This window comes from Pinus tabuliformis, chromosome 8 (assembly GCF_031772625.1).
Source record: "Pinus tabuliformis cultivar Carrire ecotype Pingquan chromosome 8, CPIR1, whole genome shotgun sequence".
NCBI lineage: Eukaryota > Viridiplantae > Streptophyta > Pinopsida > Pinales > Pinaceae > Pinus > Pinus tabuliformis.
The window spans coordinates 1,174,718,227-1,174,862,405 of NC_142294.1; positions in this window are offsets into that span (position 1 = coordinate 1,174,718,227).

A 144,179-nucleotide genomic window follows, 5' to 3' on the forward strand; every position below is an offset into this window, starting at 1 on the left:
CAAAATCCTTGATACCCAACTTCATGGGAAGGGTATGGAAAACATTAGTAAACTCCAGCACATCTTGGACCCTTCTCCTATGTAGTGTGGTCCACTTTATGTATTTATCCTCATAGCTCTCGACAGGGTAGTGCTTGATCTAAAAATGGGGCACTTAGGCTTCTTGTCTAACTTACAAGAACCTCTCCTGCTTCCAAAGCTTTAAATATGTTATGAAACTAGCTCACAAAAAGATAGAAAAGATAGATCAGAAAAGATAGATCAACGCCTTAGAATTCAGCCTCTTCGAGGGGGCAACCTCCTTTAAACTACACAAATCAATGATTCTTGGATTATACAAATGATAAGACCTCCTTTCTATATATAGGATTCTAAGGGGTCATAATATAATCAGAGCCGACATAACAATAATAATGTAAGGGCATAATAATAACAATAGTAGGCTTCTATGGGGCACAATAATAACAATATGGGGACTAGATGGGTACAAAAATATAATAAGGGGGTTGTACTAATAACAATAAGGGGTTACACTAGTACTATAGGGGCCTAACATGCCCCTCTCCTTCAAAAAGTGTTGTCCTCAACACTTGAGTAGTTCTTGATGCTTCTGTATAAAATTCTTGTCCTTCCATGTGAAATATTCAACAGGTAATTTCTTCCAATTGATGAGATGCTTTGAAATTGATTGATTTGTAGCTACCAACTTCTTGGCTCTATAAATGATTTAGGTTCCAATATGTTTTTTCCTTCCTTGTCAAGTTTTGGCAATATTGTTGGAACTGGGATATTCAGGAACTTTTGAATGAGTTCCCACCCTGCTTCACCATTCTTCCATTCATACCTTCCTTTGTTTATCAAATTTGGTTGGATAATTGTGCCAACCTCTACCATTTCTGCAACCATATGTTCAATTTCACTGCTTTGGGCATATGGATATCTATAAGGCTTGACGTTTGGAGGAACACATCCTGGAATAAAATGAATAGCATGATCATGATACAGAAAGAGGAGGAACTGTAGTTTCCTGTGTGTAAACATGGAAGAAAAGGATTCATCTAATAACAATAAGGGGTTACACTAGTAGTATAGGGGCCTAACATGCCCCTCTCCTTCAAAAAGTGTTGTCCTCAACACTTGAGTAGTTCTTGATGCTTTTGTATAAAATTCTTGTCCTTCCATGTGAAATCTTCAACAGGTAATTTCTTCCACTTGATGAGATGCTTTGAAAGTGATCGATTCGTAGCAACTTCTTGGCTCTATAAATGCTTCAGGTTCCAATATGCTTTTTCCTTCCTTGTTAAGTTCTGGCAATATTGTTGGAACTGTGATGTTCGGAAACTTTTGAATGAGTTCCCACCCTGCTTCGCCATTCTTCCATTCATAACTTCCTTTGTTTATCAAATTTGGTTGGATAATTGTGCCAACCTCTACCATTTCTACAACCATATGTTTAATTTCACTCCTTTGGGCATATGGATATCTATAAGGCTTGATGTTTGGAGAAACACATCCGGGAATAAAATGAATAGCATGACCATGATCATGAATATGTGGGAGACCTTTGGGAGTCTCAAATACCCTTGAATGATTGTCTAAGAATATTTGGAGATATAGAGAAATACATGATTTCGATGTGCAAATAGTTAGTGAACATAATTGTACAATTACACCTCATTATTCTTTCTTTAGAAGCTTTGTCATTCCATCAGAGTTGATTATCTTTCCTGGTTTCCCTGTGATACCCCTTAATTCAAGTTTCTTTCCTTCCGAAGAAAATTTCATAAAACGTTCTTGAAAATTAAAAGCTATTGTACCCAAGGATTGTAGCCATTAGACTCCTAGTACAATATCAGCACCACCCATTGCAATAGAAAACATTGGGCTATTCAATACATATTCTCCCATGGATAGCTTGATATTTGGCACTTTCCAGAGCAATTTATGGTAACTCCACTTACAATCGTCACTTGACACTCTGGTGCTGGATCTAGGAAGCAATTCAAGTCCTTGGTTATATTACATTTAATAAAATTATGGGTATTACCTGAATCAATCAACACTATTACCTCTTTCTTCTTGATATGTCCTTCTATCTTTACAGTTTGAGGAGTTGTAATTCTGACGAATGCATTACAATATATGGTCAGATTCATTTCTTCTTTCTTTGGGGTTGGTTCCTGGTGAGTATCCTTTTCTTTTGATGTTTCTTGATACTTTTCTTCCTGATATTTCACTGTTTGAACCTTCTTCTTCTTGATATGTCTTTCTATCTTGAGAGTTTGGGGAGTGGTAATTTCTTCCAATGCTTTACAAGATATGGTTGGATTCATTTCTTGATGCTCAATGTGATCTTTCACTTCTTGAACATTTTTCTTCTTGATATGTTCTTCTATCTTGATAGTTTGAGGAGTGGTAATTTTTGCCAATGCATTACAAGATATGGTTGGATTCATTTCTTCTTTCTCGATGTGATATTTCACTTCTTGAACATTTTTCTTCTTGATATGTCCTTCTATCATGGTAGTTTGAGGAGTGGTAATTCTTGCCAATGCTTTACAAGATATGGTCGGATTCATTTCTTCTTTCTTTGGGGTTGAGTCCTGGTGTATATCCTCTTATTTTGAAGTTTCTTGATCCTTTTCTTCCTCCTCCTCATACTCTATGTAAAATAATTTCTTCTCATCACACTTATGACCTTTAGTGCATTTTCTACCACAATTGTAACAAAGCCCTCTTTCTCTTTTTATTTCCATTTTTATACATAAGAAACTACAGTCTGTCCTCTTTTTGTAACATCTTACGAAATTTCATCTTTACACACAAGAAACTAAAGTCTGTCCTCTTTCTGTAACTTCTTACGAAATTTCAATCTGATGCTTAAAACAAAAGTTATGACTATTTTCCCCAGGTCACCTGTTTGGAATGTAATTCAGGAGTTTGCAAAAATGTGAACTTCCTCAGATCATATCTCCACAAATATAGCTCGAAAAGCTCTGAAATTCAGACCTGCGGTTCAGAACGATTTCGGCCCAAATGAGTTTTTTTTTTTAGTGTCTAAAACGTCGCAGAAAAAAATTTATAGCGCGAATGCCACAATGACTTTTTTGGAGCAGTGAAACCCTATAATCCAAGGCTCTAATACCAAATGTTATGAAACCAGCTCACAAAAAGATAGATAACATAGATAACACCTTAGAATTCAGCCTCTTCGAGGAGGCAACCTCCTTTACATTACACAAATGAATGATTCTTGGATTATACAAATGACAAGACCTCCTTTCTATATATAGGAGTTTAAGGGGTCATAATATAATCAGAGTTGACATAACAATAATAATGTAAGGGCACAATAATAACAATATGGGTACTACATGGGTACAATAATATAATAAGGGGGTTATACTAATAACAATAAGGGGTTACACTAGTAGTATAGGGGACTAAATTTTTTTTCCCAAGTCTTATTGATTAACCAATGCGGAAATAAAAATTCTTGAAAATATAGGTGTATGTTGGTATTTGTTTTAAACTAATTATATGTTGTAATTTAATGTGCTCAAACTGATATATAAATACATATAATAGTAAATAAAGTAGTAGAGACAATGTAGCAATAAAACACACACAAAACAACAATATTAATTTGGAGTTCACCCAAAACTCTTGGGCTACGTCTCCGTGAGCTCTAGTCAACTCAACTAGGCTCTCTGGGATTATGGAAAAGTCCTTTTTACAAGCTCTTGGCTCAACTCCACTGTTTTACATAGAAACAATGAGTTTAGACACCATTTTATCCCTGGCTCTTGAAGCTCTCGGCTTTTTGGCTCTCGGCTCTAGCTCTAGCTCTTGGCTCTAGCTCTTGGCTCTGGCTCTAGCTCTAGCTCTTGGCTCTAGCTTCTTTGGCTCTCTATCAGTTCATAGCCCTCTAGCTTTCCACTTGAACTCCAAGTGACTCCCTTGGCTGTGTGCACTTCAGATTTTGCTTTTTGGGCTGCTTTTTTTTCTTCTTCCTTTTTACGTTGCTCTCTTACACCTTCGCTTCCTACTTTGGCTTCTCTTTCTGCTTATGCTTGATTTCAGCAACAACTCTAACCACCCCTCTGTCTTTGAAATTCATGGCTTTTAAGCCAACTGGAGCTGTCCATTTGTTTCCTATTCTCGGGCTCTCTGGTTCCTGACCTCTGTCTACTCGAATCCCCCTTTTGAGCATTATAAATCATGGCATAATGTCTCCAGGGAAGGTGGCCACCTGTTCCGTAACAGAATGGACCATCGGTGCCCTTGAAATCCCAAAGATGGTCATTCTAAGCTTACACAGGAAAATACACAGAAAGCCTATAAAAATCTCCCCAAACGCATCTATCAGACTTAAAAAATTATGAACTTTGACTTATTTTCCATTGGGTCCACCTTTTAAATCACTATCGCATGTCACAAATGTCCTATTCCATGGTTTCCTTTGTATTTTAAAAAGACATTAAACATTGCAAAATCTCATGAAAAGGCTTTATGGTGGACTTGAAATGTTTTATATTGGCATTTACAAACATTACAGGTCCGGTTTCATCGCATCGCATATATCACAGGGACCCAAGGTAAGTCATATGGCGTGGCCTATGCCGACATGATCCGCCGACGTTGATATCAGCGATCGTGATATCGCTTGGCCCAAGGTCCCACCTTTGCCTCGTGGCATTGCCAATTGCAATTTGCTGATTTCGGCGATCATGATATCGCTTGGCCCAGGGTCCTGCCTTTCCCTCATGGCATCGCTGATTGTGATCTGCCAATTTCAGGGATCACAATATCGCTTGGTGCAGGGTCCCGCCAGAAGCCCCATGCCACCACCAATGTCGATCTACCGATTTTGGCGATCGCACCATCGCATCGGCCCAGTCCTATCGCATGTCTGCCTCTTATATCCTCCGATGTGTTTTCTCTTCATAAAGCCTTTTAGGCCCTTTTTAAGAAGATTTACCTCTTTTTCAAAGGAACAAAGGGCATCTTCTTTGAGCAATAACTTCTGCATCCTATGTCCATTTTTTCCCATTAAAGCTATAGAATATTCAGAACGACAGAATCTCTGCAATGGGGATATTTCCAGGAACTTCCTTGGACTTTCATTTTCCTCAGTGAGGAACACTTAGACTTAGAAGTCTATCCAAAATCCATTTTGGATCACACCTTCCCACTAAAAGAACTTTTGGTCTCCAAAATACTGATATACTGACCTGAATAGTACATGAGAGTAACAGTACCCTCTTCTTTCAGCCTCCATACACTTGCATTGAATAGTGCCTTTAACCAATGTTTCTAACCACTTCCCTTCTGGATGGGTTGGTATTGCTAGGAGGAACTGTCTTCCTCCTTGCCTTCCTGCAGAACTCCTGCTGAAATGGTTATAAAATGTAGTTTGAGCTTCTCTGCCTTGATCATTGATCGAAGGTGGCTCAAACAAATGTGAAGTACACTTGCTCCACAAAACTTTCATTTGTACCCATTTGACAAGCTATCAACAACAAATGTTAACAACAACAGGTATACAGACAACAACTGGATGGACTAAGCTCCTGCTTCAACAAAGAAACATATTTCACATCTTGTGAACACCTCCATGTCTTACATCTACATACAATTGATGGACTAGACAATAAGCCCACAAAACATGCCTCTAAAACAAATGACCCTTCAAGTCAAGCATGTATAAAAAGACCATTAGGACTCTTTTTCAAAAGATGAAACACTTCATTATTATCTACATCTTGGAGACCAAGTTAACTTCTTTCAAGTCAACATTACATGCATGTTTAAAGAAATCATCCCTTCAATTTAATTACACATACATTTCCAAAGCAAGGAAACATCAACATCCCTGTGTTCATGCACATCATGCTTATGCATGCATTTCATCCTTCAACTTTCACAAACACATTGTACTTTTGGGGCTGAAATGAAATATAATGTTGTAGCAAAAAAGTGAGTCTCCCACTCAATCTTTTCCATTCACCATCTTGGTAGAAACTTGCAAATTGCATCTCATCAACAAGAAATTCAAATAGATGCATCAATATACATGCAATCCTTAATTGGAAAATAACTCTAACCATTTCCTACCAATCTAGTTCAAAGGTCTTTCCTTTGTCTGCACATTAGCATGAACATGTGAATCATTCTAAAGCACATCATCCATGGAAACTTCATTTCCATTTCTACCATCTTCTCTTTCGACTTTCTTCAGCTTTTTTGGAAGCACTGTTGGATTTAGAGTCCAACACATTTCAGTAAGATGCTCTTTCTTATGGTAGTAAGTGCAACACAAGTGCATCCTCTTGGCAGCATGATTTGCCTTGTCCAATGGACCTTTGGCTTTTTGCTTCTTTTCCTTCAAAAGTTTCTTGTATGTGGCCAACATCTAGAAACATGATGGTTATCCAAAACACAAAAGGAACATGCAATTCTTTTCCCATGCTTATGTGGAAATTTACCATGCTTTGCAAAATTAAAAGGAATACGATTAGAACCAGATTTATACCTTTCTCTTTCACCTTTATTGCCTTCATGAGGAGGTGAAGCAAATGAAGAAGTGGCTCCCTTTGGAACACCATCAATCTGTTCAAGGCTGTTAGAGTTTCCACAACTCTCTCGTTCAAGTGTGTGCTTCTGAACACCTGCATCCTGCAAGTGATATTTGAAGCTATTACATTCCTCCTTAACACAACCTTCACAATCTGCAATGCAACCCCTTCTTGGAGTTGTTTCAATGGTCTTCATGGAAGCTTTGGAACTCTCTCCATAAGACTGTCCATAGCCAAGACCCAAATACTTAGGCCTCTCCTCAACCATTATTGGTTCAACAATACCTTGTGTATGCTTTCCCAAGCCCTTTCCCTCATAGCCCATCTTGGACATTAGCTTGGACCCTATGCCTCTAGTATGTGTTTTCAAAAGAACCAATATAAGTATTCTTAGAAGAATTTGAAGACAAACTAGAATGGTTTACCTCTTCCTCAAGTTGATAATTGACCAAGGCTTCTTTGGAAACAAAGAGCTGGGACTCCAACCCATGCATCCTCTTCAGGCCCATATTTTCAATATGAAGTTGCCTCTCCATTTCCTGCAATTTGTCAGAAAGCATCTGTTTCTCTTCCTCCACGGAATTCAACTACTCTCTAAGTATTTTTCTCTTCCATCCATCCACATACAATTCTCTCACCTTGCCCATCATAATGAACAAGTCTTGCTTTATGTCTTCATCAAAGAGTCTTGTGATGCAAGAGGAATTTGAGGATACACTTGTAGAAGTTGTCATTATGCCAATGAACAAAGGACTTCAAACAAGATTAATAAAGAGCTTATTTCAAAAACCATTTGCAAGAACCCTCTTGTGCTTTAAGGACTGCCTTGAGGTCCTTTGGGATAGAAGAATTCCTTCAGCCCTTCTTCCTATTTGTCCTTCCTGGACTGAGCTATCAGCAGCTTTCTCTTCACCTCTGCAAACTCAAACAATAGTCAATTTGCAACAAGCATACAATCAACCTCTCACTGTTTAAACACCTTTCAGACAAGCAATCTTTTCTCTGTCAATCAAGCATTCTGATATAACCTTCATTGAAGGTGGGGTTAACCAAACTTAAGCTCTGATACCACCTGATCTGAAAATGGGGCACTTAGGCTTCTTGTATAACTTACAAGAACCTCTCCTACTTCCAAAGCTTTAAATATTTCCAAGTCTTATTGATTAACCAATGCAGAATTAAAAATGCTTGAAAATATAGGTTTATGCTGGTATTTTTTTTTAACTGATTATATGCTATAATTTAATGTGCTCAAATTGATATATAAATACATATAATAGTAAATAAAGAAGAAGAGACAATGCAGCATTAAAACACACAGAGAACAACAATATTAATTTGGAGTTCACACAAAACTCTTGGGCTACGTCTCCGTGAGCTCTAGTCAACTCAACTAGGCTTTGTGGGATTATGGTAAAGTCCTTTTTACAAGCTCTTGGCTCAACTCCATTGTTTTACTCAGAAACAATGAGTTTAGACAACATTTTACCCCTGACTCTTGAAGCTCTCGGCTTTCTGGCTCTCGGCTCTCGGCTCTGGCTCTTGGCTCTGGCTCTAGCTCTGGCTCTTGGTTATGGCTTCTTCAGTTCTCTATCAGTCTACAACCCTCTGGCTTTCCACTTGAACTCCAAGTGAATCCCTTGGTTGCGTGTGCTTTAGCTTTTTCTTTCTACGCTACTTGTTTTGTTGCTGCCTTTTTGCGCTGCTCTATTATGCCTTCACTTCCTGCTTTGGCTTCGCTTTCTTCTTATGCTCAGTTTCAGCAACAACTCTAACCACCCCTCTGTCTCTGACATCCATGGTTTCTAAGCCAACTGGTGCTTTCTATTCGTTTCCTCTTCTTGGGCTCTCTGGCTCCCAGCCTCTGTCCGCTCGAATCCCCCTTCTGAGCATTAGCAATCATGGCATAACGTCTCGAGGGAAGGTGGTCACCTGTTCCATAATGGAATGGACCATCAGTGCACTTGAAATCCCAAATATGGTCATTCTCGCCTTATGTAGTAAAATACACAGAAAGCTTGTAAAAATCTGCCCAAACGCATCTATTGGACTTCAAAAATTATGAACTTCGCCTTATTTTCCATCGGGTCCACCTTTTAAATCGCTATCGCATGTTGTAAATGCCATGTTCCGTGGTTTCCCTATGTATTCTAAAAATACATTAAACATTACAAAATCCTGTGAAAAGGCTTTATGGCAGAATTGAAATGTTTTATATTGCCATTTACAAACCCTTTTGGGTTCGGTTTCATCACATCGCATATATCGTGGGGACCCGGGTTAAGTCATATGGTGTGGCCTATGCCGACATGATCCATTGACACTGATATCGACGATCATGATATCGCTTGGCCTGGGGTCCTGCCTCTGCCTCATGGCATCGCCGATTATGGTTCCTAGATTTCGGCAATCACGATATCACTTGGCACGGGGTCCCGCCTCTGCCTCGTGGCATCGCCGATTGCGATCTATCGATTTCGGCGATCACAATATCGCTCGGCGCAGGGTCTCACCTCAAGTCCCATGCCACCGCCAATGCCGATCCACCGATTTCTATGATCACACCATCACATCAGCCCGGTCCTATCGCATGTCTGCCTCTGATGGCCTCTGATGCGTTTTTTCTTCATAAAGCCTTTTAGGCACTTTTTAAGAAGATTTGCCTCTTTTTCTAAGGAATAAAGGGCATCTACTTTGAGCGATAACTTCTGCATCCTAAGTCCATTTTTTCCCATTCAAGTTGTAGTAGATTCAGAACGAGACGATCTCTGCAATGGGGCTATTTCTAGGAACTTCCTTGGACTTTCATTTTCCTCAGTGACGAACACTTAGACTTAGGAGTCTATCCAAAATCCATTTTGGATCAGTGCTTCTCTTAGATGGCATCCTAGAATGAATTCCAAGTGGGTGTAACTGAAAATAGTGAGGGTGTACTTACATCCTTCTTCTCATAGTAAGTTTCCCACTAGTCCTTAACATGGAGAGCGAATTTGAGAAGTTAAAAAGTAATATTTTCCCAGTTGGAAAAATCATGAACAAAAAATTATCCTTCTAGCATATTTAACCATTTATCTACAACATCCACATCTATTCGACCTTCAAACATGGGGATGTTAAATTTAACTTGTACCATAAATGGGTGGCACTTCTAGAGTGGTTGTTGGAAGTAGACGTGTCACCTTTAGGTTGCCGCTGAAGGATCTGGGAAAATTTGTCCGTCATCGCGTTCCTCTGTCTCTTGAGGGATTATTCGAGCAAGATTTTGAAAGGAAATCCTACCCCCTCATCTTTCTTCTCTTCTGCCATGGAAGGTCATCAAGATTTGTGAGGCTAGTCTTGAAAAGGTTTGACCAGTTTGAGCCCTAACTCCTTATATCCCGACCTCGTTGGGGAGATGCAAAGAAAAATGGAGAGAGAGCAGACCGTTCTAATGCCACTAATCTAAAATTAAACAGGAAAGAAAAAAATTACAAATATAACCATAAATAGAGAGATGCAGCAGAAATAACACTTCATTTCATTAATATCAAATACTGAAATATGCTTACAAGTAAAATGGAAATAAACTAGCTTGGGTGATGGTATCTTATCTCTGAGAAGAGATGTGGCAGCTACATGCCTATGAATTGTGTTACAATGAGACTCAAGGGCCCATTTATTATGGAGAAAAACAAAAACCCTAAAATACCAAAACCCTGACCCTAGGAGATGGAAGGCCAACAGTTTTTGGGACCCGTTGGGGTTAGTTAGGTAGCAAACTTCCTAGGTTCGTAACTTGGTCATATTATCTTTGTTTGGCACATACGATACCTTGTTGGAAATATATCTCTGAGTAGTACATTATTTGTGGTAGGCCCTTGCCTATGGCAACAAGCATACTACAAACATGAAAAAAATTCCATTTAGGGGGTGAAAATTGTTCCTAAAGTTGAGGACCTTAAAAACTACTAAAAATAGTAAATGTTGCAATAAACCAGGAAATGGATGAAATCGACTGGAGGTCTTGGTGGAATAGGTGTGTGGCCACCAATATCCACCTAGATCAATGCATGTACATTCGCTCTTGTTTTAGGTTCTCTTTCTCCCTATTTCTTGTTGACATTCTTTGGAATATATTCACCAAGATTTTCCTAATGAAGAGTCTGCACCATGAGATCAATTTTATTCTTCATGCATGATTATTCTATATGGAAACCAGGATGCTAATAGCTGTATTTCGATTTCCCCTTGTTGCCATTATTTTTCCTTGAGATAGGAGATTCATCTAGAGGTTTGGAATTGCTCCATTTCTTGGATCCGGTCCTTTTTCCTTTCCTTTTCCTTTCCTTTTCCTTTCGATTTCCAATTGGATTTCATGTTCACCTTTCCCCTTTCATGCATATAGAATGCATGTAATTTTTGAAATTTTCAGTGTAACAACCCCAAGTTAAATTTCCATGTAAATAAATAATGTCTAGACATTATGAAAGAAAAAATCAAACCAAGTTCATGAGACATGTATTCCAAGTTGAATGAGGGAAAAAAGATTACATTGGGATCCACTTGTGGTTAATTATTTATTGGCTATGGAAATTGGCCTTAGCAAGAGACAAAAGGCAATAAATGGAAAATTAATTATTACATGCCAACAAGGAAATGGGGCAAAAATGCAAAGAAATAAAGGAAAATGAAACAAATTCCACTTAAGCTGGTGGATAAGAGGAAGAGAAAAGAAAAAGATAAAAATAATAAAATAATGTGTATGGAAGGAAAATAATAAAGAAAATGAAAAGAAAAGAAAATAAAAGAAAATTGGAGAGAGAACATTCTAACATTCTTATTTGGAAAAGAGAGAGAATAAATACAACACTTGGGCACAAGAAAGAGACAAGCAAGGAGATCAAGTAGCACAAGAGGAATTTGAGTGGAAGCCAAGAAGAAGGTTTGAATAACAACTAGCAAGGGAAAAAATAATAGAGAAAAGAGAAGCTAGCTGAGGATTGTTTCAAGTAATAATGTGCATATTTTTTTTTTATCCTTTCATGATTTGAATGCATAGTTCATGCATTGGTTTTTTGGTCATTTTTGTATCCGTTGGCATGGAGATTTTTCTAGATTGACAATCATGTATAACCTTGCCTTATGCCATTTCCTGGATAGCCATGGTGTAGTGGGTTCCCCATTTTGTTGAGCTTTGGATGCCAATATATTTTGGATCCTAGTTGAGGTGGTCTTTTAAACAAATCCCAACGGTTGACAGTGGAGATGGTTTTCTCCAGGTGAGCCCTTGATATGTGGATGAAGACAAGAAATCCCCTCTTAGTATCGTGAATGAATTTTGAGGCATCCAAGATTGTATTGATTTTGGTGATTTCTAGACCTTAGCTTAGGTGAAATCATTGTGGCTTGAGGATGGATGTTTCTTTCCTCTAGATTCACTATATGCTTATGTTTTAGTTTATCCCTTGTAATCCCAAATTCATACCTTAAATATGGCATGAGGGTGATTATGTGAAAAGAAATAATTGGTTTGGCCCAATATATGGTTAGGTGGAATGTGGAAGTCCCTGACTTAGTTGGAAATATGCGTATTTTAATATGTGTTTTCTTTAATGAAGACCAATGAGCACACATTTTAGTTTAATGTGTTGATTATGTGATTGGTTTTTCATGGCTCCATTATTGGTTAAGTGCATGTTACATGCATAATGTATTCTTGTTATATGAAGTTCTCTTGATATTGATCTATTTCATTATTTAACAAGGTCTTGGATAATTTATATGGATGCATGAGATAATATGTGTTTTATTACAAGTAGCATGAGAGCGAAGGAAGACTTCTTATTGAACATATGTTGAAACTAATGAAAATAATGAACAAAATGTGCATTCATGACCTATAGGTAACATAGTCACAAAGTTTTTGTATAAATGAATAATATGTGTTGGGAAATCATGAGCCACAACAAAGCCTAAGAATAGAGCATGAAGGCTTATACATGTTGTTGAAAGAGCTTTGGAAAACTCTAGGTAGTTGGCTTGAATATTGGTCGTAAATTTTTGGAATAAGGCTCATGTTTGCATTGTCACAACTAGGAGATCATGCGCACAACCACACTGGGGATGGGTTATCCATGTGGTTGGAGGCCTATGGCCACACTTGCAGGCCTATATCTGTATGGCTAAGAAGTGATCTAGGTCAAGGAGGGAAAATTATCACCAAGGAAAGTTAGGTTGATAACCATGTGATCATGTGTCTCTGGGTGTTTGCAGTCAATTCTAGACAAGAAGACCCCATTTCCATGACCGCATGTTGAAAGTTGTGGCACACATATTAACTCTGAACTCATGTTTTCCCTAGTGAGCATGTAAAAGTGGGTAAATATGGGGTGGGGTGTTACATAGTGGTATTAGAGTAAGGTCAAAACACTAGACCTCAAGGTAAATGCAAAATTTTATGTGGATCTATATGCTTGTCATGCATACATGTTAGTTATTTTATTGTTATTGCTATTATATCCATGTACATGATGATGTTACAGTTTTGGTGTCATTATCTTGATTCATGCATGAATTGATATGCTTTTGATATTATTATGTATAATGCTAATTTGGATTGACCTTCACAGATGAAATTGCCTCACCAAAAATAAATTGAAGTAATGAATTTGATTATTCCTTTTACTTGTTTTATCTAACAATGGTATGTTGCAAGAAAATAAAAGGCCAAGAGATGAAGAGAAAAGTGGTTGAGTATAGTTCATATGACTCCTCAAATGGTCCAGAAGAGAAAATAATGGAACGAAAGAAATCAGCTGAACAATAGAGAGAGGGAGACTCTCCTAATCTAGTAGACACATTAAAAAAATTTAGGGCAGAGATAAAAAGTTGTAAAGTTGATAATGAGCAGTTGATTGAAGCCCAAGAAAGGATTGCACAAGCTCAAGAAAAACAATTTGAAGTTAATGCAATTATTATTCAAATCCTTTCAGATTCACAAAAGCATGGACAACTCGGGACAATTCATGGAGATAGAAAAGAAGAAAAGACTAATGGGGTAGATGGAAGTCGGTCTCAGAAAAATTATAAGATGAATAGTGATGATACCTTAAAGAGTGGCATACCCTTGAGTACACCTAAGAAGAGGGCTAGTACATATGGATTTTATTCTAGCTCTACTTCCAAGAGACATCATTGTCATCACGATGAGGATCATCATAAGAGGAGTGAGAAGGAGTATTTTCCAGAGGAATTCAAGAAATCCAAACCTCCTAAATTGATGGTGAGATGACCAAATAAAAAGATGCATAAGCATGGCTACTTGGAATGAGAAAAGATTTCATACTTCATGATTACTTAGAGAATATGAAAGCCAAGATATCTACTTTAAGTATCAAAGGAAAAGAAGTTATCTGGTGGGAATATGGCAAGCATGTCAGGGGCATCAAGGAAGAGAAGTTGACTTGGGAAGAATTTGAAAAACTCTTCAAAAATAAGTACCTATTTGAGTGGTATTATGATGGAAATGCCAAGGAATTTTATGAGCTCGGGATGGATTCCATGTGAAATGAAGAATATACAACCAAATTTCTAAAGGTAATAAGATATGTATGATATCTCAAGGATGAGAAAGAAAAGATCCAAAGGTTCACCAATGGATTGCCATTATCATTCAAATATGAGATTGATTTTGATGAGCCTCAGTCATTGGAGGAATCCATCAGAAAGTTGAAGCATTTCTATCAATAGTTAAAGTGCAAGCTTGAGTTCAAGCATGATTGGAAGGGTAGAAAGAATACTAAATGAAAATGGCTCAAGAATAGAGGAATATCTCAAGATGTAGGTGAGAAGGAAAATATGGCTCCTCTTCACAATTTCAATGCAACTGAGAAAGGATGTGGGTCTCAACCTGCAGATTAACAGAATAAAGGCAGTGGCAGAGAACCATTGAGGTGTTGGAATTGTGGTGGATATCATCACAAGAAAGATTGTCCATTGTATCAGGGTGCTAGAACTTAGATATATAATGCTGAAGAGGCACAAACAATTGGAGATGTAGATCATAGAATTCCTAGGATTTATTTAGCAATTGATAACATGCAGGTAGACCACCAGGCATCTATCATCGAGTTGGAAGGTAAGATTTGCGATTAAGTTATTTCTATTTTGATTGTTCTAGGATCAAATTATAGATATATTAGTCTTGATTTGGCGGATTAGTGTTGTTTGGATAAGGTAGTGCATGCAAAATATTGGTTGGTGAAGTTGGCTACAGGGACCAAGGGAAGAGTCCACCATTGGGTGAATTCTTGTGCAATTGAGCTTAATGGCGTGCCTACAGCAAAAAACTTGAATTTGCTTCCTTTTGGTGCATATAACATGCTATTGAGCATAGATTAGATGTTTATTCATAGGACCAAGGTAGATTTTTATGAGAATGCCATTAAGTGCTTGGATGAGAGTAGAGAAAAGAGAGTCTTCCACGGAAAGCATAAGCCTACATCACTGAGGATGGTTATAGCCATGCATGCTAAGAAAAACTACATAAAAGGGTGTTTATTATTTTTGATACATATTTCCAGTGACAAAGGGTTAGATAATGAGGATCGTGAAGTTCTAAGGAGGTATCCTATCTTGTAGTAGTTTTAGGATGTGTTCCTGTTGTGGTCACCAACAACCCCCCTCTTTGTTTGATATTAGTAATAACATCAAACAAAGGGGGACCCTTAACCAAAAAAATCCAAAAAATATTTTTGTTTGAAAAATCTTTTGTATTAACTCCCTAAGAGCTATATCGCGTCGCAAAGGAAAAGGAGCGCTTTCCCAAAGTGCATAAACACACTGAGGAGGAGCGACGCGAGAACTCATCGCATCGCGTGCATTAAAAGTGCTCAAAAGGGGAAAACCTGAAAAACCGCCGACGGCCGATATGCGACGTCGCACGTCGCAATGTCGCATAAGCAGCACAAAGTGACAAAGCAAAAAACCGCAAGACCTTGCGATATTGCGATATGCGATCTGCGACCATGCAAAGCTGCGACCTGCGATCTATGATGTGCGACAAATGAGACCATAAATTGTTGCGATACCACTTATTTACATCGCAATCTTCGATGCTGCGATGCAAATCACGGAAGCCATTCGTCGCAGGCATTCCCCGGCATGATCTGTGAGCCTGAAATTAGGCGCGCACCTTACGGGAAATTAATGATTGTACGCCTGTGTATCCAAAGATGATTATGTTGTGTTTTTCAAGATTCAAGTCATAATGGGTGACATGATTATGCATTCATTAGAACTTAATTGCTTTCATGTCAATCTTTTCTTCTGTCTCTTTTCATTTACGTGAACTATAAGTCAGCAACTGATATAAATCTATATGCAGGAAACATCCAAGGAAAAGCACCAGGACTAGAAGAACAAGAGAGGAGATGACTTCGCAGATGGATACCGCATACAGCAGGACCACGGATCCCAGAGTATGACTCAACAAATGCTGATGGAAATAGGCTATCTAGGACTCAGAGTCAAAGGCGCACAAAAGCAAAGAGTTTATGAAAGATCCTGAGTCCCAAATTGGGTAAAGCAAAAAGAAAAACGCTTAAGGGGAAAGACGTCTCAGAAAAGCCTAGAACAAAGAATGGAAACAAGTTTCAATTGAAAAATCGTTCAGGCAACAAAACCCCAGCTCATTGAGTCATTCGCATGGCCGGAAACCGAAATAGCAACAGCACAATCAGTTTGAAAGAAATCTGAGTTGTACTAAGTATACATGCCGTGAAGACACTCCTCAAGAAGAACACTTTCAAAAATATCTTCTAGTTTGTCAGAAAGAGGTGCCAGCTCTTGTTATTTCTAATTTTCAAGCTTGAACAAAAGGAAAGGACAAACAGCCGACTCTTTCACGGCGAACAGCGCATCGCTTACAACACTAAGGAGCAGATACAGAAATGGTTAGAAATTAGATTCAGTTTTTAGAAATAAATTTGTTTTAGTAAAAGGGCGGTCATTTGAAGCCGTTCCCTAAATTTGTGTAATTAAAATTAGCCGGTTAGTAGTATTTAACCCTTCTCGTTGCATTGGAGAAGGGTCCGGAAATTTGTCAAAAAACTTGTCCTCAGAACATGCACTTTTGCACCCTCGGAGGGGGTTTTTGATGAATGGACGGATCAAGATTTATTTATGTTTGCATTTCAATACCTGCTACTGATGTTGCACTTCTGTACTCTTAGTAGGCATTAGAAGTAAGTAGAAATAGATCATTATTGCTTCAGGTCTGTGAGTATAAAGTCAGCCATAAATGGTACTTTTATCTCTTGACGAGTTTCTGCTTGCATTCTTAGAGTAATATACAACTGATGTTGTTTATATGTTAACGTATGAATGAGTGGACTACCATTTGGCACTTTTGTACGGTGGAGTCATTGATTTATGCTTAATACATGAATAACTGATTATGCGATATGCTGTTCACAACTGTTTTTCTTAACTTTTTATGCAGGATGGTTCATCTTAATTGATTTATATTCTCATAATAGCTGAATAATCTTCATTACCAGTTATTGTGTGAAATATTTCTAGATCGCATAATGGAAAAAGTTCCATCCCGGGTTAGCGTAGATTAGATGTATTTTTCTTGATAGATTAAAGCAGTATAAAATTTAGTCTCAGAGTTTAGAACTAGATTAGCTTAGAAATAATTCCATATTTTCATTATCATATTCTACACACACACACATCACCAAACTCTACACACACACACCCCCCTTAGAACGGGAAGCTGGTCCCGTTATCCCCAGTCGGACCCTTTACACCAAACGGGCACGGAGCCGCCAACCAGGTTCCCGACCGGGTGGGTATCCCCCTTGTTGTTGACCCGATTTCAGGCCCTCAACATATTTGGCGCTAGAAGGAGGGCCCGAACTATGAATGGCACCTAAAGAAATATCTAAATACCATTCTGAGAGTAATACACCCTCATCAACTCCCTCGACTTCTCCAACACGGTTAAACCCGGAATTTGAAGTCGCTCGAGTATCTACCACTGCTACATATTTGAATATATCAGACCAATCTATCATTGAACCCCCTGAAATTCGAACTTTGATTTGTAAACTCCAGGGATTCTCTATTTTTAACCAGAAGTCTGATAAATCTAAAAGCAGCGTGACTTCGCAGTACAACCCTACTCATCCCCTTACCAGATCAAAGAGTGAAAAATTTGGCATACAACCAAGTGAACTCCCTCTCCCTACCAGGAAAAGAGCAAGGAAAACACCACCAGAGTCTGACAGTCAGACTCCTTCATCCACTTCGTCCATATCAACTCCCTCACCGCGAAGTCAACCACCCACTCTTTCATTCCAACTCACTCACCCATCTTCTACAAACCTTCCTCTTCAAACATCAAAGGTCTTAATATCTTCATCTTCTCAGCATCAGGGATTGTCTTCTGCACTTCCATTAACTAGCAGCTCAACGATGGCCCAGTCTCCATGGAACAATCCTGGGGCGGTTTTAATGCCTCCACCCCTGAGCCCTATACTGGCCCATCCTGAGAAATGGCTGCCTAAATTCAATCCGGAAGCAGGAATGCTAGCCGAGGAACATATCAATAATTTCATGCTTTCTATTAATCTCAACGGAGTCACTAACGAAGACGCTGTTGTCCGGCTTTTCCCTTATACAATGCAAGGAACAGCCGGGTCATGGTACTTTTCGTTACCTTCTGGATCCATCACAAGCTGGGACATTTTTCAAAGTCAGTTCCTCACCAAGTTTGGTGATGACAGATCCACGGCGACATTGATCAATGACCTATCTAATCTTAAGGCTGAGGCTAGAGAACCCATTAAAGATTTTAACTTACGGTTCGATAAGATCCTCAACAAAATCCCCGCTGCCTCACAACCCAGCGAGGAAGTAAGATGTGAATGGTACATTACGGCTTTACCTCCAAACTTGGCTATCTTCGTAGACAGGGCAAACAAGACCACCTTAGTCGACAACTTGACAGAAGCGTTAGCAGTGGAAAAACGTGTGGTAGCCTTAGAAAAGAGATCCGCTATAGAAGAACGCAAATCTAAGAAGGCCTCTTTCAAAGAAGACACCAAGAAGAAGCAAACGAAAGATCCTTTCGATTTGGAAGGATTACAAAAAGTGTTGAAAGCCATGTCAAATGAGATGATTGATATTAAGAAATAAGTAGCAGAGACTTCTTCGAAAAAGCCCTTTAGGACTTTTAAAAGAAATCCTCCCATGGAGGTAAGACCACCTAGTGTTGTCTCAAACGTTGAATCTGAAGAAGACGAAGAAGAAGAGAATACCACTGAAGGGCAAACCGACGAGGAAGAGGTCGTAGAACTACAAGGAATGTGGGACTTCATCCTCCCACAATAAGAGGATCAGGAAGCATTTCCTGTTAGCACGAGAAGCAGAAATCAACTTGATCCTCCCCTAACTACCCCCCAAAAAAAGGGCGCAAGCCTTGCAACAAAAGAAAAGGTCGCAACAAAAAAGACAACTGCTAAAGCGACCCAGATTAGCCCAGTCCAATCTGATCAAACGCCTCCATCAAGAACACTAATAGTGTCGGATGAAATGGAGTATAACATCATTGATGACATGAAGAAGACCAGGGCTAATATCACTCTGTACGAATTGAGTAAATTGAAACACCAGCAGAAAATAATGATGAAAGAATTACATGCTGTGCCTACTACATCTTTACCTACAGCTGTAGCTTCTCACAATCTGGGAAGGCCTCCAACCAACACGATCAATAAAATTGATCCAAATGACATCGCCTTGATTGGAGGAAGATCAAGATCTCATACCCCTCCTTTTCTTCTCACATATGAAATCTTCAACAAAAACATGCACAATTGCTTGGTCGATTCTGGTGCTTCAACGAATATTTTACCCAGGTCAATATGTGCCAAATTGAATGTGCAACCTCAAAAATCCACAGTACGTATAGTTCAACTTGATCGATCCCAAGTCGAAGTGATTGGTGAACTCAATCAGGTGACCATAAGATTGTCGTCTAACCCAAAAGTGTGTCAGGTTATCGACATTCTAGTAGCTGATATCCCTGAGTTCTATGGTTTGATTCTTAGCAGGGATTGGTCGGAAAAGCTCCACGGATATTTTTCAACCGATTGGTCGCACATGTGGTTACCATACAATGGTAAACCAAATCAGATAAAGGTTGAACGAGAGTTGCACCAAAAATACATAGTGACAGAACTGGAAGGAGAAAATGAGGCCATAACGTACAATAGCAGCATTGTAGGCAATTACGCAATAGATTCTTTCCTAGGTAATTTCAATGCTCATATTTCGCCATACTTAGAGAATTCAGTTTTATCCCAAGTTGAAAATTTCTCCCAAAATGATGACTCAAAATGTTTTACTTTTTTAGATAATTCTGTAAATACATCTTTATTTTGGAAATTATATTTTGACGGATCTAAATCAAATGAGGGAGCAGGAGCAGGATGCGTTCTAATTAACCCAGACGGGAATAAGATTATGCTCACATGCAGACTTGAGTTCGATTGCACGAACAACACAGCGAAGTACGAAGCCTTGGTTCAAGGCCTATACAAAGCAATCAGATTAAACGTTAAGTATCTTCAAGTCTTTGGAGATTCAGAGATCGTTGTAAAACAGGTACGTAACACCATACATTGCCTGTCAAGTCATTTAAAGCATTATCAATCATTAGTTCAAGATCTCACTGCACATTTCGTAGCATTCAACATCTCGTCAATTCCAAGAATTCAAAATGCGAGCGCAGACCTGTTAGCTAACGTAGCCTCTAGACTTATCCCTTCTGAAGATTTTAGTCCTGATAGGTTTTCAATAGAATTAATCTTTAGACCATCCATCCCTGACAATATCACCAATTGGAGAGTGTTCAACGACGATCCTGACATCGTAAATTTCCTTACTTCTGAAGGATCCTACTCAAATCAGATAATCGACGAAGACCATCATGATCATCAAATACAACAAAATGGCTCTGACAATGCTATATCGAAATCAGTGGTCAAGTTAGAGGATTTATATGATTTGAAAAGTCGGTTTAAAAGGTCCGCCAATGCTAAACTTTGCAGTTCTACCCTGAACTATGAATTAGTAAACCTAGGGACCGATCAGAAGCCACAAAACGTTAACCTAGGTCACGGCCTAGCCCCTGAAGAGAAATCAGCATATATCCGTCTTCTGAGACAATACAAAAACGTTTTTGCCTGGAATTATGATGAGCTAAAAACATACAACACTTCTATCATTCAACATGTTATCCCTATGATTGACAATGAAAAACCTGTCCAGCAGAAGCTCAGAAAAATACACCCTAACCTAGAAAATCAGATAAAAATTGAGCTTAATAAGTTGTTGAGAGCCAGAATAATCTTCCCCGTCAGGCATTCTAAATGGGTATCCAATATGGTGCCCGTTAGGAAGAAAAATGGAGACATTAGAATCTGTATCGATTTCCGAAATCTCAACAAAGCCTGTCAGAAAGATAACTTTCCCCTCCCACCTATGGAGCAAATATTACAGGCAGTAGCAGGCTTAGAATTAATGTCATTCCTGGATGGATTTTCAGGATACAATCAAGTATTGGTGCATCCCGATGATCAGTTAAAGACTACGTTCCGAACCAAATGGGGCACTTATGCATATCGGAAGATGCCATTTAGGCTTATCAATGCCGGAGCTACCTTTCAGAGAGCCATGGACATCGCGTTTAAAGGGTTAGTCAATAAATCAGTGGTGATTTACTTGGATGATATAACAGTATACTCCAAAAAACGAAACAACCATCTCAAAGATTTAAAGCAAATCTTTCAAAGATGCTTGAGGTATGGGATTTCGCTCAACCCAAAGAAATCTTTCTTTGCATTAAGCGAAGGGAAATTGCTTGGATTCATAGTGTCGAAATCTGGTATTCACATAGAACCTGACAGAATCAAAGAAATTTCTGAAATATCCATACCCCATAACAAGAAAGCCATGCAATCCTTCCTTGGACAGATCAATTTTGTCAAAAGATTTGTACCGGATTTTTCACATATTATTTCTCCCTTACAAAATATGATAAAAAAGAATTCAAATTTCAAATGGGGTCTAGATGAGCACGAAGCGTTCGACTTAATCAAACAAGCTATCATCAATGCTCCATCTTTGGCCACCCCAAATTTTTCAGAATCTTTTACCTTATACACTTTTGCCTCAGAGAAATCCTATGCCGCGATTTTGACCCAAGCAAATCAAGAGAAAGCGGAGGCTCCAATCGCATTCTTTAGCTCAAACTTACAAGGTGCTGAAATTAATTACTCAGACGTAGAGAAACAAGCATATGCTGTTTTCAAAGCGATCAAATATTTCAGACCTTTCTTGCTTAAAGCTCACACTAAAGTCGTAGTACCGTTTCCGGCGGTAAGAAACCTTTTAGTGCAGAAAGACGTGGGCGAAAAGAGAGCTAATTGGATTACCGCTTTACAAGAATATGATCTTGAGATCAAACCAGCAAACATCGTAAGAGGTCAAGGTTTCTGCAAGATGTTAGCCGGAGCATCGCAAATCTCGGAGAACTCATCTGAAGAGGTACAAGCGTACGGGGTAAGCCTAAACGATGCAGAATCATCATATGCTGACACCATTTATTTCCTTAAGAACGGGTATGCTCCATCACATCTAGATCATACCAAGAAAAGAGCTCTGAGATTAAAAGCTAAACAATACTAGCTCGTAAATGATGTCTTGTTTAAAAGGAATTACGATTCTGTACTTCTTAGGTGTCTTGAGAAAACTAAAGCCGAAAAGGTTTTGCAGGAACTCCACGATGGACCAGCGGGCGGACACTATGCCGGAGATGCGACTGCACATAAAATCTTGCGTGCAGGATATTATTGGCCCACGCTGTTCAAAGACTCATACAATCACGTAAGGAAATGCCAAGTCTGCCAGACTGCTGCAAGAAAACAAAGGAAACCGTCCATGCTGCTACAACCAGTCATCATCGACCACCCATTCAGTCAATGGGGCTTGGACATAATAGGTGAGATCGTTCCTCACTCTTCTAAGCAGCATAAGTATATCCTTACGGCAACTGATTATTTTACCAAATGGGTAGAAGCAGTTCCTCTGAAGACAGTTCATTCTGAAAATATTATTGAATTCATAGATCAATTTATCATCACTAGGTTTGGATTGCCAACAGCATTAATGTTTGATAACGCTTCATATTTTTCTGGAAATACTATGACTGAGTTTGCGCTTAAAAGAGGGTTCAAACTAAAATATTCTGCCAACTACTACCCGCAAGGTAATGGATTGGCTGAATCAACAAACAAGAACCTAATCAGAATTATCAAAAGAACAGTCGACCAAAACCAAAGGAATTGGCACAAAGCGCTGGTAAATGCTTTATGGGCTGATAGAATCACAAAGAAAGCTTCAATCGGCACTTCTCCCTTTAATTTAGTTTATGGGAGAGAAGTGGTTCTTCCGACTCACCTAGTCATTCCCTCTTTGTCTTTAGTGCAATATATCGATGAAGTACCTACTTCCTCTTTACAATTAAGACAAATGGAAATAATCAAACTAGAAGAACAAAGAGAACAAGCTAGGAAAACCCATACTCATCACCAAGTGCTAATAAAATCTTCTTTTGACTCAAGCATCATAACCAGAAAAAACTTTCAGATGGGTGATTTAGTTTTGAAATGGGATAAGGCTCATGAAGAAAAGGGAAAACATACGAAATTTCAGAAGCTGTGGCTTCGCCCTTATCAGATTGTAGAAGTCGTAGGCCCGTCTACATTCGTGTTGCAGGATCTGGCAGGAAGGAGAGATTCTTTACCTGTCAATGGACTGATTCTTAAATTATACTTTCCATAGAAGAGAAATCTTCTATTTTTGTAGGATAGATTTAGTTTTTAGTTTTTATTTTATTTTGTTTTTCTCTTTTTATGAATAAAACCTGTTGTAAATGATCATTTAAAAAGGATTCATGAAAGAGCACGCCAATTCTCTATCAAATTTTGATTTCGCTTGTACAAATAGCAAAATTTTTGAAAATCTGAATTTTATTATTGACAAATAGAGTTAACTTCACTTTGATTACGATACTCATTTCGACCTCTAAAAAACTTTGACAAAAGCAACCTCTGGTAAAAGAATTGTTTTGTATCAGCACCATGAAAGGTATCATCAATAATAAAATAAGCATTCTCTGCAAAGCTGTTGTTTTCAAAAATTCTATTATTGTCGTCCAGAGCTTTCTTAAGGAAAAACAATGACTTCCTCCCTGCTAAAAGGAAATTACAGCATCCAGAGAAACAATCCAAACAAATCACTATATCTCAAAGAATAAGAGGTCTCATCACGAGCCGGCTTATCATGATCACAGATATTATAACTTGCTGACTTTGCCAATATTGTCTATCAAAACAGGGCAACGACTTAAGATTGTTGCAATCAAAAGACAAGAGGTCTCATCACGAGCCAGCTTGTTCAACAAAAGTGTAAATCAGGTGAATGACTGTGTCATAATTTGGCCACCAAACCAAGACATTGTTCTTTAGAGAATTAAAAAAGAAAAAGTGTGTCAAAAAGGATTTTTCTCTGGAATGTTGCGAGTAACCTCAAACAGGAAAAAGGATCATTGCTGGATAACATGGTAACCCTGTCGAGGCTATGGACGCTTGCGGGCAGCAGAGGCTCTACCTACGACAAATGAGCATACTTTTAAGCCAGTACGCAGAGAAGACCTTATTTTATCTTTTATCAAGACCAAGTAATGTCTGATGCGAATGCAAGAAAAAAACCTGAGGAAGCAAGAAATTGGGATATAAAAAGGGTTGAGACAAAATACCGTCGACAAAGTGAGGGGCAATCTACTCTATCTGCCCATAACAAAATTTAGACATATAAAAATTTTGTTGTTTCGGAAGTGAACGATCAATAGAAATGCAGAGATAACTGGTTCTTCACAGTGAATTGCCATTGTTGTGGTCACCAACAACCCCCCTCTTTGTTTGATATTAGTAATAACATCAAACAAAGGGGGACCCTTAACCAAAAAAATCCTAAAAATATTTTTGTTTGAAAAATCTTTTGTATTAACTCCCTAAGAGCTATATCGCGTCGCAAAGGAAAAAGGAGCGCTTTCCCAAAGCGCATAAACACACTGAGGAGGAGCGACGCGAGAACTCATCGCATCGCGTGCATTAAAAGCGCTCAAAAGGAGAAAACCTGAAGAACCGCCGACGGCCGATATGCGACGTCGCACGTCGCAATGTCGCATAAGCAGCACAAAGTGACAAAGCAAAAAACCTTGCGACCTTGCGATATTGCGATATGCGATCTGCGACCATGCAAAGTTGCGACCTGCGATCTATGATGTGCGACAAATGAGACCATCAATTGTTGCGATACCACTTATTTACATCGCAATCTTCAATGCTGCGATGCAAATCGCGGAAGCCATTCGTCGCAGGCATTCCCTGGCATGATCTGTGAGCCTGAAATTAGGCGCGCACCTTACGGGAAATTAATGATTGTACGCCTGTGTATCCAAAGATGATTATGTTGTGTTTTTCAAGAGTCAAGTCATAATCGGTGACATGATTATGCATTCATTAGAACTTAATTTCTTTCATGTCAATCTTTTCTTCTGTCTCTTTTCATTTACGTGAACTATAAGTCAGCAACTGATATAAATCTATATGCAGGAAACATCCAAGGAAAAGCGCTAGGACTAGAAGAACAAGAGAGGAGATGACTTCGCAGATGGATACCGCATACAACAGGACCGCGGATCCCAGAGTATCACTCAACAAATGCTGATGGAAATAGGCTATCTAGGACTCAGAGTCAAAGGCGCACAAAAGCAAAGCGTTTATGAAAGATCCTGAGTCCCAAATTGGGTAAAGCAAAAAGAAAAACGCTTAAGGGGAAAGACGTCTCAGAAAAGCCTGGAACAAAGAATGGAAACAAGTTTCAATTGAGAAAATCGTTCAGGCAACAAAACCCCCAGCTCATTGAGTCATTCGCATGGCCGGAAACCGAAATAGCAATAGCACAATCAGTTTGAAAGAAATCTGAGTTGTACTAAGTATACACGCCGTGAAGACACTCCTCCAGAAGAACACTTTCAAAAATATCTTCTAGTTTGTCAGAAAGAGGTGCCAGCTCTTGTTATTTCTAATTTTCAAGCTTGAACAAAAGGAAAGGAAAAACAACCGACTCTTTCACGGCGAACAGCACATCGCTTACAGCACTAAGGAGCAGATACAGAAATGGTTAGAAATTAGATTCAGTTTTTAGAAATAAATTTGTTTTAGTAAAAGGGCGGTCATTTGAAGCCGTTCCCTAAATTTGTGTAATTAAAATTAGCCGGTTAGTAGTATTTAACCCTTCTCGTTGCATTGGAGAAGGGTCCGGAAATTTGTCAAAAAACTTGTCCTCAGAACATGCACTTTTGCACCCTCGGAGGGGGTTTTTGATGAATGGATGGATCAAGATTTATTTATGTTTGCATTTTAATACCTGCTACTGATGTTGCACTTCTGTACTCTTAGTAGGCATTAGAAGTAAGTAGAAATAGATCATTATTGCTTCAAGTCTGTGAGTATAAAGTCAGTCATAAATGGTACTTTTATCTCTTGACGAGTTTCTGCTTGCATTCTTAGATTAATATACAGCTGATGTTGTTTATATGTTAACGTATGAATGAGTGGACTACCATTTGGCACTTTTGTACGGTGGAGTCATTGATTTATGCTTAATACATGAATAACTGATTATGCGATATGCTGTTCACAACCGTTTTGCTTAACGTTTTATGCAAGATGGTTCATCTTAATTGATTTATATTCTCATAATAGCTGAATAATCTTCATTACCAGTTATTGTGTGAAATCTTTCTAGATCGCATAATGGAAAAAGTTCTATCCCGGGTTAGCGTAGATTAGATGTATTGTTCTTAATAGATTAAAGCAGTATAAAATTTAGTCTCAGAGTTTAGAACTAGATTAGCTTAGAAATAATTCCATATTTTCATTATCATATTCTACACACACACACATCACCAAACTCTACACACACACACCCCCCTTAGAACGGGAAGCTGGTCCCGTTATCCCCAGTCGGACCCGCTACACCAAACGGGCACGGAGCCGCCAACCAAGTTCCCAACCGGGTGGGTATCCCCCTTGTTGTTGACCCGATTTCAGGGCCCTCAACAGTTCCCTACAAAGATTCTAGAGCTACCTCCTCATATGGAGGTGAATTTGTCTATTGAGTTGATACCTAGAGCAACACCAACATCTAAAGCACCATATAGGATGAGCACTCCTAATTTGGTTGAACTAAAGTTTGAGCTTAAAGAGATGTTTGATAAGGGATACATAAGGCCACACATATCTCTCTAAGAAGCACCAGTGTTGTTTTTAAAGAAGAAGGATGGTGCTCTCAGATTGTGCATTAATTACACATAGTTTAATAAGGTGACCATCAAGAATAGGTATCCATTACCTCAAATTGATGATGTGTTTGATCAACTAAAGGGAGCTGTAGTATTTTTGAAGATTGATTTGAGATCAGGATATCATTAAGTTCGCATAAAATAAGAAGACATCTATAAGACTGCATTTCGTACAAGGTATGGGTAATATGAGTTTGTGGTGGTTCCTTTCAATATTTCCAATGTTGCAACCACCTTCATGTGCATGATGAGAAATTTGTTGCTCCCTTACCTACATAAGTTTGTGATAGTATTTTTTGATGATATATTGGTATATTCAAAGAATGTGGAAGAGTATGCAGAGCATTTGGCAACAATAATGAGATTGTTGAGAGAGCATAAGTTGTATGTCAAGCACAACAAGTGTAGCTTTTTTCATCCTTAGATTCATTACTTGGGACATATTGTTTTCAAGGAGGGGATAGGAGTGGATCTAGAGGAGATTAAGGCTATCCCAGAGTTGCCAACTCTAAAGAATGTGAACAAGCTCAGATCATTTATGGGACTAGCAAGATATTACAAGAGGTTCATTAAGAAATTCTCAAATTTTGGCTATCCTATCACACCTTCGTAGAGGAAAGGAAAGAAGTTTGGATGGACTACTGAGTGTGCAGCCAAATTTGATCAGTTGAAGCAATTTCTTATCAATGCTCTATTTTTAAGGATTGTAGATCCCGATAAGGACTTTGTGGTTTTTACATATGCCTGTAAAGGAGAACTTGGTGGAGTCATGATGTATGAAGGGTAGCTAGTTTTCTATGAATCAGGGAAGTTGAATGAGCATGAGAAAAATTATGTCATTCATGATCTTGAGTTGGAAGCTATCAATCATGCATTAAAGATGTGGAGACATTATCTCCTTGGTAGGAAGTTCATTTTGATGAGTGATCATAGTGGAATAAGGTGCTTGCTTGACCAACCCAATTTGAATGTAAGGCAAGCTAGATGGTTTTCTACTCTTAGTGAGATTGACATGGAAATCAAGTACATCAAAGGCAAGAAAAATTGGGTTCTGGATGCACTTAGTAGGAGATTGTAGGTGAACCATATTCTAGTTGTGAGCTCTTATGGGATAGATCTGAAAGAGTGGATCTTACGTGTAGGGTAGCATGAAAAGAGGTTTCAACAACTGAAGTAGAGATTGCAACAATAATGTGAGGGTGATAAAGCTAAGGAGTATCACATCACAACAGATGGCTTGGTTAGATTTAGGAGCAAGGTCTATGTGCCTGATAGTAGTGAATTGAAGAACCTCATTTTGATCGAGTTTCATGCGAAGCATTATTCAGGCCATCTAGGATACCAAAATACTTTGATAGTCATTAAGAAGTTCTATTATTGGCGTAATTCAAAGAAAGAGGTGACTAAGTTTGTTTCTAAGTTCTTGGAATGTCAATGGGTGAAATTTGAATGCAAGCATCCCGCTAGTCTATTGCAGCCTATTTCGATTCTAGAATGGAAATGGGAGGTTATTTCCATGGATTTCATTACAATATTTCCAAGTAAATCAAGGAATAATGACTCAATCATGGTTGTGGTTGACAGGTTGAGTAAGGTAGCTCACTTCATTGCAGCAAAATATACTAATTCACCTAGTGAAGTGGCTCAAATATTCATTAAGGAGATAGTGAGGTTGCATGGGTTTCCCAAGAGGATTATATTAGATAAAGATGTGAATTTAACTTCCAAGTTTTGGAAGGAATTGTTTTTAGGCTTGGGGATAGAGCTAGCCTTCAGTACATCTTATCATCAATGGAAAAATGGGTAGACAAAGAGAATCAACAAGATTCTTGAGGATATGTTGAGGATGTATGTCATGAATCAACAAAGGAAGTGGGAGGTGTATCTTGCACTAGTGGATTTTTCTTATAATAATGGGTATCAAGAATCCTTGAATATGAGTCCATTTGAGGCTCTCTATGCGAGGCATTTTAGTGCTCCTGTCATCTGGTGTGACCTACTGAGCAGGGTGTTGATTGGACCTAATATGTTGAAAGAGATGGAGCAAGAGATGCATGTTATCAAAAATAATTTAAAGGTAGTGCATGATAGGCATGAGTTATACATATCAACATAGAGTATTCAAGGAATTTTAGGTTAGGGATCATTTGTACTTGTGTATCAAGCCCAAGAAGAGATCCTTGAAGATTGGATCACATACCAAGTGGGAACCTCATTATTGTGGACCCTTTGAAGTACTTGAAAGGATTGGACCAGTGGAATGTAGGCTTGTGTTGGCTTAAGGGGGCGTAACTGAGGTTCATAGTTAATTAGCCAAACAAATCCCTACACTACTAGCCCTTTCGGCATCAGCCCATGGAGTGTGGACCAAATTCTCACCCGAAGTAGTATGGGGGGATGCTGGAACCATGTTTCTGCACCCTGAGATGGTTGTGATGTCGTTTGATTCCCTCTATCCTTGCCTTCGCGCAAGCTGCTTCACTCTAGGGCTTGAAAAACTTTCCCTTTATCCTATCCTTCAATATCTCCATGAAAGGGTATGATCGACCTTCGCGCAACCCTATCCTATTGCTTAGGTACTTTCGTGCTACTATGGCAGCATGCTGTGTAGATTCCCTAATTAGTCTAAGTGATTTTCTTATATTATCAAATAATTAAAGTTAACACCGTGTAAACATATATCCTTGATCGCGTTTAGTTATCCAATGTATTCGTGTTCATTCATGCATCACATAAGCATAATAAACAAAATTCATACGTAACATATCAAGGTGCAATAATAGAACAAGGACATAGAAATTGTAGAATATCTTTCTTTATTAATATCTTCCAAGTGTTTACAGACCTTGTCCACCTTGTGCACATAGCTGTAGGGGTCCACGCAATCAGCTGATGACTTCTACCCTAGGCCTCTGTACACTCATCTGCAGAGCCTCTACCTATGCTACAACCTAAGACTTAGACTTCTTACTTATAAGCTACCACTCTCCTACATTATTCTTCATTCTCTGTCCTTAAAAATACTTAGAGCTTAGCTCTTTTTATACAATCCCATTGTCCACGGACCATGGGTAGATCTCTTACAGCTGACTTTAGTTTACAAAACTAAGGGCAAAATACCATTTATGACACATAATACCTTTGCACTTCGCAACCACAAAATGTGGAGTCTTTACATTTTTATTACAAAATTTGACTCAACATGGGATTTTAGCCCTAAAACTTCCTTTAGGGGATCCTACTCCCAACAAGACCCAATACAAACATTTTGACTCACCCTTGAGTCACTTGGTAGGTGCATAAATCTTTGTGCGAAGCCCATCCAGCTCAACCCGTATGACCGCTGCCTCGGTCGTGAACTAAGCTTCCACCTGCTTCACATCTTCCACTGTCTTCTCAATCACTGCTCCTGCGTTGTTAGCTTGAATTTTTTGCTGCATCTCTTGCAAAGTCGCAAGCTTGAATTCAATATTTTTTGTGACTATGTAAGCTTCTTCTAGCCGGGGCTTTAGTCATGCCTTCAGCACTGCGTCCTTGTGCAGTGCTACATCCACCTGTTCCTTCAGCGTCTTGGCCTCCTGTAGCTTGGCTAGCCTCTGTGTCAGCACGACGGTTCGCGCTGTGCCCTTAACTTCGTTGTAGCATTGTTATAGCTCATGCACTTCCGTCTCTAGCCTTTGTACATTTCGGTCCTCCTGCAAGCTTGTCAGGACCTCAAATGATTGCTCGAACCACTGTGTGCAATCTTCTACTACACTTTCCACCGCCGCAAATGCCTCTGTGAGAGTGGTCGCTCATTGTTCCTTTACTTTTGGTGGTGTGGAGGGCTGGGCCCTTAGCTATAGCTCGATTATTTGTAAACCTGCACCATCTCAATCTGAGTGTTGAGCACCCCTGTGGCCAATTTGTGGATGCAGACCTCGACTGGCTCCTCCTCCGGAATGGCCAACTCTGGGACCATTCTGCATGCATCCTCAATGACTTGTAGGATCTTCTTGCTCTAATTGGTCACCTCAGTCTTAATGGCAATGGAAAAATTTCTCTGTAGGGCCATTTGTTCATTGTTGATCCACTATTCATTGATCACCTGGAGGGCGCAGTGCTCACGGGCCCTCATTTCTACAATTACTCCATCTTGCAAGAGGTGGAGTGCTTTGCACAGAGCGCTTCTAGGTTTAGCCCAAATCCCTTCAAGGCACTAACAACGGGCCTATCAACCTCATTGTCTTTGGTCAATGCTCCATCCGGCAACACTATCGCACTAGAAGCCTTTGTGCGCAGCATATTAGCAGCCTCTGAAGTGTCGATGGCCAGGCTAGTAGACACTGTACTAGCCTACAACACGTGGTTCTGCAACTCCTACAACCTGGTTTGGATAACCCCTACTATGATTTACTGCTGTTGTTCAAATTGATGCAAGGCTTCCGTGGTGACATCTCCGACTGTGTCACAGATATCATGTAAGTCTCCCTCCATCAGTGTGATAGGGTCGAGTGAGGTCTTGGTCACCTTAGATTTCTCTCTGGGCCCTCCCTTCTCCAGATCTCTTGGCCACTTAATGCAGGTGAATATCTCTTGAGGATTTGCGTCGTGCTTCTCTATGTCTTCCTCTTTGGTCTTAGGTGAAGACGACCATGTGCCTTTTTCAAAGCCCCCCCTTGTGCCACCTGTCTATTTTCCTACCTCCTTTCCTACCTACTCTACCTGGGCCTTTTTAGCGGCCTCCCTTTTCCTCTTCTCGACCAGCTGCGCCATTCCCAGCGTGGCCTCCTCCTTCTTCTACGCGGCGGACTTGCTTCCACCAACCGCCAAGTCCATGGTAGTGTGTCACTCCATCGGCCATCGATCGAGCACCACATCGATGACATCATATGTGGCCAGATACATCAAGTCGTACCACTTCTGCACAGGGTCCTTCCGCGCCCTGATTGATATTCGATGGAAATCAACTTTGATCTCAACATAGCTCTGCAGGTTAGTGTACACCGTGGGCGACAATCGCAGCTTGCCATTGATGGCCATCTTGATATCCATTTCCATCATGATCCAGAAGATCTTGTTGTCCCGAACTTGGTGTGTGTCCTTAGTCACCCACAACGAAGTGTACTTTGCTTCTTTAGGAAGGTCTAGCGTGACTGAAGGAAATTAGCTCTCCTCTGATAGCTCCCACACTACCAGCACAATCGACAGCAAGATCCATGCATAGTGGAGTGTGTTTCTTTGCTCTTGTGCTTCATGGAAATTCACCAGGAACTCTTCGTGAAGGTAGTCTGACCAGTTAAACTAGACTCCTTCCACACACTACTGTGCAAGCTTGACGACAGGTGCTGACACCTTGTCGGTGCGACAATTCTGCATCACCTTCCCTACAAGGATTTGCATTGCTACCTTCATAGCAGGGTCACAAATGCTAAAGATAGCATAATTGCATGGCTTCCTCACCAGCTTGAATTTCTCCATCATTGACTCTGCGAGAACCTGCTCACCACCCTTGCTGCCAAAGATCATTGCTAGATTCTTACCTAAGTACGACAGGCACGTTATCCAATGAATTAACATATCTATGATGGGTATCGGCTCCTACAGCCATAGACACCCATCATGCACCAAGCACAATAGCTGCTTCATGAACAAAACTGTCACCGGGGTGTAGTTATAGTGTGGCACCCAAAGTAGGTTCAACAATCCTACCTTCTCTATCCCCTTAAGCCACCTCCGCAGCTCCAAGGTGGTCATTCCCGTATTTTTATCTATGACTATTGGGCACGAGATCCCCCAAGGAAATTTTTGGGGCTTAAAGCCCAAGTTTTGACTATGTCCAATGTAAACACTCCGCGAAGTATGGGTGTGGAGTGCGATATTGTAATTGAGTCATAGGGTTTTCTGCCCTCACTTTTTGTAATGTAATGTTAGCTTGAGAGTTCTACCCATGGTCCACAGACCATGGGATTGTATAACTATAGCGAGGCTCTAAGTGTAAAGAGATATATGCATGTAAGATCTAATGATGAGGAATTGAGTCTTGGTGGAAGTGAAAAGTCATGTTTTGGGTCATAGAATAGGAGAAGGCTCTGCAGTTGAGTGCGCAGAAGCCTAGTAGTCTGTAGCTGAGTGAGTGACCCCTGCAACTGTGTGTGCAAGGTGAGTCAAGTATGTAACCGTGGAGAAATTAATAAAGAGAAGTTTTTTATCATTCTATGTGTCTTTTTCCTGTTTTTTGCATTGAAGTATATTGGGTATGAAGTACAAGTTTACTATTTATATGCTGCACGAACTTATATGAATATGTTGAATAAGTGAATATAAGATAAGTATCTGGTTCCTCGAAGTTAATTAACAGTTATAAGAAGATATGTAAGATCCACAGTGTAACCTAGGAAAAGAGCACATATCATTGCCTTAGCAGCGCGAAATCACCTCAGCCCCTGATAAGGGCTACGCAAAGGCGAATATAACAGAGCACGAAGGCCTCACAGATCGGGAAAGTGCGTGAATTAACCTACATAAAGGTATTCACAGTTGGGTTAAAATGACCCCTCATACATCTCAAGGGTGCGGAAACTTGGTTCCAGCATTCCCCCCCATACTTCTTTGGGTGAGACCTGAGTCCGCGCTCCGCGGGTTGTTGCCGAAAGGGCTAGTAGTACAGGGATTGGTTTGGTTAATTAACTCTGAACCTGGGTTAGGCCCCATCAAGCCAACAAATGGTTCCATTGCCGGTTCTAGAATATGCATAGAGGTGTCTGATGTCGCATCACTGGAATCTAACTAAGAAGGAGATTGAAGGGTGGATGGATAGGAAAATTCGTGAATTCACAGTACAGGAGAGCAAGAATCCATGACTATCGAAGGAAGAGTGGTTAGATTATTAGATGTACATAGAGATCCACGAAATTTTCTTCTCATGTTTCCCTACTGAGTTGTACGAGTGGATCATGAAGCTAGCAAATAGCTAAGGAAGGTGGAAGCTTGACAGACCTATTGTGTAGACCCCAGAGTTGGTGTACAGATTGGAAGCATCGAAGGATAAGATAATATTGTGCATGTTGTTGATCACTGGCTCGATTGGATTATAGGAGGATTCATTACTGAGTTCATGGTAGATACTTCGGTCAGTTACAATGAGGTAGAGCGACGCTTTCTCAAGGGACCGCAAGGTAAGTATGTAAAGTCTCTGAACACTTTGATTGAGATGCTATTGTGCAAAAAGAGGAATATGAAGCTACATTGATGTTCGGGGTTACGCGAAGTGGGATAATTTACAGAAACGAAGGAAGTGTGGGACTAGAGACTAGCCCCTTGATTTCACCTCTGCGAGGGAATGAGGAAGAGATCGTGAAGGTATCTCCACGAAGTATGATCCATTTGACAAGATAGAGGATTCTACACATACCACCTCCACCCACACCACTGCTAGTTTCACCGTCATCACCTCCATCTTCACCCATACCACCTCCGCCACCACCATGTTTTAAGATGGCAAGCTCGATAGAGTTGCCTCTATTTAAGGGAGTAAGAAATTAAGATTCGAACCAATTTTGGTTCATTGTAAAAGCCGTATGGTAAGTGCAGGGAGTTACAGATGATAATATCAAGAAAGTGACATTCGTTAGTGCTCTATAGGATCGCGTGCTGACCTGGTACATCAAGCACTCAAGTGATAATCCGAATATGGGAATCACAGTTATCCAAGCTGCACTAACTAGGGAATTTAGAAGGCCAGAGTCAGAAGCGCAGTCGATCATTGGGTTCAAAGAGATCATGATGCTATCAAGAAAGACTCCTTGGGAGCTAGATCGGAGGCTGAAGTGCATGATTCGTGAAGCTACTATGACTCTGACAGATGGACAACACCGCGAATGGTTGTAGCATCACTATTGTCGCATTTGAGGAACATGTTGTCGCAGAAAAGGTTAACAACTTAGGTAGAGCCTTTAGAGATCATGATGAGGCTGCATGAGACTCCAATACAGGATCCTAACTTGGGAGTTCAGCAGATCCATGCACAGTTGAAAAACTTATTCCTTGAGATGCAGAGTCTAAAAGAGGACAGAACAGTTCAACCAAAAACATGCAAAGAGGTGTGGTGTGTGAAATGCAAAGGTCAGGGACAAGATAAAGACCATTTCTCGGTATTCATGAATTACATCATGGGAGGGGGATACATGCTGTTAAGACCGGAGACACAAGCAGGACCGAGCACGGTGCCTACTTTGTGGTGCGGGATTTGTCAAATAGGGGGAAAGCATGCTATAGAAAACTTCCATTTGTTGCAAAAGTACACACAGAAATCGCAACAGTTGTTCTGTAATTTTTGTAGATCGGTGCGACACAATGAGCGCACATGTAGAAGTTATGAGCTAATGATGGATATAACTCTCACCTACAGGGTTAAGGCCGAAACATGGCCCCTAGACCAAGAAGTAGGGATGGCATGAACTTTATTCTAGGGGCACGAATGAGGTCGAGGTGGAGGAGGACCTAGGAGAGGTCGTGGACAATTGATATGGTACAATTGCGGAGGGTCGGGACATTATGCTCGCGATTGTACGAATCTGATGCATCCATCATGTCTGTACTATAACTTGTTTGATCATGAGACGGAGGATTGTCCTACACTGATAGCTAGGCTACGCAACAAGGGAGTGCTACCACCTACCCCGACTCAGAACCTGCACATTGATGAGGTTTGAGTTGCGCGAGGATGATCCAAATGTAAATATTATGCTCCAAAGTGGAATTATGATGGGAGATGATAAAGGAAAATTTCTTGAAGAAAGTACTTGGGTTCGCAAAGCTCTGACGAAAGAAGTGGAGTTTTATTTGGGGCACACTCGAGAAACCTTTATGGAAGCTAAGAAGAGATTTGTTGATGCCTCCACTTCAGGAAGCAAAGATAGACTAGAGCCAGAAATGGACCCGTCGATGCTCACAATGTTCCTATAAATGTGCATGAAGCTACTGCACGATAGTAATGCCATAAAATGATTGTAGGAACTCATTAACAGATGCGCCAGGACTGCGCCAGGATAACCACACATAGTCCAGAAGATTGGAAAGCATAAGACAAGGATGGGGAGAGAGATGAGGCTAACCATGCAAATTGGAGAATATGAGATGGACCAAGTAATTTTGGATTTAGGGTTGGATGCAAACATTCTGCTGAAGCAAACATGGGAGCCCATGGGGAGGCCTACAATACAGTGGTCTCCTATTCAACTGCACATGGCAAACCAACAGAAGATAATACCCCTGGGGTGATTATAGGGAATCATTGTGGATATTGAGGGAGTGAGCACGCTTGCAGAATTTGAAGTAATAGAGATTGTTGATGACAGTAATCCCTACCCCACGCTCTTAGGAATTAATTGGGCCACTGACATGAATGGGGTGATTAATCTGAAAAATTGCAAGATGATTTTCGAAAACAAGTCTCTACACATAGTAATACCGTTGGACCCTGTTGAGGGATGGCGCTACACTGAGCCTGTGCACGACTATGAAAGTGATGATGATTTGGAATACATCTACAATATAACCGGACAAGAGCAAGACTGGGTAAATCCCACTGCAAATCGATGAATTTCATGGGATCGTGAAAGATCCTGTACTTTATATTCGGATGAGGAGATAGAGTGATGGCAGAACCGGTTACACGAGGTAACCACGTTGAACTGTAACATGATGACAAGATTGTTGCGATGCATATCAATAGAAATAAGAGATTTACCTACTTATGATGGGTTAGGAGAGGTATATTATTTCCTAGACCAATTTGAGAGGGAGGTGCCAGAGTAAAAATGATTCAAAGCCTTGAATTGGGTACTACGTACTACAACTGCAAGGTGGTGGGGTACGCACAAAGGAAACTTTGATGACTGGTGCGCCTGTAGGAGAATGATGCACACATGGTTTGGGAAGCCTAGAGTGTGATTAATAGAAAAATACAATGGGAAGGATGATCTGCGTGCGAATTTGGCTAAGTGGATGCAGGCCTATGGGGAAAAGACGCAACCTGAGTGGGTGCATCTGTTCTGTCACACCCTGGATGTTATACCAATGAACTGGTATATAGAAACAAAGTTTTGCCACAGAAAAGATGAATGGGATGTCCTACATGAAGGGTTTGTGATGACTTTCAACCTTGAGGATGGATTGGATAGTATTCATAAAGTGCTACAAGAAGTAAAAGTAGCCATCTTTAGGATGCCGCAAGAGTATGTAGAGATGATTCAGCCTGACTGGGCTGCTCAACTAAGTTGCATATTGGAGTGTTATAATGTAACTATTGAGGAAGAAGATGAAGATCTGAGGAACATCGATATTCCAGAGACATAAGGCCAGCACGAGGTTCAAGTACCATAAATTGAAAACCTCGACATAACCGACGAGTAAAGACCAAGTAGGTAAATATTGGTATAGAGGCGGAACCTAAATTCACGAAGAATGGGGACTACTGCGACGCTGCAACAGTGGATGAAGTCACTGAACTACTCAGCCAATATTAGGACCTATTCCCAAACAAATTCATAGACTTAAAGGGAATAACCGAAGAATTAGGGGTAATGTAGATCACGTTAAAACCTGATGCGAAACTGGTAAAGTAGAGACGTATCCTATAAACCCAAAATATAAGGTAAAGGTTCACGTAGAACTAGATAAGATGCTTGTGGCAGGCATTATCAAGTCTGTTGAGGAATTTGATTGGGTAAGCCTAATGGTGGTAAAAGAAAAGAAGTAAAAGGACGAAATAAGAATATGCATGGATCTCAGGAAGTTGAACGATGCATGCATACATGATCCTTTCCCAACTCCATTCACCGATTAGGTGTTGGACAAAGTAGACGGTCAGGAAGCATATTCTTTCACCGATGGGTTCTCAGGGTACCACCAAATTAGAATCACATCAAGGATAGGAGTAAGACAACCTTCGCAATAGAGTGGGGTTTCTTTCAATAAACTGTTATGCCATTTGGATTAAAGAACGCGCTTGCTATCTTCTCGTGCGTAGTTGTTACGATGTTCAGGGAATATATTCATAAATTCTTGGAGGTCTATTTTGATTATTGTACTATATTTGGGTTGGTTAGGAACCATGTAGCGAACCTGTGCTTGATGCTGGATACATGCTGAAGATATCAAATCATGATCAACCTCAATAATTGCACATTCCTTGCTCCTTTTGGGAACCTATTAGGGCATGTGGTTTGTAAACAAGGGTTGATGGTAGACCCCGCAAAAGTTGCAATAATTATGAATTTGGAAGCACCACGCAATGTGAAGCAGCTATGCACTACCTTGGGACATACGGGGTACTACAGAAAGTTTATCAAGAGTTACGCCCAAATCACCACGCCGATGGAGAAGCTATTGAAGAAGGATGTCACGTTCTGTTGGGACGATGACTGTAAAAAGAGCCTAGATATATTGAAGCAGAAGATAGTTATTGCATCGATTCTTATCTTCCCTAACTGGAAGAAAGAATTTCACGTTCATGTTGATGCATTGCGCATTGCATTAGAAGCAGTTCTCACACAGGACAACAAAGAAGGCTTGGATCACCCTATCGCATTTGCGAGTCGCAGGTTGTCTAAAGCATAAAAGAACTATTCTACCACTGAACGCAAAGGACTAATTATGGTATATGCACTCCAGAAATATAGGCACTATTTGGTAGGGGGACACTTCAAGATGTATACAGATCATTCAGTACTAGAATACTTGGTCAATAAGCCTGTGTTGGGGGGGCACATATGCAGGTGGCTCTTATTGTTCCAAGAATATGACTTCGAATCTGATGTGAAGCCTAGGCGATTGAACGTGGGACCAGATCACTTGTCGTGCATTAAGACAGGGGAGGAACCTACCAGTTTGGAGGAAGGACTATCCGACGCGTAGCTTTTTGCTATGTGCATAGCGAATGGAGAATTTGAAGATATAATCCACTTTCTAACAACTGGAATTGCTCTAGAAGGTTACTGTGTCTAGCAAAAGAAGGAACTAGTGGTGCGCACAACAGACTTTTCTGTCATTGAAGGGAATTTATACAAGATGGGGACTGATGAGATACTGTGTAGGAATGTACCAGAATTTGAACAAAGTAGAATCCTGATGGACACACATGGGGGCCCCAAGGGAGGTCATTATGCAGGGAGAGCAACCGTGCAGATGATTCTTCGCATAGGGTTGTGGTGGCCGACCCTTCATCAAGATTCAAAATCACATTGCAAGGCAGGTGACGTATCTTAAAGAATGGGCAAGCCATCACAAAGGGATGAGATGCCTTTGAATCCACAAATGAAGTTAAAACCCTTTGAAAAGTGGGCAATCGATTTTGTAGGACCTAACAAACCTCAAGGAAAGACAACTGCGAGATATATTATTACTGCGACAGAATACCTAACGTGATGGGTTGAAGCACAGCTAGTTAAAGATTTCATAGCTGCGACAACCACAGATTTCTTTCTTCAACACATACTGACACGATTCGGATGTCTGAAGATCTTAATGAGTGATCACAGTACACATTTCCTAAATGAAATGATTAACTCGCTGACGGAAGAGTTTCAGGTATATCATTAGAAAAGCACACCGTATCACCCATAGGCTAACGGGACCATAGAAGCATTTAAGTGTTGGAGACCACGCTAACAAAAGTATGCAACACACAGTGAAATGATTGAGACCTACATATCCCCACAGTATTATGGGCTTATAGGACCACATGAAAGAAATTGATGGGACAAACGCCTTTTAGGTTAGTTTATGGGGTGGAAGTCGCAATGCCGATGGAGTATATTGTGCCTAGCCTGCACATAACAGTGCTCACAGGTATGATGGACTATGGAGCCCTGGATGAGAGGCTCGTGCAGCTGGAGGAACTTGAAGAAGAAAGGTTTTTGGCAGGATTCCATCAGCAGGTACAAAAGCAACGCAAAAATTCATGGCACGATCAACATATCAAGCTATGTAATTTTAAGGTGAATGATTTGGTGTTGTTATATGACAGCAAGTTTGATAAATTCTGAGGGAAACTCCAAATGCATTATATGGGACCATATGTTATTAAGGAAGTCACAGATGGTGGTGTGGTGTAGTTGATGAACCTGAATGGCGAACTCTTCCCAAGAAAAGTAAATGGTAGTCGATTGAAACCTTACACACGTGGCCTAGCCATGTGACTAGCCACAAGAAGTCCAACAGGAAGTGGCTCTATGCACTACCAAACTTGTAGTAGTTCGAGTAGAGTTGGGAGGTCTCTATGCGAAGATCTTTGCACTGACAGAGTGACTCGAGGGTGAGTCAAAATGTTTGTGTTGGGGGCCTGTTTGGTGTGGGATCCCCCAAGGCAAGTTTTGGGGCTTAAAGCCCAAGTTTTGATTATGTTTGATGTAAAGACTCCACGAAGTATGGGCACGGAGCGCGATGTTGTAATGAGTCACAGGGTTGTCCACCCTCACTTTTTGTAATGTAATGTCAACTTGAGAGTTCTATTGTATAACTAGAGTGAGGCTCTAAGTGTAAAGAGATAGATGCAAGTAAGATCTATGATGAGGAATTGAATCTTGGTGGAAGTGTAAAGTCATGTTTTTTGTCGTAGAATAGGATAAGGCTCTGCAGTTGAGTGCATAGAGGCCTAGTAGTCTGCAACTGAGTGCGCGAACACCTGCAGCTGAGTTTGTAGGGTGAGTCGAGTCTGTAATCATGGAGAAATTAATAAAGAGAAGTTTCTTATCATTCTATGTGTCTTTTTCCTATTTTATGCATTGAAGTATATTGGGTATGAAGTACAAGTTTACCAGTTTATATGTTGCAAGAACTTATATGAATATGTTGAATAAGAGAATATAAGATAAGTATTTGGTTCCACAAAGTTAATTAACAATTATAAGAAGATAAGTAAGATTTACAATGTAACTTAGGAAAAGAGGACAAAGTGTTGCCTTAATAGCACGAAATCACCTCAGCCCCTGATTAGGGTTGCGCGAAGGTGAATGTAACACAGTGCGAAGGCATCGCAGCCAGGAAAGTACACGTAGTAACCTACATGAAGGTATTCATAGTTGGGCTAAATGGACCCCTCAGACATCTCAAGGGTGTGGAAACCTGGTTCTAACATCCCCCCATACTGCTTCGGGTGAAACTTCAGTTTGCGCTCCACGGGCTATTGCCAAAAGAGCTAGCAGTATAGGGATTTGTTTGGCTAATTAACTCCAAACCTGGGTGAAGCCTCAACAAGCCAACACTGATGCGGCACATCAGCTACTTGGTTTCCAGGTGCAGGAACTTCTCATGGTCCGAGAAGTCCTAGTCTTAGTGCTCTAGGCAGCTGAAAGGAGGTGTGGGACTATAAACTACACTACCCAGCAACGGAACCATTTGTTGGCTTGAGGGTGCCTGACCCATGTTCAGAGTTAATTAGGAAAACAAATCCCTACACTATTGGCCCTTTTTTCATTAGCCCATGGAGCAGGGACTGAATTCTCACCCGAAGCAGTATGGGGGAATGCTGGAACCAAGTTTTTGCACCCTGAGATGGTTGTGATGTCGCTTGATTCCCTCTATCCCTACCTTCGCTCAGGTCACTTTGCTCTAGGGCTTGCAAGACGAACCCTTTATCCTGTCCTTTGATACCTCCGTGAAAGGGTATGATCGACCTTCGCGTAGCCCTATCCTACTGATCAGGTACTTTCGCACTGCTATGGCAGCGTGCTGTGTATATTCCCCAATTAGTCTAAGTGATTTGCTTGTCTTATCAAATAATTAAAGTTAACAACACGTAAACAGATATCCTTGATTACGTTCAATTATCCAATGTATTCGTGTTCATTCGCACATCACATAAGCATAATAAAGGAAATTCATACATAAAATATGAAGGTGCAATAACATAACAAAGACACAGAAATTGTAGAATATCTTTCTTTATTAATATCTTCCAAGTGCTTATAGACATTGTCCACCCTGTGCACATAGCTATAGGGGTCTATGCACTCAGCTATGGACTTCTACCCTAGGCCTCTGTGCACTCAGCTGCAGAGCCTCTACTTATGCTATGACCCAAGAATTATAATTCTTGTTTCATAGCTACAACTCTCTTACATTATTCTTCATGCTCTGTCCTTAAAACTAATTAGAGCTTAACTCTTTTTATACAATCCCATGGTCCACAAACCATGTGTAGATCTCTTACAGCCGACTTTAGTTTACAAAACTAAGGGCAGAATACCCTTTATGACACATAATACCTTCATGCTCTGCGACCACAAAATTTGGAGTCTTTACATTTTTATTACAAAATTTGACTCAACATGGGCTTTTAGCCCCAAAACTGCCCTTGGAGGACCCTACTCCCAATAGCTTGCTTTGCCTCCATCAGTGAAAATCCATGATATTTTCATGTTTCTCCACTTAAAATATATGTACGTGATGTTGATCATGTGATTGATTTGTCTGTATTGTAGGTGGAGCCAGAGGGAGAGTTCCATCTAGAGCCCCAATGCATCTTATAGTAGAAGAAGCTCATGCTCTAGAACCGAGAAATAGAGAAAGTTAAAGTATAATGGAAGAAATTTGGGCCCGAGGAAGCTACATGGGAGATGGTTGATTAGATGCAGGAATTATATCCTTCTTATGATTTGATGGTTGAAGAAAATGTGCTTAGATATACATGCTTGTGTGTGTTTGTGTGTCATTGTAAATATTGTATAAACTTGTGTTTATAAAGCTTCAATAAGAAATATGTTTGTCATTTTTTCAGCAGTTTTATCTTGTCATAAGAGTTATAGAACACTTAGAGTGGTGTTCCCCCAAGGGGGAGGGGTTTGTAACAACCCCGGGTTAAATTTCCATGTGAATAAATAATGTAAGGACATTATAAAAGAAAAAAATCAAATGAAAGACATGGGACACGTATTCCAAGTTTAATGAGAGAAAAACATGTTGGAAATAATACTGAGAGGGGGGATGAATCAGTATTATCTAGAAATTAATAAATCTTCCTTGTTTGATCTTTGAATTATTTTTGCATGTCAGTACCATAAAATAATGAGCATGAACAAAGAAAACAGATAGTCACACCAAAGAACACAAGATGTAAGGTGGAAACCCAATGTGGGTGAAAACCACCTGCTGCAATATGTCTCTATCTTCTTTCAAATTAGAAACTCCTTTTACAATGATTTTGTACTGGTGCAGTCCTTTACCAGTACGCAGGCTGCAACCTGCAGAGAGCTACAACTCTCTCTCGTTTTCCAGTCTTCTCCTGGAAGGGAGCTACAACCCCCTACTTCTTTTCATAAAGCATCAAATGATCATCAAGAATATAACAGTTATAGTCCACTACAGTTATCAGATTAGCAATAACAGAACTAACCCAGAACACCTTCTCAACAGAGAAATTCAATCAACAGAACATCTTAAGACAGAGACGCAGTTTTCCCTTCTGTGGCCTGCGTCGCGACGCAATTCACCTTCGGCTTTCCTGCGTACACCCGCAGGTATCCTTCTGCTGCACTGCGTGCCCATGCACTGTTCCTTGAACTGCACTGCGTCCTGTTGCTGCAGGGATGCACTCAGAAACACTATCGCGCCGCGTACTTTGCTGCAGAGACGCACCCAGAAACACTATCGCGCCGCGTACTTTGCTGCAGAGACGCACCTGAACCTTAGTCGCTCTGCGTCCCCACGCAGATCTCCTGTTACTGCACTGCGTCCCGGACGCACCTGAACTTGGTCTGCCCTGCGTCCCCACGCAGGTCTCCTGTTACTGCGCTGCGTCCCCACGCAGCTTTTCTGATAAACACCTGCGACCTTCTGATTATGGTTGAATAGACAGTTCACTAGAGTGGCACAGATACTCAGATCTGATCATGCGCTCGAAGATCACCCTTCACAGATTCGCCTTCAACTTCCTTTTCATATAGATCAAGCTTTTAAGACCATAACCCAAAATTTCAGATCTAAAGATATTCAATTGCAAAAGATGCTTAGCCAAGAGATCTCCTTTGCTTTATATAGGCAAGCTCCTCCTCAAATCATGGAACAATACCACGAGCCGACACCATAATAACACAATACCGTCGCTAGAAACCAGGAGTAAAACACAAGAAACCCCCATGTGTGCTTTTCTCTACCTTGAAATGTGTGCACTGGGTGGACGCACTTCCTGAATGGCTGGCCTGTGTCTCGGGACGCGGTTGCTGCATGGTTTACCTGCGGGTACGCACTTTCTGTAAGTTGTACCTGCGTACCCCTTATTTTCTTCAATAATTGATAGCTGATCATCAACCTCTGCTGCTGACTTGAAGTACAGTGATCTATCACCTGAATGGGTTGCCATCAAGGACAACACCTGTAACATATAGCCATTCCTAAACCATAATGCCAACAATCTCCCCCTTTGGACTTGATGGCAACCTCACAAATTTCAGCTTCATTCTCCCCCTTTGACATCAAGGGCAAAGGGGTATGCTCCCCCTAAGCTCATGCTCCCCCAGATCTGCAACAAAGAACCATAATCCACCATGAAAGAGATAGAGACATATTGCAGCTATTTCCAAGATCTTCTTCTGACCATCCTCCATAATGCCAACAATGCATTATATGCTCCCCCTGAACCTGTACCATCAATCAGAAAAGGTTCAACAATAAGATGATGCATCAACAACCCCCAGCTTTTGCCTGAGGTACTCAAAAGTGTCCCTGGGCAATGGTTTGGTGAGAATATCCGCAACTTGTTCTTTAGAAGGAACATACTCCAACTTGACCTTCTGTTCAAGTACTTGTTCCCGGAGAAAATGGTACTTGATTGGTATGTGCTTGGTTTTTGAATGCATAACAGGATTCTTGGAGATGCTGATTGCACTTGTGTTATCACATAAGATGGGTATTGGTGGTGTACAAGTGATTTGAAAATGCTACAAAGTCTGCATCATCCAAAGGAGTTGGGTGCAACAAGATGCAGCAGCAACATATTCCGCTTCAGCTGTAGACAAGGCAATTGAACTCTGTTTCTTTCTGAACCAAGATACCAGTCTGGAACCCATAAAGAACGCACCACCACTTGTGCTTTTCCTGTCATCCACGCTTCCGGCCCAATCTGCATCTGTATAAGCATGAAGAGTAAGATCTGTATCTCTAGGATACCATAAGCCATAATTTTGAGTCCCTTGAAGATATTTGAAAATTCTCTTCACTGCCTGAAGATGAGTCTCCTTCGGATTTGCCTGAAATCTTCCAACTATTCCAACTGCATGCATGATGTCCGGTCGGGTACCTGTCAAATAAAGTAAACTTCCAATCATAGATCTGTAGGTTGGTTGATGTACTGCTGCAGATTCATCATTTGCACTAAGGCTACATCCTGTGACCAGGGTGTACATACTGGTTTTGCATCTTCCATGCCATATTTCTTCAAAATCTGTTTGAGATACTTGGTTTGAGATAAAAAGATTCCTCCTTCCTTTTGTTGGATTTGCAAACCAAGGAAATATGTCAGTTCTCCTAGTAAGGACATTTCAAATTCTTTCTGCATGACCAAGGCAAAGCTTTGACTCATAGCTTCTTCATTGCTGCCAAAAATAATGTCATCTACATACACAACAAGTATTAGCAATTTGTCATTTTCAACTTTTATATAAAGATTGCTATCTGCTGAACCTTTTGAGAAACCTTGTTGATGAAGATATTTGTCCAAGCGGTAGTACCAAGCCCTTGGAGCTTGTTTGAGACCATAGAGGGCCTTTTTTAATCTGCATACAAGGTTTGGATCATTTCCAAGAATGAACCCATCTGGCTGTTCAATGTATACTTCTTCTTCCAAGTCTCCATTCAGAAAGGCTGATTTCACGTCCATTTGAAATACTTTGAAGTTTTGAAAACTTGAGAGAGCAAGAAACATTCGGATGGCCTCAAGTCTTGCAACAGGAGCAAAGGTTTCTTCGAAGTCTATTCCTTCTTGCTGCGCATACCCTTTACAAACAAGTCTGGCTTTGTTTCTAATTACTTCTCCATTTTCATTCAATTTGTTTTTGAAGACCCATTTTGTCCCGATAACATTCTTATCTTTTGGTCTAGGAACCAACTCCCAAGTGTTGTTCTTTTCGATCTGCTTAAGTTCTTCATCCATTGCTTTCACCCAACATTCATCTGTGCATGCCTCTTTCACATTTTGTGGTTCCGTTGAGGAGAGTAATGCCAAATAGCTTGAGGCTTCTGCAACTGTTCTTCTAGTTTGTACACCTGCTTCTTTCTGTCCCATAATCTGAGATTCTGGATGGTTCTTCTGAACATATCTGGATGGAGTCTTTTATTCTATTCTTGTTTGCTCCTCTGGTTCTTCTTGAGGTTCTTCTTGAGATTCTTCTTCTTCATCATTCTGTCTTTGAGGGTAGCCTTCATCTTCTTCGATGTCTTCACGATGTACTTGCCTAGGAATGTATCCCTTCTCATCAACCACTACATCAATGCTGTCAACAATTCTGCCAAGTCTTTTATTGTAGCATTTGTATGCTTTTCTATATGGAGAGTAACCAAGAAGAATGCCTTCATCTGCTCTAGGTTCAAGTTTGCCAAGCTGCTCATCAGTATTCTTGATATAGCATTTGCTCCCAAAGATTTTGAAGTGCTTTACCGAAGGAGTCCTACCACTCCAAAGCTCATGAGGAGTTTGAGTGTTGTTCACCCGGACATTTGTTTTGTTGAGAATAACAACCGCATCATGTGCAGCTTCACCCCAGAAAGTTGCGGGAGTTCCTGATTCATCAAGCATAGCACGAGCCATTTGTTGGATTGTTCTGTTCATTCTTTCCACAACTCCATTTTGCTGGGGAGTTCTTGCTGTAGAGAATTCTCTTCTTATCCCATGTTCTTCACAGAAATCGAAAAATTCATTTGAAGTAAATTCCCCACCTCTGTCGGATCTGAGACACTTAATTTTGTGACCTGATTCATTTTCAACCAAGGCTTTGAAGGATTTGAATTTTTCGAATGCTTCATCTTTGTGCTTCATAAGTCCTAACCAGACAAACCTGGAGAAATCGTCAATGAATAATATCAAGTATTCTTCTCCTCGAGGTGTTCTTTTTCTGAAGGGACCGCATGTATCTGTATTTACTAGCTCAAGAGGCATGCTAGCTGATCCTTCTTTCTCTGGAAAGTTAGTTCTGGTTTGTTTTCCAAACTGACATGATTTGCATATGGTGTTGTCAGGAATTTTGATATCTGGAAGATCGCGAACTGCCTGATATTTGCATGCTTTCCTTATTTGTGAGAAGCTTAGATGTCCCAACCTTTGATGCCATAACCAATGCTCTTCATCCTTGCTCAGATAGCATTGTTGTTGTCCTTCTTCAAATATGTACAGATTATTTGGAGTTCTTTTGCCTTTGAGCACTGTTTTACCTGTATCAAGATCACGAACAAGACATCCATTCGATCTGAATATAACCTCGGTTCTTTGATCACACATCTGGCTGACACTTAGAAGATTATGCTTCAATCCATCAACATACAAAACATTTCCAGCCTTGACCTTTTCTTTTAACTGAGCAATGCCTTTTCCTTTTATAGTTGCAGGAGTATCATTTCCAAAAGAGACTTTCTTTCCCTTTTCTAGAGCAGAATAAGATTCAAGTTTTTCTTTATCACCTGTCATATGCTTCAAACATCCACTGTCAATGTACCATAGATTTTCCTGTCCTTCTGCATAAAAAGCTATCCCGCATCTTTCTGTTTGAGGTTCCTTTATTCTCCATGTTTTGGTGCTTGAGGCTTGTTCCCTTTTCTGCTGAAACCTGCTTCTGCATTCAGAGTCTTCATGACCAAAATTATTGCAAATAGAACATTCAACTTCATTCTCAAGAACCGAAAAGTTGTTATAGGTCCTTTTTGTAATCCCTGTCATACTTCTTTGTTTTTGAGCTTCCCTAGTCATGATCGTTTTATATGCAACACATTGAGCTGCTTTGTGACCAAAGTTATGGCAAGAAAAGCATTGTCCATTGAAGAAACTTCTGCGGTTATCGAACCTACCAGCCAACTGATTGTAATTTCTATTTTCATCTATTCTTGAACCAAATTGAGAAGATTTTACCTGTGGCTGGTTGTAGTTTTTGTTCACCCTTAAGATGGATTGCCCCTGATAGTTTCTGTTTGTAATTCGTCCCTGCTTTACCTGATGATCTTCATTGTTCTTTTGCCCATTTCTTCTTGCCACATCAAGATAACTCTTTGAGGTGGATGCTTGAGAGGTTTCTCCATTATAGCCCAGACCTGTCTTGTTTAGAGGAGACCGCTGCACATTGATAATCTCATCCAAAGTTTCAGATCCTTTGACAAATTTAAGATTAATAGCTTTTGTTTTCTCAATCTCTTTTCTAAGACCAACAATTTCACCTTCTAGTTTTTCAAGATGTTTTTCTTTTTCATCAATTTGAAATTGTAGAGTATCAATGATCACATTCTTTTCTTCTATACATCTCTTGAGTCTAGTAATTTCCTCATAAAGGTTATCCACATCTACAGCATCCATATAATCATCATCTTCAAATTCCATTAACAACTTATATTCATTACCTCGTTCATCTTCATCACTGTTCGATAGACCATCACTATCTTCATGGGTGTAGTAGCTTTTCTTATTTGCACTTTGTTTCTTGTTCCATCTAGCAGGTTCCTTTCCTTTATCCTTATAAGGACATTTTGCAGCATAATGACCTACTCTTCCACAAGCAAAGCATTTAAAAGGTAACTTACCTCTGAATCTTCCAGAACCCCTTTGAAGATTTCTGACAAAATTTTATTCTTCTTCTGGGACGTGGCTTGCTTCATAATAATCTTCTTTACCTGATGCCTTGAAAGCAGCTTCTCTTCTGTCTGATGGACCTCCCTTTCTCATTTCATAAGCCGTTAGAATTCCATGTAGCTGAGACATAGTGAGAATTCGTAGATTTTCCTTTTCTTCTATTGCAGATACTTTAGATTCAAACTTGGGGGACAATGATCTTAGAACCTTTTCAACCACTATAGCCTCTTTTATTTCTTCACCCAAATTTTTCATACAATTAACAATCTCATCTACCCGAAGAAAATAATTAGCCACACTTTCATCATTATACATCTTGAGAGTCTCATACTGAATCCTGAGAGTTTGAAGTTTAGCACGCTTTACCTGTTCATCTCCTTCATAGCTCGTGACAATTTTGTCCCATATCTCTTTTGCGGATTTGTAGTGCATTACCTTCATGAATTCCGTTTGGGATATGCATCCTAATAGAGTACTGACTGCTTTCGCATTTGTTTCATACTTCTTCTTCTCAGCTGCATCTGTAGGAGTAGCTGAAGGAAAAGCGTAGCCTGTTTCTACAATGTCCCAAACTTCTGTACCAAGAGATTGAAGATAAGCAGTAACTCTTACCTTCCAATAATTGAAGTTTGTCCCATCAAAAACCGGTGGCCTGATTGATGCTTCTCTCTCGTAGTTGCTCATGATGAATGATCTACCTTCAAGCGATCAAGCTTCTCTGAAGGACCTGCTCTGATACCAATTGTTGGAAATAATACTGAGAGGGGGGGTGAATCAGTATTATCTAGCAATTAATAAATCTTCCTTGTTTGATCTTTGAATTATTTTTGCATGTCAGTACCATAAAATAATGAGCATGAACAAAGAAAACAGATAGTCACACCAAAGAACACAAGATGTAAGGTGGAAACCCAATGTGGGTGAAAACCACCTGCTGCAATATGTCTCTATCTTCTTTCAAATTAGAAACTCCTTTTACAATGATTTTGTACTGGTGCAGTCCTTTACCAGTACGTAGGCTGCAACCTGCAGAGAGCTACAACTCTCTCTCGTTTTCCAGTCTTCTCCTAGAAGGGAGCTACAACCCCCTACTTCTTTTCATAAAGCATCAAATGATCATCAAGAATATAACGGTTACAGTCCACTACAGTTATCAGATTAGCAATAACAGAACTAACCCAGAACACCTTCTCAACAGAGAAATTCAATCAACAGAACATCTTAAGACAGAGACGCAGTTTTCCCTTCTATGGCCTGCGTCGCGACGCAATTCACCTTCGGCTTTCCTGCGTACACCCGCAGGTATCCTTCTGCTGCACTGCGTGCCCACGCACTGTTCCTTGAACTGCACTGCGTCCTGTTGCTGCAGGGACGCACTCAGAAACACTATCGCGCCGCGTACTTTGCTGCAGAGACGCACCCAAAAACACTATCGTGCCGCGTACTTTGCTGCAGAGACGCACCTGAACCTTAGTCGCTCTGCGTCCCCACGCAGATCTCCTGTTACTGCACTGCGTCCCCACGCAGGTCTCCTGTTACTGCGCTGCGTCCCCACGCAGCTTTTCTGATAAACACCTGCGACCTTCTGATTAGGGCTGAATAGACAGTTCACTAGAGTGGCACAGATACTCAGATCTGATCATGCGCTCGAAGATCACCCTTCACAGATTCGCCTTCAACTTCCTTTTCATATAGATCAAGCTTTTAAGACCATAACCCAAAATTTCAGATCTAAAGATATTCAATTGCAAAAGATGCTTAGCCAAGAGATCTCCTTTGCTTTATATAGGCAAGCTCCTCCTCAAATCATGGAACAATACCACGAGCCGACACCATAATAACACAATACCGTCGGCTAGATACCAGGAGTAAAACACAAGAAACCCCCACGTGTGCTTTTCTCTGCCTTGAAATGTGTGCACTGGGTGGACGCACTTCCTGAATGGCTGGCCTGCGTCTCGGGACGCGGTTGCTGCATGGTTTACCTGCGGGTACGCACTTTCTGTAAGTTGTACCTGCGTACCCCTTATTTTCTTCAATAATTGATAGCTGATCATCAACCTCTGCTGCTGACTTGAAGTACAGTGATCTATCACCTGAATGGGTTGCCATCAAGGACAACACCTGTAACATATAGCCATTCCTAAACCATAATGCCAACAAAACATTACATTTGGGATCCACTTGTGGTTAATTATTTATTGGCTATGGAAATTGGCATTGGAAAGAGGAAAAAGAAAATAAATGAAAAATTAATTATTACAAGCTAGCAAGGACATGAGGAAAAATGTGAAGAAATAAAGGAAAATGAAATAAATTCCACTTCAACAGATGGGGAAGAGGAAGAGACAAGAAAAGGATAAAAATATTAAAATACTATGCATGCAAGAAAAAAGTGAAGAAAAAGAAAAGAAAATTGGGGAGATAACATTCTAGCATTCTCTTTAGGAAAAGAGAGGAAAGGAGAGACGAGCTACAACACTTGGGGACAAGAAATACAAGAATTACACAAGCAAGGAAAGAAAGTAGCACAACAAGAATTCGAGTAGAAGCCAGGAAGAAGGCTTGAACAACAACTAGCAAGGTCAAAAAAGAATAGAGAAAACAGCTACGAACTAAGGATTTTTTCAAGTAACAGTGTGCATATTTATTTTACCTTGCTGGGATTTGAATGCATGGTGATGAGCACTAGTATTGCAAGAAGAATTTTGCAACTCCTAGGGATGCTAACTTTACTTCATCAGCCCGGGGTTTCTACAAACTTGGAGGTGACAATGTTGTATACACAATAGATGCAATGGTCTACTCTTCTCACTTTTCAACTGGGGCAATAGACCACTAGGGTTTTTCAAACTAGTCTTTTATTAACTAGAAGGAGCATTACTACCAAATGGAAAAGTGAAAATTATTCTTAATGAAAAAAGGGAATGCTACCTACTCTAGGAAACGAAGGTGCTGAATTGGAACGTGCCAGAAAGTGACATGAAATCCTCTAGCTAAGCGTCTACACATTTTTCTTGCAAAAGAGACCTAACTTACCTTGTATATAACATTTAGTGATCTGGACTAACTAAGCATAGAATTTTATCTAATTACTATTGTGACTATTGTATGCATGTGCTAACTTAGAAATTGTAGAAAAAGCCTTTTTGGATTTTTAGTTTTATGAATGCAAATGCTAATTTCCAACTTTTTCTTTGGCAGGGGAGACAAGTATGGGGGAAAACGTATGGAATAGTTTCAAGGGTATGGAAGCCAAGTGGAGGCCTAACCTAAGCTCGGATGACCATTTTTTCTCAATTCGGGCTTAAAACAGGTTGCTACAGGGTTTCCTGTAGTACTACAGGATGTCCTAGTTCTACTACAAGATGCCCTGTTTTACTATAGGAAACATGATGAAAGCTTATAAGGAGGTAGGAAAGGTATAATAAAGTGTGGAAAAGGTATCTGATGGGGAATAAAGCATAGAGGAGGTGCAAATTACCCAAGGCTCAGTCAAATGCTTCTAGATGGTTGGATTTACTCAAGGAAAATGACCACTTTGCTTACAAAACAAGAATTTAGATTAGGGTTTGGTGGACTTTGGTAGTTGTTTTAGGTAGAATCACCTTAGGGTCTTGGGTTGGGAACCCCAATAGAGTGGAGGGCATACAAAATAAAGAGACACATAAACAAGCATTCTTAATACTTAAACAGTTAAACTTGGTATAGAAGGTCTTACCCATAGATCCCACGTTTGAGGTTGTTCTGTAGGGTTCAAACCCTCTGCTTCGTCCTTACGCTTTAAGACCTACAATTCATTTAAGGCAAATCATATACACCAAAAATAACTGAAAGAATGTTCATGATATCAAGGCTAGATCATATAATCATGTAAGAAAATAAACATTAACATGAGATTTTATAAGAAAACCATGACATAAATTAATGCATAAAGACCGTAATCATCAGGAACAAGACAATGCCTCTTTATTAATGTAAGCTAAAGAAAATAGAGAAGAACTATAGCCTAAGTCACCTATAGGCTCCAACTGAAACCATCTTCTGGATCCATCCTGCCCAAGCCTCAACAATCCTCCTACATAAGTAAACATAAGGATGTCATGAAGGGATGATGAACATCTCAAGAAGGAAACAAGGATTTCCTATGAATGGGAATGTAGAAGGCATAGGGATATCTTCAAACATGCTCAGGGATGTAATCGAATATAATATCAATATCTAATCCTTCCGCCTTTAGGCATTCCCATGGATATGTATTTATACTTCTCCAAATTAGTTCTTTTCAATTGGGACACAGTTGGATCACGGGCTACAGTAGGTGGGTATCCAGTCAAACCTGTAAACCCCACTCGAATTAAGGGAGATTATATATATTTTTAATTTTTTAACACCTACACGCGGGTTGGGTATAGGTTGACCGACGTGTACACGTGCTTTAGATAGGGCATAATCGCGTATGGGATTTAAAACATTGTTTTTAGAAAATGGACCAAGTCTGGTAGGGAAGGGTTTCCCTAGGCCATATCATAGAGCATACAATCTACCAAGGGTGTTAAATGGTGTTGTTATCACACAGAACTCTTCCCTATAAGTTATCAAAAGAAGGAATAATCCGAGGTAACCACAAACCTAATCTTTTAGACTCGGGTTCTAGCCAACCTAAGTCTAGAGAGGGCTCTCTCTTTATAAGTTAACTTTGTTTTGAGTAGGATTTCAAGCTAGTTCTTAGGGCTCATGATGTTTTGGTTTTGATTGGGTGGTGGCCTTAAGAAAATAGATGTGTAGAACAAGTATTCAGGCCATTGGGCTATGGATTCAATCAAAGAGTGGCTTAACTGGATCAGATCAATTACCAAAGGAGGAGTTCATAGGGTAGGCTAGCACAGTGAAAATCAAATTTGCAGGTTCAAATGGATGAGGTAGTCCTAACCAGGGTAAAGGGCAATGAAGAATCCTTAAACTGGGATCAAGATGAAGAACAGAAGGAGATTAGTAGGAAAGGGCAACTAAGAATCCTTTACTATTGACCTAGGGGGGGGGGACTACGGAAGTAAGGGAGCAATTAAGAATTCCCAGACCAAGATAGTTTAGTGGAAAACAATGAGAAAGTAAACAATCAAGACAGAGAGCATTAAAGCTAATTCTGAAATATCATTCCTTGTTTACTATTCAGATTTCATAGAGAAAACATGTGAATATTTATAACATGATGAGAAAACAATAATTAAACATGAAGAAATAATACTTATTTGGTTCCAACTGTGCACAAGAATCCAGTGAAATGTCTTTAGCTTTATTTCATGGCCCAGCAAAACCAGTCCAGTCTTGAATACAATATCTCCTTAGCTCGATATAAAATGTCTACAGAAATGTATTTTAATCCACACTAATTACTTCAAAATGTGAAGTATTTACAAAAAATGTTACAAAATGTCTCATAACAATATGAGAATTATTCTAGGAAACCAAAAATATCTTCAAGCATGAAGATAGAGAGAGATGGAGAATTGCCTTCTTGTTGTCCCTTTTATTGTGATTGTGCTAGCTATTGTAATTCGAATTTGGTTCTTTCAGTTGCTTTATAGTTGTGTGCTGGAATCACTTTGTGTCTTCAATCTACTGATACTCTTTACCTACTACACTTTGACTCTGTTTCATATTCTTTACTTGGCTATGATATAGATTTATTGCAGTAACTTTATAGAAAATCTGTCAATTTCATCCACCATTCACCTTCAGGTAATTTCATCCTTATCATATTTCTATATATCTCATTAGCCTTGGTGTACTTGGCAAGATTTGGCTTGTTGACGAATAGGTGCTTTATCTCATGCTTTAGAAAAAATATATTTTCCAAATTATCATATAATACCTTTCCAGTGGGTAGAGCTTTTACCCCTGATGTACTAGCTTGGTTGCTAGCCAACTTGTTTCGTCTTTCAATGTAATATTCCTGGGTCATAAACTTGTCATGGATTACCATAGGATTGGGGAGTCTTTTTTCCCTTAAAATACCAAACTTTCTCATAAATCTATCAATATCAGCTTGGATTCTTTGGCATCTTTTCTCAAGATTGAGCATAAGGTTCCTTTTGGTGAGAATCTTCTTGATTTCTATGATGGTCCCGGTCCTATATTCTATTCCCAGTTCATCCAGCTGATACCCGTTTTTACTATTAAAAGTTCTATCAATTGGTTGGCCTCTTTAGGTTTGTCTCCTAGCCCTTCTCTTGTCTTATGAATTGCTTCGATGGCTACTTTCACCTGTTCATTTTGCTCAAAAATTACTTGAATAGATGGCCAAACATCATTGACAAAGTCAATGATGTTGGTCCAGAGCATTTCCTTCATATCTCCTAGTAGCTTTTGCAATGTACAATCCTTTTCAAGGACTTTTATCCTTTCTCCCATTCTTTGATTCTTCTGAGCTTCTTCCTTCTGTTGTATTTGTGCAAGTTTGCAATCATTCTCCAAACTTGACACTTTTTCTCTAAGATTTATAAGCTCAGTAGCTTCGATGGTCATTTCCTCAATGGATTTTACCGATTCAGTTGTCTTTTCTATGGATGTCCCTGCGCTTGTAGATGTACCTATGACTAGCATAACTATAGCTGGTGGAACTATTGGTGCTAAGGAAGTAGCCAATGTGGAGGGAACTGCTATAGAGACTATAGGAATGACAGTCTGTGGAGTGGTGGCCAACTCACTATTTCTAGACTGAATCAAGTTATCCATCTCTTTCTCTGTTTCTTTTAGTTGATCATTCACCTTTATGACTAAGTCTATAAGCTCTTCCTCCTTTCAAGTTTCTAATACTTCAGCTGCTTGTGGATGATGCAGAGAAGGAATTTTAAGTTGCTTTTTCTATGCAACTATATCATCAATTTTCTTCTTAATTAGCTTTTCTGCAGCCTTTACATCCTTGGGATCATGTCCCATATCTATGATTAAGTCCTCTAAGGACTTGATCCTGGTATCCTTGGCTTGTGAAGAGGCCTTCTCTAACTAGAATTGCGTTGATATATTATTCAAAGAATTTTGGAGTTGGTGTGTTGTAATGGCCTTGCTAGTCAATGTAGAATAAACCATTTCCCTAGTTTGTTTGTGTAATTCTATTTGGTGGATAGGATGTATATCCTTTGCCAACACCTCAAAATATATCTTTAAGTAATATGCCATAGACCTAGGCTGTTGTGTTGTAGGCTTCATAAAAGTCATTTGCATTTTACCATCTTTTACATCATAGGCTGACATTAGCCTTGTTTGTTTAGTAGGAGCCATTTTAAGGTATTGCGCATAACTTTGGGCCTTCAATCTTTCATTTATGGCCTTTATTTCTTTGTATTTCTCTCTAATGTCTTGGTTATAGCCTGTTGGAGCCCTAAAGGAGGATACCTCCACGCTCTGTTGTCTCTCCAGCATTTGACCCTCTAAAGTGGAAGGTTCTTGTGTACCTCCAGAGGGAGTGGTCTACCTGCTTTTTTCTCTTTTTGTACCTATGGTTCTAGCTATTTCCTCTGTGAACTCTTGTTCTAAAAAAGAATTCAACCTTTTCCTTTTGACATAAGTCTTTGAAATAGGTCTACTAGAAGGAGTGGTCTCCTCTCTATCTCTTTTGGGATTCTTCTCCCCATTTAGAGGAGTTTGTACAAGAGGAGGATTACTCATGATGTGTTCTGGCTGAGCCAACTCTTTTGATATGTCTGGTTATTTAGATTCCTCTTGCTCTTGAGGTCCTTCTTCTTCTAGTTGCTCATTGTGTTCCTGTGTCTCCCTTTGGGATTAGGATTCTCCTGGCACTTGTACAAAGGAATCTTCATCAAGTGTTCTTTCTAAATCAATCAACACATTATTGACAATAGTTTTTGTGCTATCCCTGTCTACTAGAGTATTCTCCACCCATTCTAGTTGATTTGCATATTGTTCTATTTCAGGAATTCGGTGGTGGATGTAGGGAGATAATTTGTTTTTCTGTCTTCTATTACAGATGACATCAAAGGGGTCATATCTCCAGATGAAGCTTTGTTTGAGTTTGAGCCCTTGAAGGATTTCCTCTGCAACTTTTCCAGCTTCTCTATTGTTACACACAAAGGGCCCTAGCTGGTGTTTTATACAGACTTGTGCATTTTTCTTGGCCTTCAAAAAATGTGCCTTGTTAGAATTGATTATTTTCCTGTAGTACTCTAAGGCAAATAATCTCATTGGGAGGTACCTTGGCAACTTGTAAGGTGCCAATTCGCAGCCATATATTCTAATTTGAGTGTGATTTTGGTAAAAGTACCAATCTCCCACTTTGTACTATTTGGATAGCTATAGGACCCTCCTGATATCTACACTGATTCTTGGAGGAGGACTTCCTATCAGCATGGTTGCTACTAGATGCACAAATAGATCTATAAAATCTATATAGGTGTATGGAGATTCATATTTGTGGATTAAAGGGGTCCAGAAGACTACTGATTTAGGATTGCCTCTAGTATCAAACTTCTGAATAGTGAAGGGAAAGTTGTCAACTTGATAATATAGAAAGAGATGTTACAACACTGATGAGTACTTGAATACTCTCTCATTTTCCAATCGCATGAACTGATCATGCATTTTATCTAAGATGAATTTGGCATAGTCAAACATGATGGCAGGGGGCTGCCCAGGAGTGAAAATGGACATGTAGGCAAGAATAATTTCATCTACATACTCACTAGTAGTATAGCCTAGAACACTGGATATCATTGATATGATGTCTTTGCCAAGCTAAGAAAAAAAGGATGACATGTAAGGAGGGGGATCCTTTGGTATGTGTTTTTATTCTATAATGAAAGGCTGAAATAACTAAGAAAGTTTGATGGAGGTAACTATAGGGAATCTGTTGAGCAGGTCTCCAATAGAAAGGGGAGTAAGATTTTGACCAGGTTGTAACTGCAACATTTCATTTATGGATTCAGCGGTGATGGTGAAAAGAATTGTCTGGTTGGGGACATCAACGTTCTTAAGGTGGGATTGTAATTTGCATGAAAATAGTAAACAATTTCGGGGAAGATATGGACGTTGGGGAATTGATACTTGGGCAGGTTTGATTCCCAAAGACCTATTTTTTCTGCATGGTTTAAGTACTGGTGTCTATACCTGCAACCTAATTTCAATGGGGATTCTTCAATAGAGATATCTTTGATTTGAAAGTCTTTGTCTGCCAACGGGAGATGGACTAAATCCCTGTGGGGAATAGAAACTGGTAGGACATTCAATGCAATTAGCACAACCATCCTTGGTTCTTGCGGATTCAAGGAAGGGGGCGAAAGGTTTTCTGTCAAATTGGGGGAAAATTGCTTCAATTCAGAATGGTTTGGAGTTGTTGGGCACTTGTTTTATTGAGTTACTTAACAACTTGAAGCAAATGATTAAAGGTTTTGGAATTAAATAGGGTTTATTAGTGTTTTAGGGTAAATACCTAGTTTTGACTCTAAACGGATTGATGGGCGACTGTGTATGGTTTGCAGGAAGTGCACGCGACTGAAGGATGGCCTAGAAGTTTAGCAGCTTCAGTAGGTTGGCAGTTGGACGTGGGTTGACGATTGCACATACTCTTGTGATTGCATGGAGGTCTAAGTGGTCTTTTTCACAATAGAAGCAAAAACAACGAGTTTTTTAGTTTTATTCGCAAAGTCAACTGTTTTGGCGGGTACACGGGAAAGGTACGTTTGGAGTTAAGCGGGGATGAGACGTTTTGTCATCTAGCGGGAGGTGGTAAGTGGTTTTATTTCGCACAGCTTTTGGGCTGAAGTGGTTTCAAGGGAAGGTCGCTCGATGCCATGCCACGGAGCAGCAGGGTGAACAATGAAACCACCCATATCAGGCGGGTAAACATCGGCTTTCGGAGGCCACCCGATATGATCATCAACTGTCAAATCAAATGGGACCTAATCGTATGGTGATTGGGGTGGGGATTTGACATGAGGTTTAATAGAGGGACCTGGCGAGGTTTTTAAAGCGACGAGTTTTAATTAATCACGGGTTATGCAGGATTAAGGGCATCGGGGATGATTTCATTGGTGAGGGTCAATTATTAATTAACCACAAATTGATTAATTAATCTCTTTTATTTTGGTGGAGGGTGTTGGTTATTAATTAATCGTTGATCGACTAATTAACCCGATATTTAATAAAGTTTATGTTTCAAACTTCGGGACGGGATATTAATATTAATGGGTTTTATAAATACATAGGGGAAAAGGGTTGTTTTCTTGGGATTTAATATATAAATAAAGTGAAAAGTTAATATGAATGAAGGCGGAAAATGTTTTTAGCGCTAAGTACAAAATGAGTTCTTTGCAATTTGTTTTGTTTTTCACATAGAAAACATAAAAACTTAGGCTAAGTATGAATTTGTGGGTTTTTGTAAAAAGGGGTTTTCTTGGGAGGTGATCACCTTTCTAAGGTTTTATCCATAAGGAAAGGGGTTTATTAGGTAAAATGAGTTTATTTGGGAATATGAGTGAATTATGGAGGGGGTGAATTCTTATGAGGGGACTTTTAGTACATAGGACCTATAAGTTATTGGGCCAAGTATCCGGTCCCTCTAGAAGTCAGAGAAATGCTCTGAGCCCCTTTAACTTAAGATTTTAGATACTTTAAGACTTCCTTTGGAAATTAGTTAAGTGAAAAATGTAATGAATGAGGGAGATTAATCAATTAACTTTGTGTACTTTGGTAAATGCTCAATTTTCATCCATACTTTAGAAATTTGATGATGAAGGTAAATGATATGATCTTATCTAATCATTCATCACAATTCTGCATCCATTCAACTACTTACCCATCTACTCATCCTACCATTTTTACTTCTCTTTATTAGGGTGCACTTAAGCTGGCAAACCCTTTATCAAAACTTTTTGTTTTCTTTTACAAAAGTAATCTATCTAAGTCTAACCTTATTACATCCAAGGGCTCAGACTAAACAATTTAACTCCTTTTATTTACTCTACCTATCTACATATATGCCAAGATTAAACAATTTGGTTAGATTTTATTCTCTATCTCTAAGCATAAAACTGAAAACATGAAATAGCCAAGTTTAAACATTTTGACCATCCATGGATTGTGGCAATAGTAACAAGCTACACAATCTTTTATTCGGCATCAAAAGTAAATAGTAGTGGCATTTTGTCTTGCACACCTTCATGGTCTTTTTGTTTCTTGGGGTTTATTTTTCATCTTTTTTTACCTTTTTATTCTTTTTGTCCTTTGATTTTTCTTCTAGGACATACCCTCTTTACATTTTTTAATTTTTAATTTTATTTTTTTGAATATGGAAAACATTTGCAAAAAGCAAAGGTATGTACATATTACAGATTTGACCTCATCTATTCAAAAATTATGGCTCCAATTGGTATAGGAACATAACAGGTGCTATAACAGTAGCGCAGGTGGAGAAGACTTGGATGAGGAAAATGTGATGAGGTCTCCCTACAGATCAGAAGATCCAGCAACAACATACACTCTTTTCTTCATTTATGCACAATTTCATTTATACATGGAAAATATGAGTTGAATGGAGGAAAAATAGAGTTATCAATAACTAATAGCTAATTTTATGAATGGAAGTGCTTCTAAACCATATAAAACTAAAGAAATAAGAAATGACAATTGCGGATACTTCTAAGAAATTTAGAGACAATGATCTATTCAACAAAAAACCCTAGGTTATGCAGTAATCGAGCAATAGCTTTGTTTTTTTGGTTGTGTGAATGGAACCCTCAAATCGTGAACCCGTAAGGGAGATGAGGTAAAGGCTACTATCACAATATTTTCTAAAGTGTTTACTAAGAACTATTGTGACTATTGCATGCATGTGCTAACTTAGAAATTGTAGAAAAAGCCTTTTTGGATTTTTAGTTTTATGAATGAAAATGCTAATTTCCAACTTATTCTTTGGCAGGGGAGACATGTATGGGGGAAAGGTGTGGAATAGTTTTAATGGTATGGAAGCCAAGTGAAGGCCTCACCTAAGCTCTGATGAACATTTTTTCTCAATTCGGTCTTAAAACAAGTTGCTACAGGGTTTCCTGTAGTACTACAGGATGTCTTAGTTCTATTACAAGATGCCCTATTTTACTATAGGAAATAGGATAAAAGATTATAAGGAGGTAGGAAAGGTATAATAAAGTGTTAGAAAGGTGTAAAATGGGGAATAAAGCATAGAGGAGGTGCACACTACCTAAGTCTCAGTCAAATGCTTCCAGATCGTTGGATTTACTAAAGGAAAATGACCACTTTGCTTACAAAACAAGAATTCAGATTAGGGTTTGGTGGACTTTGGCAGTTGTTTTGGGTAGAATCACCCTAGGGTCTTGGGTTGGGAACACCAATAGAGTGGAGGGCGTACAACATAAAGAGACACACAAACAATTAGTCCTAATACTTAAACTATTAAAGTTGATATAGAAGGTCTTACCTGTAGATCCTATGTTTGTGGTCGTTCCCATAGGGTTCAAACCCTTTGCTTTGTCCTTATGCTTTAAGACTTGCAATTCATTCAAGGAAAATCATATACACCAAAAATAACTAAAATTATGTCATGATATTAAGGTTATATCATATAATAATGTAAGAAAATAAGAATTAGCGTGAGATTTTATAATAAAATCATGACATAAATTAATGCATAAAGACCATAATCATCAGGAACAAGACAGCGCCTCTTTATTAATGTAAGCTAAGGAAAATACATAAGAACTACAACCTAAGTCATCTATCGGCTCCAACTAAAACCCTCTTCCGGATCATCCTGTCGAGGCCTCAACAATCCTCCTCCATAAGTAAACACAAGGATGCCATGAAGGGATGATGAACATCTCAAGAAGGAAACAGGGGTTTCCTATGACTGGGAATGTAGAAGGCATAGGGATATCTTCAGACATGATCAGGGATGTAATGAAATATAATACCAATATCTAGTCCTTCCTTCTTTAGGAATTCCTATGGAGATGTATTTATACTTCTCCAAATTAGTTTTTTCAGTTGGGAAATAGTTGGGCCACGGGCTACAGTAGGTGGTTATCCGGTCAAACCCATAAACCCCACCCGAATTAAGGGAGATTATCTATCTATCTATATATATATATATATATATATATATATATATATATATATATATATATATATATATATATATATATATATATATATATATATATATATATATAATGTTTTAACACATATACAGGAGTTGGGTATAGGTTGAATCGCATGTACACGCACTTTAGATAAGGCATAATCGTGTATGGGATTTAAAACATTGTTTTTTAGAAAATTGACCAAGTCTGGTAGGGAAGGGTTTCCCTAAGCCATATCATAAAGCATCAAATCTACCAAGGGTGGTAAATGGTGTTGTAATAGTATTGTATGTGGAAAAGACTTGGATGAGGCAAATGAGACAAGGTCTCCTTTAGATCAGAAGCTCTTGCAACAAGATATACTATTTTCTTTATTTATGCACAATTTCATTTATACATGGAAAATATGAGTTGAATGGAGGAAAAATAGAGTTATCAATAACTAATGGCTAAGTTTATGAATGGAAGTTCTTCTAAACCATAGAAAACTCAAGATATCAAAAATGACAATGGCAGATACTTCTAAGAAATTTAGAGATAGTGATCTATTCAAAAAAAAAACCCTAGGTTATGTAGTAATCGAGCAATAGCTTTGTTTTCTTGGTTGTGTGAATGGAACCCTCAAATCATGATCCCATAAGGGAGATGTGGTAAAGGATACTATCACAATATTTTCTAAAGTGTTTACTTTCACTATGATACCACTGATCTATCTATCCATAAATGGAAGAAAACTAAGTAATCACCCAAATACTTGTAGATCAAACAAAGCCAAAATCACTTCAAAAACTAACTATGAATGTAATCTAAGCATACATGTACATAAAGAGGAATCTCTGCTACTAGGGTTGGGTCCTAACCCAAGAGATTTACCCCTCTGATTCAACTTAGTGTTGGATCAAGGGAATGCTTTTCATTTTCACTAAAATATCAAAAATACATAAGAGTTATCAGTCACAATGTCTTAGCTTGAAAATGACTCTTGGCTTTAACAAAAAAAATTGAATCCTAATGAGGATCTATGCCTTCTTATTTATACAACTAAAGCTACCAACAACTTCCTTAAATTTAAGGAGGCTTGGATCCCAGCTCGATATAAAATTTCCTTCAACTATCATTAGATTGGCTGCCAATGACCTCAGTGGCTTGGCTGCTTGTAACTCCGAGCTGATGAGATCTAGTGGAGGAATATTCGAGTGAGTGAGGATTTAAGGAGGGATATCCAATCTCTTGAAATCCCTCTTTCTTTTCTTCTGCGAGTTTTTACATTTTAATTAGCCAAAATTGCTCCAAATCTTGCAATTAATGCACATTAGGCCACATGACATAACATCTCATCTTTACCCTTCTCACTAAGATAAATATAACAAAACATGTAAATAAATGTGACAAAAGTTGATTTTAATAAGCTGGAGAGTGGCATTAAGGTCCATGTGATTTACCTATTAATGAGCCTCATCATCACCCCCCTATTGAAAGTGTTTCTCATCCTCCCAGCAACTTAATTTATGCCAATGTCTTTCATTTCTCTTTTGGCCTCTCTGACATTCCATGCTTTTGTTGATGTATTCTCTTATTATGGGTGAAATCCTGCATACTTCTTTATTTCCTCTCACTTATTTCTTTCTTCTTCTTCCTTTCCTCCTTCTAACATACCCAAGATCAATAGTGGATTGATTTTCAAGCCAATCCAGTTGATTTTGAGTCTTTGGAGTGCCTTCTTATACAATGGGGTCCTCTCTACACTACAAGAAAAAAGGTCATTGAGGAGGGTCATTCCTAAAGGTCTGTCACCAATGTCACATATGGTGACAATCTTTAAAAAAGCATTGTTGTAAGTGTATATAGTGATGGTCCTTTAAGGTTTGTCACCAAAGACATTTTCCACGAAACTTTTGGTGAGGGTCGTTAAAGGCCCGTCACTAATTCTCTCTGCGGTTACACTTTTGGTGAGGGTCATTAAAGACCCATCACTAATTCTCTCTTTAGTGACACTTCTAGCGACGATCTTTTATTTATTGTCACTAATGATATTTTTGGTTACTTTTGGTTATTGTCAATAAATTTTCATCATCATTGATCATTTCAACAATTTTTTGATGACGCTTCATGCTTGTGACAGACCTGTTAGGTCTGTCACCAATGTTGCATATGGTGACGATCTTTGAAAAATCGTTGTTGTAAGTGTGTATAGTGATGGTGCTTTAAGGTTTGTCACCAAAGCCATTTTCAATGACACTTTTGGTGAGGGTCATTAAAGGCCCATGGTGACACTTTTGGTGAGGTTTTTAAATGCCCATCACTAATTCTCTCTTTTGTGACACTTCTAGTGACGATCTTTTATTGACCCTCAACAATTCTCTTTTTGGTTACTTTTGGTGACAGTCAAAAAATGTTCATGATCATTGATCATTCCAATTAGTTTTTGATGACGCTATGTACCTGTTAATATATTTTTTGTCAAAATATAATGATTTAAGACCATTGTTGTGGAGTCTTTTTCATTATGTGTCAAAGGTCATAGTGGTTATAATAGTCAATTAATTTGTTAAGAAGTAATTAGTGTTTATCATTTCCCTCAAGTCATAAGAATATAGTTTTCCTATGAGTCAACACATGATTCATGTCTATTAGGTTTATTATCAAGAAAATTTCCTTTAAATAAAGTTCCACTAGTGTGTGTAGGAACTATATTATTTAATACATAATGAAGCTTTGTCAATTCTATCAATGAGAGAGACCTAGCACTCCTCAACACTCATGGCACAACTTAACATGCTTTTGAACAATACACTAACATTCCTTGGCACCTTGCATGCCTTGGAACATATTTGTACCTGGAACATCTTTGTACCTAGAACATATTTCCATGAGTAGGATGCCCAATAACATGTTAGCATGCCCTAACATAGAATAACACTTCCCTATCATGTGTTGGCATGCCATGTAGTCCCTAGCATTCCCTGGAACACAATGGAATAATATTTCATTGACAAACATTAGCACTTTGCACACATTGGCACTTGGCATGTATTGGAACATATTATTAGTGTGCCTAGCATGCCACTTTTGAAAAAAGATAAAGTCTCGACTTATTAACCCTCTTATGTGTTCATTTCCTTGCATTTTATCTTGGTTATTCCTTTTGTTTCTTTGAAACTCCTTGACACATATTGGCATACTCTGGCACCCTGCACATCCTAGCATGTCTTAGCACCTGGCATGCCTCGACACTATTTGGCACATGTTAGCACACCCCAGAACTACCTAGCACACTCTAGAATCCTTAATATTCCTTGATATTCCCTGGCATGCATTACCCGTGCTTAGCATACCTTGTCACTCCCTCCTTGGCATGATAGCTAGCACTCATTGACACTCCCCGACACACCCTCATATTCATTCACTTCCATGAATTTTGACCTAGTGCTCCCTTGTGTTTTCCCAGTACTCCCTGACATTCCTCATCATGCATTGGCACCCTATAGCACACGTTAGCACTCTTCGTTATGCTCTGCCACTTCATAGCATGTATCACACTCCCTAATGCACATTGGCACTTGGCACGTGTTGGCACTTGGCAAGTCTTATAAGCATGTTTGGCGTGCGTTGAGATGACTTGGTATGCTTTGGCATGGTTTAATATAAATTTATTTGAGATCAATTATTGGAAACTAGATGAGAGGAAATGAAGGAAGATTTGGCACTTAGAATGCATTGACACTTGGCACTTGGCACCTATTGGCACCTAGTGTTGGTGTGCCTAGCATGCCCCTCATGGAAAAGGTAAATCGATGACTTATTAACCCTATTATGTGCTCATTTCCTTGTAGTTTAACCTGTTCCTCCCTTCTATTACCTTGACAGTCCCCAACATGCATTGTCACACCCTTGTACATCTTGGCATGCCTTAACACTTGACATATATTAGCTTTTTGACATGTCTTCTTACTATCTGGCACATGTTATCATGCCCTAGCATTCCCTAACATACCTTGGCAGTCATGACCTCACAACTAGCATTACATTTTTCCATGATTTGGGAACCTTACATTCACTAGAACACCTTGACACTCCCTAGTTGTCATGCCCTCTATTATCCTCCACAATGTCCCAGGCTGATGAGGAGATCGACATAGGTAACCACAAACAAAGCTTTTAGTTTGGTAGCTAGCCCTACCAAACCAGAAAGGGCTCTCCCTATGAAATCAGAGCCAAGAGATGACTAGAATGTAAAGGATTTTAGGCTAGATAGATAGGATAAGGTGGGTTTTGGAAAATTTAGGTTCATCATGTTTGCTTGATGACCCCACCTCTATGGGTTATACTGACATGGTTTGGTGCTAGCTTGGTGAAGTGGTTATATGCATTTTCAAGGATCCCTCAATGAAGGTGTCCCATGTCATGTTCTTTTAGTTCAATTGATGGAGTACTATAACCTTTGTGAGGCTATGGTATAAGACTGCTCAGACATTTTGGTTAGGCTCGTATACCAGTAGTTTGACAAATTTAGAGACATGGGAGTTGTAAAGTGCATGAGCAGTCTTATGTGGTATTGATATAGCCTAGAAAATATTCCCTCACATGTGAAGGACTTCATGATAGCCTTAATCAATGGTGCATATCTCTCCAACAAGTTTCTGAATGGGAAAACATGTGAGTGAGCTCCTTTGTATTGTGATTTCTAGTAGGGTTTGTACTCTTCTAGGTCTAGGTTCATGCCTTTGAACCAATTTTCAGCATGGTTTGCTATGCTTGTAGCTTGAGAGATGGCATCCACTGAAAACATGAAATTTGTCCCTGCAATGGTGATCTTGTCTTCCTTCAAGGTGAGGGAAAATATACATGTGAGATGCTTATGGTAACCTACTTCCTACACTCTTTGACAAAACCCTAAACAATTGACATCTTCAAAGAATTTCATGACAAATGGGGAGGAGGTGATTTCAATGCAATTAAAGGGCTCAAACCTTAGTATCTTCCCCACTTCAGTATATTTAGACCAAAATAATTGATGCTATTATAGCTAGGTGCCTTTGGGCTAGGCCTAAATCCAAAAATAAGATACTTTTGGTCTATTTAGAGGTTCTTGCAAGACATGAGAATGATTGAGGGTGGGGTATAAAGGACACATAATGTTTTAGTAAGGCTTTAATTGTCAAGAAATTATGGAAAAATTTCGAAGAAAAGGTATTTGGTAATAGGTTGTTAAAGAGAAATATCTAAAAATAGACAGCTTAAGGAATGAATTAAAGAGGCGGCTGCAAAGAAGAAGGTGGCATCTTATTATGGAGAATCATGACGATAAACAAATATTGGCTACTACAAAATCTAAGATGGGAGGTTGGAAGGGGGAATAGGATAGAAATATGACTAGATGATATCAAAGGAGTGTAGGGAATACATACTCTTTCTATTCGCATCCTTGAGAATTTACATAAGAAAAGGATTTACTTTATGAATTAAATCTCTTGAGATTGAGGATCTTCTTCTATGACAACTTATTGGCTTAATGCATTTGAACTTGGATTTTGAGAGGATCTATTTGTGGAGTGGGAACGTTTCACAACACAGTTAAGTCTAACAGGTTTAAAACTCAATGAGAAGAAAAAAAGCTAAAATGGGAAGGTGTTATGTATAACTAGCATATCTTGGTTAAAGAGTTTTATAAACATATTTCTCATGGATGTGGCTTGAATGATAATGCTTTTTGGTTTCATAACATGTGGAGATGGGATATATCTCTCAAATTAAAATGTTTTATGTGGTTGGTGGTCTACAATAATATTTTAACTTGGGATAATATCGATAAAAGGGGCTTTTAGGATCATGGAAGATGCTCTTTATGCAAAGAAGATTTCGAGGACATGGAACATCTATTTCTAGCATGTCCTTTTAGGATCTCGATATGGAATGGGGTTCTTGAAACACTTAAAATACATGTAATCTAGAACATGGTTTCCATTTAGAGATGTCTCACTCAATGATTTGAAGGTTTCAATACATATCATTCCTTGCCTTTCTATATTTTGTGGGGAATGTGGAGAAGTAGGAATGATAATATTTTTGAACAAATAGAACCAGATAATAGAGACGCCTATTTAAATATCTTTGCATATTTTAGGGAGATATGGATAATAAGGAGGAACAACCTAGAAGACATTTTGGACTTGTGGAGCTATGGTATTACTTTATTTTATTTTTTATTTTTTATTTTTTTAATGGAGCATCCACCAACGGGGTTTGTGGAAGTGGGACACATTTGGTTTTGAAGCCAGACAACACCTTCCATTTCAGTTCGTATAGTGGCATAGGATCAAATAATAGAGTTGAGATAATCATACTCTTGGGGGATCTTCTATGTGCTAACTTACTTGCAATTGAAGATTTACCTCTGTTTGAAGATTCCAAGGTGATCCTAGATTAGGTACAATTGAGAACAAAATTTGGACCACCTTCCCTTACATTTTGGATGCAATGCATAAGATCTTTGATGAATACCTTTCAAATACTAGCCTCTAATAATGTATATAGAGAGTAGAATCAAGTGGCAGATCTCCTATCAAAGAAGGGATGCAACTGTATGCCAAGGAGGATTTTCTACTCAGTTTTTGACAAAGGAATTTGTGGATGGTTTTGGACACACCAACATGTCAAGGGGATCTCCCAAGCAAGAATTCCCAATTATACCTCAGACCATTTGGTGTAGAAGTCCTAGCAGTGGGTCATAAAGCAATTCCTTGATTTTGATGTCGCACAGAGGCAAGTAAGATAACTCTATCAGTAGCAAGGGTGTTACCACTACAATGACTCAAGGAAGGTCCATGAGAGGTTCTAACATAGGTGGGTTGGGATGAGTGTACCCCTTGGAAACCTATAACAATACTCAGCCAGGAAGGGAACACACAAGCAAAGATGCATCACAAGCTGGAAAGTAGGTTAGCCAACAATCCAAAGTGATGGTTAAACCAACAACACATCTGCAAGAAGATTCATATAATTGCATAGAAAGTAGTTCATACACAACTACATAAGTTAAACAACACACATCACTATAGGAATTCAAAGAGTCCAACTACAATAACAACATATGCATGAAAATGTGCTGGCTCTTATTATATAAAGAAGTGTAAGTTCCAATCATATAATAGATCCATGTAAACCTGCTAGCCCTAACACTGGAATGTTATAGCCACATCCTGTTATAGATCCATTTGGGCACATCAATCCCATCATCCAGATTAGTGTTTTAGGGCTCATCAAACCCTAATTTCAGTTGCTTCATAAATTAAACAAGTCACCCCTTTGAATGCATCCTTCCCAGATAATTTCATGACTTGAGGACATCTAGAAATAGCCTCTAGAAGGACCAGTGCAAGTAAGCCCTTATGAAGGTGTGTTGTAGAGTAGTTAAGTCCACTGCTAGGGTGCTCTGTAGAGCACTTAGGCTTCCTTTCACCTGCGCTGGGCGAGAATGAGCAAAATTCAAATAAGGTTTGGGGAATATTCTTATATTTTGGAGTCATCTAGAAGGTTCCCTCACTTATCAACTCCTATGAGCTCGAAAATGGATGAGGAATGAGTTAAGGTGCATCATATCCTCTCATCCCTTCTTGCATGGAACTAATTCTAAGTATGGAAGGCCATTCAATGCCACCATTAATGACAAAACCTCCTTAATCTTCCTATAAATTGACCACTCATCCAAGTGATTAGGGGCTGGATTATGTTGAATTTTAAGGAGATAATGCTACTATGAGACTTAAATTTGGAGCAAATGATGTGATGCCACAAGCTTGTCTTCCTTTTGATGTGATGTGGATGGGATCCAAGCTGAAGGAATGACTTTGAATCAGACACGGATGGTTGTAATTTCTTATTCTATCTAATAAAGTGTTTGAACCTTTTTCCATATGTTGTGCTATTTCATAATGATTATATGTATGAATTGCTTCTGATTCCTTTCATTTATATTCAATGAATCGTATGCTTTGATCGGTTTTTGTCTTCTGTTGTGTTTTCAAGGTACTTCTCAAGCAGATTAAGTATGGGAAGGAGCGACAGAATTGATACAAGGGAGATGAGAGGAAAGAGGAACTACAAGTAGGCCTTATATCCCCTCTTCTTATCTATTATTTATAGGAAAAGTCTAAAACACTTTAAACTATTGTTTTAGGCACAATTACTTGTCTAGTGAATTAGTGTTTATCCGTAGATGCTAAATTCTCCAAAACAAATTGGTGACTCCACTAGGGAAGAATCCTCTTTCCTAGTAGCTTATCCACCTCCTAAGACATTCTTGTAGACCCTACTTGTGTTCATTGACTGTATTTCAACTCTTTCGCATTGAATTTTGGTCAAAAATTGAGGTTAGATGACTCTTGAGTGGCCTCTTAGAAATCATCACAGACTTGGTCAGGGGACAGTGCTCTGCAAAGCACTCTTGAGTGAGAGACAGTGCGTTGTAGTGCAGTTAGGCCCTCTTTGACCTACACTGATCAACCTTAGGTCAAATTCCCACCTTTGCAAAGTGTTTTTGCCAACTTTTCTCTAATTTGTTGCTTGCTGATTGATCAATGAATGTCATATCTCAGAGAACAAATTTTTATCTCCTTTTCCAGCCCTACTTTGATTTGATTGATTAATGTTTCTTTAATGTTTTCTTTGTCATTATCAGTCTATAGTCAAAGTTAGAATATAGTTGATTAATATTCATTCGAAAGAAAGTGTCCTAAAGTCTTCTCTTCCTTTGAATTAGAATTGTCGTAAAAGTCTTTGTTCTTATGAAATATTGATTGATTGTATGTTCATATTTCCTTTTTGTTCATCATAACATTAAGGGATTCTAAAAGAAAAAACTGCATCATTCATATTGTAGTTTGTGAATTCCTGAAAGAAATAGCTAGGTAATTTTCATTAGTTGTGCTCTTTGCTCTTTGTCAAAGATCTGATTGCTCTGTCCCTACTAGCTAGGATTTTCATTGTTAAATTGAATGGAAAGAATGCTTATCATATTAGTTTCATTTTAGGAATTGCAAACATACATCACGTGGTGAAACTTGAAAGGCGAATTCTAAAGAATATCAACATAAAATTTATATGAATTTACCTAATGAGGCACCTAATGAAAAACATTTAGTGGTTCTAGGCTAGAGACGTGTTCCGACATCGTAAAACGAAGTAGTTGTCGCTAACTTGTCTACAATACATCCCGAGTGTGATACCTCATTCCATGTGCATGAGTATATCATAGCTTATCTACATACCTTCTGGTGTATAGGGTGGTGTTACAGTATGTAAAGTATATGGGAATGCTCTCACTGTGCAGTTTTTCATTAGAAAACGCTTATACAAATTGGGCCTCCACGTACTTTCGGGTATATATGGGAGGAAAACACTAGGTTGCTATCCATCCTTAGGTAACCGAGTCAGTTTCCTTGTACACTGTGATACACTGAACACAACATTTGAGGAGATTGCCTTCCCATACTTCTCAGTTCGCCGAGAGGTGTTTTGCAGTTCACAGTTTCTTGGTTAGCCTTTTGCCTAGATCATTCCTCTTTTGTTTTGTTATGTTACTTTGACTAAAATAAAATCAATTGACTGTGGATAGCATCCTCCACGCTCACTCGTTAGTTGATCTTAGGTTGAAACATATGGTGACAAATCTGGAGTCCACCAATCAAGGAATTCCTTTTGATGGGAATCCTATTCCTTTTCCTCCTTTTGGAAATATTGGTGCTCCATATATGGCAGCATTGTCCCTTCTGGGATTTACCATTGGCTTGCCAGTATGGTTTTTTTCAACCTCCTTGGTTCAAAATGTCGTGATTTCTCTGCAATCAAGTACTCCTCCAACTGGAAAAAATCAAACTCCAGTTGATCCTAAAGTTGACACTTCGCCTTTTTCCTCGGTTGTTTCTTCCTCCCATTCTTCCTCCTCACCTAGTGAGAGTATTGGTACTAGTAACTAGGTGACTAAGAAGAAGAAGAAAGGGAAGAAGAAGAAGAAGAATCAAATTCAGCAAAGAGTCAACCAAGCAACCATTGGTTTAAATGCAACAACTGATAAGAAATTGTCCATAATGCCCCACAAACTTTGATATCCATGCAAACTTTGTATGAGAGACCATATTCTTTGAAATTGTCCTCATATTTCTCATATCTTAGAAGAATGGTCTTCTTGTTCACATCATCCTATGTCATCAACTTCTAGAGATCATGCTGGTGACACACCATCAACTAGTGGAAGTGAAGTTCATGGAACCAAGGGTAAAGTTAAGTTTCCCTGTAGGTTATGTGAAGGGAATCACCCTATTCACCTTTGTCCCTGTCTGGATGAAGCCAAAAAAGTGTTGGATAACTGTCCTGCTTCACCACAACGACTTCCATCTAGTTACATGAAAATCTCACTAAATCCTTCACTACTTTATGAATTGACTGACCAAAATCAACCATCAGTCAAACCCACTCTCTCTGAAAGTGAATCTCATGAGTCTATACCCGACCCAAATCAACAGATCAAGGAAACAATTGACCCAATTTCACCTTCAGTTAATCGTACCTTTCCCGAAGAGAGTGAATATGATACCACTCAAGTTCTTTTTATTTCTTCAAATTCTAATGATCTTGGGGGCAGTCCTCTTGTTCCATCAAGACAGGAGGAAAATCCTCCGGCTCTCGTAACTCAAGGGGTTAATTCTCCCATTTCTATGGTACCCACTCCAAGTAGTCTGGTCACTTCCTTTGATTGGAGTCGACTAGCACGATTCTGTCCTCGTTCTTATGTGCCTTTCTGGATCATAGTACAAGTTTGTAATATGATTGTATCTGGCACTATCATAGAGGAAGGTGCATCTGTGAGTATCCTTTCCTCAACTGCTTGGAAAGCACTCATTTCACCGCTGCTTATGCCTGTTACCCATAATCTGTTGGCTTTTAACAGAGGAACCATTCAACCTTTAGGGATCCTTCCTTAGTTGCCTATTACTTTGGGAGGAAAAATCATTTATCTGAATGTGATGGTAGTCCCAAACCCTTTTGATTATAATGTACTTCTTTGGTGTGACTATGTTTATGACATGGGAGCTACTGTTTCAACACTCTTTCGAGTGATTTGTTTCCCACATGAAGGCAAAATTGTCACCATTGACCAGCTTTCATTTCCCGATCCAAATATGGCTTCCAGTCAACCATTTTCCCTAATTGGTCCTTTTGTACCAATGGTATCATCCCCACCATGAGTTAATTATGTGGCAAACTGTTCCATACCTACATCAACTGACGATCAATTAAGTGATGTTGTACATCATGTACTGGAAGCATTGGAACCGGATCTCTCCTTTGTGACCTCTTATGAGTTGTGATTGACCCATGAGGATAGTTCTTTTACTGTTTCAACCTTGTTAAAAAATGAAATAGGTCCATGAGGATAGTTCCTTGTCTTGTGAAAACCTCATTAAAAATGAAACAAAGGATATGAGGATAGTTCTTTTACTGTGTCAACCTCATTAAAAAATGAAATAGCTCCCATGAGGATAGTTCTTGGTCTTGTGTCAACCTCATTAAAAAATGAAACCAAGGGTATGAGAATAGTTCCTAGTCTTGTGTCAACTTCGTTAAAAAAATGGAACAAGGAACATGAGGATAGTTCTTTTACTATGTCAACCTCATTAAAAAATGAAACAGGTCCATGAGGATAGTTCCTGGTCTTTTGTCAACCTCGTTAAAAAAATGAAACAAGGAACATGAGGATAGTTATTTTATTGTGTCAACCTCGTTAAAATATGAAACAAGTCCATGAGGATAGTTCTTTTACTGTGTCAACCTCATTAAAAATGAAACCAAGGATATGAGGATAGTTCCTTGTCTTGTGTCAACCTCATTAAAAAATGAAACCAAGGATATGAGGATAGTTCCTAGTTTTATGTCAACCTCATTAAAAAAATGAAACAAAGGGTATGAGCAGAGTTCCTTGTCTTGTGTCAAGCTCGTTAAAAAATGAAACAAGGACCCGTGAAGAAAAGTTCCAAGTTGAGTCTTTGAATAGATCTTGTAAAATCCTAGTCGAGTCTTTCACTTGATCTCGTATATGAACCTTAATTCCATCCACCTGATAGCTGCAAGTAGTCTACTTAGGTGAATGTAATGAAGCTCAGGGGGCATGCACCTAATGGTAGAGTTAAATTTCCATGTAGGTTATGTGAAGGAAATCACTCCATTCACCTTTGTCCCTATCTGGACGAAGCCAAAAAGGGGTTGCATAACCATCCTGTTTCACCATAGCGACTTCCATCTGGTTACAGGAGACTCTCCCTTTCCTCATGTTGGGGGCATGTAAACTAAATCCAAGCACATTTTTTAAATTTTGAGCTTGTGTAAACATGAAACTGAATTCAAGCATAGTTCTTTGTTTTAAGCTTGTGTAAAAATAAAATTGAATTCAAGCATAGTTGTTCGTTTCAAGCTTGTGTAAACATGAAATTGAATCCAAGCATAGTTCCCTATGGTTCAAGCTTGTGTAAAAATGAACCCATTTCCATTTTTCACCCTTGTGATTGCCATTCTATCAGGATCTTTCATCAGATGAGCCTTGGTTGTTTTCATCCCATCACCACCATCCCTTGGCTGATCAAATGCTTTCACTTGGTTGTTTTACCCTTTTTGAGGAACAGTTGCAATGAGCGGTCTTATTAGCCAGCCTCTTCACATAAATCAACATGTTTTGAGAATTTCCAACATCATTAGAACCAGTTACTACCCTAGAAACCACTCGTTCCTCAAAATGGAGTCCTCTTTAATCTCTTTTTAGACTCTCTAAATATGAAAATGTTGCTGAGCGTGTGTCATTTCCAGCTCGTTAACAAATTGGAAATGATATCTCTCTTGTATTATTTTATGCTTTTTCGGGCTTGAGAGATTAATTTATGAAAAGGAACTTGTGGATTTTTATTTTTTTCCCTTTTCAAACTCTCTAAACATGAAAAGGACCGAGTTATCTTTGTCGTTAAACTCGTTAAGACATCAAATAGCGACAAACTTGTCCATCTAGACAAGATCAAGTTTCACCTTCACTAGAATTGTTAAAACATAAAATAGCGATGGATTCACCCGAAGGGGAAAATTATACAACAAGCATATGTTATCCTCCTCAAGCTTGATAAAAATAAAGAGGTATTGGTTAGCAATGACTGGGGAAAATGGGAAAAGGGAAAAACCACTTTATGGTAGCAGGTCACTCTTGAACATGACATTTTCACTCCATCACCATGATTATTTGGGTTGGGTTATTAGTTTGATGGTTATCATACCATCCATCACTTTTTATTAGGTCAATGCTATCAATTCACTTTAGTGTTGTCGGCATGTTCAAGAGAAGTCATTTAGTCAAAATTCATGTTTTGCAATTCCATAAACCTTCATTTTCATGATCGCCATTCCTTAACCTTGTGTTGTCAGTGAAATTCCATCTCTAAAATCACTACACTCATTTCATGTCATTGATTTGGGATACATCAAGGCCCTCCTGCGATGAGTTGCTTATTTTCGACATCAACCTCCTGCGACGAGTTGCTTCTTGTCGACATCAGTGCATTATCCAAGAAGTTGACTTAGAAACACCCATTTAGTACCTTGAGGCTTGCATGCTTCAATGGTAGGTTTCTTGCTTCCAATAATAGGCATACATCAATAGCCTTCAACTGAAAGACTTTGTATGGTGTTCAACATCAAATCATCCATTCACACCATGCAAAATGTATTGCAATACCTTGAAGATCATCATCATTATCGGTGATTTCTCTCGCATTTGTTAATAGCTTACATCATTGGCTGGTAATCAGATGGTGTCTTCCCATGTTTGAATTCAGATCACATATTCACATGGCTAGACTCGTACTTGAGCGAATGGTTGAACGAGATTGAAGACCCCAGATCTAGTTTCATCCATCCGGGCTATGATTTCAGGAGTACTAAATCATATGTATATTGGCTTTACATTGATGGTCATTTTGATCATGGGTCTATATCTGTAAACGACTATTTATATACATATAATGAAAGTTTATAAGTTGAGCATGGGTATGCCTTCCCTCAACAATTCATGTAAAGTCAAATATCATGATATATGTATTGTAATTGATCTAGGTCACCTTCCACTTTGATACCTCCTCATCACATCGTAAAGAATTTCATTCGAAATTGACATTTTTCCGACTTCATGCTTTAGGGGGCATTTGTTACAGATCCATTTGGGAACATCAATCCCATCATCCCAATCAGTGTTTTAGGGCTCATCAAACACTATTTTCAGTTGCTTCATGCCCTAAACAAGTCGCCCCTTTGAATGCCTCCTTCCCAAACAGTTAGTTTCATGACTTGAAGACATCCAGAAATAGCCTCTAAAAGGACCAGGGAAGGTAAGCCCTTATGAAGGTGCACTGCAGAGCAGTTAAGTCCACTGCCAGGGTGCTCTGTAGAGCACTTAGGTTTCCTTTCACCTGCGCTAGGCGAGAATGAGTGAAATTCACATAATGTTTGGGGAATATTCTTATCTTTTGGTGTCATCTAGAAGGTTCCCTCACTTATCAAATCCTATGAGCTCAAAAAAGGATGAGGAATGAGTTAAGGTGCATCCTATCCTCTCATCCCTTCCTACATGGAACTAATTCTAAGTATGGAAGGCCATTCAATGCCACCATTAATGACAAAACCTCCTTCATCTTCCTATAAATTGACCACTCATCTAAGTGATCACGGGCTGGATTATGTTGGATTGTAAGGAGATAATGCTGCTATGAGACTTGACTTTGGAGAAAATGATGTGATGTGGATGGGATCCAAGCTGAAGAAATGACATTGAATCGGACATGGATGGTTGTAATTCCTTCTTCTATCTAATAAAGTGTTTGAACCATTTTCCATATGTTGTGTTATTTCATAATGCCTATATGTATGCATTTCTTCTAATTCCTTTAATTTATGTTCAATGGATCGTATGCTTTGATCGATTTCTATCTTCTGTTGTGTTTTCAGGGTATTTCTCAAGCAGATTAAGTACGGGAAGGAGCGACACAATTGATACAAGGGAGATGAGAAGAAAGCAGAACTATAGGTAGGCCTTCTATCCCCTCTTCTTATCTATTGTTTATAGGAAAAGTCTAAACACTTTAAACTATTGTTTTAGGCACAACTACTTGTCTAGTGAATTAGTGTTGATTCGTAGATGCTAAATTCTTCAAAACACTTCCACTTGCTCCTCCAAAGAGATGAAATAGCTCTTTGGAGTGGAGAAGCCAAGGTGCATTACAATATTGTCCAAGCACTTTCCAAGATAGTCTTATCAGAAGCTTGGCTGAAAAAAAGCCTATACAATGAGTTATGGGGGACCATTTATAGCTGTTGGGCATGGAATCCCTGCCAAGGCATGTTTTGGGGCTCAAATCCCAAGTTTTGAACCGATATTGTTGTAAAGCTCCATGAATTTTGGGCACAGAAGTATGTTAGAGTCACAGGGTTGTCTGCCCTAGTTTTGTAATGTAATGTCAGCCTACCCATGGTCCGCAGACCATGGGATTGTATAAATAGAGCGAGGCTCTAAGTGTAAGAGAGAGCGAGGAAGTAGAGAGAAAGAGAAAGATTCTAAGTGACAAAGTGTGTCTTTGGGTCATAGAGTAGGAGAAGGCTCTTCAGCTGAGTGCGCAGACCCCTGCAGCTAAGTGCACAGGGTGGAGTCGAGTTTGAAACCGAGGAAGAAATTAATAAAGAGAAGTTTTGTTACCAATTTGTGTATTTGTTCTTGGGTTAATGCATGTTTGATATAAATTGCAAATATACTGTTTATTTACTCTGTGCACCTATATGAATGGTTTATATTGTTAAGTATAACTTAAAGCATGCAAGTAGGCTAAGTTAATCAACTAATAGTGGAATAATAGTGAAATCTTGGGTAATAACATAAAAGCACAATGTTCAGCCCTTAAGTAGGGCTGCGTGAAGGCAACATCTCAGGCTGCAAGGTACGGGAAAGTGCGCATAGCAACGTGCGCACAAGGTCGAATCATGGACCACTTCAACTCATCAGACATCTCCAGGGTGTGGAAACCTGGTTCTAGCACCCTCCCATGCTACTTCGGGTGAGACCTCAGTCTTTGCTCCATAGAATTTTTCCAAAAGGGCCAGTAGTATTGGGATTTGTTTGGCTAACTTAACTCTAAACCTGGGTTAGGACCCAATAAGCCAACAAATGGTTCCTTTATTGGGACTGGGATCTACATAAGAGATGTCTGATGTCGTGTCACTTTAATCCAACAAAGAAAGAAATTAAAGAGTGGTTAGATAGAAAGATTCATGAGTTCATGGTGTAGGAAAATAGGAATCTGGGAGTATCAAAGGAAGAGTGGTTAGAGCGCTACTTATATACGGAAATCCACAATGTTTTCTTTGCATCCTTCCCCTCTGAGTTGTATGAGTGGATCGTGAAGCCAGCAGACAGTCAAGGAAGGTGTAGGCTCGACAAACCTATTGCGTGGACTCCAGAGTTGGTGCGTAGACTAGAAGCATCGAAAGATAAGATCGCATTCACTGTGGACCATTGGCTCGATCAAATTATAGGAGGGTTTATCACTGAGTTCACGGTAGATACTTCAGTCAACTATAGTGAGGCAAAATGACGCTTCCTCAAAGGACCATGAGGTAAGTATGTTAAATATCTAAACACTTGGATCATAGAAAATTTTAGGGGCGAATGTTCGCCCTTTGGCGAAATTAAGGGGTTTTAAATTTTTAGTGGGCGAATATTTTGTATCATAGTACATTTTTACAAATCACCTCAAATAGGCCACCTTATTTTAAGGGAGAGGGTAAAAAAGGTAAATTTAGCCCTTGAAATTAGGAGTTACAACCTTCCATTCGCCCATTTTCAAGAATAGGTTTTATTTAAGTGAATCCATTCGCCCATTTCCAAGAATAGGTTTTATTTAAGTGAATCCTATGGGCCAAAGGCCCAAATACCATATTTATAAAAGAGGTATGGTAAATTAATAAAAATATAAATAAATGAGAGGTATGGTAAATAAATAAAAATATAAATAAACTAGACGCATGGTAAATAAATAAAACTTCTTTTTATATTTAGTCCATAACCCTCGTTCTATTTATGAAGGCTCAAGAAAGAGGTTTTATTTAAGTGAATCCTATGGGCCAAATACCATATTTGTAAAAGAGTATGGTAAATTAATAAAAATATAAATAAACGAGAGGTATGGTAAACAAATAAAACATTTTTTTATATTTACTCCATAAGTCACCTTATATTTACGAACACTCAAAAAATGCGTTATATTTAGGTGAAACCTATGGGCAAAGTACTATGGGACAAATACCATGGACTAGATTGTTATTAATAGCATGCAAAAAAACATTATTAACCCTAATATTAGTATTAATAAAAATAAAATGGCACATGGTATTGACCCATGGTATTCACCAAAATGGCACATGGTATTGACCCATGGTATTCACCTGGAATGTAGCCTATTTAAATGGGGGAATTAAACTAGCATAGATCCATCTTTATCTACTAACCCCCGAGAGGTATCAAATATCGTGATATGAAAACTAGCATAGAGTGAAAAAATATTTGATCCGATCAAGAGTAAAAGTGGATGTTGTAATTTCATGTATGTTAAACATTTTAGCTTGGTTAAAATATAAAATAAAACAAAAATCAACTATTAATTTTATTAATTTTTATTAATTACTAATAGTAATTTTTAAGCTCCAGGTTTATGATAACCCATGGTATTGACCCATGGTAATACCATGGTATTCATGTGAGCATAGACTATTTAAAGGGGAAATTCTATCATCTTAGATCCATCTTAATTCTGGGTCTACCAAGTGCTCAAAGGGATAAATAGATTTCATCCCCCTAACAGTGGTAGATGTGGAGTTAAGATGGATATAGGTTGGTTTTTATGATAATGAAGATATTAAATAGACTTAGGAAATTATATTGTAAAACCATCTTAAGGTGAATGGTTAAAGCATAGACATCGAACAAGTATATTTGTATACTTCTGTTTTAAACTGAAATAAATCCAGGGCTAAAAGGAATGGATTGATTGCACTAGTCATCCTTATATAACTTTCCAACATATGCTGGAGTAAATAGATTGTAATTTGGGTAATTTTTCTAATTGCAAACAGGAACATACTTGTGTATTGGCAAGGTGGTTACGAGGTCCCTAAAAGTGATGAATTTGAATTTTTCTTGGTTTTATATATAGTATTAGGTTTTTTCTCATGCTTTCTATGAATGGCACGGGTGAATTTTATCCTACACCCACTAGTTTATCATACTTGTGTATTGGTAGGGTGGTTACGAGGTCCCTAGAAGTGATGAATTTGAATTTTTCTTGGTTTTATATATGGTATTAGGTTTTTTCTCATGCTTTCTGTGAATGGCACGGGTGAATTTTATCCTACACCCACTAGATTATCGATATGTAAGTTCGGTAATTTTGATTTCAAAAGATATTTTAAAGAAATGCAATGATTTCATTGTGTATTCAATAAACACAAGATTTTATAATTGAGTAAAATATTCGCCATGCCTGGTGAGAGATTCGCCAAAAAATTATATATACATATCATATTATTAATAAAATCGCCTTCCATTTTTCCTATATACCATGGAGATTCACCCATTTATTATATATGTAAATTTAGGGGGGGTTCTTAAAATTAGTGATTAAAATGATACTGTGTGAAAAGTGAGTTATGTGAATAAATTGATGTTTGGGGGCTACACGAAGTGGGAGGATCTACAAAAATGAAGGTAGTGAAGAATTAGATAATAGTCCCTTGATTTCACCTCCACGGGAGAGAGAGGAGGAGCTCACGAAAGTTTCACCAAGAAGTGCAATCAGTCTGATAAGATAGCGAATTTCATGCATACCACCCCACCTACACCACCACCAGTTTCACCATATTCACCCCCATCTTCGCCCTCACCACCTCCGCCACCACCACAATTCAATATGGCAAGCGCAATAAAACTTCTGATGTTCAAAGGAGTAGTGAATGAAGATCCGCACCAACTTTGGTTCATGGTAAAGGTTGTATGGGAAGCACAAGGAGTCACGGATGACAATATAAAGAAGGCAACGCTGGTCAGTGCCTTGCAGGATCATGCACTGACATGGTACATTAAGCATTCCAATGACAACCTAAATGTAGGGATCACAGACATCCAAGCTATGCTAAACAGGGAATTTAGCAGGCCAAAATCAAAGACACAATCGATTATTAGATTTAAGGAAATCATGGTGCTTCCAGGTGAGCCACCCTCGGAGCTAGATCAAAGAATGAAGTGTATGATTTGTGAAGCCAACATGACCTTGACGGATGGGCAACACCGCGCATGGTTTGTAGCATCACTAACGCTGCATCTAAGGACCGCACTGTCACAGCAGAAGCTATCCAATGATACTGCATGAGACCCTGATACAAGATCCTAACTTGGGAGTCCAACAAATCCACGAGCAGTTGAAAAACTTGTCTCTTAAGATGCAGAGCTTGAAACAAGATAGGATAACTTGCCTAGAAGCGTGTGAGGAGGTATGGTGCATAAATTGCAAAGGCCAATGACATGACAAGGACCATTGTCCAGTCTTCGTGAACTACCTGGTGGGAGGGGGGCTAATGTCATTGAGACCAGAGGCACAAGTAGGACCGAGCGCGACACCTTCATTATGGTGCGCGATTTTTCAGATAGGAGGGAAGCATGCTATAGATAAATGCCATCTATTACAGAAGTATCGAAAATGTCCTAGTAGTTGTTCTGTAATTTCTACAATTTAGTAGGCCATGATGAGCGTACCTGTAGAAGTTATGAATTCATGATGGATCAGACTCATACCTACAAAGTTTAGACCGAAATGCGAGCCCTCAATCAAAATGCAGGGATGGCGCGCACTGGATTTTAGGGGCACAGATGAGGTCGAGGTGGAATGGGACTAGGAAGGGGTCACAGATAGTTGATCTGTTACAATTGCGGAGGGCCAGGGAATTATGCCCTTGATTGTACAAATCTGACGAGGGCATCATGTTTATATTGTACCCAGTTTGATCATGAGATGGAGGACTACCCCACACTGATAGAGAGGTTGCGCGATAAAGGAATAATCCAACCTCCCCCGTATCAGAACCTGCAATGATGAGGTCTAAGCTGCTCGAGGAGGAACTAAATGTAAACATCCTACTCTGAAGCTGTATCATGACATGAAATGACAAGGACAAGGAGCCCGAAGAGAGTGCCTGGGTTTGCAAGGCTCCAACAAAGGAACCAAAATTTGATTTGGAGTGTGCTAATGAGACATTCATGGAAGTTAAGAAGAGCTTCACGGAGGCCTCCACTTCAGGTAGTAAAGACAAACTAGAACCGGAGATGGACCCATCAATACTCACTACCTTTATGGAGACATGCATGGAGCTATTGCGCGACAGCAAAGTGGTGAACGAGCTACAAGAACTCATCACTAGATGTGCTAGACCAGGAGAACCACGTGTAGTACAGAAGCTCAGAAAACACACAATGCGAATAGGAAGGGAGACGAGATTGACTGCACAAATCAAGGAATATGAGATGGATCAAGTGATTTTGGATCTAGGATCAGATGTGAACATCTTGCGAAAACAAACATGGGAGCACATGGGAAGACCCGCGTTGCAATGGTCTCCTATTCAATTGTAAATGGCGAACCAACAAAAGATCCTACCGATGGGAAGATTGCAAGGAATAACAATAGATATCAAACGTGCAAGTGCGCTTGTAGATTTCAAAGTAATAGAGATTGCTGATGATAGTAATCCCTATCCTACGCTACTAGGAATAGATTGGGCCACTGACATGAATGGAGTGATAAATCTAAAGAAGTGCAACATGATTTTTGAGAAAAAGTTAATACACGTAGTGGTACCTTAGACCCTGTGGAAGGATCGCATTACACAAAGCCGGTGTGCAACTGCGACAGCGGCAATGATCTAGACTGTATCGATAAACGCGTGGGAGCAGGATTGGGTGAATCCTGCAGAATATGGTAGGATTTCATGGGAGTACGAAAACTCCTGCACCTCAAATTTAGATGAAGAGATAGAACGATGGCAAAACCAGTTACACGAGGTAACCACGCTCAACTGCAACATGATGATAAGGTCACTATGCTATGTAGCAACGGAAGCAATAGATCTGCCTATGTATGATGGGTTGAATGAGGTGGATTATTTCCTGAACAAATTTGAAAAGGAAGTACCAGAACAATAGTGTTTCAATGCTCTGTGATGGGCACTGCGTGTTACGCCTACAAAATGATGGGGTACACACCAGCAGAATTTTGAGGACTGGTGCAGATGTAGAAGGATGATGCTCATGCAGTTTGGAAAGCCTCAGATGCAGATGAAAGCTGGGTATGATGGACAAAACTTCCTACTCGCCCACCTCTCCAGATGGGTACAGGCGTATGGTATGCAACTTGCACGAACGCACTGCATCTTCACGATAGGAAAGATGACCAACAAGCAGGAGTTGGCAAGACGATGGTGCAAATGATGAAGTATGATAAGACCAAGAACGCTAACGACTATCTGCGTGGAAGCCTTTGACAAAGTGTGAAAAGCACTTAATGTAGTCCACCATGTGAGATGCACTAACTGGGACCTGCACGTACCAATGGTTTTATGGGCTTATAGGACCATGTGAAACACCCTAACCACGCGGGCACTTCTAAAGCTGAAGTATGAAGTAGAGGCTGTAATCCCTATGGAGCATGCAAAGTCTAGACCGTGCAAAATAGCACCCATAGATGCGATGGTTCGTGAAGCTCAGAAAGGAGGGATCACACAGTCACAAGAAACAGAACGCATAGGACTTTAGGAAGAAATCTAATAGTGAAACATTAGACTCTGCAAACTTGAAAAAGGAAGGGTACGGTTAAGGAAGAAAAGCGCTTTGATGGATGCAGAGATCAAGAAGCTGGAGAACGAGATAAAGGAAGAGTTTATCGCCGAAAAAGCTAGGATGATAAGGCAAGGTGTGCACGATCATACTAATAAGTTTGAGAACTATCGTCATGAATTGGTTAGTCTGATGCCTTGGCTTGGACCGCATATTGCTAAGCATAGTGAACAGGGTAACACATTGCAAATGGTGAAGTGTGCAATGCCGACCACAACAATAGAAGGGGGGGATTCTCTAAGAACCATGATGGAGGACTGGATGGAGCTCCCCATGGGTGGTGCAACCACCTGACTAGCCAGGGGAAGGATATTCTTAGCACTCCAAGTAGTTGGAAGGGAGCACGGGACTATAAACTATTCTGCTTGGGAGCTACGCGATATTAGAGATGCGCGCAGAAGCAAAGAGTCACAAGGTCCACGACCACACATGGAGGGCTACCCTACCATGCGAGTTGGCCAGAAAGTGACCATTGAAGTCACTATTCATGATGGGATGCTCGACTTGAGGCCAAATGGAGGGGGTGGCAGGCATCTAAGACGTAATTTATGGGCAAAATTTGGGAAAATTTGTTGCGAAGAAAGAATTAATGAACCGGAATTAGGGGGAACAATCGAATTCGAATTTAAAAAGCACTTTAAAACACAAAGGGCTACCTAGCAAAAAACACATGGTCATTTGAGAATTGATTGATTGAGTAGAGCCCTGAGCATTGTGAGCTAAGCATTGATTGAGCCCTTGAATTCACGAGTGCCAAATTATAGTGCAGATATAATGACAACAGCTAAGGATGGTCTAGGAATAGAAGAGGTGACTACCGACGAGGCCGCGTAGGCCCTAACTATGGAGGATGTTCTAGAAGGTCCCAGGGTTGTGGTAGAAATCCCCAAATCACCGTGTACACCAAGACCTAAGAAGGATAAACAAGTAATAGCTCCCATACGCATGTCCCTGAGGAACCCACTGCGCAGCAAACTATCGATGGAAGAGAAGGGGAAAGTTGTCACAACAGAAACAGATGAGGAAGAAGAATATTTGCAAGCCCTTATCATTGCAGAGGAAGAAGATGAAGGCATGGAGTTTGATATTCAACCTACACACTCTGCGAAAAAACTTCCAGCTTATGTCCCCCTATGGAAAGGGAAGGCCAAAGTACCCAAAGACCTGGATGAGACCAAGAGTTCACTCAAGAGCCCGCTCCTCTCAGATGGCATTACATTTGAAGGCATGCACTTGGGTAGTGTGCCGACTATGAAATTTGAAGATTGGGACCTTGCCAACCATGAGAAGTTCCCTCACCTTGAGACTAGGAACCTCATGAAGAAGCACACCACAAGGGTAGTAACAACATTGGAGCCGCAGAAGTGGTTGCACGGTGTAGAAAAGGTCAGGTTGCTGAACCTACTTTGGGTGCCGCATTTCCACCGCCCCCAATATCCATTTTCATCATCAGGAAACTACTCTTCCTTATGCATGATGGGTATCTATGGCTGGAGGAGCCCATCCTCATCATGGTAGACCTAATTCATTGCATTTCCCAGCTCCCCTACAAAGGAAAGGACCCTGCGACCATATCAGAAGGAAAGGGTAGTGATTTGGCCCTTGCGAAGGCCATGAAAATGAAGTATAAGCTAGAAATGAAGAAGAGGGGCTATGCCATCTCCACTATCAAGGACAAAGTAGTCCACATAGCTACCCAAATCCTCGTAGGAAAAGTTATGCACAAGTGTTGTGCCGATGAGGTACTGACGCTAGTGGTTTCACTGGGCGAGCAGTGCGTGGAGGGGGTCTAGTTTAACTTGTCCAAATTCCTCTACACAGAATTTTTAGAAAATTGCCACGAAGCCTAGGAGTAGGGTAAAACCTTCCACTATGTGTCATTGTTGCCATCCATAGTTCTCGTAGTGAGGGAACTGTCAGAGGATAATCAATTCCCCACAATTGACAGAGATTTACCAGAGGCTGCGAAGTACGCTTCTCTCTGGGCCACGAAGGATGCGACAAGGATACACGACACCAAAAAATTTTGGGTGCTCATGGAGATGAGCATCCATATGTGGATCAACCGTAAGCCACGGTTTTCACCCATGGTGTACAACAATGTATAGAGTTTTGTAGAATTTAAGGCAGACATGCATAACATCTTTATTAGTGTGTGAAAGGATCCAACGAAGTAGTGGATGCAGCTACCTTTTGTAGCCACTGACGACGCCATTTTCACTGTCTTGGAGGCATGGATTTTAGAATGGTGCACCCTGTTAGCGCTTGGAATTCACCTAGGCTGAGATAGACAAACTCTCAAGGCTACATCAAACCATTTCACCTCGTAGCTAGCCCTACGAGGTATGAGAAGGCTCTCTCAGGTCAGATTTGATAGATCTTTCAATATGATTAGGCTGACCAATTAAGAATAAATATTTTAGGCTAGTAAATTGATAAGGGAGGTTGATTTAAAGATTTTTGGGGTTTTTGGTGGCAATTTGGAGGGAGTGCAATTCAGGGTGCGAGGATTGGGCTCAGTTTTTTGCAGGGGGATCTTTGGCGCAAGGTAGGAGTGAGTGCTGATGCCTTAATCTGAGATGGATGATCAGGAATGATAGAGGAGGAGCTAAAGAGGGCAAACAACAACTTTGAATCCTCTTTAGACAGTGGAAAACATAGATATTGAACAAAATTAAAAGCTGAGCATGGCATGCATGAATTCAAACTTTATCACTTCATCTGTTCAATTAGCAGCAAAGAAAGAGATGGAACACATAAACACACTTACAATAACATGTAGAGAACACACCATCAACACAAAAATCCACAAGAATCCACAATGATGTCTGCAAAACCCTGGCCTTCCTTTTCCTTAAATTGCAGTAATAGATGTACAATATGCAATAATACTTCTCCCACAAGAGTCCAACCATGAAAATGAGAAAGAGAGAGCATAATATAGACCATCTAACTCCTTTCCCCACCTCTAGGGGTCGAGCTCAGCTTCCTAGGAGCAGTTTGAACTAATTCTAAACTAAGCACTAGATAATAGGCAGTCCAACAACTTGCCTCTATTACTTAGCTAACTCATACATGCATTAATTATTCACTTTTTACATCAAGGAAGCTTCTAGAAGGGTAAAGAGAGATAAAATCTATCAATGTGCCATGAAAATTATACATTCATCCATCATCTACAAGTAAAAATCATCAACCAAGGTGAAAACAGTGTTTTCTGGCCTGAAAAGTCAAAACTGCCAAATTCAGCTCGAGTGGTCGCGCCCCCTGCTCGAGTAGTCGCGCCCCTTTGCAGCAACTTTTGAGTGGGTTCCACTGGTCCAAATCAAGTGCAAGATGGCTCATTGGAAAGATCTGTATGTCTAATTTCCATCCCAAGTGGAATTTCTGGATTTGGAGTTGATCTGACCCCTCAAAAGTCAATTCTCCCAAGGTCACTTTCTGCAACTCAAAAAGTGGGCAAAAAGTCATTTTTTTGATGTATTTTGAGCTTTTGGAGGCCCAAATCTCAAAATCAGGCTTCTCCCAAGTATAGGTAATTTTAGTCTTTGCATACCCTTTCCAAAAATGTCAACTTTTTGCAATTCCGAGCAATCCTCACGAGTGGTCGCGCGGGGGGTGAGACCACTCCACAGGCAAAAACCTGTAATTTTACAAAAAATTTCCAAAATGCTCCAAAATTCTCAAAATTTTCAGATTTTGATGCTGGATGAAGGCTAATGAGTACCATGGTGAGTGAGGGATGCCTCAGCCAAGATACGGAGTGGGTTTGTCCTTTTCTTCTTCTTCTGGGCATCTGACAGCTTCCTTCGGAGAATTTTCATTTTAGCCTTGCAAACATGCATCCTTCCTCTCTTTTATGATGACCACCTTTGCCTCCCTTACGAGGCCTCTACTGTGTCTCAACCTCCGTAGAAGAAGACCGGTCATCACCTCGCTCATTAGTCTCAGTGGTTGACATGATGTTATTGAGCAAGGTGGAACAAATAGGCAAAGATGACTGCTGCCCTGCCTGCAAAATGCTGAGAAGTATTTTGTTTTCAAGGGGAAAAATCATGAGGAAAATGTTAGGGGAGGGAGTTTATATAAGGAAAGGGAGAATATATACAAAAAACAGGGAACTTTGAAGGAAATAATCACACAATGTCAAACATGCCATCTCATCTCTCATCATTTGAAAATCAATACTTTATTAGGGAAAATGTGTGTTTTGATCACCAAGGGAAAGGACAATAAAAATTTACATGATGGAGGGAATGAGGGCATCAGTATCAAGGTATGGGGTAGCATCAACCACAATCAATTTTACAGGCTGCTCCTTTTATTTTGCTTTTAATGTCATTCATGAGCATACTCTGTTTTTTCAACCTTTAAAATGGCTTTTGGATGCTAATGGGAAACAATGATTTAGTTTATTTGATCACAAGGGGAGGGGAAGGGTTCTTGTGACAATTTTGCAATGGAAGGGAGAGGGACTGTATCAAGGGAATTAGGGAAATGAGGGGATAAATGAATTAGGGTTTGGGACTAGGAAAACTACTAACAATGCTGCCAACCATATTTCATAACAGCAGTTCCTTTACAATGCTGACAGCTTTCATATTTGCTTTTGTCATGGGTGAATTAGGGTTTCAATTACATGCTTTAACAAAAGGGAAGGGATATCAATTGCATAGGTATTTTTAGGAAGAGATAGAGCAATTGAATTAGGGTTTTCATGAGGGGAAAGGTAAGGGAAAACAGAGTTTAGGGATTAGGGAGGAATACCATGTCATTGTGCAAACCCTAGCCACAACAAACTGCTCCTTTTGAAAACATTGCAGCTGTACATTTGATAATCTTTGCATGAACACCATATAGCTACTAACCTCTGATTTTTGTGCAGCAAGATGTCCTTTCTTTTGTTTTTGTACTAGGCTATGCAAGTTACATTTTTGCTCTGTTTTTTCATAATTTTTATGTGCATGCCTCTGTCATCAATTTATTTTTCTTTTCACTATGTTTGTTTTCATTCATTGCTGTGCCTTTTACATATGTTTGCTGTGTGCAATAGTGTTTAGGGTTTGAGCATGATATATGAGGGAAACTAGGGTTTGAATAGGGTTTAGAAGGGATTTGGGTTTCATGGAATTGGGCTGGGGGTTTTAGCATTTCTTTGCAAATGAGTTGATAACAACAACACTTTAACATTTGTGATTTTATAATGGGAAAACAAATGGAGGGAACAAAGGAATAAAGAACCTTGAAAAACAAACAAACCCTAGCATAAGCTTGCAAAACAACAAGTCACTTAACCTATCTTTTGATAATTTTTTGCATGGTGAACATGAGCAAAAACCAATCATTGAATCCATGGCACCATCACTTAAAATGTTTAGGAGGCCTACCTCACTCTAATTTGCAAATTTGGAAGAAATTTGAGTCAATTTGGCACTTACAGCCTGAGTGGTCGCGCCCCTGCTTGAGTGGTCGCGCCCCTTAGGAAAATACACTGCAGAGAGGCCTCTGAGTGGTCGCGCCCCTGCTCGAGTGGTCGCGCACATTGAGAGGCATTTTTGGGGGCCTTCCCGGTGTCAGAATTGGGTACAGGATGGCTCGTTGGAAAGGTCTTTGAGTCTACTTTCCAACCCAACTGGAATTTTTCAATTTGGAGTTGATTTGACCTATCAAAAATCAAATCTCCCAAGACTGGTCAAAAAGTGCCCAATGAGGCTGCCTCAAGGAAGAGTGCTGTTGCAGTCAACTTTTGAATGCCTTCCTCAACCCCAAATTGAGCTCATGATAGCTCATTGGAAATATCTTTGTGTATAGTTATCATTTTATCCATCAAGAAATTTATTTGGCCAACCAAGCTAGGATAAAACTTGATTTTCCCAAGGTCACTTCAGAGGTGCCTTTGATTCTCCTGAGGAAACGGTATTCTTGACATTTCTCTCAAAACATGACACCTGTGTAAAACGTGAAGGAGGTTTTTCTTCCTTGTCATGTTTTGGACAAAAAGCTCTTTCAGTTTTGCAAAATTCATCTCTGATTGCTCTGAAACAGCTTTTGAGTGAAACTTGTCCCGATGTGTGAAACAAAGAATTTTGTCGAAATGGAGCGAAATGAAGGGGATAGGAGGCTTCTAAATTCTTGGGGAAATTTTTGGAAGTAGGGAGGGATGTTAGGAAGCAAGGGAAAGTGGAATCTCAGAGATTGAGTGAGCGGAAGGGGTCCAAAAGGGCGAAACACAGGCCCAACCTAGAAAATTGCCAGGTTGTAGCTAGAAACTAGGGTTTGTGCAAAAATGAGGAATTTGGGGGATCTGAGTGTTGGGAAGTGTTTGATGAGGTAGGTGAAGGGTAGGGGAAGGTGTATGAACATCAGGAAACAAGTTTTTCCGGTGATTTGGCCGCCCAAGAGAAATCGCCTTCAAAACCCTAGGAGAGGGAATTGAACCTTGCCTAGGCACAACTGAAGCATGAACAAGGTGTCAAATGACCCATTAGACACTGACATGATGATGACAACACTCTGAATGATGATAGACTCAGCTGGATAGTGACATAGACTGACATTTGGGCAAACCCTAGACCTAATGGCTAGTGACCAAATTTTGCTTGAAGACTCACTGAAATGACAAAATTTGACCTTGACACTTCAAAACCACTATGTAAGAGCACATTTGATCACTGGAGGAAGGTTGTAAAGACTGACACTAACACACCCCAGATCTTGTAGAACTCGAGAGGGTGGAAGCGCAGAAGAAGAAGGATGATGCCATGTTGCGCATCACATAGTTGGCCGAGAAAAGGGAGAAGGAAATAGAAGCAGCTGAGGTACAGGCAATGCAGGAAGCGGCACAAAAAGCTACTGAGCAGAAAAGGCCGAAAAAGTAGTAGCAGCAACATAGGAAGCAACCATGAAGGTGAGCGAGGGCCAAGCAATGCCCTCGTAGGGGCAGGAGGTAGAGGAATCAGAAAAAGCATAAGGAAGAGTGGACCCAGGGACCACGTCCACATAGTTGAAGCACCCACACACGACAGAATGAGCAGGGTCAAGGAATAAGGTCAAGGCCTCGAAATTGGCCACTGACCCGATCACCCTAACCAAGGGTGATCTGCATGACATTGGCGAGAGAGTGCACAATGTCATAAATGAGGCCCTTCAAGATTTCATGCAGGAGCACCAGACTATGTTGGGGGCCCTTAGAGCACAGTTGCAGGAGCTACAAGTGTACCCCCGTCAAGTTGGTACCCTTTCAACCCACCTTGCAGCAGAGCAGATGTTGCACACACGGATGGAAAACACAATAGTGTTGCCGGAAGGGGCTCTAGTGACATCGAATGAGGCTGATAGATTTTCAGTTAGCATAATGAAAGGCCTTCACCTTAATCTAGTTGCCCTTCTCCGTGAGACACTATATCTATTACACGATGGGATAATGGCAGAGTTGTGCACTAGGGAAAGCCGCACGATCCAAGTCCTCAGTGAGAAAAGGATAAACATGGAACAACTCAGCTTGCAGTGCAACGAATTGGTGTTGCAAAATCAACAGTTGGTGCAGGTGGTAGATGATGCTTGCCACAACATCCTAGAGCTGGCCATCCCAGCAAATATACCAGTGGAGGTACCGATCCATTGGTTAGCAACAGGAGTCCACAAGGCCAGGGGAGAAATGACAAAGGTTCAGTTGGAGCTGAATCTTTAGATTGCCAAGCTATGGTTAAAGGCGTGGCCATCCACTCCCCCAAAAATTAGAGAACAACGCGTTAGTGCTATCACAGTAGGACTAGAGGAAATTGGAGGTGTAGTGTGAGACTGTACCATCATGTTGGAACAAGAACTTGAGGTTCTCAGGACTCTGCACGAGGACCCCAACATCCAGCACTTGGAAACAGAAGGGCAAGAACTCCAACAACAATACAACAGTGTCCAAGGAACTGCGCAGAAAGTAGTCCTCACGCTTGCGGGCGCGGAAGTATGTTAGAGTCACAAAGTTGTCCACCCTAGTTTTGTAATGTAATGTTAGCCTACCCATGGTCCGTGGAAAATGGGATTGTATAAATAGAGCGAGGCTCTATGTGTAAGAGAGCGCGAGGAAGTAGAGAGAAAGAGAAAGAGTTTTAGTGAATAAGTGTGTAGTTGGGTCATAGAGTAAGAGAAGGCTCTGCAGCTGAGTGCACTAATGCCTAGTAGTCCGCGATTGAGTGTGCAAACCCCTACAGCTGAATGCATAGGGTGTATTTAAGTCTGTAACAAAGGAAGAAATCAATAAAGAGAAGTGTTGGGTTGTTGGGGCTTGACCCTGGTTCAGAAGTGATTTAGCCAAAAAAATCCCAAAACTACCAGCCCTTTTGGCAATAGTCCGCGGTTTGCAGGCTGAAGTCTCACTTGAGGTAGTATGGGTGGGTGTTAGAACCAAGTTTCCACACCCTAGGGATGTCTTGATGAAGTCTGGGAAGTTTGCAAACCGATCTTGCGCGCTCGCACTGCTCTACGCAGTTGTCTGACCTTTGTGTAGCTCTGTAAAGAGACGCGGTCTAGATCATTTAACCTTACTTTGTTTATTATTATAGATCTTAACTTAATTTTGTGGTCCCAATATTCTTATCAATCATTCAACATTCATAACAAGTGCGCGCAATCATAAATTGTAAGGAGATGCATAAACATATACCAAAAGCATAAACATATAGATCTATGAACAAATGTACAATATTTTAGAATCAACTTAGCTTTTATTACTCTTCTATTCCATTACAATCGCAACTCCACCCTACGCACTCAGCTACAGAGGTCCACGCACACAACTGTAGACTCTACTAGGCCTCTGTGCACACAACTGCAGAGCCTATTCCTACTCCTACCACCTAACACTCGGACTTATAGACTCAGAGCAAATATCACATTAAAAATCCCATATCCCTTAATATCAATCCTCAAAACTTACTTCTACACTCAAGGCCTCACTCTATTTATACCTTCCCATGGTCCACGGACCATGGGTTAGGGCGGACAACCCTAGACTCTCGCGCCCTGTACCCGCATTTTGTGGGGTCTTTACATGAAATTTGACCAAAATCTGGGTTACAAGCCCCAAAAATCCACAATGGGGTAATCCGCTGCCCAACAGGCCCCCAACACAATCATCGTGACTCGTCCCAAGTCACTTGGCTAGTGCAGTGATCTTTGCTCGGAGTCCATCCAGCAACTTCTACACTTCGTAGATGTCTGCCACACATTCCTCCGTTGTCCACTGTACCAATTGTGCACGACTCTCTGATGCATCGTTGTCAGAGGCACCCTCTTGCCTTTCCACATATGTATCCTGAATCTAGGCCAACTTTTCCTCGATTTGGGCAGTGACCGTGAATGCTTCCTCAAGCCAAAGCTGGATGCATTCTTTAAGCACTACTTCTTTTTGACACGCGACGTCCACCTATGCCTTTAGAGCCTAGGCCTCCCTCATCTTGGCTAGTCGCTGAGTAACGATGACCATTTGCACGGTCCCCCAGACATTGTCATAGGCCTACTGCAACTCCCGCACTTCGGTCTCTAACCACTATAGAGTTGGGTCTTCCTATAGTGAAGTGAGGGTGATGAGTGACTGATCTAACAAGCTTGTGCAATCCTGTATGGCATGCTCTATTACTTCCAACCCTGATTGAATGGCGCGGTGCCGCTGCTCTCTGACCTCCAATGGCGTAGAGGGCTGCGCCTTCAGCCTCAGCATCGTGATCTGCAAGTTGAGGTCCAACTGGATCCTCTTTGCTTCCTCCTCTGCCTCGTGGAATCCACTGGTCAATTTATGGATCTGTATACCTGCTAGTAAGTCTGTTGTAATCTGTAATTCGGGGGTGTGACGACATGCATCCTTGATGATTTGCTCCAACTGCTGAGTCTATGCTACTGCTTCATCGCATTGGAGGCTCAGTTGCTCGATGTTGATTCACTGTTTACTGAGCATCTGGATGGCACGTCCTTCCCTAGCGCAGAGCTCTGTCGTCACTCCATCCTACAGCTAGTACAATATCTCTCATTGAAGGGTAGTCAAGTTTAGTCCCAGTCGCTTGAGCCGGCCTACCGTGGCTCTCTCCTCCATGTTGTCCACTGTCAGTGCTCCGTCCGGCAGCACGCCAGTATTAGCCATTTTGGCCCGCAGCAACTGCTTAGTTGTTGATGTACCCGCAGCCCCGTAGGTGACTACCATTCCCCGCTGTGGGTGCCACTCCTGAAGTTCCTGGAGTTGCGCCCTAAGTGCCCCCAACACATTTTGTTTCTTCATCATTGCCTCCTGGAGTGCCTCCCTGGTGACTTCACAAACCGTGTCACCGATGTCATATAGGTCACCCTCGGTCAGTGTAATAAGCTCCCCATCCAACTTGGAAGCCTTGGTCTTCTTCTATGGCCCAGTTCATTCTATCATGCGCAACCATTTCAATTGGGTAGAGATGGTGCTTGGGTCCACGCCTTCTGTCGTATCATCTGTCCCCTACCCTATGGTCAAGGTCAAGCCTCTTTCTTCCTGTGTCGTAGTGGCCTCTACTACTACTGTCTTTTTGGTGGTGGCCTTTGCTGTCTCCTGAGATGCCCGTACTTCTTCAGCTAGCTATTCATTCCACTTCTGTTGTGCTAGCAGCTTTGTGGCAGCCTTCTGTCTTTGAATCTCCATCTCATCGCACACCACTAGATCTGGTGCACACCATTCCAGTGGCCATGTGTCAAGCACTGCGAAAATAGCGTCATCTATTGCGATGAAGGGGAGTGTGGTCCACTTCTACTCTGGATCCTTCCACGTCCTAATATACACATTGTGCATATCTGCTTTAAAGTCTGCAAAGCTCTTCAGACTATTGTATACCGAGGTGGATAGGCATGACCGTTTGTTGATCCATAGTCGTACGCTCACCTCCATTAGTACCCAAAAGATCTTGGTTTCTCAGATTCATGTGGAATCCTTCATCACCCATAGTGACGCATATTTTTCTGCCTCTGGCCAGTCTTGGTCAAGGGGAGGAAACTGACTATCCTCAGGAAATTCACTTGTAACCAACAGGATGGATAAGAGCAACCATGCGTAGTGGAAGGTCTTACCCTACCCTTGGGTCTCCCTACAGTTCACCAGGAACTCGTCGCAGAGGAACTGCACCCAGTTGAACCATAGAGTCTCGGCAATGAAACCATTTCTTGGCTTGTTGGGGCCTGACCCAGGTTCAAAAGTGATTTAGCCAAACAAATCCTGAAACTACCGCCCCTTTCGACAACAGTCTACGGTGCGTAGACTAAGGTCTCACCCGAGGTAGTATGTGAGGGTGCTGGAACCAAGTTTTTGCACCCTAGGGATGTCTTGATGAAGTTTGGGATATTCGTGAACCGATCTTGCATGCTTGCACTACTCCGCGCAACTGTCTAACCTTCATGTAGCTCTGTAAAGAGGTGCGGTCTAGATCCTTTAACCTTACTACATTATTATTGTATATCTTAACTTAATTTTGTAGGCCCAATATTCTTATCAATAATTCAACATTCATAACAAGTGCGCGCAATCATAAATTGTAAGGAGATGCATAAACATATACCAGAAGCATAAACATATAGATATATGAACATATGCAAAATATTTCAGAATCAACTTAGCTTTTATTACTCTTTTGTTCCGTTACAATCCCAACTCCACCCTGCACACTCAGCTGCAGGGGTCTGTGCACACAGCTGCAGACTCTACCAGGCCTCTATGCACATAGCTGCAGAGCCTCTTCCTACTCCAACAACCCAAGACTCGGACTTATAGACTCAAGGCGAATATCACATTGAAAAACCCATATCCCTTAAGATCAATCCTATAAACTTACTTCTACACTTAGACCCTCACTCTATTTAAACCTTCCCATGGTCTGTGGACCATGGGTAGGCCAACCCATTCTATATTAAATTACAATATTTTAGGGTAGACAACCCTAGACTCCCGCGTTCCGTGCCCACATTTTTCGGGGTCTTTACATTACATTTCACCAAAATTTGAGCTACAAGCCCCAAAAATCTGCTATGGGGTGATCCACTGCCCAACAAGAAGCTTTGTTACCAATTTGTGTATATGTTCTTGGGTTAATATATGTTTGATATAAATTACAAATATATTGTTTATTTACTCTGCACACCTATATGAATGGTTTATATTTTTAAGTATAACTTAAAGCATGCAAGTAGGCTAAGTTAATCAACTAACAATGGAATAGCAGTGAAGTCTTAGGTCATAATGCAGAAGCGCAGCATTCAGCCCTTGAGTAGGGTTGCACGAAGGCAACATCTCAGGCTGGGAGGTACGGGAAAGTGTGCATAGCGACGTGCACATAGGGTTGAACCACGAACCACTTTAACTCATCAGACATCTCCGTGGTGTGGAAACTTGGTTCTGGCACCCTCCCATACTACTTTGGGTGAGACCTCAGTTCGCGCTCCATGGATTGTTGCCGAAAGGGCTAGTAGTACTAAGATTTGTTTAGCTAACTTAACTCTGAACCTAGGTTAGGCCCCAATAAGCCAACAATAGCAAAGGGTGGGGTGACCCTTGACATTCCCCCTTATGACCATTCAACTACCCTCATGACTCTTCACCTACTCTATGACTGTTACATCCACTATTAACACTTGACTTACACTTGACATGACTTAACATTACAATGCACATGTACCCATGTGAACATCACTCTGACTTAGACAACTATATAAGTCCAGCTTCTCAACATCCTCATGCTGATTAATAATAACATATTGATGCAAGATCTGTAGTCCTTGATAGTGCCTGTGTGTTCCACTGTGACATCTGTCTGAAACTTGAACCTTTCCTCCATATCATCTGGGTACACTGCTCGGGCTCCTCTGTCCAACTTGTCTAAACGCATGCACATCATTGCCTTTAATGTGGCCAGACCAGCGACATACTCATGCATGATGTCTGCACTAATAGGCAAGTCTGGGCTGGTGGCGATGTGCATCAACTTGTTGAAGTACAATTCAAGCTCTAGTTAGACTTGCTTCTTGGTCTTCGCCTGGGTGAGAGTCCCAAGTAATGGGATTCCATGTGTGTGCACAAAACATCCATGCTCTTGAATACTCATGCATGGGAAGATTATATACAACTGATGAGTTGTAGGAGGTCCTCATAGTTACGGATCTGACTTTGGATACATGCTTGCAGCTTAACCGCATTGACCCTCATGATCTTTGCCAAGTGAAGCGGGGCTCCCTTGTACTTCATCATCCATGTTTGCATGTTATCAATAATAACAAGCACATTTGTCAAGATGTGTGCTCTTATAGAACATTGCTGCTACCATTCCTTGAGATGGAAGACTGCCTTGTGCACGATACCAAAATTGGAGTACAATGCTTGCACAACTGTGTTAAGGGATAATACTTCACCTAATATTGCCTTCTTCAGTTCAGCTCGGGCAGATATTGTCACCAAGTCTGCTCCTTGATTGGCCACTTGTAGTTCCTTTTCCATTCACTCATTTTCAGCTATTAGAAAGTTGAAACTTGAGCTAGTGGCTTCAGCATACACTCTGGTTGCATCGGCCAAGGCAACTATATGCTTATGCACATCAATCACATTCATTCGCTCCTCAACTTTCACAGAAGATGTTTGATCCTTGGAAGTTGGTACTCTGTGAGACTGCACAACTCTGTGATGAGATTTTTCAAAAGTGATGTTGTGCATCTGTCCTTCCAGATGACCACCAATGAACTCAATGCCTCCTTAGTCATTCAAGACTTTCTCATTATCTGGATGCATTGAAGTGGGTGAGTTGACCTCTTTGTGGTGAGGCATGAGGTTGGTGTCGTGTTCCAACTCTTGCTACTCCATGTCTACATCCAACTGTTGAAGTGCTTTTTCTATCTCATGAGTGAACTCTCGCTCCTGCGATGGTTCACCCTATTTGTCTAATGCTAGCTGTTCAGATGAATCAACTACTTGTACGAGAGCTGCTTCATTTGTCTACACATGTTGCGCCCCATACTGTATCTGCTACTGTTGTGCTTCCCTCGCCTGTTTGCACAACTCTTGTTATTTTCAGAGTTTCTCCCTTAGCTCATGCAACTCCTCCTCTACTTCTTCCATTCTCTTCTTATCCATCTACCTTCATGAGATTCGCTTGTCACGGTGTTGCCTCTTTTCCTGAATAGCCATAATTTCTTGTTCTACAAGTTGATCTGCTCGAAATTGTAGCTTTGCTCCTCCTCCATGTGATCAATAATCTTCCTCTTCCCTTTGTCATGCACATGTATGCTTAGCTCTGCTACCTCTTCTGCTACTGCTGCTACTATTGGTGCTCTATATGATGCTACTTCATGTTACTTCGCTAACCACTCCATAGTGAAGCCGACCTGTTCATTGGATCTAGAGGAATTGTAGCAATACCTCCATGTGTCCTCCTCAGCCCAATGAAATGCCCTATGGATCTAGTTGAACTAAACTCTCATGCAATGATCCTTCACAATGAAATGTGGGTCATACGAATTGAAGCTTTGGAGGTCGAATGGGTACTTCTTCATCTATTCTACTTTGGCATCCACTTGCTTGATACTCCAGATCTCATATAACCCAATCTGCAACAGAAGAGTAGGCCAAGGTACCTTCTTCTTCCGCTACAATGTAGCTGTCAATCTTGCTGACTTGTGATATGCTACTTCCTACATGACAAGTACATCCAAGGCAAACTTGGGTAGAACATGTGGATGCTTCTCTGCACTAAACATTCAGATGAAAGTGTCAGACGGTGAGGCATAAAAATATGCGATGCCTAACAATGCCCCAATTGATTCCTTTGACATGTAGTGTGGATCTTGTTCGAATACCATCTTCTACACTAGGGTGACAAAATGGTGAGACAGTCGTGTGATTATTCCTCTGAAGCTTCAATCGGACAACAACTTGAAATATGTGTTCACAATGGTCTCTATCAGTGACCATGCCCACTCCAAGCCCGGGAACTCATGTCGGGCACAGACTACATCTAGGATGTAGGCAGACATGTAAATATCTGCATGCATACCTTCAAGTGACTGTGAAGCCTTCATGACTTTCTCCTTCAGCTGATGAGGCAGTATGTCAGACCAATTACATGGTTTTCCTTCTCTAGCCCTCATAGATAGCCTTACTTTTTTTGTGACTTGGGAACCCAACCAAGTCATTGAAAAAATAGTGTTGTGCCTAGACCAAAGTCTCGCTTTGTCTAAAACTGAAACTGATTTTTCCATCCTCTTATCAAAATTGTAGCACACCTTAGCACCTAACACATCTTGGCATGTTTCCATGGCCTCTATAATGCCTTAGAATTACCTAGCATACCTTGTCACTCCCTCCTTAGCACACCTTGAAATCAATGACACTTCCTCTCACAAACTCTTAATCGTTCATTTGCATGCATTATTTTTACTTAGTGTTCCCTTGTGTTTCCCTAACGCTCCCTAACACTTCCTAGCACTATTTTCCACACCTTGGCACCTAGCACATATTGGTTGCATGTCACTCTAGCACGCTAGAATGATTTAGCGCTGCTTAGCATACCATGTCACTCCCCTCTTACCACACCTGGAACTCATTGACACTCCATGTCACACACTCTTATTCATTCATTTCCATGCATTTTGACCTAGTGCTCCCTTGTGTTTCCCTAGAACTCACTAACACTTAGCACACATTGGCACACCTAACTGCAATGAGTTTCCAGAGTCTAGCTAGTTACTTGTTCTTCACTAAGATATTAGGGTTAGATTTATTGTATAGTGTTCAGTGTGAAAATATTACTAGGTGTTTTTATCGCATTAGTTGGAAGGTGGCTAAGCCAAAAGAATGATGGTAAGGTTCTTGAATCTTGGACTGTAAAATTAACCAAAAAATATATGACTATAAGATCTTTGGGAAATTGTAGTTCTCTAAAGAGATTCATGGTAGTGATTTGCCCATTTCACTAGACCCGAGAACTCGATTGTTAATTAGATGCATAGAAGTGGTAGTTTTATGTCGTAAATGTAAAATGTACAGTTCAACAACATGGAGGCTTACCTCTGACATCAGAATTCAGGTTTTTATCTTCATGGTGCAAACCCCATGATGTCCAAATGTGACACCCTCCTTGCAACAACACCCTTCGAGTAGTTACCCAGTGGCTTCCTTGCCTTTGATTGCCCTCTCCTCTTCTTGTTAATTCTCAGTTCCTTCTCCCTTACTCTCCTCTCACTATGCTCTTTTTCTTCCTATTCTCCTTATCCCAATTTCTCTTCTCTTTCTACTTCTCACTCCATCCTTCTGGTTAGTTAGTGCTTGGCTAACTGGATTTTCCCTTTCCTACCATTTTTCCTCCCTTTTTCTCCCCATCTGTCATTTTCCCTCTTCCTAGGTCTGTTTTAGAATCGACAAGGTGTGAGGGAGGATAAAAATCCTTCATGTGTGCTAAAAGTTTTCAAAATATCTCCTTGCCCTCATTGACTGCATCAAGGCCTATATATATTATGCCTATGAGTGTCTGTGAGTCTCTTCTTAGGTCTTGGGTCGAATTATTTTTTCTCTTTCAACTATATTAATCGAGCTATATGCTCTTTAACCCCCCCATTGACAGAGTTCATTATACTTGCATCATTCCCCTAGTATAAAGATGTATGTATAGGTTATTATGGTATATGTTGAACTTTGGTTATTATGATCACCTTGAAGTCATTGAGGTTCCATCTAACTCCCCATAGTTAATACAAGGTTCATTAAGTTAGAAAAATGTGCCATCAATAATTATAAGTGGTTATCTTAAGGAAGGACCATTGGTTGAAGCCTCATCAATGGAGATTGGGTTTATGGTTAGGGTTTTTGTTCAGTTAGACACTATTCACCATTATATTTGTGGGCATAGAGTAATTATGATCTTCCCCATATACACAAGGATGACTGAGAAGTGTTTCCCATAATCATGCAAGTGGAACATCAACATGTACATCAGGGTAACCACAAAATATTTATCATATTTATACAATATTGCAAGGTGATAGGAAAATATTTACAATATATATGTGAATGTACTAAGCTCAGGACAATTAGCATCATATCTACATACTTACCACAAGACGAGGGTCATTACAACCCCTTAAAAATAGCCATAAGGCCTTCCTATTTTTCATCTCCTTGACCACAAGGGTTTAATTGAAAAACACATAGTTCCTTTAAATATTTGAAGGTTGAGGTAACCACTACAAGCCCTTGAGCTTAAAGATAATCAAATATTTGCAATTTGTCACAATAATAAGTCCATTATGCACACTCCTAATCTTAGAGTTGGGTAGAGAGGGATAATACTTGATTGATGCCAACCTTGTAAATGAACAACTTTTTCTACTTATTGGTTGGACTCTCCACCTCTAGTTGACACCACTAACACAACCAAAAGTCCAATATACCCATAAGATGTTCCCTACACCCAAGGGCTTAGACTACACCTCCATAAAATGTACCTTCAACTTTAGATGTCCCAAAATAGTAATATCCTAACCCAATATAGCCTATTTGTTAAAATTTGGTAACTTTATCCTTAACTACCACTTGTTTTTAACTATTTAATCCACTTACCATATACTCTCTCTTGTTTGCACCCACCTAGTGTACAAGAACACTTATGTATTTAATACAACCAAGTTAAGAGCATGTGTTTCCTTTTCAAATTCCAAAAGTATAACATGTCTATCTCTATAAAATAGCAACAAAATCATTGCATAAAAAAGGTAAGCTTAAAATTAAATTAAAATTAGATTATTATTATTATGATAAATACACCAAATATGGAAAAAATGTTTTCAAACACAACCATAAAAAAGAATTATTTTGTCAAATACAGCTACAAACTTATTAAACCATCCTAGATCCATCTTAACCCGGATCTATCAAGCATTGAGAGGGATCCAATCTCTCGATGTGCAAACCTCTTTTTTGGCGCTTGATAGATCCAGGTTAAGATGGATCGAGGCTGGTTATACAATACTATATAATATCTATATTTGTATTTATGTGTCCCTTTCTTATCCGCTCTCTCTATCTCACCCCCCAAACATACACACTCTTTCTCCATATCTATCTATCTCTCCCTCCCTCTTCTTCTCTGCCTTTCTCTCTTCCCTCTATCTCTCCTCTCTCCATCGCTCCCTTGTCACTCCCTCTCTCTCTCTATCTTTCTCCCTCTATGTATTTCTTCTTCATTCCCTCTCTCCCCCCCTCCAACTTCATCTCTCTCTCCTCTATCTTAGTCCTCTCTCCCTTTCTCTCTCACCTCCCTCCGCCCCCCACATCACTCTCTCTCTCTTCGCCCTCCATCTTTGTGCCTCCCTCTCTCTCTCTTTCCCTTCTCCCCCTATCTTTATCCCCACCTATTCTCTCTCTTCCCTCCTCTCTTCTCTCCCTCTCCTCTATCCATCTATCCCTTATCACTCTCTCTCTCTTTCCACCTCTATATCCCTATGCCTTAGTTATTTACTCCCTCTCTCTCCCCTTCCAACTCCATATCTCTCTTTCCCCCTCCAACTGCATATCTCTCCCCCCCCACCCCTCTTCTTATCTCTCTCCCCTCTCTCTCTTCCTACCTGCTTCTCTCTATCTCCCCCCATCACTCTCTCACTCTCTCTTTCTCTCTCTCTCACTCTCTCTCTCTCTCTCTCCATCTTTATCACTATCTCCCTCCTCCTCTCTTCCCTTCACTTTGCTTGCTATCATCACGTTGATCCTTAGTTAAGATAGATCTATGTTGATTCTTACTAATATCTGTATTAGATAAATTTCACATCTTTAAATATAAAAGTATGCTCATTTTTAATTTTATTAAAACCTTAATTTAATTTATATGGGAATACTTTTAATAGTCGTGAGGATAGAGGGTTTATATATATCTCAAAACTAATTACAACCCTTTTCCTAATAGCTTCAAATAAAATATGTTATAAATTAAATTAAATTAAAATATTTTTATTGTGAAATAAGTTATGGTTTTTGGGCATGTGGTATTGATAAGCCATGGTATTGTCCCATGGTATTGTAGCAAAGCCTATTTACAAGTTAATAATATACATGGTAAAGTGGGGGTGAATATCGATGGTTATGAATCTTTTCATATTGTTATAAAATATTTAGATTGTGAAATAAGATATGATTTTTTTGGCATATGGTATTGATAAGACATGGTATTAGCCCACGCTATTGTAACAAAGCCTATTCACAAGTTCATAATATCAATGACAAAGCGGGGGTGAATATCCATGATTAAGAATCATGTCATTTTCTTATAAAATATTTTGATTTTGAAATAAGTTATGTTTTTTGGGTATGTGGTATTGATAAGCCATGGTATTGGCCAATGGTATTGTAACAAATTCTATTTACAATTTAATAATATCCATGGTAAAGTGAGAATGAATATCCATGGTTAAGAATATTTTCATATTGTTATAAAATATTTTGGTTGTGAAATAAGTTATGTTCTTAGAGCATGTGGTATTGATAAGCCATAGTATTGGTCCATGGTATTATAACAAATCCAAATTTTTACAAGTTAATAATATCCACTATAAGTGGCGGGTGAATATCCATGGTTAAGAATCTTGTCATATTTTTATAAAATATTTTGGTCCGTGAAATAAGTTATGGTTTTTGGGATTGAGGTATTGATAAGCCATGGTATTGGCTCATGGTATTGCAACAAAACCTATTCACAAGTTAATAACAACATCAAAATATAAAAAATTGAATTTTATTATTTTTATTATTAATTGAGCCAACATTTAGGTTTTTGCACTCATCCCCATACTTTTGACTTTTATTATTATTATTATTATTATTTATTATTATTATTATTATTATTATTATTATTTAACTAAGCCCATATTTAGAATTGTTTACATACTTAAATTACACCTACACATCTACTCTATAATCTATAAGTATTGTATTTATTGTTTTTTAGGGAGGAAAATTTTAACATTTTTGAAAAAATTTAACCTTAATTTTGATGTAACAAACCCCTCCCAAATCCAATATTCATTTACGTTCTAAAACAAGTAGTATATTTTGACTTTTCATAGGGCGGAGGGAAAATGAGTAGCACATTTTCACTTTACACAGAGTGGGAGGGAAAACGAGATTAAAACAGGGTGGGAGGGAAAATGAGATTAAAACAAGTAGTATATTTTGACTTTTCATAGGGCAGAGGGAAAATGAGTAGCACATTTTCACTTTTCACACGGCGAGAGGGAAAATGAGATTGAAGAGAGTTGTGAATTAAGGTTTTACCAGTAGCAGACTGATATCGAACCCTGCTGTTGGATCTTCAGTCCATTAATGGCACCCATGTATGTTTCATTTCTAACCTCACTGAATTTCCACCCCATTTTTAGTCTTCTTCCACATAAGGAGGAGTACACACACCTCACATCTCTAGTTCAAAATTCACTATTTTTTCATCCTTATTTTAAGTTTATGTTTTAATCTCTGTGCTACACTTTGTTACTATTTGCAAAAATGGCATTGGCATTTGATGAATTTGGGAGGCCATTTATCATAATAAATAAACAGAGGCAGAAGACCCAAATGAGAGGCTTAAATGTTCAAAATGTCTAACATTATGGTCACTAGGGTTGTTATGAGAATACTGCACACCTCATTGGACTCCAATGGACTAAAAATGACAGTCTAGAATCCCTATGGTGATGTCATCATCAGTAAGCTCCTATTCCTTTTATTCATTCTCTATTTGTGGATCGGTGAAACCGCCTTTAAATTATGAAAATTAGTAGAATTTAATTTAAAACTTGTATGATTATTAACTAAAAATTACTTAAATTTTCTGTAAAGACTGAAATAAGCCAATACTCTGCAATCTACTCACTCTTTCTCACAAACCCTAATGCCCACCGAGCTAGATGTTATACATATGTCGATGTGCCTACTAAAGCTCTTAAAGTTGGTGAATGCGTTCAGATGTCGTTTGGATCATTGGAAGTCTAATGTGCATTAAGGGCATTTCAACCCCTAGATTTGTATGTGCCATATTTCATCATGTTGGTTCCATTTATAGGTGCATGTCGATTGTAGTTGTGGGTAGAGCTTGACACAATCATTTTGGTTAGATTTCGAGAACTTTCTATTAAAGTAGTTCTCCTATTTTATAGGAGATAAATTTTCAGGGCCTGCATGTCAAGCATAATTGCATGGTATTGGTCCATGCATGTAAATTATGTGCACTTTTAGGATGTGGCACTTCAGTTTACAACCCAAATTTACACAGAAACTGAACCCAAATTCACACAAATTTACAAAGTCATTGAGCTGAATCATTTTTGTTATTAACTATTTACTATTGAATTGTTTATGTTATTAACTATTTACTATTGTTAGGCATGAAACTATAGGTTTATGAAACATAAATGCACACAACCATTCCATTATTCACGAATCCATAAATCGCAGTTAGAGAGGCAACCTAAAAATTAATTCAGCCATGAAATAAACCTTAAAAAATTAGTAATAATTCAATACAATTCCTATATACATTTAGGAATACTTATCTGTCTGGAATTGTTCAACAATTAGTTGTAGAAGAGGGAAGTACGATCACAACCATATAGTCAAAGATAAATCACAGTTCATATTTTACTCGATCACTCGCTTCATCATTGACATTATCACTATTTCACTTGATCACATGATCCATTGTTAGTAAGATATTTGTTTGACAATAGACCACACATAAGGGTATGTAGGTGTATTGTCTTACTGTCCATAAGAATCCCTAAAATATAATCTCTTCACGAATATAATTGATGGCCTTTACTATATTGGAGCTAAGAAGTTGCTAAATTGAAGATTAATTTTTTCCAAGGATAGTGAGTAATTTCACTACCTTTTTTTATTATAAATCTTCCTCCCAGACCTGTAGTTGTTCCTGGATGATAGGTACAAACAAAATAACATGATGCACTTATTGTCTTCACATTATTTTTTGTCAAACAAGACAAAATAGCTCTTTCGAAGATACAAAAAAACACTTAATACTTTGTGAATAATCTGAAGAAGTGCCTTGGTGTTGCTGTGCACAAACTTATGGAAAAGAACAAGAAAGTGAAAGGGAGCTGTAAAATTGGTTAGAACATAGATTTTCTAATAATCACTAGATTGGTAACTAATGATCCCATAGTGTTAGTAGATATAATTGTTCCTTCAAATAATGATCCTCGTATGTCTCAGGTTATTTTTGTTTTATTCCACCTTCCATGGCCCTGATCTATTATGTGGAAGAAATTTTATAATGACGGGTGCTAAATTAACCCACCAACTTCATAGAGCTCCAATTGACGTTCTTATGTCCAGTATTTAAGCACTCTCACAATGGTATATATATATTGATGGGCCTTTTCAGACTATCTATATAAAAAACTGATCTTTCACTAGATAGACAATGAAGTTAGCAGCTTGAAGTTTTCTATCACATTTTTATTTTAAAAGAGAGTCCTCTAGTTCTTCTCTTAGGGTTCCTCTCAGGCTTCCTTGTTGCCCTTCATGTTCAATTCCATCATTTACTTCAACTATAATTTTTCTCAGCTAGGTTGTTTCTATGGTTTTAGTGTTGTAGTAATTGTTCTCAACATCTCCGTAATGTTTACATTTCTTCGATATATGTTTATCCAATTCACGTCCACTCCTCCACATACCATGATTTTTCTCTTTTCACAATAGGCTTCTGGACATCATATTGCCAGTTCTCATCTTGGAGCTACTTCTCTCCCTTGAATCTCCTTTGTTGGATTTGCAACAAAGGAGGGAGAAAAAAATATTGTTTGTTGGATTTTCCTCACTGTAGGTTCTTCCTGCTATAATACCAATTGATGGGCACTGGAAAATGAAAAACCTATAGATAAGAAATTAAATTTACTACCCATCTTAGTGGATGGCATCAATCACAATCAATGTATTTCGCTAAACAAAAACCAAGAAATTCCACTTGGTGATTTTATCATTAAACTTGTATTATAACATTCAAGTAAACTAGTGAAATGATAGTGATGCTACTCAATTACATTCACTTTGCAGTAGAAATTGATCCTCATGCACGAGATTAAGAAAGGATAAATAAAAATAAATACTTTGTTTCTCACAAAACAATGGGTTGCATGGTTTCTTGTTTAAGCAGAGATTCCATGCTATTTTTCATTCCAGGAGTTTGCCCTTCTTGTTGCTCAGTGTTTATATCTTAACAATCTCCTTCATTATTAGTGGAGTGATCTTCCTTAATTACCCAGTGATACGCCTCAATTGATCCAGTGATCTTCTTGCCCAATGATTGTGCTCAATTGTAGTTGTGGAGAATATAGAAGCCCTCTATTGTAACATCATTAGACATGAGTACCAAATACATGACATTTCCATTATCCAACAGATCATTGGAAGCAATTTCCCCTTGCACCAGAGCTATAATCTGGCTCCACTTCATAGATATGTTGAGGGAATAACCAGCATCCAACTTCTTCTTTCCCAGCCTTGTATTTGCCATGGTGATGGCCTTGTTGGACTAACCACGGTATATTTGAGTGGATTTACACTAGTTGTACAAAGAGGGCTCTAGGGTCTTGCTGACATCCAAGGACTAAACAAAATATGCCACAATGGAATGTTGAACAGGGTTGAATCTACCATACCAAATCAGATGAACATCCACAGTAGGACTATTAGTGAGCAGTAGACCATTGTGATAAGTTAAAACAAGGGGCTTCTATTTAACCAATATGGAGGAACATAGATCAATCAAAAGAAGCAGACATACAATAAACTTAAACCCTCCCATTCCCAAAATCAGAGAAACCCTACAAACCCTAGTGATGCTGGGTTTTTCCTGACAGACTAGAAATGCCTAATTTTTTTTCTCCCTCCTTCGTTGGATTTGCCTCACTGCAGGTTATTCCTGCTTTAATACTAATCAATGAGTGATGGAAAATGAAAAACCTACACAAATTCATACTAATCTACTGTAGGTAGATAATAAATACAATTTACTACCCATCTCAGTGGATGGTGTCAATCACAATCAATGTAGGTCACTAAACAAAAGCCAAACAATTCCACGTGAGGATTTTATCATTGAACTTGTATTATAACATTCAATTAAATCGGTGAAATAGCAGTGATGCTACTCAATTGCATTCAATCTGCATTAGAAATTTTTCCTCATGCACAAGAAAGGATAAATAAAAAGAAATACTCTATTTCTCACACAATAATAGGTTGCACAATTTCTTATTTAGGCACAGATTCCATGGTAGTTTTCTTTCCAAGAATTTATCCTTCTTGCTATTTAATGATTATTCCTTAACAATCTCCATCATTTTCATTGGAGTGATCTTCCTCAATTAACCAGTGATATGCCTCAACTACTCCAAGGATCTTCTTTCCCAATTATTGTGCTCAATTTCATTTTTGGAAGTTGGTGCCTTCTTCTCGAGAGAGTCTATTGCTTCTCTTAATTTGTTTTCCTCAACGAATTATTCCACTTTAGCCTAGTGATTTCTGGTCTATGTTAAAATTTCTTTCTCAGTGATCTCCTCCTTTGCAATGAATGTCTTAATTATTGCTGGAGTTGATTTTTCTTTCATCATTCAGCAAGATGTTTCTAGAAACAACAAGATCTGTGATGCCATGCCATCGCACCCTGATGTATTTCTATTAATTTGGTACCTCTTTTTTTGTCTTATTTTTCCTGTAGTAGTAATCCGTCATATCAACTCCTCTTGTTTTTATCGTGGTTCAGTGCAATGGGTGAATAAAATAAGTACGGTGTATGTTTCCTTTCCTTCCAGCTATCTTTATAAATTTCATGTTTAAAGTGGGAGTCAGTGAAACTAAGAGTGATCTCCTGTGGGCTCATGTAAGTCTCACAAGCAGAAATGTTGGCATTATGATGCATGTGTTGTACTTGATGGCAACCCTCTCATAGAAGAATATCTCACTTATGTATAACTGGGTGAATCTTCAGAAGAGATATCAGATGTGACTGATGGAGGACAGCTCAAAGGAATCAGATGATGAATCTTCAGAAGAGATATCAGATGTGACTGATGGAGGACAGCTCAAAGGAATCAGATGATAGTTCTAAGTGTGACAAGTTAGCTTTGCCATCAAGTCCAAAGGGGGAGATTGTTGGCATTATGAGACAAGTGTTGTCCTTGATGGCAAACCACACTGATGACAAATCATAGTACAGAAGGTCAGCAGCAAGGAATTGATGATCAGACTATAAGAAGAAGAGAAAGTTCATACACGCAGGTTTGTTAAACCCAAGTCGCGTGTACACGCAGGTTGGCTTCAGCAAAAGCGCGTGTATGTGGAAAAGTACCTTTGGTCCATGGCGGTTATTCCTTGGAAGTTGTGCCTATGGTTTTGGACCTTGGCGTCTCGGCGGACGTGTTGATCCCTAGTTTTGAAGTTGATGGTATTGGATTTCTATGGTTTTGGCTCTTGGTATTGAACAAGGCCTAAGGCTATATAAAGGGAAGGAAATCATTAGGCAAGGGTATTGGAAATGTCTTGAATATCTGATGAAGCATTAGATCCAGTATGCAGGTTATGGGTTGATGATGCATTGCTTGATCTGAGCTAAGGAGAGATCTCATCGGTTGATGGAGAGCAAGATCTAAGGAGAGATCGGGATCAAATGGTTTGAAATGAACTATCTTTATGATGCTTATTCTAGATCTACATACTGACGCATGTATTGTTCTATAAGTGTTATGAGTATGACTGATGTCTGGTACAGCTGCAAGTTATGAGAAATTATTTTTAGATCTGTACGCGGGTTGTCTTTGGTAAAAGCGCGTATACACGCGGGTTTGATTCATCGAAATAGCGTATACATTGTAAAGCTTGATATTTGAAGTTGCAGATGGATCTGATGGCTACTACAGAGTTCTGTGTCTGCTCTGTGTTCTGGTGACTGTTGTTAACAGGGTTTCAGTGATTCAGGGTTTGATGATTGTTTTGAGCTTCAATGATAGTTATGGGTCCAGTATGAAAATTGGATGAAATGTGGCCTTTCAGATTATGTGTTGTGCTTCAGTGTATCCAGTCTGAAAATTGATGAAACGTGGTACCTGGAGGTGAGAAGATTGTAGGCAAGCACCTACGTACTAGTATCTAAGCTAGTACAAAAGCTAAAGGAGATCTTTGGAACATTGTAGCAGGTAGCAGCCTGCGTACTAGTAAATGGATCGGCTAGTACAAGAGCAAAGGGGGTTGTAGCTCCCGTACTGGTATAAGACTGCACCAGTACAAATATTGTAAAAGGATTTTCTTATTAAGAAGAAGATTGAGATGACTTGCAGCAGGTGGTTTTCACCCACATTGGGTTTCCACCTTATATCTTTGTGTTCATGTGTGTGGCTCTTGTGTGATGTTCTGTTCTGTTATTCTGCACCTGTTTACTGTTAATATGCTTAATAATGATCTGATGCATTTACTGAAGATTAAGCTAACTGAATTATAAGATCTCTGGATATACGCGAGTTTCATTAGACACAGTAGCGTGTACACGCGGGTTCACTTAATTGAAGTAGCGTATATGTTTCTGAGTATGAAATTGAAAAGTTTGATTGATCTGATAATACTGATTCACCCCCCCCCTCTCAGTATTATTTCCAACAAGAAATTGATGATTAAACATGAATGAGATGCTGGAATTTAAACACGTTTTTGGTGATGCAAGAACACTAATGGACTGGGGAGGCTCCTGCATCACTCATTCCAATGTCTAGAAGATAGCCTTTGTTTGAAAATATATGTTGAAGTTAAAATTTATTTATCATGCGGCACCATTTGGTGTAGTTATAACAGATTGAGTAGACAAGTAGATGAATAGATTCAATAGAGAAGTGGATCCAAGCCTGAGATTCCAATGGTAGTTTCCTTGATTTCAATGATAGGAATTGGATTTGCAACATGCCCCTAATGTTTTTAACTACTTTCAACTTTTCCATTTGACAACATGTTTATGCCCTTATTTGAATGCTAGAATTTAGTTATTTTCCCAAAAACTATTTGGAGTAGTTTATGTTCTATTTGCAGCAGTAATCTTTATTTATGAGGGTTATTTGAATTTATAGGTTCATGTTTAAAGACATATACATTTGACTTCCCTTGGGTCTATTTCATTTTATTTCATCCTATTATTCTATCAATCCTTGTGTTTGTTGGTGATTTACAATTTTGTGATATCAGTTTCCAACTGTAACACCTTGTTGGATTTCTTAGAGATATTTCATTGCCTTTATCTTACTATCTTTCCTACAAAGCATGATTATTTATTTGCATACATATAGTTTAAGATTCAGCAGTTGGTTCTGCATTTGAAGGATGATTTTCTTATATGATTTGGTTCTGTTTGGCATGTATATCAACCTTAAGAAGAAGAAGTGATGGGATTTCTTGATCCCTATGTAAATATAGTTTGCTTAGATTGTAATGAGGCTGGTGATGGTGATATTTTATTATTGTGTGATTGCTATGATTCAACATATCATACATATTGTGTTGGCCTTGGAAGGGCTATCCCTAAAGGAGTTTGGTATTGTTAAGGTTATCAAACATCTATTCCTGGATAGTCCAACACACATGACGAAGATGTTGAGGATTTCGTGCTTGATTTTGACAATGGGGATGAATCTTAGGAATCAAAGGATTTGTGGAAGATGCTCCAGCTGGGATGGTTGTAGAAAGAATAAACTCAGAGCTCAATTTATCACCACCTTCTTCTTCTTCTGTTCCTCTCACAGAGACAAGGCCAACTCATGTAAGAACAATTCAGAGAAGGAATTTGCGACAAAGCACTTCAAATCCATCTCCTAGATTGACAGATGTAGCAAGGGTTTCACTTAGGAAAACTGAAGTATCTGGGTCTACATCCCATGTATCAACTGTACGAAAAAATACTCTCTCAAGTTAGCACATACTTCAGGAGCGTGTATAGGCTTTACATGACAATTGGTTTGCACCAAGAAGAGCCTTTGAGAAATTTTCACCTAGCTCTTCCCTTGACAGATTTTTGGGCCAAAGATGGGACTGATGCATTTGTACAATCCACACCCAACAATAGGTCACTTCTTTTTCATGAATCAGCTTGGAGAAGTAATTTAGCCCTTGTTTTAGAGATGGAAAATTATACAGTTAAATCTGATATTTATCAAGCATGGGAAATGATGGAATGTACTCTAGTATCAAGAGAAGATAATATAGGTCTAGCTAATTCTCATAAAGATGGAAGACATTGGCATGGATCACCTTCTGGTCATAAAAGAATGATTTATACGAATTGATGGGGAATGCAAGGTCAATTGTTGTGAGTGGAAGCATATTAACTACTCATGTACGATCAAGAACTAGATATAGTCAAGATAGACACATTCTTGCAACTACTAACTATTTGGAACATATAGAAAGGATAACAGAGGAGATCTCATGTAGGGACGTTGGAAATAATAGGCTGCCAACACCTAGTGTTTCTAATGAGATATTGGGTATAAGATTATCTAAAAGAAGTAACAGTTTACATCATCATCTAAACAATGGCAGTTCATTTAGAAAACCTCATGAAAATGGAGTCCACAAAGTTGAAGGTGTAAAGGAGAAGGTGATCTCCCTGGTAAAATATCACATGAAGGGCACACTCACAAGGGAACATAGAAAAAATCATCTTTATTTTTCCTTCTTTTATGGTTTGTCTGTATAGAGTTGATTTTACTGGGTGTACACTGTATGCATCTCAAAATTTCTCTTTAGGAAATCCTATTTTTATTCTTTCCAAGAAAAACTCTCTAGGGAATCCCAATGGATGTTTCCCCACATTCATGGATGGAATCCCTGGTAAACCCATTGGAATTGACTAGTTCACCTCACCCAAGGGATTTCGAATAGGGCACCTGCCAGCACAAAACTAGACAAATACATAGTAACATTAATGACAATCGATTGGACTAACCCCTTGGGCTCAATAAATCATAATCAACTACACTATTTTCCATATTAACATATTGATCCTGTTTAACATTTTTCTAGAGTAACCATAAAAATCCAAGCCTGTCCCTATTTTTATTTTGGTTTTTAATTACTTTTTTGGTGTGGTGACAAAATTATATGATTGTATAGATGTTTATTTTTGTCAGAGTATATGTTGAAAAGTAGATGCTATCTTACATTCTACCTTCTCTGTTATGCATTGATGGAGTTTAGTTTCATTAATTGTGACCAAAGAACCATGTCAGGCATGTATACAAGGATTCTTGTATCAATATTTATAAAATGAACATTTTTCCTAGAAAATCAAAGTAGATCCTTAATGCTACATGTTTGCATCTCAGGGAACTTCCAATCCTAATACATGTGGTGAAATTTAAGTGTTTCTAGAATCCAAATATCAGGTTTTGTGAATTATCTCATATATGGTCTTGGAAAAGCAAAGTGAAATTTAATTATTTCCAAATCTTAAGTTTTGTGAATTCACTCATATTTGGTGCTAGAATCTTTTGAGAAAACGAGAAGAATTTCTTTTAGTTGCATTCAAATTTTCCAAAAATAATACTAAATTTCTCCCTCACTAAAATTCTTCCTAAAATGGCTTTGGGATTGAAAATTTTGTAAATATTTTTAGGGAAAACCCAAAATGCTTTTTCCAAATTAGATTTTTATAACAATAGTTACTAAACAATCTTCTATTTTCTACTACAAATGTTTGATAGAGTTTTCCAAGAAACTGATCAAAAAATTAGTTAGATGCGTTGGACGGGCTAAATAATTTTGAATGAATAATCACTTAGCATAAATGATATATTAGGTTTCATAAATATATAACTTCGAAGCATGAAATGAAGAATAAATCTCAATGAGATTGATATATTCATAATTGAGTTTAATGATGTAGGAATAGCTTTGACTAGAGGGTGTTGAAAATGGCATAATTTTGTTATGGTTGGATAGATTTAGAACTGAAAATCAGCAGTTTTCTTGCTTGCATAACTTGGGAAGATTTTTGTATCTCAAGTCTCAACCTTATTGAATAGTATGATTTATGCCTTGCAATGTTGATATATGTTGTGATACCACTTGCTAGTAACCTAAAGACCTTGGATGAAAATTTAGGTGTGAATTTTACTTGAAAAAGATATAAGTGAAAATATAGTAGAATCTCCTTGAAATTATGCTACTCCTTGAATGAATAAATATGAAACTAATTGTTGCACCAAGACAAGAATATCTCTACCAATTTACAGTGGAATAGAATAGAAATAAAACATCGTGACACTATAGCAAAAAAAACAAAATTTTCTAGGGAACCCAACTGGGAAAACCCTCTACTAGCTGTAGAAATTTAAAATACTATCCATATTAGAATTTGAGACACCTTCTTCAAGACTAGGTTCATCGATGCTTATTTCTTTCCATATTCATTTGCATAAGCATTAGGGTTGTTGTCTATCAAATCAGAGTAGCTAGAAAGTGTCTCTTTGATTTTAGAAAGAAGACCAGGATCAACTTCATCCAAGAATCCCTTAGAAGGCTCATTAGTAGCAAGAAGAAATGTCTTTTTTTATTTTATTTCATCACATGCATCCATCATAATCACTGATTTGTCTTCATTTCTTTCACAGTCATTTTCATTGTTAGATACAAAAGGTAATTTAGTATGATATAATCCTTAGTTAACCAACCTCAGACATATTGTTCGCTAATTTATGTTGTTTGAAGTTTATTGAGTTTGAGTTTTATCATGAAACTACTAGAAGTGTACTAGCATGGGTGAGTTGATTATCTTGATAACCATGTTATGGTTTGATCTAGTCCTTGAAAGGAACTAATAGTTGATGGTGAAAATTTCACATTCCTTTCATTTTTTTATCTTCACATATAACACATATCTTTATGTTATAGCCTCTAGCTAAATATATACATTAACTGCCACTCAGAAGTTGGATGCCATCATTTTGGAGCTTGAGCTTACTCAGCCTACCTTTGTTTGAGTTGAAAATGTCATTAGATCTCATTATATCATTTATTGCAGAGCATGAATCCAATTTACTTTTGTTTCAGTTAAAATTGTGATTAGATCTTGCTGTATCATCTTTTGTAGAGAATGAATCCAATTTCTCAAAGTCCAATTTCTTGAGGTATAACAAATCTACTTTAATTCATTAAACTTACTTTTCATATTATGTTTGTTGGTTGTGATTCTGTAGGCCACATCTGCATTGGAAAAGGGGAATATTTAATGAAGTTTGGAAGGAGAGGGAAGCTTCAGTTATGTCCTTTCAAACTTTCTAAGGTGTGTAATAAAATTTGAAAAAAAATCTCTATAGAATGTTGTGCTTTAACTTTTTCTTTTGATAATGGATGATTTATGTGATCTCCCCTTTCTCACACACAACCAAAGTCTAGAAATACATGGTTTTTTGGGATATGTGGACAATGGATAGATTTAGGCTAGCCATTTACCTATAAATTTACACTCTAGAAGATCAGGCATTTACAGTTGAATATTTCCTTGCCACTAAATTAGAGTTGAAGAGTCAGACTCCTATTTGTCAGGCATATACCTCACTTTTATATCAATTTATTGTTGAATATGTATAGACCTTCCATGGGAGGGCAAAGAGTGATCACTACCATTACTTAATCTTTCTGTAGACCAAGTAAAGATTCCAAATGTGTATAAGTTAGTTGCTCATTGGAGAATCCCAAGAGTGGCACTATTGTAGCAATAAGAAATTTGTTTACTTTGAGTTCTTCATTAGTGTTGTTATCTCAAAATCAAGACCTGGAAGGCTGCAGACCAAGAAGACTTCAAGTAACTGTTTCAAACCAATCTTTTAGCTAAGGCTTAGCCTCCTTAGCCTGAGAGGGCTCTCTCAAAGGATTGAAGGTTTTCAATTATGATTAAGATGGCTAAATCTTTGTGAAACAAATAGGAATGAAGGTGGTGGAATCAAAATTTACAAGCATCCATTGGGCTTATGGAGTCATATGTCCTTTAGCATTAACAGTAGAATTGGCTTTGCAATCAAATCAAGGCATTCAAATTTCAATGTAGTTATAGTACACCAAACACAAAGAGGACAATTTAAAGTATGTGAAGGAAATTAGAACATTGCAAGTGATTTCTAAGTAATCAAATACTCATAAGACTGTAGGCAACATGAAAAGACAACAACAAGATCACATACATTGAAATCTCTATGATTCTTGAGCAGCAGAAGCCAGTACTGTATTACCAAAGAAACAGAGTTTTTACATAAGCTTAATAACAAAGATTTTTACATAAACTTCCAACCCCTATTACATTTCCCTTTCTCCTATATATAGACCTGATTGAGATTCCTCCTTAAACATTAGGGGAACTCGAAATCTACTTCTAATGACACATGTTTAACTTTTAACTGCCTATTTAATGTAACAAACTTCAACTAGACTTTTTAGAGATCTAAATCAAGTAGGATTCTAATTCCATATTATGCTAATAATAGCCTTGATTGTAATCATTCTCGTTCTTTGACATCTGTTCCCTTTTTAGTTTTGCTGTGATGAATGTTCAAAACTCCATGCTGGTCTTCAATGTCACATCTTCTCCATTGCCCTGAAACATAGGAAACTACCCTTGCTTATCGGTCTTTAGTTTGCCTCAAAATGTTCGAATCCAAAGAAGCATGTCCTTTATCTTTGATTATCCAAAATGTAATAGATGGCCATGTCCTTGATGTGTTGTCCACCTCTTTTATGTGTAAAGGCAAAAACTCTTCCAAGCTGTTTTGACATATCTTGAACTGTGGTAAATGTGCTCACTTTATGAAAAAAAATTTAAAGTTGGATTCGAATCCATATTTTCTCTACCTGTCTTGACCTGGTTGAATGTTGATAGCTTCAGATGATGCCTTGTATATATTCCCCTTTCAAAATTCCCGCTTATATTTCAAAACCGGTTGATTGATACTAGATTGTTTAGGTTCAGTAGTTTCGTAGTGCGCTACGAAACTGCTCAGCTCTAGTCATCACCTTCAACAGTTTCGTAGTGCGCTACGAAATTGCTGAGTTGTTTCAAAAATTACAGTTTCAACCCAAAATTTTGATATTTGAGCCCTTTGGTGTTTAAACATTCTTTCAACTGTTCCAAGACCTTCCAAAACTGAATGGAAATATAGGATTCTTCAAGAAATATTATACCAAGCAAAATCATCAAAATTTGAAACATAGCCTTACTTGAAGTGGGATTTCTTTAAGGAGATTCCTTCAGCTGGCTTAACTATATTTTTAAGTCTTCAATTTGTTTCTTCATGACCTTGATTCCAGATCTAAGACTTGTATTGACCTTTTTTATAAATTGAGCTTCCTTTATTGTAGGAGTAGTCCAGCTATGGAATTGAACACTAAAATCAACCACCTCGGGAATTTGAAATGTTTGGTCTTCCGACCGAGATTGCATTTGGTTAAAATAAACCTCCTTAACTGCAAATTTCCTGGCAGCTTTCTTCAATCTAGCAATTTCAAAGTTGGAAGATTCCAATCTCCTTTTCAAGTCTTCCACACTACCTTCTTCTTGAGTGGCAACTATTTTTCCTTTATCCTTTCTTTCATGAGGCTGTGTCACCTCCCCTGTTTCATCTGCTCTTGCCGGTACCTCTTGTACTTGTTTGAATTTCCTTGTTATGGGTCTCCTGGGCTTAAAAACAAATTGATCAACTTAATCATCAAACTTGAGTTTCTTTGAGGCTTTGACCCTCTTAGCCTTCTCTTTTCTTGACTGCATCAAATCAACTTGAACTAGTGGGGACTCTTCAATGTCAATTGCTTGCAATAAATCATTTAAATCTCCCTTTGAAACAGGGCTTTCTTCAATACTCATTGACTTACTTTTTTCTTTAGCCACCTGGCTCCTAGTCCTTCTTTTTTGAACTCCTCCACCTGTGCTTGATTCAAGTGCAGTTTCTTTGACCTAAGTTTTCTCTTTAATTGACTGCTGGGGTGTGTCCTGAATAGTCAGTGGCCTGGTAGATTCTCTTACTTGTTTCCTTGCCTTTAACTTCAAAAACCTCTTAGATCTTGTTTCTGCCTGAGGACCGGTTGTTGTTGGAAGATATTTTGCAACTTGAGGGTTGAGACCGGTCTTGCTCTTGAAACCAGAAATGAATATGAATGTGTCCTAGACCCTACCTACCCTCTGGATTTCATGCAGAATAATCAACTTAATGAAGCCATGGTGGAACAATGAATTCTCACAGGCTTCTTTTCTCAGTTGTACCTTGTCACACATTTTACTTAAGCTGTGGAATAAGTAAAAAGGTAGATCAATAGATGTCTTCCCTGTGAAATGCAACAGAAGTTTAAAATTGTATGAATACACTTTGTTATATCTCCCTTCACAGGTCAGGTACTTCTATATACAAGTAAGCAAATGGGCATATGATTCTTTGACATAACTTCTAGGAACAGACTTGCTCAAATCTGAGTTAATGAACTCCTGCTTTAGAAATTCTTTGCATGGGTTCATGTCAAATTTGAAATTCTTGAACCAATTTTCTTGCCCTCTTGGAATCTCTGTAACTGTGGATATCATGTCTGGTGAGACCTGCAATTCCAGCATGCCAATATTTGAGTTTAGTCCTGTGAAATTCGGTGAAAATTCCTTAGTAACTTGTGCATGACCTCCCTGAATCTTCTTGCAAAAATTCCAACATCCAGCTTGTTTAAATGCATGCTCTACTTCTCTGTTCTTCAAGGTTATGTCTAAACCTTCAGGCTCATTTCTCAGACATTTGCCTGATCTGTGGTCTTTCCTTTCTTCCAATCCCTCCATGAAGATTCAGTGTAATGGAGGCTGGAAATGCTAGCGCTACTCAAACTCCAAACTCTGCCTCACTTGAATTACTACCTCGCCTGATAGCTGCCTCGCTTGATGACAATGTTTTTCAAATTGAAATCTTGCAGATTTGTTTCTCATGCAAGGCTTACAATCATCATTAAAAATGTGCATACCTGGATTTCCTTGGAACTTATATTCCATGTGTACCAACGTACATGGTGGTTGTAATAATGGAGATAAGCGGTTTGACGTGATATGTGGAGTGCAAAAACTGACAATGAATGACGTAGCCATAGATTAACTTGATAGATTTGACAGTTGGGAAAGATTCGCTGTGGAATGCACGAATCTCCGATTTCGCAGCGCAGTCAGTGTAAATTTTGAATTATGCGCTGCAAAATCACCTAATAACGTATCGCGCTGCGAAATCACCTAATGGACTTTCACGCTGCGAAATCACCTAATGGACTTTTGCGCTGCGAAACTGCTAAAAAGGATTAGTGCACTGTGAAAACACTTCAGAACGGTTACATGCGTTACCAAATCACCTACAAGGCTTTGTGGTACATAGTGATTTTTAAACCAAGCTGACACATAGCTATGAGACTGGTGATGAATGAGAATGACTAGTGATGAAGGAGAATGCATACTTGACTCAAGACCCCCTAAGACTTAGACTCTGAGGAAAAACAAAAAATAAACTTAGACTAGCACCGACCTTTGTCATTAAGCTAATATGAGAAATTTTGGCATTAGAATTCTTAAGTGATAACAAGTGCATTGATAGTATATTGTTTATTCCATACAATACCTCAACAGTGTATGGTTAAATTACAGTTAAGCCTGTCATAATATTTTGACTTACCCTCTTTTAGAGGGAAACTAGAGTGTTTGTCAAGCTTGCATGTCACAATTGTATCCTGCAGAGTTTACTTGGGACATTTTTTGTTGATCTAAGCAGCAAGATACCTGTTGGAATTCAAGAGGAAGAAATACTACAAAGTGGGAAAGAGGTTTCATAGTTAACCTAGCTTTCACATTATGGTTGGAGTCATTTTGTTGGCAAGATGCTAGATACCCCAAATTCCTTTTTATGACTGAGTGAAAGATTGAATCTTTCAACATATTCCTCGCTCAATTTTCATTAAGTGATGGGTTTTCTTAGAGTGCTTCACACCTATAAACTTTACCAGAGTTGTTCTTGAGTCTTTGGAGGTGGTTAGCTTTTCAAAGCACACAAGTAAAAGAAGACAAGAAATAATATGTCCGATCAATTTGAAGTTATCTCCCAACAAATAGGGTGTTCCCATTCATAAGCCTGAAGACTCGCTCTACTTGTTTCTAGTGAACAACTTTGGGACTTTCCATGAATCATGAGACAATTCCAACCCCATAACTATAAATTTCTTATTTAAATCTAAACCCACTAGATTAGAATCTACACAAGGAGAACTCCGTTCTTGTTTTTAAATAACCTACAATCAACTTGTACCATGCTATTTAATCTTTTCTGTATTTATTCGCATCCTTGATCTATGGCATAAATATGCAACAAGCTACCTTGCATTTTCTATAATAACAATCCTAAAAAATAATAAAGTATGCCCAAATCTATCATTTCAAATGATTTATGTAGCTCACCTTTTGGTTTTTCAATTATTGAAGTTGTTACCTATATTGATGAGACCTTCTACAACTGATGCCACAGTGACAATATATGTTATACTTTTATCTATGTTTCTCTGAAGGTGTTTCTCCTTCAGTAGAGGAACAATACACTATAGTTTCCATTTAGGGGAGAAGTGTACCCAGTAACAACCTTGGCCTGTGTGCAGATGGGTTGAATGCACATTAGAATCTATCTATTGTTTTGAAGGTCTTTCTCCTTCAAAAATACTTCATCTCAGTAGATCCTTTCGGTCTGCACCTTCAGTAGATGCATGCAGCCTTGGGATACATGTTGTAGATTATGGTTTTCCTATGAGGGTGTAGCAATGATGAAAGAAGTGCATGGATTTTAGGCATCTTGTGGTTGTTGTATGCAAGCATGCTTGTTTAGTGTTTCCCAAACATAGATAGAGCCATATTTAGTATGATTTTATAGTTTGACTTAGATGCTCACTTTTCTTAATTTAGGTGTTTTTCTTAGTTCTATTTTATGCACAGATTTATCTTTAAGAAAAGTGCATAGTAGAGAAGGGTTCTATATTTTGAGTAGGAGACACACTTCTAGGTAGGAGGTACTCTATTCTAGAAATTTTTTGCCATGCAGGTTAGGTGATTTATTTGAGAATCCCAATAGTGGTGCTATTGTAGCAATAAGAAATTCGTTTATTTTGAGTTCTTCATTAGTGCATTGATAGTATATTGTTTATTCCATGCAATACCTCAATAGTGTATGATCAAATTATAGTTAAGATTGTCATAATATTTTGACTTGCCCTCTTTTATAGGGAAACTAGAGTGTGTATCAAGCTTTCACGTCACAATTGTATCATGTAGAGTTTACCTAGCACGATTTTTGTGGATATAAGTAGTTAGATACCTTTAGGAATTCAAGAAGAAACAATACTACAAAGTGGGAAATAGGTTTCATAGTTAACTTTCCTTTCACATTATGGTTGGAGTAAGTTTGTTGGCAAGATGTTGGATACCCCAACTTCCTTTTTATGACTGAGTGCAAGATTGAATCCTTCGACATATTTCTCGCTCAATTGTCATTAAGTGATGAGTTTTCTTAGAAGTGCTTCACATCTATAAACTTTACCAGAGCTGTTGTTGAGTCTTTGAATGTGGTTATCTTTTCAAAGCACACATGTACAAGAAGATGAGAAATAATATGCCCGACTAATTTCAAGTTATCTTCTTGCGAATAGGGTGTTCCCTTCCATAAACCTGATGACTTGATCTGCTTATTTCTAGTGAACAAATTTGGACTTTTCATGAATTGTGATACAATTCCAACCCCACAACTATCAATTTCTTATTTAAAGTTATACCCACTAGATTAGAACCCGCACAAGGAGAATTCCATTCACGTTTCAAAAGAACTTGCAATCGACTTATACCATGCTATTTAATATTTTATGTATTTCTTCACATCCTTGGCCTGTGACATAAAGACGCAACATGCTACCTTGCATTTTCTATACTAACACTCCTAAACAATAATAAAGTATGCACAAATCTGTCATTTCAAATGATCTATGCATCTCACCTTTTGGTTTTTCAATTATAGAAGTTATTACATGTATTGATGAGATCATCTACAACCAAGGCCATAGTGACAATATCTATTATAGTTTTATCTATGTTGCACTAAAGGTGTTTTTTCTTCAGCAACACTACAATGCATTGCAGTTTCCATTCAGCAAAGAAGTGTACCCAGTAGCAGCCTTGGTCTGTGTGAAAATGGGTTGAATTCACAGTAGACTTTATCTGTTATTTTGAATGTTTTTATCCTTCAATAGTACCTCATATCAGCCTATCCTTTCAATCTACACCTTCAGCAGATGCATACATCCTTGGGGTACATGCTATAGATTCCAGTTTTTTTGTGAGGGTATATCAACCATGAAAGAATCGCATCGATTTTAGGAATCTTATGGTTGTTGTATGCAAGCATGCTTGTCTAGTGTTTCCCAAACTTATATAGAGCCATATTTAGTATACTTTTATAGTTTTTTTTCACAATACTACTTTATGCACGGATTTATCTTTAAGAAAAGTTCATAGTAGAGAAGAGTTATATATTTTGAGTAGGGGACACTCTTCTAGATAGGAGGTACCCTATTCTAGGGAGCTTCTGTCATGCATGCTAGGTGCTTTATCCTAGATAGAGTTCCAAGTCTCTGCCTCCTTGACAAAGTCCCTACAAGACAAGACACTAGTGGACAGAGTTCCAAGTCCCTGAATTTTCCAGAAACCCAACTGAGCCTAGCTATCTGGCCTAAAATCCTTTACATTCCAATCATCTCTCGACTGTGATTTCATAGAGAATTCCCTCTCTGGTTTGGTAGTGCTAGATACCAAACTAAAATCTTAGTCTGTGGTTACCTCCATCGATCTCCTCATCAACCTGGGACATTATGGAGGATAACAGAGCACATGACAACTAGGGAGTGCAAAGGTGTTCTAGTGAATGTAAGGTGCCAAGTCATGGAAAAATGTAATGCTAGTTGTGAGGTCATGACTACCAAGATGTGTTAGGGAATGCTAGGGCATTCTAACATGTGCCAGATAGTACAAAGACATGTCAAAAAAGCTAAGATGTGCCAAGTGCTAAGGCATGCCAAGATGTACAAGGGTTCCAAGTCCCTGCCTCCTCTTCTTCCATATGCTATCCACTTATGACATTTCCTTTGCAATATTTGGTGCATTTGCTAGTTATAGGTCATTTATAGGTTATAAATGTCTTCAGAGTTTCACTTCTAATTGATTATTCAACTGAACATATTGATTCTATTATACAAAACTATTTTTCCCTCCACCCATTTTTCATAATTTCAATAACCATTAGGTAGGGACCTGCAACTTTGATGTTTCTTTGCTTGTTTAGTAAAATATTGCCGAGACTTTAATTTATTGAAAGTTGTAGAATTTACAATTTATGAAGTTTCAAGGTCTAATTTTTAAAAGTATAATTCTTTAAAGGGTGTTGGCTCAATGGAAGAGCACATTCTTTATAAGCAGGAGGTTGGTGGTTTGATTCTATGGTGCCCTGACATCCATATGGAATGGCGATGATCAATTTTTGGTGATGGAGGCTCTTTTTACCATCACCAATGAGCTTTGGTGACATTTTTTGACCCTCACCAAAAATATGAAATGGTGATGGTCAACAGACACCATCATATATAAGTATCAATAGTGACGACCATCAAAGGTTTGTAACCATAAATCGTTTTTGTTGATATGAAATGGTGATGGTCATTGTCCATCATTATATTCATTATTCGTGATAGACCTTGAATGTCACCACAACGCTTTTACTTCTAGCAATGCGGCTTTTGGTGACAGTCAACAAACGTCACAATATATATGCACCAATAGTGATGACCATTAAAGATCCATCACAATAAATCATTGTTGTTCATATGAAATGGTGGCGGTCACTATCTGTCATTATAATCAATATTCATGACGGACCTTCAAATTCACCATAACACCTATACTTTTGGCGACACCACCTTTGGTGACATTCAGTTTTTAGTGACCGAGGATATGGTCCGTCACCATTGCTCATATGCAATGGTGACGGTCAATATCCATCATTATAAATAATTATTGGTGACGAACATTGAATTTCACTACAACGCCTATACTTTTGGCAACGCCACCTTTGGCGATGTTTAGGTTTTGGTGACGGAGGCTATGGTCCATCACCATTGCTCATATGAAATGGTGACGGTCATTATCTGTCATTATAAATCATTATTGGTGACAGAATTTGTTTGTCACTACAACACCTATACTTTTTGCAAAGCCACCTTTGGTGATGTTCAGTTTTTGGTGACGAATGCTCTTTTGACCGTCACCAATGAGATTATGTTGACATTTTTAACCCCTCACCATTGTCCTTTTTTCTTGTAGAGTTAGGGAATCCCTCATTCTTTTGGGGGAATGATAATCCCTGATCTTTATGTTGCATGGTAAGGTGCCTCATCTCCTTTTACATGCTTGGTAGCTTTCATCCCCTAGCAATATCAAAGTGTCCTCAAAATCAGTGACTGATTTCTCTTGTGTAGCTAGGTATCTTGGTGTAAGCAGGGATCATTGGTGATGAGGTTGTGGGTGCTAATGATAGCCATGGAATTAATCTATTCTGCTCTGATGTAAAGGGGATTTTTTTCTTCTCTTTCTAATACTCTCTTTAATTCCTTAGCCCTGGTTGTTGGGTTGTGCTATATTCTTTCCATGACTAGTCAATCTAGTTAACCGGGGGGTAAGAGGGGCAGTGGAGCCCCCCCTTCATTGTGTCGATTGTGTAGTGGGGGGGTCATAGGGGATTTGAGAGGGGCTAGTAGCCCCCCTCCACAGGGTCTGTGGCAGCACCCTGGGGAAAATTTTTTTGGACCCTCTATTAGGTTGGGCAGATTTACCTGTGGTTTTGTGCATCATTTTCACACATGGTTTTGGATGCGATGGTTCTCAGTGCATGGTTTTGGATGTGATGGTTTTTGGTCCATAGTATTGGATGCTTCAGCAAGTATAAATATGTATTGTAACATTGAAAGGAACATAATGAAAAATTAATCTGGTAGTCCCAGTGTTGGGATCTAGGGGCAATTTCTATGTATATGTGTTTTATGTGTCATTCTCTCACATTGTTTATTTTCTTTGTTTTAAATTTGTATGCAGGTAATTTCAGTACGGAGTTAAAACCTACATTTGGTATCAAAGTTGTTTTGGCTTCAAGTGGACGCCTTTGTTGCTGAGGGGTTTCGCTCGAGCTTGTGGTAGACCCTATTTAGTGGGAGATCTACAGGATCGATTCTGGTGGTGAAAGAAGATGGCGAGTAGTCGAGAGATAGAGATAGAGAAATTTAATGGTCAGAGTTTTGAGTTGTGGAAACTCAAAATGGAGGATATGTTGGTGGATAAAGATCAATTGATCATAGTAGATCTGGGTGGTAAACCAACGGGAGTGTCCGATGAAGAATGGAAGAAGTTGGATCGGAAGGCAAAGAGCACAATACAATTGTGTGTCTCAGATTCAGTATTTTTGATTGTATCAGGGGAAGCTACAATGAAGGCTTTGTGGGACAAGTTAGGGACTTTGTGCCAATCGAAGGCTCTGGTGAATAAACTGTTCTGATGGAAAAAGTTGTATAACTTGAAGATGAAATATGGAGACTTGGTGACAGAACATGAACGCATTTAATACTATGGTAAGTTAGTTATTATCTTTTGATATAAAAATTTCAGATGAAAATAAGTGCATCAGTGTTTTGTGTTCTCTACCATATTTGTGGGATAGTCTGGTTATTGCAATAGGTAGCAATGCAACTGCCTTGCAGTTTGATGAAATAGTCTCATCCTTGCTAACGGAGGAGATGAGATGGAAAAATATGGAGAGCTATAATGGTGATTCCTTGTCTGTACGAGAACGGTCCCAGAACAGAAACAAAAATAATTCATCGAGTGGGAGATCTAAATCTAGAGGGAGATCTAAATCTCCAGGAAAACCTATTATAAAGGTGGTGTGCTGGAAATGCGGAAAGGAAGGGCACTACAAAAGTGACTGTAAATCTAAATCTCTTGACAAAGGAAAGGGATCTAATGATCTCCTTCTGCAGAGACAAAAACCACCTCTAATGAAGGTGGGGATGTGTACTTGGCTTCTTTAAGTACACATGTAGATCATGACGCATGGTTTATTGACTCACGTGCATATTTTCACTTCACTCCCCATAGAGATTGGTTCTGCGAGTATGAGAAATACGATGGTGGTGATGTCTTCTTAGGGGATGATAGGAAGCCTAGAATCATTCGTCGTGGAAAAGTAAAGTTGAAGTTGCAAGGTGGAAGGGTTAGAACACTTTTGGGTGTTCTGCATATTCCCTGCATTGGCTAGAAATCTGATTTCTGTAAGCAAGATGGATGATGCAGGTGTAAACACAGTGTTTGAGAAGGATACTTGTAAGATGGTTCGGGGAGCATTGGTATAGATGTGGGGAGTTTGGATTGGTACTGTGTACAAGCTGCAAGGTAGCACTGTTGTTGATGGGTGCAAAAGTTCTGTGGTTCCTGAAAGTGGAGAAGAAAAACTAGTGGTCTCTGGAGAGAAGGTCATTCTTTGGCATCAAAGGCTTGGACATATTGGAGAGAAGGGCCTTTGAATACTTCATGGTAAAGGTATGGTAGAAGGTATGAGTAATAGATCTATGGATTTTGATTTCTATGAAAATTGTGTATATGGGAAGCAGAATCGGGTGATTTTCCCCTCTGGGGGTAAGAGGGTGAAACAAATATTAGAACATGTGCACAGTGATGTGTTTGGAGCTATGAAGGTTCCATCACTAGGTAAGTCTATGTACTATGTATCATTTATAGATGACTTCTCAAGGAATACATGGATATATTTCCTTAAGAAGAAATCTGAGTCTTTGATAGGTTTAAAGAATTAAAGGCTCTGGTGGAAAACTAGACATAGAAGAAGATAAAGGTGTTGAGGTCAGATGACGGTGGAGAGTTTTGCAGCAAGGAATTTGAAGAATTATGTAAGAAGTGTGGTATCACATGACAAAATACTACTCCATACACACCTGAGCAAAATGGAGTTGCAGAAGGAATGAACAAGACATTCATGGAAAGGGAAAGAAGCATGCTTAGTGGTGTCACGTTAGGACAAGAATTCTAGGCAAAGGTAGTGGAGATAGCATGTTACCTGGTCTACAGATCACCTTCATCAACGTTGGAGGATAAGAATCCACAAGAAGTATGGATTGGTAAGAAACCCTCTCTTTCACATCTGAGGGTATTTGGATGTGATGCATATGTACATGTTCCAAAGGAGAAAATAACCAAGTTGGATAGTAAATCTAAAAAGTGCATCTTTATTGGGTATAAGGATGGTTTAAAGGGTTATAAGCTTTGGAACCCAGTAACAAGGAAGGTTGTGTACAACCAAGATGTGGTGTTCAGAGAGGTGAAAGATGTTATTAAACATGAATTCCAACCAAAGGAACCTGAGAAGATAGAGTTTGAGCTCAAGGAGGTAGAATTAGACTCTACAACAGAGGAGGAATCAGAAGATGAAGAGCCACAAACTTCGGGTGTGAGAATATCAGTTCGAGAAAGAAGGTAGGTGAAAAGGTATAGTCCATCTGCTTTCTGTTCAAATTTTTCTTTATCTGTCACAAATGATGATTCCATAACTGTGAAGGAAGCAATAGATTCAGAGGATGGAATGTTGGAAATAATACTGAGAGGGGGGGTTGAATTAGTATTATCAAGTCAATTATTTCATTTTTCAAATCCAGATCATATACGCTACTTCAGTTAGTTAAAACTGCGTATATACGCAACTACGTATAAGGAAACCTGTGTATACCATGAAAACTTATAATTTACTTTATCTTACAGATGATGATCATTAATTTGTGTATCAGAATCAAATAAACGGTAACCAGAAATAGTGAAACAGAGTAGAAGACAATCACACACAAGAACACAAGATATAAAGTGGAAACCCAATGTGGGTGAAAACCACCTGCTGCAATTCGTCTCTATCTTCTTTTAATAAGAAACTTCTTTTTACAATGATTTTGTACTGGTGCAGTCCTTTACCAGTACGCAGGCTGCAACCTGCAGAGAGCTACAACCCTCTCTCGTTCTCCAGCTTCTCCTCGAAGGGAGCTACAACCCCCTTAGCTCTTGCACTAGCCAAGATACTAGTACATAGGTCCTGGCCTACAGAAGGCTACAACCCTCTCTTTCTTCCAGGGACCACGTTTCATAAATTTTCAAACTGGATCCATGAACATCAATCAATCATCAAGAATTTCTGCATCAATCAATCTCCTTTTCACCAATTAGAACTGAATCAAGTAGACACTTCTTTGACAGCTGTACCCAAACCACAGTAACAGTAACCACACACCAAATTCTAAACCCAGAACACTGCAGCAATAAACAGAAGCAGCTAGAACACAAATCAAAAGGTGTACGCCACTTTAATAACCAAAAACCTGCGTGAATACGCTTCTGTGTTTGAACCAACTTGCGTATACATTGTTTTTACTCACAGAACCTATGTGTATATGCGCCTTCACCTCACTGAACCTGCATACAGATCTATAAAGGGTAATTCACTCTTTCAAATATTCAGACATTAATTAACCTAGATTACCAGATTTATATATCAAGCATGCACCACATATAATGGATCAAAATCATACAAAGATACTATTATTCAAGCCTTAAGATTATGACCCATCAATAGAACTTATCCTTCTCTTTGCGCTCAAGTTCCTTCTTCATTCAGATCCAGACCTGCACCATAACCCAATCACCAATATTCTAGATCTAGCACTTTATCAGATATTCAATAATTCAGATGATCCTTTCCCAAATGATTTCCTTCCTCTTTTATAGTCTTAGGCCTTTCACAATACCATGGTCCAAAACCATAATAAAACAATACCATGGACCCAATACTTGGGATCAACACTTCTGACGAGATACCATAGCCCAAAACCATAGGTTCAATTACCAAGGACTAAATACCATGGACCAAAAGTAAGTTCTCTAACGTGTATGTGCTTTTCCTTGCATGAAAGTGTGTGTATATGCATATGCTCTTTTGTAACGTATAACACGGATGTATACACGTCTTTGTCTAGGTGAACCTGTGTATATATCTTTTCCTTCATTTTGAAGGCCTGAACTGAGATTTGTCACCAGAGTGAGTTGCCATCAAGGACAACACCTATGCCATAGTTCCAAACCTGTGCCATAATGCCAATAATCTCCCCCTTTAGACTTGATGGCAACCCCAAGATCCTCAAAGTCATTCTCCCCCTTTGTCATCCAGGGCAAAGGGTTGTGCTCCCGCTGAGTACATGCTAAGATCTCTGCTCTGCTGTGCTGACCATGCTCCCCCTGACTGTAGGCAAGATCTACAAAAAGATGTTCTTCAAGAAGAACCATGACTTATACATCATAAAAGGCCTTCCTATCACCAAAAGAATCTATACATACATCCATCACCCAACCAAGTGGGGATACATCAGAAATTTACATATGAAAACCAAGTACATTACATCATTCATCCTAGGCATAGTGGGGAAACCAAAATAGGTCATTACATGACCTTGACACCATAAAAGAGATACATGACATAGAGACGAAATATCTAGAAAAAGACTTATGAAAGTCACCAATAACTGATATAAGCAACATCTGTCAATCACTATTCAGATCAGCAACCATGTTTTCTTTTTGTTCTCCCTCTGCATTTGTTCCACCTAAAATCAACAACAGTTGTGTACTAGAACCAAAAGCTTCTAAGATAATACCAACAATGCATTATTAGAAGATTATATTCTCCCCCTGAACCTGTGCCAGATGGTCTCTATTAGACCCATATCAGACTCTCTTCAATCAGAGTTTGTTCCCACTGATTTCTTTCAAACTACCATATACGCGACTGTCTCTGCATAAACCGGTGTATGTACGCAGATACTCCTCAGGAAACTCGTGTACACCCACTCTTAGAAAACTTTCAACAACAAGATGACCCATCAACTACTCCCAGCTTCTGTCTGAGGTATTCAAAAGTTTCCCTGGGCAGTGGTTTGGTGAGAATATCAGCAACTTGTTCCTTAGAGGGAACATACTCCAATTTTACCTTTTGTTCCAATACTTGTTCCTGGAGAAAATGATACCTGATCGGTATGTGCTTAGTCTTTGAATGCATGACAGGATTCTTTGAGATACTAATAGTACTTGTATTATCACATAAGATGGAGATAGGTGGAGTACAAGTGATTTGAAAATCCTAAAAAGTTTGCATCATCCAAAGGAGTTGAGTGCAACAAGATGCGGCAACCACATATTCTGCTTCAGCTGTAGATAAGGCAATCGAACTCTGTTTCTTGCTAAACCAAGATACTAATCTGGAACCCATAAAGAATGCACCACCACTTGTGCTTTTTCTGTCATCCACGCTTCCAACCCAATCTGCATCTGTATAAGCATGAAGAGTGAGATATGTATCTCTCGGATACCACATGCCATAGTTTTGAGTTCCTTGAAGATACTTGAAAAATCTCTTTACTTCCTGAAGATAAGTTTCCTTAGGATTTGCCTAAAATATTCCAACCATTCCCACTGCATGCATGATGTCTGGTCGAGTACCTGTTAAATAGAGAAGACTTCCAATCATGGATCTATAAGTTGGTTGATGCACTGCTGCTGATTCATCATTTTCATTGAGGCTGCATCCTCTAACCATAGGGGTACATACTGGTTTCGAATCTTCCATGCCATACTTCTTCAAAATCTTCTTGAGGTACTTGGTTTGAGATAAAAAGATACCGCCTTCATTTTGTTGGATTTGTAATCCAAGAAAATATGTCAGTTCTCCAAGCAAGGACATTTCGAATTCTTTCTACATCACCAAGGCAAAGCTTTGACTCATAGCTTCTTCATTGCTTCCAAAAATGATATCATCAACATACACAACAAGTATTAGCAATTTGTTATTTTCAATTTTTATATAAAGATTGCTATCTGCTGATCCTTTTAACAAACCTTGTTGATGAAGATATTTGTTCAGATGATAATACCAAGCCCTTGGGTCTTGTTTAAGACCATAGAGAGCCTTCTTAAGTCTGCATACAAGTTTTGGATCATTTCCAAGAATGAATCCATCTGGTTGCTCTATATACACTTCTTCTAAGTCTCCATTCAGAAAAGTTGATTTCACGTCCATTTGAAATACTTTGAACTTCTGAAAGCTTGAAAGAGCAAGGAACATTCGGATGGCCTCAAGTCTAACAACGGGACCAAAAGTTTCTTCAAAGTCTATTCCTTCTTGTTGAGCATACCCTTTACAAACAAGTCTGGCCTTGTTTCTAATAACTTCCCCATTTTCATTCATCTTGTTTTTGAATATCCATTTTGTCCCAATGACATTCTTATCTTTTGGTCTAGGAACCAACTCCCAAGTGTTATTCTTTTCAATCTGCTCAAGTTCTTCATCCATTGCCTTGACCTAGCATTCATCCTTGCATGCCTCTTTTACATTTTGTGGTTCAGTGGAGGAGAGCAATGCCAAATAGCTTGAGGCTTCTGCAATTGTTCTTCTTGTTTGTATACCTGCCTCTTTCTGCCCCAAAATTTGAGATTCTGGATGATTCTTCTGAACGTATTTGGACGGAGTCTTATCTTCTATCCTTATCTATTCTTCTGGTGCCTCTTGAGCTTCTTCTTCATCATAAGTCTGATTTGATGTTGAAGGATAGTCCTCATCATCTTTGAAATCTTTAGATATTACCTGCCTAGGAGTGTTTTCTTCTTCATCAACTACTACATCAATACTTTCAACAATTTTTCCAAGCCTTTTATTGTAACAATTGTAAGCTTTGCTGTGGGGAGAGTAACCAAGGAGAATTCCTTCATCTGCTTTAGGTTCAAACTTGCCAAGATTTTCATTAGTATTTTTTATATAGCATTTGCTTCCAAAAATTTTGAAATATTTTACCGAAGGAGTCTCACCACACCAGAGCTCATGAGGAGTTTGAGTGTTGTTCACCCGGACATTTGTTTTGTTGAGAATAACAACTACAGCAAATGCAACTTCACCCCAGAAGGTTGCAGGAGTTCCAGACTCATCAATCATAGCACGAGCCATTTGTTGAACTGTTCTGTTCATCCTTTCCACTACTCCATTTTGCTGAGGATTCCTAGCTGTAGAGAATTCCCTTCTTATTCCATGTTCTTCACAAAAATCGAAAAATTCATTCAAGGTAAATTCTCCTCCTCGATTAGACCTGAGGCATTTGATTCTATGATCTGATTCGTTCTCCACCAAGGCTTTGAATGACTTGAATTTTTCAAAGGCTTCGTCTTTGTGCTTCATAAGTCCTATCCAACACATCCTGGAAAAATCATCAATGAATAATATAAATTATTCTTCTCCTCGGGGTGACCTTTTCCTAGATGGACCACATACATCAGTATGGACAAGTTCAAGTGGCCTGCTAGCCGATCCTTCCTTCTCAGGGAAGTTAGTTCTGGTTTGCTTACCAAACTGACATGATTTGCATATAGTATTGTCTGGAATTCTGATGTCTGGAAGACCACGAACTACCTAGTATTTGGATGCTTTCCTTATCTGTGAGAAGCTAAGATTCCCCAATCTTCTGTGCCATAGCTAGTGTCCATCATTCTTGCTTAAATAGCATTGATGTTTTCCTTCTTTGAATATGTATAAATTATTTTGAGTTCTTACGCCTTTGATCACTGTTTTTCCTGTATCAAGATCACGAACACTACATCCATTTGATCGAAATATCACCTCAGTTCCTTGATCACACATCTGACTGACACTTAATAGATTATGCTTTAAGCCATCAACATACATGACATTTCCAGCTTTGACCCTTTCTTTCATCTAAATATAACCTTTACCTTTTATGAGAGTAGGGGTGTCATTTCCAAAAGATACCTTCTTCTCCTTCTCTAAGGCACTATATGACTGAAATTTTTCTTTATCACCTGTCATATGTTTCGAACATCCACTGTCGATGTACCATTGATTTTCCTCCCCTTCTGCATATAAGGCTATACCACATCTTTCTGGTTGTGGTTCTTTTATTCTCCATGATTTGGCACTTGAAGCTTGCTCCTTCTGAGTTGTCTGCCAAAACCTGCTCCTGCATTCAAAATCTTCATGACCAAAATTGTTACAAATAGAAAATTCTATTTCATTTTCAAGAGCAGAGAAGTTATTGTAGGTCCTTTTCATGATCCTAGTCATACTCCTCTGTTTATGAGCTTCTCTAGTCATGATTGTCTTATAGGCAACACATTGAGCTGCTTTGTGACCAAAGTTATGACAAGAAAAACATTGGCCATTGAAGAAACTCCTGTGATTATCAAATCTACCAGCCAAATGATTGTAGTTCCTATTGACATCAATTCTTGAGGCAGATTGAGAAGGTTTTACCTGTGGCTGGTTGTATCTTCTGTTCATTCCAAAAGTAGATTGCCCCCAATTTATCTGATAGTCTTTGTTCATTCTTGAGGTGAATTGTCCCTCATTTATCTAGTGATTTCCATTTGGCCTCTGTTCACTTTTCCTTGCAGCATCAAGATAACTTTTGGAGGTAGATGGTTCCTGCGTTGGAGTTGTTTCTTCATTATATCCCAGACCTGTCTTGATTAGTGGAGAATGCTGCACTTTGATAATCTCATCTAATGTTTCAGATCTTTTAACAAATCTAAGATTAAGAGCTTTAGATTTCTCAATATCTTTTCTAAGTCCCGCAATTTCACATTCTAACTTTTCATGATGTTTTTCCCTTTCAGCCAGTTGGAATTGCAGAGTACCAATAATCATATTTTTCTCTTCTAAACAAATTTTGAGTTTAGAAATATCTTCATAAAGACCTTCTTCATCTATAGCATCCATGAAATCTTCATCTTCAAAAGCCATTAAAAGTCTATATTTATTACCTTGTTCATCTTCATCACTATTTGAAAGTTCATCACCGTCTTCATGAGTGTAATAGCTTTTCTTATTTACATTCTATTTCTTGTTCCATCTAATAGGTTCCTTACCCTTTCCAAGATTATCTTTATGAGGACATTTGGAAGCATAGTGACCTACTCTTCCACAAGCAAAGCATTTGAAAGGTAACTTACATCTGAATCTTCCAGCACCACGTTGAAGGTTCTTGACAAAATTTGATTCTTCCTCTTCTTCTGACATATGTCCTGACTCATAGTAATCTCCTTTGCTTGAAGCCTTGAAAGCAGCTTCTCTCCTATCTGATGGTCCTCCTTTCCTCATTTCGTAAGCAGTCAGAATTCCATGCAGCTATGAAATGGTAAGGTTTCAGAGATTCTCTTTTTCTTCTATTGCAGAAACTTTAGATTCAAACTTAGATGACAAAGATCTTAGAACCTTTTCAACCAAAACATCCTCTTTTATTTCTTCACCCAAGTTTTTCATACAATTAAAAATCTCATCTACATGAAGGAAATAGTTAGCCACATTTTCATCATTGTGCATTCTGAGATTTTCATACTGAATTCTAAGGGTTTGAAGTTTTGCTTGTTTTACCTATTCATCTCCTTCATAGCTCAGAACAATCTTGTCCCATATTTCTTTTGTGGATTTATACTGCATAACCTTGACGAATTCTGATTGAGATAGACATCCTAATAGAGTATTGACAGCCTTTGCATTTGTTTCATATTGCTTCTTACCAGTCGAATCTGTAGGAGTTTTGGATGGAAAAGTGTACCCTGTATCTATGATATCCTAGACTTCTATACCAAGAGATTGAAGATAGGTTGTAACTCTTACCTTCCAATAGGCAAAGTTGGTCCCATCAAAAATTGGTGCCCTGATCAATGCTTCTCTCTCATAGTTGCTCATGATGATGGATCTTCCTTCAAGCGATCAAGCTTCTTCAGAAGGACCTGCTCTGATACCAATTGTTGGAAACAATACTGAGAGGGGGGCTGAATCAGTATTATCAAGTCAATTATTTCCTTTTTCAAATCTAGATCATATACGCTACTTCAGTTAGTTAAAACCGCGTATATACGCAACTACGTATAAGGAAACCCGCGTATACCATGCAAACTTATAATTTACTTTATCTTACAGATGATGATCATTAATCTGTGTATCAGAATCAAATAAACAGTAACCAGAAATAGTGAAAATGAGCAGAAGATAATCACACACAAGAACACAAGATATAAGGTGGAAACCCAATGTGGGTGAAAACCACCTGCTGCAATTCGTCTCTATCTTCTATTAATTAGAAACTTCTTTTTACAATGATTCTGTATTGGTGCAGTCCTTTACCAGTGCATAGGCTACAACCTGCAGAGAGCTACAACCCTCTCATTCTCCAACTTCTCCTGGAAGGGAGCTACAACCCCCTTAGCTCTTTCACTAGCCAAGATACTAGTACGTAGGTGCTAGCCTACAGAAGGCTACAACCTTCTCTTTCTTCCAACGACTGTTATCGGGAAATGTAGTGTCTATGCAGAGCTGCTAGTCCCACTAAGACTGGTAGCTATCTTAGAAACAAACAAACTAAAACTACTTTCATTTTCCTTTATGAGAAGTAGATAAGAGGGGAACAAATCGAGACCAACCTCTCTCTTGCGCTTGGTTCCTTGCTTGATTCCTCTCCCTTCTGATAGATCTTTTCCACTCGCTTCCTCATCTACCCAGCTTCAAAGAGCACCTATGGAATCAAAGAAACATAACACTATCCAAGAACAGAGATCTACTATCACAAACAATATAGGACCAGATATATATTGACCACACAAATGCATATATCATCAACCATACAAGAATGTGGAGGAAAACTTGAATAGCTTTATTAATATCAAGAATAGCAAAGAGGATTACAACCAATTGTTCTGACCCAGTGTCATCCTCTCAGTAAGAAATCCCTTCTTCACCTCATGAAAAACATAGATCACCCAACACTATGATGTTACACCAAGAAACTAGCAGCACTTCTTTACAAGATACAAAATTCCAGCCCCTGGATCTCTGGGATGAGGGATCCATATATAGATGATTGCAGGGAGGTGAGTCAGCTTCTAAGATTTGATTAGTGTCCTCTCTCTGATAGTTCTTGATTCCAATTGGAGATTGATGATCTCTTACTCATCCCTAGGCGAATTCAGAGAGGCAAGTGTCATAGGAGAAGTATCTGGAAGATTCCATGTCGAACCACCTTGCAAAATGTCTCTGCCATGTGTCCACTCTCACTCACCACACCTTACAGAAGAGTTATCCAGTATCCATCGCACCTTTTACTCTGGGAAGGTGGGATGCATCACACCTTCTGCACTGGGCAGTCTGTATGGTCCAGATTTAACCAGTTCTGAGCAGTTTTCTGTGGAGAACTTCTGGGAGATGATGTAATCAGCTGACCTTGTTCATTTAGGGTGTGAAACAAAAATTTTAGGGACTTAGGAGCCCTCAGTTTATGGACATATATGATTTGGGTTGTAGTTCCAAAAAATGTCTATAACAGTTGCCCCCTAAAGCATGAGGTCGTTAATATTTTGATGTCGGGTGAAATGCTTTATCATGAGGATCTAAAGTTTTTTCGAGTTGGAAGGCGACCTGTAATAAGATACAATACAGTACATTATCTTCATAATATTTTCATGATCTAGCTGAGGTTGGAATTCTCATGCTCAGCTTTATAAATTCATTTCCATGTACATAAGATAGACAACCGTCTGTGTGTAGACTAATGATTCTGGTAGAGCCATCATCCCTTAGATTGGATGATTATCTGTGCAGCAATAATGTACATTTGATGTCTTGATTTTCCTGAATATATATCGCAGCCTTGATGGATGAACCTAGATCCCGGGTCTTCAATCTCGTTCGATCTTCACTCAAAGTACAAGTCGATCCATGTGATAGATGTTCTGGAGTCGAACATGGAAAGACATCGCCTAATTACCAGTCAGTGATGTAAGGTGTTAACAGGCGCAAGAGGAATCACCGATAATGATGATGACCCTCAAGGTATGACAGTACAATTCACGTGGTGTGAAAAAGGGACTTGGTGTCGAACACCACGCAAAATCTTTTGGTCGAAGGCCATTGATGTAAACCTGTTGCCTGAAGTGAGAAACTTGCTATTAAGGCATGCAAGCTTCAAAGTACTGAAAGGTTTTGGCATTATGGCTAAAGTGTTGTCCTTGATGGCAACTCATACAGGTGATGGATCATTGTACAACAGGTCAGTAGCAGAGATTGATGATTAGCTCACAAATAATGAAGAAAACAAGAGGTACACAGGTACACCTTTCAAAAGGTGCGTACACGCAGGCATGTCATACATAAGGTGCGTACATACATGCAAGTATCCTGTGTAAGAGGTGCGTACCCCCAGTTCACTCACTTCAAGGCAGAGAAGCGCGCTCACGTGGGGTTTCTTATGTTTGGCCCGTGGTATTTAGCCCGCCGTTCTTGATTCTATGGTTTTGGCTCGTGGTATTGATTTATATTATTATTATTGAGCCCCTATTGATCCATGATTTTAGGAAGAGTTGGCCTATATAAAGCAAAGGAGATCATTTGGCTCGACACTTGTGAAATAAGAAGATCTTAAGAGAAACTAGATCTGAAATTCTAGTGATGGGTTTGTGAGAGAAAGCTAGATCTAAATCAGGAGAAACATGAGAACTACAAGTCGGATCTACTAATGGGTTGATATCTCCTCGGTGCATGTTCAGATCTGTAGATCTGACAGTTTGGGTTAATCTTGAAGTCTTGGAATTATCTATACCTGCAGGTATGCAAGTATAGTGAAAGAAAAGTGTGGAGATACGCAGGCGCAGAAGCGCTGCAGGTGCGCAGATACGCAGGCCCAGAAGCGCTGCAGATGCGGAGGGGTGTAGGCAGTTCATTGGACACAGAGCGCAGGTACGCAGGAAGTCTGTGAGGCAGAGTGCGTGGGTACGCAGGAACTCAGTTGGAAACAATGCGTACTTCTACGCAGGTGTTATATGGGTGAAGCTGCGTACTTCTCATGAAATCTTTTAGCTGCCCCTGTTTATTGTTGTGATCTGGGTTTTGAAGTGATGTCTGGTTTCTGGTTCTAAGTTCTGATAACAGCAGTGATTGATTAAATGTTTATACATTGATGGATGAATGGATCAGGTTCTTATTGACTCATTTATGTGATCTGATGGACTAGATCTGATTGATGACTCACTTGTATATGTATTGATCTAGTGCTTGGGTAATTCAGAAGGTTGTTTGATTATGAGCTTCAATGTTGTTGGGTCCAGTATGAAAATTGGATGAAATGTGGCCTTTCAGATTATGTGTTGTGCTTCAGTGTATCCAGTCTGAAAATTGATGAAACGTGGTATTTGGAGGAGAGAAGATTGTAGGTCAGCACCTACGTACTAGTATCTAAGCTAGTACAAGAGCTAGAGGAAATCTTTGGAGCATTGTAGCAGGTAGTAGCCTACGTACTAGTAAATGGATCGGCTAGTACAAGAGCAAAGGGGGTTGTAGCTCCCGTGCTGGTATAAGACTGCACCAGTACAAATATTGTAAAAGGATTTTCTTATTAAGAAGAAGATTGAGATGACTTGCAGCAGGTGGTTTTCTCCCGCATTGGGTTTCCACCTTATATCATGGTGTTCATGTGTGTGCCTTATGTGTGATGATCTATTCTATGTTACTGCATCTGTTAACTGATAATATGGTTGATAATGTTCTAATGCACTCATTGAAGATCAATTAACTTAATCACAAGAAGTTTTGGAAGTAGCATATATGAATCTGATTATGGAAATGAAAAAGTTTTATTAATGTGATAATACTGATTCACCCCCCCCTCTCAGTATTATTTCCAACAATTGGTATTAGTTGCTATTGACAGATACTATGGAGCAGATCATACAGTGTTGTTGTTGATGTTTATCTTAGGTGATTGATCTTTGTTATAAATGTCATAGTATGTCATCTCTTCAGGTCATGTAACGACCTATGTTGGTTTCCCCACTATGCCTGGGATGAAGATGTAATGTATTTAGTTCCTGATGTATCCCCACTTGGTTGGGTGATGGATGTATGTATTAAGTCTTTTGGTGATAGGAAGGTCATTTATGATATATAGAGTCATGTTCTTCTTGTAGAAAATCTTTTTGCAGACCTTGCTTACAGTCAGGAGGAGCTTGAGCATGAACAACACTATATAGCAGAGCAGATATTTCAGCTTGTTCTCAGAAAGAGCATTATCAGATTGGTGCACCATGGCATATACAAAGGGGGAGCTCATTCAGAAACTTCAGCAGATTTGGTTTATAGTCAAGGGGAACATGTTCTTAGGGGGAGCATAACCCTTTGCCCTTGATGTCAAAGGGGGAGAGTGATTTGGTGTTGTTGCCATCAAGTCCAAAGGGGGAGATTGTTGGCATTATGATACATGTGTTGTACTTGATGGCAACCCTCTCATAGAATATCATCTCACTTATATACATGAATCTACAGAAGAGATATCAGATGTGACATAATACATAGATGCAGGACAGTTCAAAGGAATCAAATGGCAAGTTCTTAGTAAGCTTTGCCATCAAGTCCAAAGGGGGAGATTGTTGGCATTATGGCTAAAGTGTTGTCCTTGATGGAAACTCATACAGGTGATGGATCACTGTACAACAGGTCAGTAGCAGAGATTGATGATTAGCTCACAAATAATGAAGAAAACAAGAGGTATGCAGGTACACCTTTCAAAAGGTGCGTACACGCAGGCATGTCATACATAAGGTGCGTACATACACGCAGGTATCCCGTGTAAGAGGTGCGTACCCCCAGTTCACTCACTTCAAGGCAGAGAAGCGCGCTCACGTGGGGTTTCTTATGTTTGGCCCGTGGTATTTAGCCCGCCGTTCTTGATTCTATGGTTTTGGCCCGTGGTATTGATTTATATTATTATTATTGAGCCCCTATTGATCCATGATTTTAGGAAGAGCTGGTCTATATAAAGCAAAGGAGATCATTTGGCTAGACACTTGTGAAATAAGAAGATCTTAAGAGAAACTAGATCTGAAATTCTAGTGATGGGTTTGTGAGAGAAAGCTAGATCTAAATCAGGAGAAACATGAGAACTACAAGTCGGATCTACTAATGGGTTGATATCTCCTCGATGCATGTTCAGATCTGTAGATCTGACAGTTTGGGTTAATCTTGAAGTCTTGGAATTATCTATACCTGTAGGTACGCAAGTACAGTGAAAGAAAAGTGCGGAGATACGCAGGCGCAGAAGCATTGCAGGTGCGCAGATACGCAGGCCCAGAAACGCTGCAGATGCGGAGGGGCGCAGGAAGTTCATTGGACATAGAGCGCAGGTACGCAGGAAGTCTGTGAGGCAGAGTGCGTGGGTACGCAGGAACTCAGTTGGAAATAGTGCATACTTCTACGCAAGTGTTATATGGGTGAAGCTACGTACTTCTCATGAAATCTTTTAGCTGCCCCTGTTTATTGTTGTGATATGGGTTTTGAAGTGATGTGTGGTTTCTGGTTCTAAGTTCTGATAACAGCAGTGATTGATTAAATGTTTATACATTGATGGATGAATGGATCAGGTTCTTATTGACTCATTTATGTGATCTAATGGACTAGATCTGATTGATGACTCACTTGTATATGTATTGATCTAGTGCTTGGGTAATTCAGAAGGTTGTTTGATTATGAGCTTCAATGTTGTTGGGTCCAGTATGAAAATTGGATGAAATGTGGCCTTTCAGATTATGTGTTGTGCTTTAGTGTATCCAGTCTGAAAATTGATGAAACGTGGTACCTGGAGGAGAGAAGATTGTAGGTCAGCACCTACGTACTAGTATCTAAGCTAGTACAAGAGCTAGAGGAAATATTTGGAGCATTGTAGCAGGTAGTAGCCTGCGTACTAGTAAATGGATCGGCTAGTACAAGAGCAAAGGGGGTTGTAGCTCCCGTGCTGGTATAAGACTGCACCAGTACAAATATTGTAAAAGGATTTTCTTATTAAGAAGAAGACTGAGATGACTTGTAGCAGGTGGTTTTCTCCCGCATTGGGTTTCCACCTTATATCATGGTGTTCATGTGTGTGCCTTATGTGTGATGATCTATTCTATGTTACTGCATCTGTTAACTAATAATATGGTTGATAATGTTCTAATGCACTCATTGAAGATCAATTAACTTAATCACAAGAAGTTGTGGAAGTAGCATATATGAATCTGATTATGGAAATGAAAAAGTTTTATTAATGTGATAATACTGATTCACCCCCCCCCTCTTAGTATTATTTCCAACAAAAGGGTTGTTCCTAGATCGACTTCTTGGATAATGAGCTGATGTCGACAAGAAGTGATCCATCGTAGGAGGGCCTTAATGAATCCCACATCTACGACATGGAACGGAGTAAATGATTTTAATGGTGGTGAAAACGATCTGATGATATAAGGTTCAGGGTGGCGGTCATGAAAGAATGGAGCGTGAATGTATTGTAGTGGATGAGACACAGGTGAATTCTCTAAGCAAGTTCTCTTGAACATACCGGCGACACTGACATGATGGATTGGTAGCATTAACCCCAAATGTGGATGGTGTGATGGACCAATGGTGATATGACCAGTGAATGGAACAACCCAACCCGACTCAGATGCGGAGTGAAAGTGTCATGTTCAAGAGTGACTTGCTACCAACAAAGTTTCTTCAAGTTTTCTTCCCAATTTTTCCCCAGTCATTGCTGACCAATACCTCTTTATTTTTGTCAAGCTTGAGGAGGATAACATATGCTTGTTCTATAATTTTCCCTTTGGGCAAATCCATCGCTATGTTTTAACGAGCCTAGCGATAGTGAAACTCGTTCTTGTCTATATGGACAAGTTTGTCGCTAACGAGTTTAACGACAAAGATAACTCGGTACTTTCCAATTTTAGAGAGTCTGAAAGGGATGTAAATAAAACTCCAATAATCATTTTTCGTCATATAATCCCTTAAGTTTGAAAAAGTATAAAATAATACAAAAGGGATGAATTTTCGGTAATTTTAACGAGCCGAACAAAACAAGCACTCGATCTTTTTGTGTAATAATCCCTCAGGTCCAAATAGATTAAAATCTAAAGGAGGGATACCACTTTCGGTCACTTTAACAAGCTGGAGAGGTCAATCGCTCGGAAATCTTTTCATATTTTACGAGTCAGATGAAAAGAGCTTAAAGGAGACTGATTTTTCGAGGAACAAGTGATAAATTCAGGTAGCAACTGATTCCAGGTAAGGTTTGGAATTTTCCAATCATGGCAGTGTCACAAGGATGGCTAACAGGATCACTCTTCGCAGCTGTTCCTCAAAAAGGATAAACAATCAAATGGATGTGAATGATCGGCCAAAACGGAGTGGAGGTGATGATGAGAACACGAACAAGGCTCAAAGTTTGATGATAATGCATTCACAATGGTTATTTACCGGAAATTGGTTCATTTTTTAATGAATGAGCCTAAACCCTGGGGGAAATATTTGCTCATTGCTTATGTTTAATTTTAATGAGCTTGAACTCCACATAAAATTTTCTCAATATAATGGTCATTGATTACTTTGATTTTACCATTGACACCTTTTTTCCTTCAAAGGTTGTACTGCCTATTCAATTGCTTCATCAAACTAGTTAGAAACGAATAATATATGCTTGAAAAATTAGTCAAAACACTAATATTTTACTTGAATTAGGTGAAAAGTAATTTAAAAGTGGTTTTTACCTCTCATTTTACCATTTCATTTGAACTTTGGTTTGTTGGAGCTTTGGAGGTGCTTTCCCCCTTGATTTTCACTAGCTGATTCTAGGAGATTCTGTGGACGATTCTTGGCACCATCTGGACCAGGTAAGAGCTAAACCTGAGCTCTTCAGTTTCATTCTTTCCTTTTTGAATTCCGAGCATGTTTCCTAGTTTTTCTGAGCCCCTGGGGTTTGAAAAACTCACCCTTGCTCCATCGCACCTTTCCTACATAGAAAAGTGTGATGCATACTGACCTGGCCATTGGCCAGTTAGTATGCATCCCACCCAGTACAGTGCTGGGGGTGCGATGGGCGCAACGAGGGAAACTTGTGCATAGTTTTTTCATGGAATTTTTTCCTGTTTTTCACCAAATCAGGATCCTGACTCTTCTCTTGTTTGTTTTTAGAGATTCATTGGAGCAAAATGCCTGTTACATGGCGAGAACATGAGCATGAAGAAGAGAACATGGTTGCTTTACATGATCCGGGTATGGTAACTGCACTGCGGAATTGTGGCCTGCTAAAGTTTTTCCGCATCGCTAGCATGTGGCAAAAAATCAACTTGTTGCAATATTTTCTCAATGCATGGGATCCTACCGACCAGGTGTTCCAGATTAGGGGAAAATCCATCCCCTTGACTATTGTGGACTTCTATTTTTTGACCGGTTTATCGAGGCGTGGTGCCCCTATCTGATTATCAGGTTCAGCCTGTGGGGGTGAATCCATGAGAGATTATATTCACCGGTATTGCAGAGAGGGATCTCAACCGAGTAGGTATGGAAAGATCAATATCTGAGACGTCACTGACAGGTCCTTGAGGACCATTCTGTTCACTTTTGCTAGACTGGCTGGTAGTGTGGCTCTTCATGTGGCCAACAGGTCTTATATGCAGTATGCCTTGGAATGCCTTGAACCAAAGGTGTTCAACTGGTGTGATGCAGTACTCCGTGTGATGAAAGAACAACTGACCAAGGTAAAAAACAGAAGATTGAAGAACTTTGGTTATGGTTCTATTTTGACTGCTTTCACCTTGGAAAAGATCCCACTGACGCAGCCACAATATATTTCACTTGGTTTACCTCCACCGACTGAGCCACGGATGCAGAGATGGGTTGACCTCATGGCCCGACATGTGGGTCAGTCCGAGATTTCTTTCTCTGATACCTTCCTTGAGTGGTTCAATCATCAGCAGATGATTTTTGCTGAGTGTCTATATGTTGGTATGGATTTCCGGGGTGATCTGGATTTGGCACTGCCGGCTGGTGAGCAGTAGGGTGCCATAGGTAAATTCTC